The sequence below is a fragment of the Cervus elaphus genome, chromosome 15 (genome assembly GCF_910594005.1).
Source record: "Cervus elaphus chromosome 15, mCerEla1.1, whole genome shotgun sequence".
NCBI classification, from domain to species: Eukaryota; Metazoa; Chordata; class Mammalia; order Artiodactyla; family Cervidae; genus Cervus; species Cervus elaphus.
This window is the reverse complement of record NC_057829.1, coordinates 43,069,638-43,211,005: the sequence shown is the minus strand read 5'-3', so window position 1 is coordinate 43,211,005 and position 141,368 is coordinate 43,069,638. Positions and strand designations below refer to the sequence as shown.

The 141,368-nt window shown below is 43.4% G+C and overlaps 2 protein-coding genes and 1 long non-coding RNA gene across 4 annotated transcripts in view; 2 read left to right on the top strand and 1 right to left on the bottom strand.

Annotated features, from left to right (window-relative positions):
* Positions 1–35,506: 35,506 nt before the first annotated feature.
* Positions 35,507–107,879, top strand: ERCC6 (ERCC excision repair 6, chromatin remodeling factor). Of its 2 annotated transcripts, XM_043925712.1 has the most exons (21): positions 35,507–35,620; positions 40,259–40,688; positions 42,528–42,648; positions 44,551–44,662; positions 49,598–50,309; positions 66,185–66,313; positions 70,440–70,598; positions 77,521–77,656; positions 87,025–87,195; positions 87,698–87,874; positions 91,122–91,238; positions 92,306–92,401; positions 95,558–95,773; positions 96,239–96,349; positions 96,730–96,849; positions 97,400–97,494; positions 97,859–98,004; positions 98,090–98,791; positions 100,673–100,877; positions 101,582–101,660; positions 102,783–107,879. In XM_043925712.1, the coding sequence occupies exons 2-21, from the start codon at positions 40,273–40,275 to the stop codon at positions 103,203–103,205; spliced, it is 4,443 nt and encodes a 1,480-aa protein (XP_043781647.1). In that variant the 5' UTR covers positions 35,507–35,620; positions 40,259–40,272; the 3' UTR covers positions 103,206–107,879. The 2 variants fall into 2 exon arrangements, with proteins under 2 accessions (XP_043781647.1, XP_043781648.1); XM_043925713.1 differs by lacking the exon at positions 102,783–107,879 and having other exon boundaries at positions 100,673–100,884; positions 101,585–101,660.
* Positions 43,620–64,646, bottom strand: LOC122708904. The gene is made up of 4 exons (XR_006345345.1): positions 64,514–64,646; positions 60,925–61,019; positions 44,543–44,746; positions 43,620–43,779 (listed from the first exon to the last, which is right to left on the bottom strand). It is a non-coding gene; the product is annotated as an uncharacterized LOC122708904 (long non-coding RNA).
* Positions 107,880–124,612: 16,733 nt separating the features above from the next.
* The window catches only part of DRGX (dorsal root ganglia homeobox), a 30,902-nt gene continuing 14,146 nt past the window's right edge, over positions 124,613–141,368 (top strand). Inside the window, exons 1-5 of the mRNA XM_043924971.1 lie at positions 124,613–124,646; positions 128,805–128,902; positions 129,755–129,856; positions 132,982–133,160; positions 133,250–133,362. Coding sequence (XP_043780906.1) covers positions 124,613–124,646; positions 128,805–128,902; positions 129,755–129,856; positions 132,982–133,160; positions 133,250–133,362 — 526 coding nt within the window. The remainder of the gene's footprint in view (positions 124,647–128,804; positions 128,903–129,754; positions 129,857–132,981; positions 133,161–133,249; positions 133,363–141,368) is intronic.

Below are 141,368 nucleotides of genomic sequence, written 5' to 3'. Positions count from 1 at the left end.
CTTCTCCTCGCGGAAAGGGGCACACAGCTACCGCTTCCCCCCGGCCCGGGGGGAGAGAGGGGAGCTAAGGGCTCCAGATCTCTGCCTCAGTCTGCATCTCGGCGCACAGCGGGTAAGGAGTCCCCGAGGTGAGCCGCGGCTGCATCCATCTGTTCTCTCAGCTGGACTGTGGGGCGGGAACTGGAGGGGCGCCGACGACAGATTCCCCCAACCATTTCTCTAGCTCCGCCCCCCGGCCCCTTCCAAGCCGGGGAAGGGAGGCTCAGAGATTGCTGGACCGGGTTCAGACCGACCGGCCCTTCGGGAGGATGCCACAGCAGAGAATTCCTGACCATGAACATTTGGGAACGGAGGGGAGAAGTCGCCTCGTCCCCACCCAAGGTCCTCAATATCAGCTCTGCCCCGCCCACCCTCCCGCTTTCCTCACCACCCTCTCCTCACCAGTGCTCCCCCTTTCCGTTTAACTGTCTGGGTCCCCCAGCTCCGCCTCTTCTCCCTTCCCTCCTCCGCACGCCCTCCTCATTCTAACTCCTCCCAGGATGTCCCCGCACTACACCAAGGCCTCCCTCCGCTCCAGCGAGGTCCCGCCCCCTTTCCAGCCCCACCCCCACCTCCAATCTCTAGAGCTACCTCCAAGTCCCGGGTGGGCTCAGGAAGTGATGTAGCCATGGTCTACCCTTGGAACTGTAAGAGACCCCGCGTGGGCGCCGCAACCACTTTCCAGGCAGGAACCATCAGTTTTGCTCTCAGCAGAGGCTCAAGCGGGGAGCTCATCTTAAGAAGGCCACACCCACTGAGACACCCAGTTCTCAACACACAAGGTGAGCAACCCTGGCAGTGCGCTGGGCCTAGTGCGTTCCCAGCGTTGACCGTAGATGGCACATCGAGTCCATGTTCTGGTCTGCGGACTGCCCGGGAGAGAGGCTCTGAGGCAGTGGAGGCAGGGAGATCTGTGCTGTTGAGATTACAGTTTGTCTCTTTCTTCCAGAGTCGGAGAGAATTCTTCCCATTCTTCTGGCCTCAGAAACTACAATTAGGTTCAGTTTTTTTCCCTAACGGTGCTCCCCACCCCAAGGAGGCATCAGGATGCAGTGGAAAGAACTTGAGGCAGAGGCCTGAGATGGCTCTTGGCTCTGCACATACTAGTTAGGGTGTCTAGAGGGAAAGGGGGAAACCACTTCCCCTCTTTGTCCCTCAGTTTACTTATCTGTAAAATGGATGATACTTCCTACTGCTTAGGATGCTTGGGACATAGTAATGTTAAGTGGTTGCTGTGGTTATTATTATCATCTGTAAAATGTGTTGTTTTATCTTCATTTTACAGATGTGGGTCTTGTGAAGAGCAGATAAAACTTTCAAGGGGTATCCCTGGTTTCCTAGCTAGTCCCTCTGGTTAAGTTGTCCTGGCTGGTGGGAAGCCCAGAAGGCACTGGAAAGCTAACTTCTCTTCCTGAGACAGCTGTGGAGAGAGGTGATGGAGACCAGCACACCAGGGTGAGAGGTGGCAGCCTTGCCACCTGTCACCCAATCTCTTCATTCACCCCAGGGAAGGAGAAGAAATTCTTCCACTTAAGGAGCTGCTGACACTGGCTCTGAAGTGTCCAAACTGTCCTTGGTCTGAGGGAGGGAAAAAGTTCCAGTATGGATACAGGCCCGCCTCTGGATGATCTTGGCAAGTCATAGCCTTTCTCTGGGCCCCAGCCTTGGTCTCTGTTAAGTTGGAGACTTGGAGACTTCTAACCTGCCGCAGCTTTCAGGGTCAAATGGGTGCTATAGAAGGGCTCTGTTGGATGATATAATTATTTTAAATTTTATTTGAAGGCCATTAGGCAATATGCACCCTCTCCAGCTCATTGCAGTCTCTCTCCTCTCCAGCTAGTTTCACAAATATATGTCACCTGCCTCATGCTCTCTGGTCATTTGAGTCTGAGATCTCTAGTTCCTTCTGACTCTCCCATTATGAGGCTTTTGAAGGGACCGTCTTCCAATCTACTGAGCAATTATTATTTATATTGCTTGCTTTATGTGATTTGAAAAGGGGAGCTTGAAATTTAAGGCAAAAGTTTTCTGTTTCATGGCTAAAGAACAGTGAAATCTTAGAGAAGGGAGACTTTCCCAGGGTTTTGAAGATGCAGATCTCTTCTAGCCCATAGAATTCATGACTATTCCTGAGCATGAAGGCAAGCTATCTCTGGGCTCACGTGTAATTCTCCAGTCCTCCTTTCCTCTAAGGCAGGAAACAGGCTTATTTATTAAGCACATTTCTGTGCCAGAGGTGTTGTGTATATTATTTTATTTAATTCTTACTCAACCCTGGTTCAGTGTAGGTGCTATTCCCTCTGTCTTATTGATGTTGGGCTTGGAGAAGCTGTGTCACTTGCTTGAGATTCCAGCAGAAGAGCCTGGATTTAAACTTAGGCCATGGGGCCAGTCTTCTGATCCTCATGCTGCTTCCAAAGTGCCTCTGCTGCTCTTTGTGCAAGATGAACACACTCTCCCTGGCAACACCAAGGAGAAGGGTAGATGAAGATCCATGGAAGGAAGTGGGAAGATCCTTAAGGAAACTCCAGGGACACTAAACTCCCTCACCCAACTTCCAGCTTAGAAGGACTCCCCACTCATGTATCAGCAGCCCCAAGGACTAGGATGAAGGAGTTAGCAGGGAGGCCAGGACACCTTGCCTCAGCAAAAGGCTGAGGTTTGCCAGGAAGGGAACAAGCTCCATTCTGGCCCCGGCCTGCAGGGAGCTGTCCAGGGTGCTGGCGCTGGCTTTCCAATTTGCCAACCAGCCTCCCACAATGGCCCCAGCCCTCCATCTTCCTGCACCTGTGGCCGCTTCTTCACTAGAACTCTTGGTAAATTTCTTCCCAGAGACTCCTCTATCTGAGTATAATTTGCAGTCAAAAGGGAACTTCCCATCCAGTTCTGTAGGAGAAAATGGAAGCATTTTTTTTCGTCTTTTTTCTCAACCAGATATAGCAACTGTTGCTACAGAGTACGTATCTGGTACTTGATATATAAGTGGAATGAGTAAAGGAAGGAACTTACTTACGAGATACATAAATGTGTTTATATAGTGCTAGGCACTGTTTTAAGCATTTTACAAACATTAATTCACTTAATCTTTTTCTATCAGCCTTCATAATAACTTTTTACAGGTAGGGACACCAAGGTACAGAAATTCATTCACAGTCAGAAAGCTCAGAAGTTGTGAAGATAGAATTCAAATGCAAGCTAGTGCCAGCATCCAGCTCTCAAAACCATGCTGTCCTGCTCCAGGATGAATGAAGATTATGAGAAGGCTTCATTGGACGTATCTAGCTCAATGCATGACACTTAGTGGGAGCTTAATTATTGTTGCTTTGTATGGATTGGTGACTTCTGGCTGACAATCTTTCTTCTCATTTTATCCACTGTTTATAGTTGTGACCTCATTCTGCTAGGAAAAAGAGTCCTTTCCACTGTGAACTAAAGCCATAGTGGAGCTTGTTGGGGACTTGGGGGTCCTGGAATATGGCAGCTTGGGGAAAGAGTGAAAGGAAAACCATCATGCACCTGTGCCCAGGAGATGTCTGGTGTGTGTGTGTGTATCTGCGTGTGTGTGTGTCTGTATGTGTGTGTTTGGGGCAGGGGAGTCCTGAGGAATTATGTGTGGAGGGTGTTGCTTTGAAGGCAGGCATCAATCCATCCTGGACTCTTTTCTGAGAAGGTCATGGACCAAGTCACTTGCAGGGCCTTGCCATTTGTTGCTTCGTGGAGACATCTGTTCCCAGAGATGTGAAACGGCCATGTTTCTGTGGAGAAGCAGGTTGATGGTGGTGGTGGCAGTGTGTGGGCGGGGCACCTGCTCCTGATTTATTATTTCTTTGTCTCCCAGAAAGCACTTAAGTGCCGGCTTAGTTCCAGTGACGCTCGTGAGCTCTCTGGATTCCAGTACTGGGAGTGAGGGCGCCGTTTACCCTGCCCTGGCCGTCCCCTCCCTGTGAGCTTCCTCGGGAGGGCCTCAGGGCCTCAGCATCACTTAATTAATTTAGGCTTCCCTAGCCACATATTTTCAGATTCAAAGGAACAGAGCGGCCCTGTCAGCCTTTCCCGGAAGCCTGTGAGTCTGGTGGCTGGAAGCCAGAAGGACTACGTGCTGCCTGCCTGCCCTTGGCCAGCCCGTCCTTAGGGGCCAGACGTGCGTTGTGCACAGCATAGCTTGGATCCACTGGGAGAAGAAAGGGGTTGTAGCTCCTGCACTGTGTGTGGGCCTCGTAACTCCTCTGTGCAACTCCCAGAGAAGGAGGCGCCGGCCTGCTTTCCTGTAAATCCCTGAGTGAAAGCAAAGCCTCAAAATCCCCTTTGTCTCTGCCCCTTCCACTCACTTCTCACCCCAATCCGATGAGTTTCTCAGGTTCATCTCCCTCCTCCATCAAGACCACCCTTTCTCCTGGCCCAGACACCAAATCTTCTCCTGCACTGGGGCAGTCAGTTACCTTCTAACCTGTCCTTTCCCTCCTAACCCGGCCTACCCACTTCTGCGTGGATGCCAAACTTCTTTTTTCTGTAAAGTTTCTGGCACATCCTCAGGGACCAACAGACCTTGCAGGGGCCCCTGCTGCCCAGGACTACAGTCCAGCTTCTTCTCCCAGCCTTGTGACTTTCCACCACATTCCCCCAACCCCCTGTTCTTCCTGTCTTCCCTCAGGGCCACAGGAGCTCCCCCCTCTGCACTTTGAACTGGAAGTTCTTTTGGTCCATGCCCAGCCTTGCCTCTCCTTCATTTTTACACTTCTCTGATTCCTGAATTAATGTGAATAACCTCTTTTTCCTCTCACCATGAATCCTGTTGCGTCTTCTACTCCTCTTCATGAATTTATCACACATGGTGTTGGACTTTTTCCCCAATACCCACCTGGGAGCTTCTTGAAGGTAAGATCTGAGTCTGGGTATCTAAAAACAAGATATTGCTTTTTATGCATTCAGCAGAGTGCTGGCCATAGGACTTTGCATAGGAACTGATGTGTCAGTGGTTTATTAATCCATCTCTACATTTATTAAAATGAAAATTAATCACATAAATAGTACATAAATAGAAATTGCTTGTAGAGATTGCTCATAGAAATTAGGGCATTATAAATGTTTCTTTCCAGCCCCCAACCCTGGTTTGTTCTATTACCTCACAGATACTACCACTGTTACTGTTTTTAATGTGTATTTTCCAAGCCCTTTCTAAACCCTTTCTATACATATCCATGAACTCATATAAAATGTAATATAAACAGCCTATATATTTAAATAAACATATTTTTACATAAATGTTATATATGTATCATTCTGCAGTTCTCTCCTTTTCCACTCAACAATGTATCCACTTTAGTCTACACAGAAATAGCATGAGTTTCTTAGCTGCTGCACCATATTTTTTGTTATAAGCATATCCCAGTGTTTCCAGCTCTTTCCTTAGGTGAACATTTGGGTTACGTTTAATTTTTACGTGTGACAATGTTGTACTGAATCTCCTTGTGTTTGTATTGGAGGTGCTTTCCCTAGAGGTACAACAACTTGGTAGATATGAGCAATCTATATGCTTTTTAGATTTGAAAAGAAATTTCCAAATTGCCCTCCAAAATGACTGTATAAGTGTATACCCTCACAAAGCAGAGAACACAATCCTCAACACCCTTGCTAACAGTTGCTCTTTTCTTTCCCCATTTTGTCAGTCTCATGGGAGACAAAAATGGTGTTCATTTTGGTTTTAATTATATAATTGTTTTAATTGACATCTTTTCATGTGTTTATTGAGCATTTGTATTTTCTTTTTTTGTAAATTTCCTGTTACTTTTCTTCCCCATCTATTAGATTCCTCATCTTTTTTCTTCCTGAGCTGTAGTAGTTCTGATTAAATATAACATCATCATTCAACAGAATAGCCTCATTAAATAATATATCTTTATTCTGGACAGGTCCATTGTGGCTATAACTGATACTACTTCTTCACTGCTAGAAATGATCAGTTGTAGTTATTGGGCAGGGTAAATCAGAGTGGGTGTGGTGAAGTTGCCACACCAATTAAAACCCTTCATAGCATCTTCATCTTAATGAGAAAGAGTCCAAATTCTTTAGCTTGACATAAAAGGTCCTCTATAATTCATCTACTTCTGTGGTCTCAATATGATGCCTAGGTTTGATTCCTTATTCCATCACCTATCTAACCTTAAGTAAATTTACTTAAATGCTAGTTTCCATCATTTAAAAACTGTACAGAGTTGTCTCCCCTCTGCAAGTTCCTTAACTCTCTAACCTGGTGCAAATTGTTTAACCTCTCCAAACCTCACTTACACCATCTGTAAAATGGGTGGATTGATGATCCCTCACAGCGTTTTGTATTGTTCGAATGAGATTCCTTGTGAAGTAAGTTGATGCTGTTGTTATACCTCTCCCTAGCTTCCTAGATGACTTCTACTCATCTTTTATGATAAAAATCAAGCCTCTTTGTCCCACCTTCCAAATAAAGCTGATTTCTTCTTCCCTTGGGCCAGTACTAGGTGTCTATCACTGTATCTGTCATATTGTACCATGAAGATGTGTTCATGTGTCTGTTTCCGCTCCCAGAGTGTGGGTCCTTGTGGGATGAGTCTGAGGTGGCTGGGTTGTGCTCTGCACCTAGTACACAACACCCCCAGTAGATGACTGTGCAGTGGAAGAATAAAACTGTTTATCACTTTTGAAAAAGGATAGACTTTCTCATTGTGCCAACATTCTGTTGAGCTTGGAATGGATAGAGGGACACTTAGAGAAAAGCTTAAGTGTTCCTGAAAAATACTCCAGATGTACCCTGGGGAAAGCCAGGAAACGGATTTGCTTTAAGGCATATTGACAACGCAGCCTCACTGAAAATCTCCCCTGATTGAACAGTCAGGTAGGCAAAAGATATTTAAGGGAAACTCTGTATTTTGTATTCTGAGTTGGCTCTGTTGAGAAAACCAAGAAGATCAATGAAGGCTGCCAGCCATCTCTCTTGGTTTCGGAGGCTTGTCTTGATCCAAAAAGGGAGCATTGATCAGTCAGAGTCACTTCTATCATCAGACGTGAGACATGTATGTTTAAGGCAGAGATATCTTGGCAATCAGCATGGAGGGAAGGCGGAGGATTACCCCAGAAGGATGTTCCTTGCAGGTGTGTGCTGCACAGGGCCGCAGCCTGCTCGACTGCATCCCTGCACCCAGCACCCAGCACACTCTCTGCACACAGAAAATCTCAGTGAAAACCCAAAGGCGATGCCTGCTTTGGAGCAAATTGTTCTGAATGGGTGTGCAGTGACCATCTTTACCGAGAACCAGGGAAACCCCCTGTGCTCAGGTAATGTGGCCATACTTTCAAGATCATTTGTCTTAAAGCCTTTGAAAATGGATTCCCCCTGGTGTGGATGGTGGGGGCCCTCCTCAGGTGAGAGAGCCAGCCATACAAGGCTCGTATACTATGTACCCTGAGGCTGCAAGTCACTGGGGAGGGATGGGCCTGAGTTGTGAACATGGGCCTGGAGAGGGCAGCAGTATTGTAAAATCAGCCCAGTTTCCCTGACTTGTGAGTGGCTAGAAGTTGGTCCTTTCTCAGGCTGCCTGCCAGCACCTTCTCCGGGCGTATCTGTGATGTAAGAGAGGTCAGCAAGGAGTCCTAGTGTGATCCCTGGCCCTGTGCCAGCACAGTAGAAGGCTTTTACCGTTATTAGCTTTCAATATCATAACACCCTTGTGAGCTAAGTGTTCTTCTAGGCCAGCCCCATTTTATAAATTGACAATGCAGGGGCTTGAGTAATGTGCCAAGGTCACAAGGCCGTCTGACTCATGCCCGTAGGTTTATCCATCTGACCATGTGACTTCCATGCTTTTGGGGGGCTGCAGAAATTTTTCTGTGACCTCCAAAGCCCTGCTCGTTCCCCTTGACATATGTGCAGAGTCATGGTCACCATCCTCCCCTGGGTGTTGGGGACCACCCAGCCAGATACAGAGAGTGTACCTGTCTCCTCCTTCTCCAGACATTCTGACCAGAGGTCAGGCCTTATTATGTCATGCTAGGACTATTGCAGTAGCCTCATAGCAGATCCCTCTCTCTTCAGTATTGCCAGTAGCTCCTGAGCCCCCAAATTGCTCTCACAGTCAACTTTTTACAACATGAATCTTCCATATAGTAGGCACTCTATAGATATTTGTTAAATGGGTCATCCTGCTTTAAATTCCTATTTCCTAGGGCCAAGTTCAAAAGGTAACCTTGACTTTCAAGGCCCTTAGTATATGACTTCATCTCCTCTTCTTGCTGTTTCTCTTGGCACTGTTTGCCACACATGCGGAGCTGCCTGTCTAGGACACCAGGGTCCTGACATGCCACAATACACTGCCACCCATGTTTTCTTTCCCAACAGAATAGGCTGAGAAATAGGGTACTCACCACAGGGAATATCTTGGTCCAAGTACACATACCTTGAACCTAGCACTTGCAAGATGGATTCCAGGCTTTGGTTGCATGTGTTCCCCCCAGCTTGGCCTGTATTTAATCCATCTAACGTCTCCCAAGCCCACAATGTTGCCTCATAGACAGAAAAACATCTGGGGATGGTTGGTGCCACATACACATGCAGATGTGTACCAATGCCTCCAAAGCAAAGCATACTCTTGTTTCCACTCTATGTTAAATTCTGGTCATAGTCCGCTAACCTGGTCTTATAACCAAAAAAAATAATGGTTGGTGACTTGCAGCTTGAAAACTTGACACTGGCTCATTTATTCAGCCACTGTATCTCATGCATGGGCTGTGCCTCTCTCAGATCTGTCCCCACTGGGTCCCCAGCACCTGGCACCATGACTGTGGAACAAACCAAAAGTGGCTTTCTGGGGGAGACATTTGTGGGAGGAAAGTGAGAGTAGTTCAACCCTTTCTTGTTGAAGCACAAAGACCTTAAAATACAACTGAAGAGTTTTGGGAGCCTGTACTGTGGACAGGTGATAAGATGAGACCTTGAAGGGAAGAAAGTCTAGGCCACTAAGTTGGGGATTCCAAACCGCAAACTCCTGGTGATGTCTTGGGAGGTTTTCCAGACAAAGCTTCTATCTTGAAGGAAAGAGCTGCCCCCTTGGGGCACAGACAGGTGGCCCAAAACACCTCTGACTGACACTAACTCCAGCCATACTGACCACTCAGGTCAAGTCCCATAATGAGTCCTGACTCAGGGTAGTCTGAGTAGGGGAAGGGAATCCCCTGAATAGCCCTGTAACTATGGATGGTGACCCTGGCAGGGACAAAGAGACTTCATAGTCAGAGACATAAATGCAGGTGTATGGGGACCTCTCCCTCTGTGGATGTAGGGACCCGGAGGCTGTGGGGAATACCATCCGACTCAGTTAAAAGCATGATCAGCTTTGAGCATCAAGAAACTAACCAGAGCGATGTTTTCCCAGGTAATTAAGATGCTATTAATTAAACTCCCATTTTAAAGCTGGTTTCAAACTAATTCTTTATGACACTTGTGCACACCCCTCATAAGGATTGCCCTTATCTCCTCTGGGCTGTAGTGCCTCAGCTGGGGGCTGAGCCATTGGCTGGCACAGAGTGGACTGTCCGTGGGTTTGTAAATGAATAAATGACTGGTGGACCAATGCCATTTCCTCACTTGAACATCTCAGATGCCATCTGGTAGCAGACGGCATGACCTGGAACGTTCTTCTTGTCTGATCCCAGAGATTGAGCAAATTCCATCCTCCCTTGTGGAGGTTTAGTCTGCATGGTTGAAAGGCTCACAAAGCCTCAGTCCTTCTAGTGATGGAAAAAGGGGGTGGGGCAGGCACGCCCCAGCCCATGCAGCGGGGGGAGGAGACCAAGGTCATATACTCTGAGACAAGTGTTCCAGATGGGAGTCCAGGCAAGGGGGCTGGGGGAGGGAGTGGGGTGCTCGAGTGCAGAGGCCTGGGTCTTCGGCAGAGGGCAGTGTGCCAGGGCTCCAGGGAGCCAATCGGCTTTTCATGGCTAATTGAAGGGAGCAATATGAGGATCCCTGTGTTTGGGATTTTTCTCAAGGATACAGTCCCAGATGTGGAATGACTGGCTCAAACAGTAAGATCATTTTTATGTGCCTTAATTCGTATAGACAAATGGCTTTCTAAAAGCAAGATGTGGATTCCATTCCCACTGTGAGGGTGCTTCTTTCCACCCTGACAGGACCCAGGGTTATTACCTTAAAAAACTAGCAAGCTCCCTGGGAACTATGCCATCTTGTTTAATTAATGTCCTTGATGATTAGATGTGAGCATCCTGCCCTCTGGTCTAGACCCCACCCTCACCAAAGCTGACCCGTCTTCTGAGTGCCTGCTTCACCTGCCTCAAGTCCTTTGCACCTGCTCTCCTCTCTGCCTGGAAAGTAGTCCATCTGCATGTTCATTCTCTCATCTTCCTCCCATCTGCACTTAATAATGAAGCCTTCCCAGACCACCTTGCTTAAAATCGCACCCCAGTACTTCTTATCCCTCCCTGGTTACTTTATTTTTTCCAACGTGCCTGTCACCATAGGCACAGTTTATAGATTATGTTGACTGTCTGTCTCCCTTCCCTAGGATGGATGTTCCAGGAAGACACATGGAAAGGGAAAGAAGGAGAGGGTGCAGAGCTGAATGTAAGCTAGAAAGAGAGGAGAAGTCATGCCCTCTCCCACTAGAACGTACCCCTGGCCCCCCAGGCCCCGGGACCCAGCAATGGCTGCTCAGCTGGAGTGGAGGGAGGAGCTGAGGGTGGTGAAGAATGGGGTGCCTCTTGGGGCCTGACCTCTCTTCTGCTCTTTGGAGAGGTCTGGGAGCATCTCACTCACCCCTGTCCCCCAGCAGTGTTAATGCAAGGGAGACCTCCAGGACATTCTCTGCCTGACCTGCAGTTTGAGTGACAATGCATGGGGCTGAGTACACATCCCTCTGACAGGGATGTGTCAGAGGTGAAGAGTCCTGGGTGGGGCACTGGAGGTGACAGGCACTGGTACCTTGAAGGGCTGTTGAATTAATCCAAGGGAAGGGTGGGAAGGAGATGGTGTCCCTGGAGAAAGCCAGGCTTCAGAAAGCCCAGAGGTGGAGGGGGTATTTAAGGGAAGCATAATGGAGGATTCATCCACAGAACCAGGTAGTGAAGGAAGGGCTGTGCTGAGCCAGTGACTTGTGACTCTGAGAAATGAAGCAGGAGGGGAGAGGGTTAATGGCATCTACCTGCTGCTGGGATTATGAAAGTGCCAAGACACAGCTCAAGTGTTCTGAGCTGTGACCTTAACTAACCTCTATCCGCACAGTCGCTGGTGGTCCAGACTGCCCTTCAGCCTATCCCGGGACAAGCCATCACTGAGATTGTCACCTGGCCCTTCTGCCTGGGGGATATGCGTCCTTCTGTCTCAGAGCCTCTGGCTCTCAGGCCTTGATTCCTGAGTTCCTCCTCTCCTGCTCAAGACCACTGGGCTGGAAGGCTGCATCAGCAGAGAGCTGGCCACAGCTCCTTAGAAGAGAGTAGGTCAAAACCAGGCCCAAGCAGAAATGAAAGCTGCCAGGGTGCAGCCTGGGTGGGCTCTGTCTTAGTGAAAGTCAGAGCTCACACCTTGTGAGTGGAGACACTCCCTGAGCAGTTGGCCCCAGGCTGGGAGATGTGCATCCCAGTTTCACTCACTGGGAAGGCAAGGCTGTGTCCTCCAGCAGCCAGACCTGAGTGAAGGAGCCCAGAGGGTCTCTGAATGGCTCATTCCAGAGGCCTGGAAACCCCAGGAGACCCGAGGAGCTGCCGAGAAGCCTCTAGCCTCCCAGTGTTCTGAGTAACCCAGGCATCAAGCTCCATGGAACTGGACAAGTGGATTCTGCTCTTGACTGATGGAAAGACAGGTGACTCCATGAATTCTTTGGGAGGTCCTCCCTTTTAACTGGTTCTTCAGCACCAGAGGTGGGGTGTGGCAATCTTTGGGAGGCAAAAGCAGGGAGAAAGCTGCCTAGTAGAGCTGTTTTGGCCTTGATCTGAATTTGGAAGGCCTGACTGAGGGCTTGAGGTGAATGCAGGATGGGCTCTGGGGGCATATTTGTGGACAGGAGGGCCATATCTGGTCTATCTTGGGCAGGGGGCTCACCCCGTGAATAGCTGCAGAACTGGCAAGGCCAGAGGGTACATCGAGGCTGGGGAGAGGACAAAGAGCCAAAGGTGCCCTAAGAAAGTAGGTGAAACCAGGGGAAGGGGAGTGGGTGGGGTGCAGGAGGAGGAGGGTGCCACCAACATGCAGCCACAATCCTGATGTCTCCCTCACCCAGCACTTGCCATATGCTCTACCCAGAGCAACTTTCCGTAGCTGCAACATTTACTCCCCAGCCACTCTGTGATCCACAAATCTTTGTCTGACACCCCGAGGCATTGGGGGTTTTGGGATTGAAAATCTTTCCTATTGTAGCAATAAAAGATAATGCATATATTGCATCTTTTCTAAGTTTCCAGCAGGGTCTGGAGGAGCCCCCTATAATCTAATGCATCAGTATTTTCTGCAGGGAAATGTGTGAACAGCCAACACTTTGCAGCATCAATAGAGACCATAAGAAACAGAAAAAAGGCTCATGTCAGTTCAGACAGGTTTTGCCACCCAATGAGTTAGCAATGGCAACCCACTCCAGTATTCTTGCCTGGAAAATCCCAGGGACGGGAGCCTGATGGGTTGCCATCTTTGGGGTCACACGGAGTCAGACACGACTGACGTGACTTAGCAGCAGAGTTAGGTCAAGACAGATTTTGCAGCCACGTGAGTTTCAAGCCATCTCTTAGCATTTAGTTCTTCTTAGATTCCACCTCTCAGAGAAGAGCCCTCTACACACAGCCTTTCTGTGTCTTGGTTGTCACACGGAGTCAGACACGACTGACGTGACTTAGCAGCAGAGTTAGGTCAAGACAGATTTTGCAGCCACGTGAGTTTCAAGCCATCTCTTAGCATTTAGTTCTTCTTAGATTCCACCTCTCAGAGAAGAGCCCTCTACACACAGCCTTTCTGTGTCTTGGTTGTGTCAAACACTGCTTTGTCTAGATGTGCTCCTATGCTCTTCCTTACCCTAAACCCCCAGTAGCCTTGCTACACCCCTGGTAGGATACCCATGGTTCCCTACCCATGACAGGCAGTCTCCTTAGTTAACCATCCTAATTTTATTGGGCTGTGGTTGTGCATCCCTAGTGGTTTTTATCTCATGGGCTTTGTTATCACTGATTAACAGAAAAGTCTCAAAGCCCTTTCCCACATGCAGTTTTACTCAACCCCCACTTATAGACTGGCGAATTAAGTGTTATTACCTGCCCCCATTTTACAGATGAAGAGGAGGCTTGTGTTGGGGTACAAGCTTGTGTTGTACCCCAACACCTCAACCTCTTGTACACAAGAGGAGGCTTGTGTTGGGGTACATGGTGGGGTACAAGATCTCATGGTCAGAAAGTGCTGGAGCCAAGATGCAAAGTCGTGTCTGCTGACTGGGAACCATGCTCTTCCCTCCTCTGTGTTCCAGGGGGAAGGCCTCCGAGGTCGATGGCTTCAGCCAGTCACTCACAGCTGTGAGTGTCCCAGCACTTGGAGCCCCTCCTCTGTAACCCTCAGGAGGCAGAGTCACATTTCCCAGGCTGGAAGGACAAGGGGATGAAGGTGGCCAGCCTGGGAGCTGTTCCTGTAGACCCGCCCATCCCTGTGTCAAAGCTGTAGACAAGGTTTAAAGTGGCAGGTTTCCAGGTCTGACATAGAGTCAGTTGCTTTTTATTTCATTTAAAAATAAGCAGTTTAAAAAGTCTTAATTTATCTACATAAAAAATTGTAATATATAGTGGAACTATATGTAAGTTCTGTATTCTCCAAGTCTCCTGTAAATGTGTTATCATATCTTTGTAATTTAAAAAAATTTAAAAATAAGTAAAAAAAAAATGTGATGCCACTTCATATCCACTAGGAGGGAAGAAGCATGAAGGCAGATAATGAAAAACGTATGTAACGTTTCTAAATGATTCTATGTAACTGAATCACTGCTATACACCTGAAACTAACACATTGTAAGTCAACTGTCTTCAATAAAAAAAACATTTTTTAAGGGAAAAAAAAAGCAATTTATTGGCAAGGCAGAAGCTGTTTGGTGAAATAAAGAAACATGAAATCAACTCCTACAGTAGTACCTGCCAATTTCAGAGAAAACTGACCTGGGCTTGGATGCAAGTGTCCTGAACACGTACCAGAATCCCCTGGAAAGCTTGATAAAGTGCAGAGTCCTGGGTTCTACCACCAGCAGTTTCTGATTCACTGGGTTTGGGATTTGTATTTCTAACAAGGTCTTAGCCGGGCTTTACTCTGTTCGCTAAACAGGGTTCTGGTTCAGAGACCACACCGGCCTGTATAATTCCATTACTGGCCTTTGGTGCCACTGTCTGGCCGCTCTTGAGAATGACATGTTCTCCCTCTATTGGTATCAACATTCTTGGACAACTGTTTCAACAAAAGTTGGGAATGTTCTGACCTCTATCGCTTTCTCCCGGGCAACACTGTGCGTCTACAGTGAGTTATAAAACATTACCCTAGTCCTATTTGGGGCACTAGCACAGCACACACAGCTCACATTTGGGGAATAAAGAGACAATTTCCCCCAATTTATCTATTAAGGCATATAGCAAAAGGGTATGCAAGCAGGATTTCTAAAATGACTTATGCATGCTTTATCATATATAATTCATTCAAAGTAGTCCATAAATAAAACAAGCAGAATTTTTAAAGAAAGAGGATTTCATTATATGTGGAATATACAAAAAAAAAAAAAAAAAACATGATACAAGTGAAACTTATTTACAAAACAGAAGTAGACCTACAGACATAGAAAACAAATTTATGGTGACCAAAGGAGAAAGAGGAGGATATAATTTAGGAGTTTGGGATTAACATATACACACTACTATATATAAAATAGATAACCAATAAGGACTTACTATATAGCACAGGGAAAATGAAAGTGAAAGTGTTAGTCACTCAGTCGTGTCCAACTCTTTGCAACCCCGAGGACTGTAGCCCACCAGGCTCCTCTCTGTCCATGGGATTTTCCAGGCAGGAATACTGGAGTGGGTTGCCATTCCCTTCTCCAGGGGATCTTCCCAATCCAGGGATAGATCCCGGGTCGCCTACATTTTAGACAGATTCATTACCATCTGAGCCACCAGGGAAGCCCCAAATCAACTATAATTTTTTTAAGAATGTGGCTTTCAAACATCTACTTGAGACAGAAGATAGATGTCTACCTCTCTCAGAGCAGATCCCTAGACCACTTTTCTTTTGGAAGACACCTGGAGGTCTGGCATGCATTGCTGAAGAACAAGGGGACAGTCCATCTGTCCCCAGGAGAGGAAAATTAACTTCCCAGCTGTGTTCAGCACTACGAGGCACATATAAGGCATTTCCCTGGGATCTCTTATAGCAAGGAGCGTCATTATTTTATTTGCACTTGGGGAAATGCTGACATCCAATGTCAGGCTATTCAGTGATTGAAATTTGGCCTTGGTTTGCCTAATTTCTAATTCCTCCAAGCTCTTTGACTTCTGGCAGTGGGCGCATCATTTTCTGCAGGTATTTCAGATTGGGGATGAAGGTCAAGGTCCTGAACTACATTAAACAAAGTAAAACAGATTTGGTTTGGGGGTTGGTTGCTGTTATTACTGTTTTATTTTACTGCAGAACTTTTTGGAAACTTTCATGAGCTTATCAGTGATTTCCAAACTTATATGCATAAGTGTAAAAGACTTATTTCATAGCCTGGAGTATCTTGGTGAATGTTCCATGTGTACTTGAGAAAAATGAGAACTTTTGTGTGGAGCCTTCTACAGGTGTCAAACAGGTCAAGTTGGTTGAGAATGTGCATATCTGCCATATTGCTGATTTTCTGTGTACTTGTTTTATCAATTATTGAGAGAGGAGTATTGAAATTTCTGAGTATAATGTAGATTTGTCTGTTTTTCATTATAGGTCTATCAGTTTTACTTCATATATTTTTAAGTTCCCTTATTAAGGGTCATAAATGTTTGACTGTTATGTCCTCCTGACAGATTGACCCTTTATCTTTATGAAATGACATTCTTCCTCCCTGATAGTATTTTTGGCTCTGAAATTTTCGTTGTCTGATGTTGATATAGCCACTGCAGCTTTTTTTTTTTTTTGACTAGTGTTAGCATAGCATATGTTTTTTTCCCACCTGAATGTTTAATCTATTTCTGTCTTTATATTTAAAGTGCATTTCTTTTAGGCAGCATATAGTTCTGGTATTGCTTTTTTAATCCAGTCTGACAATCTCTGACTTTAATTGGATGTTTAAACCATGTACATTTAATATGATTTTTGATATGATTAAGTTAAAAGCTATCATCCTATTTGTTTTCTATGTATCCTCTCTGTTCTTTGTTCCCTTTTAACTCTTTTCATGCTTTCTTTGGATTTAATATTTTCTAATATCCAGTTTCATCTTCTCTGTTGGCCTATTAACTCTGTTTTGTTATTTTAGCAGTTACTCTAGGGTTTATAGTATATATGTTTAACTTAGTCTACTTTCAAGTCATATTAAACTTTTTCATATACAGAGGTGGGTTTCTCCTGGGGGCAATTTTGTCCTTCAGAAGACAGTCAGCATGATCTAGAGACTAAGGCCCTCTAATGGATAGAAGACAGGGATACTGGTAAAAATCCTACAATGCATAGAATAGTCCCTCACAATGAAAAACTATGCAGTCCAAAATATTAACCATGGTTGAGAAACACTAACATACAGTGTAATGACCTTATAATAGTATATTTTCTCTCCAATCTGTATTCTATTGTTGCCACTTTTTACCTTTATATATGTTATAAATTTTATAACATATTGTCATCATTTTTGTTTAAACTATTATCTTTTAAAATTTTTATTTATTTTTATTGGAATATAGTTGTTTTACAAAGTTGTATTCGTTTCTGCTATACAACAAAGTGAATCAGCTATACGTACACATGTATCTCCTCCCTCTCGAGCCTCCCTTCCATCCTCCCATCCCACCCTTCTAGATCATCACAGAGTACTGAGCTGAGCTCCTTGTGATATATAGTGCTTCCCCCAAGCTATCTGTTCTGTACATGGTAATGCATATATGTCAGTGCAACTCGCTCAATTCGTCTCCAGCTCCTTAACCCCTGTGTCCACAAGTCCGTTCTCTATAGTCAGCTTTAAAAATAAAAAAGCCTGTTACACACTTACCCATATAGTTTCCATTTTTGGTATTCTTTGTATAGACTCAGATTTCTACCTGGTATTATTTTACTTCTGTATGAAGGATTTCCTTTAACATTTCTTGTATTGCTGATCTGCTCATGATAAATTCTTTCAGCTTTCATGTCAGAAAAAGTCTTTATTTCACTTTTATTTTTGAAAGATGTGTTCGTTGGGTATAGACATCTAGATAGATGTTTCCCCTACCTTTACTTTATTATTATTTTTTTATGTCTCCTTGGGATCATTTGATTTATTTTTATTCATTGGAGACTAATTACTTTACAATACTGTAGTGGTTTTTGCCATACATTGACATGAATGAGCCATGGATTTACATATGTTCCCCATCCCGATCCCCCCTCCCGCCTCCCTCTCCATCCCATCCCTATGGGTCTTCCCAGTGCACCAGCCTTGAGCAACAAAAGACCTATACATAGAAAACTATAAAACACTGATGAAAGAAATCAAAGAGGACACAAAGAGATGGAGAAATATACCGTGTTCATGGATTGGAAGAATCAATATTGTGAAAATGAGTATACTACCCAAAGCAATCTATAGATTCAATGTAATCCCTATCAAGCTACCAACGGTATTCTTCACAGAACTAGAACAAATACTTTCACAATTTGTATGGAAATACAAAAAACCTCGAATTGCCAAAGCAATCTTGAGAAAGAAGAATGGAACTGGAGGAATCAACCTGCCTGACTTCAGGGTCTACTACAAAGCCACAGTCATCAAGACAGTATGGTACTGGCACAAAGACAGAAATATAGATCAATGGAACAGAATAGAAAGCCCAGAGATAAATCCACAGACCTATGGACACCTTATCTTCAACAAAGGAGGCAAGAATATACGATGGAAAAAAGACAACCTCTTTAACAAGTGGTGCTGGGAAAACTGGTCAACCACTTGTAAAAGAATGAAACTAGAACACTTTCTAACACTACACACAAAAATAAACTCAAAATGGATTAAAGATTTAAATGTAAGATCAGAAACTATAAAACTCCTAGAGGAGAACATAGGCAAAACACTCTCCAACATAAATCACAGCAAGATCCTCTATGACCCACCTCCCAGAATATTGGAAATAAAAGCAAAAATAAACAAATGGGACCTAATGAAACTTAAAAACTTTTGCACAACAAAGGAAACTATAAGCAAGATGAAAAGACAGCCTTCAGAATGGGAGAAAATAATAGCAAATGAAGCAACAGACAAAGGATTAATCTCAAAAATATACAAGCAACTACCTTTACTTTAAACATGTGACTCCATTGTGTTCCTGGTTGCACTGTTTCCAAAGAGAAATCTACAGTCATCCTTATCTTTGTTTCTCTGTATAAAACCTTCCCCTTTCCTCTAACTGCTTTTAAGATCTTCTCTTAATCATTGGTTTTGAGCAATTTGATTATGATATGCTGATTTCTTCATGTTTCTTGTGCTTTGGGTTTGCTAAACTTCATAGACATGTGGGTTCATAGTTTTCATCAAGGTTAGAAAATTTTCGGCCATTATTTCTCAAATATTTCCTGTTCCTCCTTCAGGGATTCCAATTACACATGTATTAGACTGCTTAACTTTGTCATATAATTCACTGACACTCTTTTCATTTTCAAAAAATTCATTTTTCTCAGTGTTTCATTTTGTATAATTTTATTGCAATGTTTACAAATTCATTAATCTTTTATTCAATGTCTGTTCCTCCATTAATCACATCTGGGCTATATTTCAATTTATACATTATGGTTTTCACTGCAGGAATTTAATGTGGGTCTTTTTTATGAATAACTTTCTTTTTTAATTTTTTAAATTAATTAATTAATTAATTTTTGGTTGCACTGGGTCTTTGTTGCTGCACTTCGGCTTTCTCTAGTTGTGGCTACTCTCTAGTTACTATGCGCTGGCTTCTCATTGTGGTAGCTTCTCTTGTTGTGAGCACAGGCTCTAAGGCGTGTGGGCTTTGTGAGTGCACAGGCTTGGTTGCTCCGTAGCATGTGGAATCCTCTTCGACCAGGGACTGAACCTGTGTCCCCTGCATGGCATGCAGATTCTTATCCACTGGACCACCAGGGAACTCCTAAAAATAACTTTTTTATCCTCATTAGGGATCATGTTCTCCTGCCTCTTTGTGTAATGTGTGCTCAGTCACTTCTGACTCTTACAGCCCCATGGACTGTAGCCCGTCAGGCTCCTCTGCCCAGGGAATTTTCCAGGCAAGAATACTGAAGTGGGATGCCATTTCTTACTGCAGGGGATCTTCCCAACCCAGGGATAGAATCCACATCTTTTGGGTCTCCTGCATTTGTTGGCAGACTAGCACTAGCACCACCTGGGAAGCCCCTGGTTCTTTGAATGCCTAATAATCTTTGACCGGATGTCACACTTGTTAGGTGCTGAATAATTTTTTTATTGTAAATCTTCTTGAGCTTTGTTCAAGGATGAAGTTAATTTACTTGGGGACAGTTTTATCCTTTAAGTTTTGATTTATGATTCATTTGGTGAGTCTGGAGCAGTGCCCAGTCTTGGGCTAATTATTCTGCTTTATTGAGGCAAGATTTTCCTAAGTATTTCTATTGTGAATTATGAGGTATTCCAGTCAGCCTGGTGGGAGCAGGCATTATTCCAACTATTGTGTGAGCTCTGGGTATGGTTCCCCCTAATAGTCTTGGATGGCTCCTTTCCCAGACTTGGGCAATTTCCTTACATAAATGTGCTGGTCAATACTCTGCTAAATACTCAAGAGGGACTTACTGTAAGTCACTGTTGTTCTCTTTTCTCTGGTACTCCGTTCTTAGAACTCTGTCTTGGTTACCCCCAGACTCTCAGCTCCACATTCTCAAATCAGAAAGTCTTCTGGTTCTGTTTGGGTTCTCTGTGTACTGTGGGTTGAAAAACTCCAGGTGGCAAGTCAAGGCAATAATAAGGCTTATCTCAATTTCTTTTTCTATTTCTCAGGAATCCCTGTATTTCTTTGTCTGTTGTCCAATATGTTGAAATCCATTGTTTCATTATATATTAATTGGACTTTTTATTGTTACATGTGGGAGGGTAAATATGGTTCTTATTATTCCCTCTCAAAATTTTGTTTTGTTTTATTCTGAGTTTCTCATTATTTCTGACCTCTTAGCATCAAGCATAGAATCTGGGAGTGAGTGATCAACAAATGATTACTGGATGGGCAGGTGGGTGGGGTACTTTATATAGGCTCGTGAATAATTAGATGGCTAAAGGCAGAACGAAGTCCAACTGAGCTGCCAGGATCAGTTATCATCAAAGAGAATACAAACAATAAATGCTGGTGAGGACAAGGAAGAATGGAACTCTTGTACATGGTTAGTGCAGCCACTGTTGAAAACAGTATGAAGATTTCTCAACAAACTAAAAATATAATTACTGTATGACCCAGCAATTCCACTCTTTGGGTAAATATTTTTTAAAATTTACTAATTTGAAAATGCACATGCATCCCAATGTTCAAAGTAGCATTATTTACAATTGCCAAGATATGGAAGCAACTTAAGTGCCTATCAACAGATAAGGAAGCTGTGGTACATATATACAGTGGAATACTGCTCAGTCATTAAAAAAATGAGACTTTACCATTTGCAGTGACATGGATGGACTCAGAGGGCATTATGCTGGGTGAAATGTCAGACAGAAAGATAAATAGTGTGTGGTATCACTTAAATGTAGAATCTCAAAAAGTAGATCAAAATAGTAATATAACAAAAAAGAAGCAGATTCACAGATATAGACTACAAATTATCAGTTACCAGTGGGGACAGGGATAAGGGGAGGGGAAAGATAGGGTAAAGGAATAAGAGATACAGACTATTAGGTAGAAAATAAGCTGTAAGTATATATTGAACAACATGGGAAATATGGCCAATATTTTATAATAACTATAAATGATGTATGACCTTTAAAAACTGTGAATCACTGTATTGTACACTTGTAACTTATACCCATCCCATTTGGGATGGGAGTCTCCTTCACTGGCTTCTTGTGCTTGAGTTTTAAAGATTATAAGGTACAGAGCTTGGTGCATCTTTTCTATTTACATATTGCCTCAAGGTGCTCTCATCTGATCTCATGACTTTAGGTTCCATCCAGGTACTGAAGACTTCCAAACTTACATTTCCACCTGGACCTCTCTCTTCACCTCTAGGCTCTTATCTTCAACTGCATACTTTTGAATTTCCACTCACATATGTAATAGGTCTCTCAAACACAACCTGGCCAAAACATTTTCCCTGCTTCCTCCCCACATGAATATATTTGCTGCTTTTCCAGACTTCCACATCTCAGCAAGTGGCACCACCAGCCAACCAGTGGCTCCAGCAAAAGCTCCTAGACTCATCCCAAATTTCCTCAACCCTCATATCAAATCTGCCAGCAAGATATGTTGGGTTTTCTCCTGAGGCATATTCCAAATTTGTCCCTGTTATATTCCACTATTTCCATCCCAATCTTTCTTGGGCAATAATAGTCACCCACTTCTCTTCCACCCACTCCCAATCCCCCCCCCCCCCCACAACACCACCATCTACTCATCACATGCAAACAGACAACAAAGTTCTGAAAACTGAAATCTGTTATCCTTCTCTTGGGGAAAATCAGCCAGTGGGTTTCTGTTGCAACAAGAATTAAAGTTAAACAGAGGATCCTGTCTCTCACAAGACCCTACATGATCCAGCCCCACCGTTGTCTTGGAACATGTCACCCTGCTTCCCTCCACTCTTTGTGCTCACTGCCCTTCTGCTCCTTGAATAAGGGGATTTATTCTGACCTCAGCGACCTTTCCTCCACTGGGTCATCAGACTTCATCTCAGAGCTCATCTCCTCAGAGTGGCCCTCCCTGACCCTGCTATCCAAGTCCCGTCTCATCTGTCTAGCCACAACCCCTCTGTCATATGGACCTCCTGTGTGGCATGTACCACTGACTGATGTTACTGCTTTAGTTATTTAGTTAACTAAATAACTGATTTAGTTATTTGGTTACTCATTTATTGTCCTCCTGTCTTTCACTAATGTGTTGGCTCCAGGAGAGTAGAGATTGGATCTTTTTTATTTGCTGCTGTATCCTCAGTGCCTAGAATAGTGCAGGTACATAGCAGGCATTGAGTGAGTGATAGATGAGGAAACCAAGGCTCCAAGATGTTAACTCACTGGTCAGGATGCACCTCAGTGACTGAACCAGGACACCAGGGCAGTCATGTTGCCACATGGCTCCAAAGCATGTGCCCTTTGGCGCACTCAGTGGCTGTCATGAGCAAGAGTCCCAGAAACCTCTCCTCCAGTTGCCTGCATAGACAGAAAATGTGCCCATGACTCAGGAAAGAAGGCCAGATCTGATGTCCTTGCTACAGACTTTTAGAATCAGTCATTTGGGGAAGGCGTGGGGCTGTGTGTCCTGGATGGTGGATGCTGCAGCTGAGTCTTGTGTAACAAGCCAGGCAGCAGGCCTGGCGGTGGCTGCCATCGGCTGGGGTGGGCTGGGTGCCAGCACTGGTGTGCCACGCTGGCTGTCTCTACAGGGAGAATGCTGCTCCCACAGAACCTGGCTGTGGGCAGTGGAGGGGCCTGGCTCTCCATTCAGGAAGCTCTAACCACAGAGAAACTCTCTAGGGCCCTTGGGGCATGCTGTCTACCATCTAAATGAAATAAGTCAACAGAATGAAGATGGGGTTCAGCTTTTGAGGTACTTAAAGAAATCTCTCAAAGCTAGGGTGCACCTGGGGAGTGTATGGTCAAGAAGACGTGGTCTGGGTTGCCAGGTGACCATGATTCCATGAGGAAGAGGAATGGCATTTTGACAGTTAAGTGTATGGGGACATCCGAGACACCGAATGAAACATGCCACCTTCTAAAAGGGACTATACTTTATGAGTACAGAACCATGGTCCTCAGTCTTTCTTTGGATTGAGTGTGGGGATAATTGGGGATGGAAGGAGATGGACATGAAGAGATTGTCAGGCTCAAAGGAAGTAAAGGCTGTGTGTGAGCAAGTGCAGTTGCACAGCAAAAAGAGGGGCTGGGTCTAGGTGAGGACTGGCCAGCAGGAGCTGGTGACAAGTGGGGGTGGAAAGCTGGCAGCAAAAGTGGACACAAGACCACTCCAAACACTCTTCTGCAGGCCTGGAAACTTCTGTAGGTCCTGCCCCAGGGACATCTTGTCCTGTTCATTCTCTGTGTCCCTCTCCTCTTCCCAGTTTCTCATAAGCTTTTGCTGTACTCCAGGAAATCCTGGTGGGTGGTTTGTTTGGATGGAAAATGCAGCCTCCCTGGGAGTTCTATTTGACCAGAAGGCTGGGGCTTCCTGTGGGGAGAAGGTACATGAGCCGCCAAACCTTCATTTTTCTTCAGCCCAGCACTCCATCCCGCATCTCCACAGAAGCAGTCCCACAGTAGGTCAATAAAACTTCAAGGCAGGAGCTTCCCTGGTAGTCCAGAATATGCCTGCCAATGCAGGTGACAGGGGTTTGATCCCTGGTCTGGGAAGATTCCACATGCCGCAGAGCAACTAAGCCCATGTGCCACAAATATTGAGCCTGCAAGCCTCAACTGTTGAGCCCACATGCTGCAATTACTGAAGCCTCAAGGCCCCAGAGCCTGAGTTCTGCAGCCCGAGAAGCTACGGCAATGAGAAGCCCGTGCTACAACTAAAGTGTAGCAACCCCCCATCCCCCTGCCCCCAGGTTTTCCACAGCTAGAGAAAGCCATCACACAGTAACCAGGACCCAACATAGCCAATAAATGCATAACAATTTTAAGAAAAACTACCTCAAGGCAGTCATTTTTCTATCACTTCCTCCCTGCTGGGCCTAACATGCTCAAGAGCTGCCCACACCGTGCACCTCACAGCCCTGTTTGGTTTCTTATAAGAATGCACGTATCTGACAGGCCACAGCCTTATGTTTTCAAGCTTTATGATGGCAAAGATGACTCATTAGGTCGATGTTAGCTTCACTGATTAATCTTACTTATGCACATGTCTTATTTCTCCCTGAAGGCTTGCGGGCAGAATTTATTTCTGCTACACTAGGAACAAAATAGTAGACCGGTCTCCCGAGCATTGCATAATGCAGACTCCATCTCTTTGGCCTTCCACATTAATTTCCTTCAAATGACACCAAGGGGCCAATATGTTGAGTGCACACATCTTTGCTTTGATGAAATTTTTGCTTTTATTTCTAATTGTTTGTGCAAAAAGCTCTGGTTTGGGTTTGTTTAGGCCTTTTGGGCAGGGAATTGCTCTCCAAACCATTTTCAAATTGCTTCCACTTTGCATCTTGCTGAACCTGACATTTTCCCTCCTAGACCAAAGGCCTCAGTTGTTATCAGTCAGAAAACAGTACACACCATGCTGGCTATGGTACACAGTCCTCATCTCCAATATGGATTTTTAAAGCTTTAGAGCTTAAACTTTTTTTTTTTTTTAGAGCTTAAACTTTTGATCAAACTTTTGATCCCAAGCCATTGATTGTTTGAAAGGGTTTTGCATACTTTTCTTGAATATTGTTTTGTTAAATTAGGATTGTTCCTGGGACCTCTGCTAGTTTTTGTTCATTTGTTCTTCTGTCCCTACCTGTATCAGTTCTGTATTGACTCAAGCTAGGACAGCCAACTACAAATAAAGTACCATGATTCTTTTTTAAAAAAAAATTATTTTATTGGAAGTATAGTTGATTTACAATGTAGTGTTAATTTCTGCTGTATAGAAATTTCTGATTCAGTTATACATATATATATATTCTTTTTAATATTTCTTCTCTGTTACATTTTATCACAGGATATTGAATATAGTTCCCTGTGCTACACAGTAGGACCCTGTTGTTTATCCATCCTATAGATAACAATTTCACCTGCTAATCCCAAGCTCTCAATCCATCCTTCCCCCACCCACCCTCCTCTTTGGCAACCACAAGTCTGTTCCATGTGTCTGTGTTTGTTTCTGTTTTATAGATAAGTTCATTTGTGTCATATTTTAGATTCCGCATACAAGTGATATCATGTATTTTTCATTCTCTTTCTGACTAATTTTGCTTACCACGATAATCTCTAGGCCCATCCATGTGACTGTAAAAAGGCATTGCTTCATTCTTTTTTATGGCTGAGTGGTATTCCATTGTATGTATGTACCATATCTTCCTTATCTATGCACTTGTCAATGGACATTTAGCTTGTTTCCATGTCTTGGCTGTTGTACATAGCACTGCTATGAACAGGGGTGCATGAGATACCACATTTCTTGAGCAGGAAATATAAATCTGTGTAACTTTACGGAAAACATTACCACCAGACTCCCCAGTAGTTATACTGGTGTGCAAAATAGACCAAGCTGATAGAGGGAGATAATAGGAGGTGGAGGTAAATGTAAGGAAAGGAATTGTTGGCTAAATCCCAGAGTGGGGGGAGGTGCATGAGGATGAGGATGAAAGAGGAGAAGAGGTTCCCTGAATCCCTGAGGGGGAAGGGGTCAAAAGGGCCTCCCCTGGTCCAGAAGTCCCAGGGGCCTCTTCTCATTGTGTGTCGGGTCTCATGGAGCTGGGAAGATAGTCCTGTTCCCAGCCCACTCCTGGGAATTCCAGTTCTGTGGTCTGGGGGAGGCCTGGGAACCTGTTTTTCATAAGCACATGATGCTGATGTAGGTGTGCATGGGTCCCCACTTGGAGAAACATTGTTCCAAGCTAAGAAGAAGGTGTTACACCCAGGAAGGCAGAAGGAAACTCTCCAGTAGACCATTCCAGAACCTCAAGTGTCAACCTCCCATCTATTTCATAAACACCAAATAGAATCACAAGTGAGGCATCCATTTCTGTAATACATATTTCTTACCACTCCCTGCACATATGCACACAGTTGTCTGAATTCAGCCCCAGATGCATAAAATAAAAGGGAAGCAATTCATAAAAAAGGAAGATTCGTTTGAACATGTAAATGCTTGTGCAGGCCTCCACTCAGGGACAAATGAATCATCGGATGCCTGCATCTGTGCAAAGAATCACCCTGAAGGTGACCAGCTACAACGCAGGTGGATGCAGGTCTTATAGCAGAGAGGTGGATGTTGGGAGGAGGGCTGTTTCTCCTGTTTGCATGGTCATTGCATACCTGGAAAATGCCTTAGTAAAACCGTGCAAAATGGACGTTATGATTAAATGGAGTCCAGGTCTAAGCCCAAACAATCATGAGCAGGTTTTTACTTACATGAATGTCTGGGAAAGCATTTGAAAGGCAAGTGGAATGGACTTCCCGGGTGGTCCGGGGGTTGGGACTTCACTTTCCAAAGCAGGTTCAACTCTGGTCAGGAAGCTAAGATCCCACATGTCTTGTGATCAAAAAACCAAAATGCAAAACAGAAGCAATATTGTAACAAATTCAATAAAGATTTTCTTAAAATAGAGAAAAGCACGCAGGATGTGGGACACTTCTCCCTTTTATTTCCTCCACATGGAGAAAGTCAGAATTCCAGAACTCTACCCACCCAACTGCCTACAGTACGGCCCTATCATTGTGTCTACTGCTCCCTTTCTGGAGGATCAGAACATTAAAGCACGCCACAGTTACACAAATCACACAGTTACACAAGAATGGACATCCTATGTGCTGTTGTTTTCTTTCTTTTTTGGGAGGGGAAGAGCCAGAAAACTGGAACAGTTCCTGTGGAATTAGTTAATAAGTTACACCAAAATAGGGATCCCACCTCCTTGAAAATTACACCCCGGTGGAAGAGCTCTCTGTGGCCTCCTTTCTGTTGGCCCTTCACTTCTGCTAAACCGTATCACTTGCCGTGTGACATTTTCATTATTTACTGCTCTGAGGCTCAGAGAGCAAAGCGGCCAGGCTGGTCTCCACTCACTCGTTCATTAGTTTTAATTAAACCCTCTAATTTTATTTATGCTGCCACAAACTGATTAACAATTTGCCAGCAAAGAGCAGGAAGTCTTAAAAAGCATCTTGAGGAATTCGTGGGTCTCTAAGCACAGCCCTCGCAGAAATGAGGTGGGTTATGGGTAGAGGCTCATGCCAGGCTGGAGGAGGCAAGTTTTTAAAGCTTCACCGCTTGGTACAACCTTGGTACAACTACTGATGGCTCTGAGATCAGCGGGTCCCCAAGGGGCTGATGCATTGAGAGGCAGTGGCTGGACCTCTTTATCTGAAGTGCTTGATAGTCCTTGCAGCTCTGGGAGAGGGGACAGGGCTGGGAGTGGCATTTGGTGCCCGTGGAGGGTAAGGGTGAGCTGGTGGGGGCAGCAGAAAGCCCAGTTATTCATCAATGGGGAAAATGGACGCTGGCCCAGCCAGTTACAGAACAGTCTGCTGAGTGCTGTGCTGGACTCAGAGAGCAAGGAAGTGCAGCCTGAAGGTGATGGTGGGAAAGCTTTATAAGGACTGGAATTTGAAGTAAATAATGACTTATAGAATATTACCATACTGACAGCCCAGAGAGAAGCACATGAACAGAGATTCAGACACTTACTTCTCCACTTTCCAAGGGTCAGACACATTGCTAGCTCCAAATATGGGGGAGAGAAAAATGAATAAGGATGTAATAGGCTGAAATGGGAGCTTAATCTTGCAACGTGCATATACACCCCACCCCCTCAAAATCACTACTATTAACATCGCTTTTTTAGGTCCTTCTTCTGTTCCCGAATGTGGGAGGAAAGAAAGCTTTCTTTCTATACAATATTAACTCAGACCACACCTGATAAGTTTAGCCAATGTTTTTTGAGAAATGTTTATTCAAGTACTTTGCTTGTTTTAACTGACTTTTCTTTCTTTTTTGTTGTTGATTTAGAAGAGTTCATTATTCTGAAAACTAGACCCTTATCAAATAAAAGACTTGCAAATAAATATTTCCCCCAAATCTGTGGGTTGTCTTTTCCCTTTCTAGAGAGTGTCCTTTGATGCACAAAAGTTTCTAATTTTGTTAAGTACAAGTGACTTTTTTTTTTCTATTATTGCTGTGGTTTTGGTGTCATAGTTAAGAACGCATTGCCAAATCCAAGGTCATGAAGATTTTCCTCTTGAATCTTCATCGAGGAGCTTTAGTTTTAGCACTGACACTTAGGTCTATGATCCATTTTGAGTTGATTTTTGTTTGTGGTATGACGTAGACTCCAACTTTATTCTGTTACATGTGAAAACCCAGTTTCCCAGTACCATTTGTTGAAGAGATAACCATTGAATGGTCTTGGCACTAGTGTTGAAAATCAATTGACCATAGACATGTTGGTTTATTTCTGGACTCGGAATTTTATTTTGTTCACCTATGACTGTGCTGTGTGCTAAGTCACTTGAGTCATGTCCGACTCTTTGCAACCCTGTGGACTGTAGTCCATCAGGCTCCTCTGTCCCTGGGATTCTCTAGGCAAGAATACTAGAGTGGGTTGCCATGCCCTCCTCCAGGGGATCTTCTCAACCCAGGGATCAAACCTGCATCTCTTACATCTCCTGCATTGGCAGGTGGGTTCTTTACCACTAGTCCCTCACCTGTGACTACCCGTATACAAAAATATTTTAAAACAAAATTTTATCATGTAACTCCTTAAACTTCTAGTGGATTTGATTTGCACTTGGAACAACATCTAAATTCTAGGACTAGTTGACAGAGCTCTAGGTATCCAGCCCCTGCCTTCCCAGGCTTTAGCCACAGCGGCCCAATTTCTAGTGTGTAAATTTGCCAAGTTTGTGTTTCCCTGCTGTCGGGCTGCACCCCACAGGCCTACAAGGATTGTGCTTGACCAGCTTTAAGACCAAAGAAAGAGCTGAGTCAGCGACAGGGACGTGTTTAATGGGTAGGGGGAGTGTATGCGTCTGTATGCGTCTGAAGCAGCGTCCTGGAGTGACATCCCACTGTATGGGTCATGGTGGCAGTTTCTGCTCTGGTAAGGGGAAATTGCCAGTTACAGGGGGAACTGACATCTGTGGTTGGCTCCTTGGTTACCAGAGAAACTATCAGGCTCCTCACTTCCCCTTCGATAAGAACAGTCACTGGCTGGGGCTTGGGGCAAGTATGTAGGAAGGTCAGGCATGTGAATAGGGTGTAGGTGAAACAGGCACTGGTTACACAGCGGATGTACAAAGAAGAGCCGTCTTGAGTGGTCCAGCTGTCCACATGCCCTCCTCTTCTTGTCAAGGATCCTCTTCTGCCTAATCCCACATGGTGACTTTCCTCCTATCATTCAGATTGCAGCTGTAATGTCTCCTATTGAATACTACTCCACACTGGCTAGGAGGGCATCCCAGTCACGCTCTTAAGATGTTATCCTATTTCATGTTCCTTAATAGCATTTATTATTTCATATTTTTGCTTAAAGCATTTGTAGTTTTCTCCCTCTGATTTTATGTAAGTCTCATGAGAGCAGGGACTCTGCCATGTTCACCTCTGTGTCCCCCACATTCATTCCTCACTCCCCTCCCCCCAGCTGCCTATATCTAAAATAAAGCAAACTTTCCTTTCCACCAACCTTGCCTTTTTATTGGCTTTTGAACAGGGAGATGACTTCCACTTTTGGTTACAATAGTAGCAACTCAAGCAAACATATCTGTTGAAATTAACCCAGAGTTGATGCTCTGCTTCCTCTAGTGGCCATTGGTGTAATAGCATTCTCTGAGGGTTGGCTGCTCAGAGGGAGCTATACTGATAAAGAACAAACATGTGAAATTGCTCCACACTGTACAGACACGAAGATCTATGTCAATCTACTCTCTTTCCACGAATTTTAGCTGGAATCTTATATCCTGTGAACACGTCCATGTCCTCAGATTATTCTTACAGTTGCTAAGTTCTTCAGGTTCACACTCTTAATCAGTAACCAGTTTCCATTGATATGAAGAATAGATCAATGATAACTTTTCTTCTCATGTGTTCAGAATCACCACAAGTTCCTTAGACATATCCTTAATGTACAGCTACAGAGAATGGTCAGAATACTGGTTACTGACAATAAAATTACACCGAAATAGTGGAACCTGCTAAAATCAGGGCACACTGTTACTTCCTTCTAAAGTTTAGGTAAAAGAGCTGCTTACACATATTGGCTGTCTTCTTTCTATATCAGCTTTGGAGAGCAAGGTGTTTGCTGAAGATTACCAAAATGATGCTAATGTTTAGGAAAAAAGCCAGTAATGCCCAAAAGTAATCAGGGAGGGATTTGTGAAAAATCAGGAAAATAACAAAGTTGGACAGAATATATGAAACAATGAGATTAAGAGACACAGAGGCTCTATCAATGAGAGAGATAGTGGTGGAGGTGTGACCAAAAAGTAAGGAGACCATCCCTTATGCCTACCTTATACTCCCCCACCATACACACTGTGCACATGCACACATACATATATATACACATATATTTTCAATGGAAACATATGGTTTTATATGGTTGTTGTTTTTAAAATTATTAGCTCATTTATTCAGCATACATTTAACATTATTTTCCAGTGACTGCCAAGATAATTCTAAACAATACGCTTTTACCGCCGTTTTTGGATTTATCAAATTTGCACAGTGTTCAATGCACTTCCAGTACACATTTTTTCTGCCACGGTTATGGGGAATGGAGAACCAAACTGATGCATCGTCACTACCCTGAAATTTTTAAAAGAGAGAGTCGACTTAGCTCTTCTGCTTTGTAAGGGCACGGGGAGAGTTTCTTACACTGATAGCTAAATAGAAAGTAAAGGCAGGAGGATGACTCTGGTCATATTCAAATGAGTTAATGTTTGTAAAGCACTCAGGACAAAACCTGGCCCCCAGTCAGGGCTGTATAAGTGCTTGTTAAGTAAAATGCATTAAAATCCAAATCAATAATGCAGAACCAATAGGGACTGAGTGAATATGGGGGAAGTAAGAGGTCTTGATTGACATCTAGATATCTCAGTCTGTAAATGCGTATTATGAACAAGGTACTAAAAATCCCACTATTACATTCTATGTCAATGTATGCTGCTAACAAAACATCATAGACTGGGTGGCTTGCAAACAATAGAAATTTCTCAGTTTTAGAAGTTGGGAAGTTCAAGATCAAAATGCCAACAGGTTCTGTGTCTGGTGAGAGCCCACTTCTGGGACCACCACCTTTTTCGTGGTGTCCTCACATGGCAGAAGGGCTGAGGGAATATCTCCTTTAGAGTGCACTAATTTCATTCGTAAGGGCCTGGACAAAAAGAAGGGTCCTGTATGTTCAGGTGGGCACAGGAATCAATAAAATCTGCTATTAATAGGACTTTATTAGTACTCTCTGTCTAGAGAGGTCGGGGAAACTTGACTGAAAGTATACAGATCCTTTAATTAACTAAATACAAATTCATGTAAAAAAGCTATACTGAATTAAGAGTGACTCTGAATCATCATGCATTTTCTAAATTAAAGGGATATTAAAAGGATAATTATAATTGTATGGGGTGGCAAGAAAACACAGAAGAACTGTACAAAAAAGATTTTTACAACCCAGAAAATCATGATGGTGTGATCACTCACCTAGAGCCAGACATCCTGGACTGTGAAGTCAAGTGGGCCTTAGAAAGCACCACTACGAACAAAACTAGTGGAGGTGATGGAATTCCAGTTGAGCTATTTCAAATCCTGAACGATGATGCTGTGAAAGTGCTGCCCTCAATATGCCAGCAAATTTGGAAAACTCAGCAGTGACCACAGGACTGGGAAAGGTCAGTTTTCATTCCAATCCCAAAGAAACGCAATGCCAAAGAAAGCTCAAACTACCGCACAATTGCACTCATCTCACATGCTAGTAAAGTAATGCTGAAAATTCTGCAATCCAGGCTTCAGCAATACGTGAACTGTGAACTTCCAGATGCTCAAGCTGGTTTTAGAAAAGGCAGAGGAACCAGAGATCAAATTGCCAACATCTGCTGGATCATCAAAAAAGCAAGAGAGTTCCAGAAAAACATCTATTTCTGCTTTACTGACTATGCCAAAGTCTTTGACTGTGTGGATCACAATAAACTGTGGAAAATTCTGAAAGAGATGGGAATACCAGACCACCTGACCTGCCTCTTGAGAAACCTATATGCAGGTCAGGAAGCCACAGTTAGAACTGGACATGGAACAACAGACTGGTTCCAAACAGGAAAAGGAGTATGTCAAGGCTGTATATTGTCACCCTGCTTATTTAACTTATATGCAGAGTACATCATGAGAAACGCTGGGCTGGAAGAAGCACAAGATGGAATCAAGATTGCCAGGAGAAATATCAATAACCTCAGATATGCAGATGACACCACCCTTATGGCAGAAAGTGAAGAGGAACTAAAAAGCCTCTTGATGAAAGTGGAAAGTGAAAGAGGAGAGTGAAAAAGTTGGCTTAAAGCTCAACATTCAGAAAACTAAGATCATGGCATCTGGTCCCAACACTTCATGGGAAATAGATGGGGAAACAGTGGAAACAGTGGCTGACTTTATTTTTTGGGGGCTCCAAAATCACTGCAGATGGTGACTGCAGCCATGAAATAAAAAGACGCTTACTCCTTGGCAGGAAAATTATGACCAACCTACGTAGCATATTAAAAAGCAGAGACATTACTTTGCCAACAAAGGTCCATCTAGTCAAAGCTATGGTTTTTCCAGTGGTCATGTATGGTTGTGAGAGTTGGACTGTGAAGAAAGCTGAGCACTGAAAAATTGATGCTTTTGAACTGTGGTGTTGGAGAAGACTCTTGAGAGTCCCTTGGACTGCAAGGAGATCCAACCAGTCCACCCTAAAGGAGATCAGTCCTGGGTGTTCATTGGAAGGACTGATGTTGAAGCTGAAACTCCAATACTTTGGCCACCTCATGTGAAGAGTTGACTCATTGGAAAAGACCCTGATGCTGGGAGGGATTGGGGGCAGGAGAAGGGGACAACAGAGGATGAGATGGCTGGATGGCATCACCGACTTGATGGACATGAGTTTGAGTAAACTCTGGGAGTTGGTGAAGGACAGGGAGGCCTGGCGTGCTGCGATTCATGGGGTCACAAAGAGTCGGACACGACTGAGCAACTGAACTGAACTGATAATTGCATGGGATATGTTGCATACTTGTTTGATGTTCCAGATTCATTCTCCATCTCTCTCTACCTTGCCCTGTGCTCTAAGAGACTGATCCATAGGGCTGGGCATCAACAGGCTCCCTTGTCCTCTGGCTCTCAGTGTTTTTTGTTTTGCTTGTGGTTGTGCCACTCAGCATGTGGTATCAGCTCCCCACCAGGATGGAACCTGTGCCCCCAAGAGTAGAAGCGAGGTGTCTTTACCACTGAACTGCCAGGGAGTTACCTCTCAGTGGTCTTGAGATGGGAGGCTCCAGCAGGTGAAATAATGGAAGAGAGTGAGGCCAGGGTATTTATCTCCCCAGTTACCCCCTGCTGAGTGACCACACGTTGTTGCATTTCTCTGGTCAAGTGGTCTTCTCCACTCAGCTACTGTCTTCTGAACCCATTTCCTCCCATGATCCCTTCAGGACCAAGGATGATGTATGTATCTATTCGTTAGGGCTGCCATACAAAGTACCACAAACTAGGTGACTTAAATTACAGAGATTAACTTTTGTACAGTTCTGGAGGCCAGAAGTATGAGATTAAGGTGTTGGCAGGGTTGTTTTCTTCAGAGTCCTCTCTCCTTGGCCTCTAGATGGTCATCTTCTCCCTGTGTCTTCACATGGTCTTCGTTCTGTCTCTTTGTCCTAACCTCCTCTTCTTATAAGGACACCAGTTACATTGGATTAGGGCCCACCCTAATGACCTCAGTTTAACTTAACAGTTTTTAGGGTTTTTAAAGACCCTAGCTCCAAATACAGTTTTGTATTTGGAGGTTCTGGGGGTTAGAATTTCAAATGAATTGAGGGATACAATCTAGCCCAAAACAGATGGCAACAGAGAGGCTCCTGGCCTCTCACCAGCCCCAGGATTACTACCCCATCCTGAGCTGTTTTCCTAAATCCTGCCCACACCTCTGTAAACACTGTTATTAACTCTCAACTACCTAGTCTTAGTGTACCATTTGCTTCCCGTCCAAATTCTGAATGATTTATAGGGGCTCACCAAAACAGTACACATTAAAAAGTGGACCTCATTCTCAAAGTGGTAACCACTATATATTTGGGGAAAACTGCTCTCCCATTCAAGCATTCAAACTAATCTTACCAATGCATTACTATTTTCAATATTTTATTCAAGACATGACTAGAATTCTTTATTCCTTTTGAGAAAAGAAAACAAGTTATCTTGATGTGGGATGGCTCTAGGCATATGTAGATTGGCAATGCCAACAGGACAGACACAGTGCTATTATTGAGTGTTTTAAGTATACTTCCCACTCCCTTTTCCTACTATCCAACTTCAGACATCAAAGTAAGGCACTTTCCTACGCAGACCCAGAAGATCCTTCCCACAGTCACTTACTCCCAGAAGGCTCTCTGGCGCTGATCCCTGAAAGGTTCACCCTCTCCCAGAGCAGGAATCTCTGGGCAAAGCAGCTGCTGTTTGATACAGCTGCCGCCCAAAGGGGCTACTCCTTCCTCAGGTGAAGCTCAGTTTTCTCCCTTTGTTCTGAACCTGTGTGTGACCGTTTTGTTTCTTCAAATGTTCCCAGCTGAATTCTCACCCAGCTCAAAAATCCTCCTTACTTTTTCGATCGGAGGACAAATATTAAGTGACTGACTAACGCAATCAAGACCCTGACGTAGGCCCACTATGTACACACACCACCCGGGGTGCGTGAGTGCGTGTGTCTGTGTGTGTGTGTGTAAGAGGGGGAACAAAGATAAATAAGCCCTCTCCCTATTCCTCACGTACTAACAGCCGTGCCAGAAGACATTTCAGCCGACTACTGAAACGTGAGGCGCTCAAGACAGCTCCTTTCCCCAAGCTTTACTTTCTCTTTGGGGTTCATGGTTAATTGTCAGCACAGTCGCTCGGCACACTGTGTATCCCTCTCTACCTTTTCTGGAAACATTCTTATTATTCTTTCTTTTAATTCTTATAATCGCCTTTACTAAAGATGTATTTTTCACCACGCGTGAAGCGCTAGCCACAAGCCAGAGATCAGCAACCAGGACCACTTCCGCACTCGGCTCCCAGGTAGAAAAGCACAGCTGTGTCACGAGCTCAAACCACGTGGCCTCGCCCTGGTTCAAAATAAGCCCTAAAGCCGGCGCATGCGCCCTAGGCCCCGCCCACGCACGGCTGTCGGGTCATTGTTGGGGGCGGTGCTTACGGCGGGCAGGAGACGCAGAAGACGCACGCGCCGTGCCCGGTCCTAGTGCAAGTTCTACCGGCGCTGACTGCGGCTGCTGCGTGTACGTTTCCGTACGGGTGGCCGCGCGGCCCTGGGGTGAGTGTTCTGGCGGCCTGGTTGAATGTCAGGCGGGAGATGTCCGGGGCCCGCTCCGACTCTCCAGGCGGCCGCAGCCCCGCCTGGACCCCTGGCAGCCGGGATGGAGCCCTTCGCGCGGGCGGCCAGGAGCGGGCCCTCGGGCTGGGCGCGCGGCTGTCGCTCCAGCACACCTGAGGCCGGAAGTAACGCTAGGGAGCGCTCACCTGGGAGGACCGGGATTGGGGTTGGAGGGTCCCCGCCTCTGGCTCCCCCGAGGGCAAGGAGGGCCGGCGACTAAGCATCAACTTTCCGGTTTTGTGTCCTGCCCCCGCTCCCCTCCTTAGGGTTAGCCCGGCCCTGTTTGATCTCGATTAAAACGAGTTATTTGAACGGGACAGTCGGGGTAAAAACAAGTCAGGTGTATGTGAAGGAGGATTGAGCAGTCCGCATATAAATGCTGTAGCATAAAGACTTCCCACGGCTGCCACCCTGTTCCAAGCTCCTGTCACTTTTCACCCGTACGGGTCCCAGCATGTCCATGTTGCGCTGTTTCCTCCGATCGATTATCCATACTGTAGTCCAGCTGGTCTTTTACAGACATAAATTGGGTCACGGCATTATCACCCTGTTTGAAACTGTTAAGAGTCACTCCATTACACTTGGAGAAAAATCCAAGTTCCTGTTTCCCTAGGCTCCCCGTGATGTGGTCCTTGCTTATGGCTCCATCTTCAAGTACACCCCTTCCCCTTCCCAGTTTTGCATATATACAACTAAAACTCCAAACCAGTATCCAGCGCCTCCCACAGACCCGCAGTGCTTAAAGGAGGACAATGAAGATATTGTTTTCCCAGATGGTTAAGTCTTGCAGAGTGTTAGAAGACGTTCTGTAAATAAATGGAGTCATTATCAGCTTCTTTAACTCTGTAATTCATGTACAATAAAGACTTCTCAGAATGCTCCAGCCTTCTTCCAGTTTTTCAATAGCACCAACTCTTACCAGCCTTAGAAATCACACATGCTGTTTCTTTGCAAAATATTCACTTTTGGCCTGTTATTTCATCCTTCAGATGCTGGTTCACATATCAGTTTATCAAAGAGGTCTCCCTGACCTCACGCCTACTTCTATAATGTCAGGCTCCTCTGTTATTTTGTTATAAAGAAGTCTGTACTTTCCTGTAGCAGTTACCACAGTTACATTTGTGTGTGTGTAATTTATGTATAAATACTTATTTATGTTAGAGAAGGAAATGGCAACCTACTCCAGTATTCTTGCCTGGGAAATTCAATGGACAGAGGGGGCTGGCGGGCTACAGTCCATGGGGGAGCAAAGAGTAGGACATGACTGAACAACTAAGCACACATATTTATGTATGTAAATACATATATATAATTCTTAAAATATGTGTCATCTGCAAGAGCTTCTGAGTTCTATGCAGACAGAAACTCGTTGACATAGTACATTGTCTGGTGTAATTGACTCAGTAGATACTTATTGAATGTCAGATGATTTATTTCACTTCTGAAATTCCACCTTCTAACCAGAACTTCCTGGTTTTCATCTCTTATTCCTAGGAGACTTGCCCTTTGGTCTATTCTCCAAGTGTCTTGATTCCTTTCTTCCTTCTTTTCTTCCTTTTCCCCTGCCTTTTCCTTCCTCTTCAGTGCCTTCTGGCTTGTTTGTTTGTTTCTTTTTCCCTAATATACCCAGCTTGAACCCCCAAGGTCAGTTACTTAAAATACTCAGCATCTTTTTAAAAAATTTTATTTATTTTTAATTGGAGGATAATTGTTTTTACAGCATTGTATTGACTTCTCCCATATCTCCTCAACATCTTTACCCCCAAGCTACATCTGCCTTTCTACTCTGAAGACTCCCAACATTGGCATTTCCCCTGGGACTGCTAATTACTGAAGGAGAAAATTGTGGTTGTTGGCAATTCCTGGTTGGGGAACTAGCCTCTGGTAGGCCTTCCACACATGTCACCAGTGTTTGTTCCCCATCACCTTTTCTCTTCTACAGGTTACTTAGTTTAGATTCTTACTCTCCCCCACCTCCCATCCCAACTATGTCCCGTGACTCAGGTAATGCCCAAATTTCCTGCCTTAATAGAGTATTTTCTCTACGGTCCACCTAAGCTTCTCTACTCTGCACCTGTCCATCAGGAGTCATCCTCCTGCCAGAGTCAGAGAAAGATGTGCTATGCCCTCTTCACTTCTGTACTTGCTGCTGTCTCATATACCACTTTCTTTGCAGATTATCTCCCTAATCCCCACTAGGTATTCATCCTATAGTTTTTCTTGACCAAATTTTCTTTCCCCATCCTTTGATTACTTTTTTATTCCAGTGATCTCTCTTCAGTAGCCTATCCTTAGGCCTCTATTTCCTTATCTACTCATTTCTTATCCCACTACAGTCTGATTTTTTTCCCCTTTGCTTCGCTAAGATTTCTTTTACTAAGGTAACCACTGATAAACTTTCCAAATCCAGTGGAACCTTTGTAGTTTCCTTAGAACTTGCGATATTATTTTCCATATTTGACCATTCCTTCCTAACTCCTTATTAGACGTTTTCTCCAAACATCGTTATTTTAACCTTGTCTTTGCACTACAGAGTTATTACTTAATATTTTGATTGATTAGTATATTTTTTAAGAACTGAAAAGGAAATCCTTGTATACATACAAATAAGAACAATGAAAAAATTCTAGCTAGCATGAAGGCTTGGAGCCAGAATCCTGCTCTCTGTTGAAAGCAATAGAGTGCCAGTCTGATCCTTTCTCCTGGAAATAATCAGAAGGGCCCCAGAGGGAGGAATTTTCTTTCTCTGATGTTGACTTTTAACCTTTTCAAACTTAGCCTCTTTCTTATCCTCTAAAAGAATCTTTGGTACCTGTCAGAGCCCTGGGATCCCTGCGGCTGTTTACTGTGCTGGTATTTCCACATGTTGTCCAGATTTTCTCTAGAGCCCAGATTCACGTTTCTGCCTGCATTCTGGCTGGGCAGCTTTGGCTGCTTCCCATCTGCTTCCTTTCTGATTCAAATTTTCATGACTGAATTCACCAGTGACTCACTTGTCCAGACCAGACTTGTTATTTTAGATTCCTCCCTGAGATTTCCTTTCCACATGTTTGAACACCTCATGTGTATCAGATCTTGGGTCACACGTTCAAAACTCAGTTTGTATGTGTGTTTTGAACTCCAGATCCAGTGCACTGTCCCTTCTGTGTCCACCTGGCCTCTTGTCTGTGCCTCTTTTATCCACCTGCCCCACTGGCGTGCTTCTCCAGTAGAGGGTGAGCCCCTCGGGGCAGGGTGACACTGAGTTCCTGGCATCCTCGTGTCCTAGTGCTTGGCCACTGGCATCACTTTAATGAGGAATGAGTGGAGCTTGTTGGGGAACCTGTGAACATTTCATAGAAATAGTTTATTCACAGTTAAATAAAAAGATAAGCTGTCACTTAAAAAAAATCTATTTAAAAGCATTTATTAGATGGAGTTATACCGGCAGCATAGCAAACACATTTTCATTCAAGGAGTTCCTGATAAAAAAAAAAGAAAAAAAAAAAAGGGGAAAAAAAAAAGAGTTCCTGATTTCTTGTTGTAAAATGTGAAAGTTCCCCTTTATTCTTTCCTTTTCCTTCTGTTTCCCCTCTTCCAATGCTGCAGGTTTAGTATGTGTCTTCAGATTATTTTGAATGCATTCCGTACACACAGATGTGGGTACACATTTTTTTCCAATATAAATGCCTTCATACGACGTGGCTTTTCATTTTACTTGGCTTCTATATTATTACCGTTGAGAATACTTAATGCCAGTTTAAAACTATTAAACATGCTACAATAAATAGCCTATGTATATGTGAGTATTTCTCTGGAATAAGTGCCTAGTAATGTGCATTTTAAATTTTGGTAGATATTGCTAAACTGCCTTCCAAACGAATTTTACTAATTTATATTCCCACCAGCATTATGTGAAGGTGGCTCTTTCTTACCTATAGTGGATATTATCAGTCATTGTGTTTTTGCTAGCTTGCTGGTGAGAAATTATATCATGCATTGAAATGGAGTTATTTTTGAGACTTTTAATTAATCTAACTGAGGTTCTGATTTGAGTGGTGTTATTTATTATCTCTTTTCAGAGGTTTCTACTTATTGGAATAAATAGTCAACCTAAAAGTTTCTAGTGTTAGATTTGTAGAGAATCTCTGTACAAGTCTCTCTTCTTAAGTCACTAAATCTGTATGTTGCAGTCGATCATGCAGCTCTAATGTAGGTCATTTGTGCCATAATGCAGTGAAGAGGCTCACTTGGAAAGCAGCAGTGAAATGACTTCGCTTGATTTGGAGAAGTCTCTGTGGGCATCACTTGGGATTCTGGTTGCCAGCTTTCTCAGGTGGCTGCCCCAGGGTTCTTGTTGATGATACTGCATTTCTTTTTCTGTTGGGATTTTTTCTTAATTATTATCAGAACTCAAGAAGATCCATAACTTGTGTTCTTTTAAGATAAATAATACTTGGAAACTTGAATTTATGTAATTGGAGGATTATTGCTTGGTCTTTTGAGAAATCAATCTGCTTTAGTTATAAATATTTACTAAACTTTATAAATACAATTCCATGTAACTGATGGGCTTGCTGAAAATTTTTTTCCTTTTAGATAGTCTGAAGAGGATGCCAAATGAAAGAATCCCCGACTCAAGTCAAACTCAGGAGCAAGACTGTTCACAGAGCCAGGCTGTCAGTGAAGAGGGGACAATCAAGCAGGAGAAGGATGGCGACGTGGACCTGGGGCAGAGCCTCCCCTCTTGTTCCTCTGCTAAAGGACCCTCCACTTCCACCGAAGGGTGTCTCTTGGAACTTCCCAGGAGAGGGCCAGCCCTGCTGCACATCGACAGACATCAGATCCAGGTCGTGGAGCCCAGCGCACAGGCCCTGGAGCTGCAGGGCTTGGGTGTAGATGTCTACGACCAGGATGTGCTGGAGCAAGGGGTGCTCCAGCAGGTGGACAGCGCCATCCATGAGGCCAACCGCGTGGCCCAGCTTGCTGAGGCAGAGAAGGAGTATCGGTCAGTCCTGGACGACCTCACGTGAGTGTGGACCGCCTTCTCTCTGATTTTACTTCTGTCTGAAAAATTTAGACAATACCTGTGGTAGTCCAAAAATTGAGGGGATTTATAGAACCTTTAATCAGAAGATGGAGTCAGTAAGTCCTTGACCTGTGTTTAAACCCTAGCTCTCAGGAGCATTGTAAACAGTACTCACTCAGTTCAGTTCTTGGCAGCTTGTTTACACATGATGTCCTGGAGAGAAGTGCTGTTCTGAGTGGCCCAGATCTCGCAAGCTTGGGCACAGAATGGTTCTCAGGAGAGGTGTTTCTGAAGATCTGATGTGTCCTACTCCAGGTACCAGGAATATCCCCCGGCCCTCTCCCCGCATCCTATAATTTCTTTCTAGTTTCCTGTTCCTAAACTGAGGACCAGTCTTTTGGTACCTCAGATTTGCATTTCTGGAAACAGTGACAAATACCTCCCAGCTTTTCCTTTCTTCCGTTGTACTTGTGACTCTCTAAGGAAAAGTGAAGTTCCATGGAGGCTCACTTATGCTTTAGAGGAGAAACAGACCTGGGCTGTGCTGAGCAGAATGCATTGGTTGTGGAGAGGCCTGGACCTGGGTTGAAAGAGGGGGCAGAGGATTGAGGTGAGCTCACTCTCCATTGCCTCTCTGCCCTCCCATAGCCAGTGTTCTCAGCAGAGCGTGCTGCAAGCAGGAAAGAGAAGGGGAGGACCAGGTGGAGGGATGGTGCAGTGTCAGGTGGGAGCAGCTGGAGGAGGGGGGAGGGAAGAATATGGAGCTGTTGGCCAGCCCGTGGAGGATGCTGTGGTACTGTTGGCACTTAAAGGGCCTGTTTTCTGCTAACAGTTTTCTGGTGTGTTCTTTGAGCCTCTTGAGCTGCAGGTGTTCTCCAATAGTTGTAGTCTGATCTTCAGGTGTGAGGACCTTGATGTCCTCACACCTTACACGTTCGACGTTGGAAATGTGTCCACTGCTTGCAGAGGTGACAGAGTAGGGTGCTGCAGAGTCATGAGACTGCCTAATGCTAGATAGAGGGTGACACATGGTGCCAAGACCACCAGTAAGTTGCATTGATAACATCTTTTCTGCTGAAATCCACAGAGGATATAGACAGCAAATTACACAAGTGTCAGTACTGAATTTGTCTTTTGAAAGTTGGGGGTTGCAATTCTATGTCTATTTTAGGAGCAGTCTATTATAAATTGACTTTTTCTGTTTGTACTCCAAAGTGTAATAATATAGCAATAAGTTTTCTAGTCATACAAAAGAAAAATACTATCACAGATGTCTGATTTATATAAGAAAATGTTTAAATATGTTTAGTACTTTTTTCCAAACTTTGGGAAACTCCCATAATGGGCTTTAAAAACCCATGTTTGGGTTGCTGGTAATGGGGTAGTCTGTGCATATTTGGGGCAAAGAGTATATGGGAAATCTCTGCCTTCTTCTCAGTTTTTCTGTGTACCTAAAACTGCTCTAAAAAATTGTCTTTAAAAAAAAATATATGCATTTTTTGATATACAAGGACAACATTGCCCATCATTTTTGCGTAGTCTCTTGAATCTATTAAATAATATAGTTTCTTAAAATACTTATAGAATGAATGAATCAGTTTGCAAATGGGAATCAGCAGATTAAAATTAGCCAGATTAAAGAAAAACATGAGCAGTCATCTTAGATTTATAACAACTCTTCAAGTTCTGTTAGTGTCCAAAAAGAATGTTAGTCTGGTTTAGTTTCTTTTGTCTTTTAGTTAATGAGAAGTAAAAGGGACATGTTTGTAGCATTCCTCTTTTCATATTATTCTATAAAAAATGTTACCAGAGTGGAAAATAGACATTTTCTCTTTTCAGGTCATGTACGACATCCCTAAGACAGATTGATAAAATTATTGAACAACTTGGCCCTCAAGCTGCCACCAACAAAGACATCAACAGGAAACTAGATTCTGTAAAACGACAGAAGTATAACAAGGTGACTCTAGAAAACACTTAAGTCTTGCATTTTTGGAAACAGTCATTATTTAAGCTCATGTAATATTTAGGAAATAGGTATTCTGAAAAGTATTTATAAGGTGTTAAGCAAATTTACAATAGAGAATTAAATTTTATGCATTTAATTTTTTGGCTGTTTCCCTTTAACATCCTGTGTTTAAAGAGTGTTCCTAAAAATACATACACACATGTACAGGCACCTTCACAACTGAGAGAAAGTTCCCTTTTTTGACTTTTCGCCTCCTCACTCACGTACTTTCTTGGGCTCCCTTGTGTCGTTGCTTTCTTCCCCCCAGCTGAGGTTCCTCTTTGGCCCGCCAGACTCTCACGCTGGCTCATCTCATGTGGACTTGCCCTCTTTTCCTGCTCAGCTCCTGCTTCTACTGACTGTCTGCACCGTGTTTCCCGTCAGCATGGCCCTTGCCCCCCCCACACTCATGCTCACTGTCCTAAGAGGCTGACCTTAGGTGTTCAGTTGTCACTCAGCCACACCGACTGGGCCTGCACTTAGGGTTGTTGGACTTAAGGGCAGGGAACTGTCTATTACTTTTGACTTTGTGTTTATAAAGTCTGAATCATTTTTTAGAACTTATGTACACTCCATAACAACATATGGCAGGAGGTAGAAATGACTGGTTTTAATCATTTTATTACTGCCGTCCAGAGTGACTGACAGATGGCCTTGTGCTTGCAGTTGATTCAGGGCAGCGAGTAGGGTCCTCACGACGCCTGTTTGGGCTTTACCTTTGGGGGCTAGGTAGCCTTGGCTCCTCCTTTGGCTTTCCACTCACCAGTTCATGGTCTTCACCACACTGATTCCTCACTTAACTCCATAGCAGCAGCTCATAGGTCATTGCTCACAGTGGAGTGAGGCAGCCGGTGTCTCCCCAAAGCAGACAGGGGACCATCTGGCCTCTGTGGGAGCATGTGAATAGTGGGCTTCTGGTGGGTTGGGGTTTCAAAGAGCAGCGAGGACCAATACTTAGACCACTTTAGGTACTAGTCTAACTTGGTTGTCTACTCCTCTGTCTTTCTTTAGCACCTCTCTGATGTTTAGAGAGAGATTGTTCAGAGACAGGCTGTTTTAAATGAGAATTTGCTGAGAGAAAACCTGCAAGATAAAACAGAATTGCAAGTCATTACAACATGGTGTCCATAATCAGGATGTCCCCTCTCCCCACACTCACGTCTGCTGTTTAAACATTCTTGACCTTGGAAAGAAGAACCACCTACCACAGGCCTAGTGAACCGGGGCGTCCCTAGGAATGGCCACATAGCTGAGTTCTGGTGATGTTGGAGGAAGACAAAACAAAGGCGGGGGGGGGGGGGGGGGGGAGGGCAGGAAGGACAGAGTAAAAGGGTCTGTCAAAATGGATTTTGTTTTTAGAATGTTGTGATTGAGTAGTGTACTATAAAGGACAATCAGAAATATGGTAGATTATCAAGGGGGCTGACTTTTTCAACTGTTTGGACATTTATGTGTTTCTTTTCCATAGAGCCTGTTGACCTCATAGCCCTTTGGCAGCTAAGGTCAGAAACAAATGTTGTGATTTACCCAGTGTGTGATGGGGACAAGTAGAGCAGCGCCACCTCCCAAGTCAATGGAGGGTCAGTGCATGTGGAGCTTAGGTGCTTAGCCAGTAGAGGACTGTGCCACCCAGTCAGGAGGGTGGGGATGGGGTGCTGCCTGGGGGAACACGCTACTTCCTGCTAGAAAAGTAGCAGTTACTCAGATAAGTTTCTCTGTAGTAATAGTAATATATGGCCCTTGTGTTTTATTTTGATTTTGCCCTTGATTAAAGTGTTTAAAATTTTATGATGCAGCCTTTTGTATTTAATCACTTCACTGCTATTTTTTTGTATTCAACATTTACCATTTAAGGAACAACAGCTGAAGAAGATCACAGCAAAACAAAAGCGACTCCAGGCCATCCTTGGAGGAGCAGAGGTAAAAGTTGAACTAGATCATGCCAGTCTGGAGGAGGAGGATGCAGGTGAGGATCCCGGGGATGGTGTCTCTGTTCTCGAATTGCGGCCTGATAACCTCTGTCAGTGGAGGGTGTCTCTCCAGTCCCAGCCTGGGTGTTTGGACAAATACATTTAATTGCTTAGTGTCACAACAAACATAGGACATTTTATTCTCTACACCTATAGAACCTAGTCTAGCCCTAATCCTAACCCTAACCTTGGTCTACTAGTCTAACTTGTTTTTATTTTCCTTTATGTATCTTTCTTTAGCAGCTCTTTGATGTTTAGATTGAGACTGTTCAGAGAGAGAGAAACTGTGAGATGAAACGAATTAACAAGTCCTTTGGGGCTTCAGAGAATGAAAGTAAATTTTTAACTCACCCTAATAGAGGCTCCTGGTGCCCATTTAGTATTACGTTTAATAAATTAGAAATCTTAACATTTTGTATAATTAATTTCATAAAGGCACCCAACATCTTGATTGAATTATATTTTGTTGACCCAGTATCACCAGTCAACATTCATAGAATTGCTTTTCAAATCTTTTTGGGACCTATTTGAGAGGCTTTCTAACCATCAATTCTGTTGTTAAGGCATCTTAATTCAGGTTATTTAATCCATGGCCATATTGCTTATATCACTGCCCTGGATGGGTGTCTTTTGGAAAACCTTTTGGGAAGATGCATAAGCTCTGAAACAAAATGTCTTGAGTGTCAGTGTGTGTATGTGTGTTTAGAAATTGTTGGTAGCTGTTCAGTTATTTACTAGTTGAAATATGGATTTAAGCCCTTCAAGCAAATATTTTGTGCTGACTCCATTCAGTAAGACGAGAGAATTGTGAAGACTCAGTTGAAGTGATGGAAAGAAATAGTAGCTGTGCTATCAGAGTTGTCCTACGGAATCCACTGGGCCTGTGACCAGTGCTTCCTGCTGCTGAAATGCTGTATTTCTCATTGGTAAAAAACTTTTTCTTGATCTGGCTGCCTAGAACTTGCTGTTATCTTTTGCTTCCTATTATTTGTTTGGTAAAAGTCGACCCAGGGGTAATTGTTGCTTCCCCCAATCCAAAAGCTCCACTTGGCCTGTCTGTAGCAGCTGCTACTTCCCTGCCTCTCAGGAGCCATGTCTGTCTCCTGATTTTCCTTTCAGCCTTCTGACCATTTCTATTGAGTTGTTTTTGACCAGATTTTCTATGCTTATTTTAAATAATAATTACTCTTAGAATTTCTTGCTGAGCCCTCTTTTTATAATACTACGTCTCTCCAAATAATCTTACCCCTTCCCTATGGCTTCTCTGGCCACCTAGGTTCTAGTATCTTAAAGTCTGTACACTTATGGCCTTGCCCTTTTTCTGAACGCCTGTTTCCTGTTATCTCTTTCCACTGGGGCTCTAGCCAACACTTAAGACTCCTGGTCTCTCTTATCACCCTTTCTCTTCCATACTTTCTGGGGTCCCTTCCTTCTCCCTGGTGCTCTGTGCCCTGTCTGGGGAGGCAGGAGAGCAGAGTGTCTAGGCTTTATGCACCCCAGCTCTTTATTTCCCAGGTATAGACCTTGGCTACATTCTTTAACCTTCCAAGCCTGTCTTGAGATGGGCATAAGCACAGTAGACCTTCATTTCTTTGCTCCCATGCTTTCCTGAGATTTCCTTTTCCCTGCTCTCCACATAACGATCCATTTCTTAATCATTGTGAGGATTATCTGATTAAAAAATCCTTTCCTGGAATTTGGTGGGATAAACTGCAGCAGTTGGCTTTGCTCCTCTGATCCGTGATGATATGAGGTGCTTGCTATCACCTTTCCTGTTACATTCTACTGGGTAGTGTAGTAATGTAAGAAAAGAAATAAAACCATCACTATTTACGGAATGTGTGATTGGTCATATTGAAAGCCTGAAAGAATCAGTGGGTGTTCTACTGGAATTACTATGTGAATTTAGCAGTGTCATTGAACACAAGGTCCGTATAGAAAAATCAGTCATATTTCTACGTATGAGCAAAAGTAAAAAATAAAAATTTAGTAAAGATGGCAATTATAATCAAAATCAAAATACCTGGAAATAACTCTTAGTTTAAAAAAGTAGTTTTCTTTGGTGCTCTCTACATTAAAAACAGCAAAATGTCATTGAAAAATTAAGAGAAGATGAATGAGGGAGATACACCATGGTTATAGATGGGAAGATACAATATTGTAATGATGTCAGTTCTATCCTTCTCTAGTTTCAATTCAACCCCAGTATAAACTTCAGGGAGTTTTCTGAGGGAGAGGGTGTAGGGTAGGAAGAGTAGGCTGAGGTGAGTGACACCAGTAAAGTGATTCTAAAATTTATATAAAAATGCATCAGGTCAAGAAGCCACAGCAATCCTGAAGAAGAATAAAATATCCAGACCTGTTATTAAGCTATAATAATTAAGACAGTAGTGCAGTAGTGGCATAAGGGTAGACCAGTACACCAATGGGACAAAATAGAGGGTCCAGGAAACAGACCCACCCATATGTGGTCACTTGAATGTATGATATATGTCACAGTACAGTGCTGTGGAGAAGAATCATCTTTTCATTAAGTGTGCTGGGTTAATTCACATGAAGATAATGTGAAGATTGGCCCATTATATAGCGTACTAAAGTAAATTCCAGATGGATTGCAGATCTTCCAATGTGAAGGGTAAAAAAAACTTATAGTATAACATAGTAAACATTTTCATGATCTTGGGGCAAAGATTTAACAAGACACAAATATGCTCACTGTAAAGGAAAAGATTGGATAAATGAACTATGTTACAACTAAGGTCTTTGTTTGCTGAAAGAGCATTTAAGAGAATGGGAAAAAATGTTTGCAATATCTGTGTTAATGCAGGGACTTGAGTCTAGAATGTATGAAGAATTCCTAGAAATCTTTTTTATTCTTTTAAAGACCACCTGTGAGAAAAACTGGCAAAAAAAAAGAAAAGAAAAATTGGTGAAAGATTTGGACATTTTCCTTACAAGAGGCTACCTGAAAGATCAGCAAATCTGTGTAGACGTTCCCTAGTTCATTAGTCACTTGCTGCTGCTAAGTCACTTCAGTCGTGTCTGACTCTGTGCAGCCCCACAGACAGCAGCCCACCAGGCTCCCCCGACCCTGGGATTCTCCAGGCAAGAACACTGGAGTGGGTTGCCAGTTCCTTCTCCAGTGCGTGAAAGTGAAAAGTGAAAGTGAAGTCACTCAGTTGGGTCTGACTCTTTGTGACCCCATGGACTGCAGCCTACCAGGCTCCTTCGTCCTTGGGATTTTCCAGGCAAGAGTACTGGAGTGGGGTGCCATTGCCTTTTCCGCATTAGCCACTCAGGGAAATATAAATTCCAGCCCCTGAGTGGCACTACTGCACACCTGGCAGAATAGCTAAAATGGAAGGGCAAGAATATGGATCAGTTGAAACTCTGAAACACTGTTGATAAAACTTAAAATTGACGGAACCACTTTGGAAATGTTCAGTGTTGTCTACCAGAGCTTAATATACCCAAAGAATTGTATACATAGCGTTACCAAAGGATATGTACTGAAATACTTGTAGCAACGTTATTCTCAGTAGTCCAAACCTGGAAACTACCCAAACGTCCATTAGCAGTAGGATGGAAACATTGTAGTAGAGTTGTATAATAGAATACTGTACTAACAGCAGCAAGAGAATCAACAGGCTGCAACCAAATTCAACAGCAAGTATGACTCACAGGCATAATTGTGAACAAAAGAAGCCAGACCAAGCACAGACATTTCCAAGTTCAATGCCAGGTCCAGCTTATCTTTAGCGTTAACAGGTCAGTCAGTATCTTGTGGGCTAGAAGCTGGGAGACACCCTGAAAGGCGGATCTGGGGATCCTAGTAATTTATGCTTCCTGATCTGCGTGCTGGTGTATAGGTATGTGGTGGTTTAGTCGCTCAGTCGTGTCTTACTCTCGCAACCCCGTAGACTGTAACCCACCAGGCTCTTCTGTTTATGGGATTCTCCAGGCAAGAATACTGGAGTGGTTTGCTGTTTCTGTCTTCAGGTGTGTGTGGGTATATTTTTCTGAAAATTCACTGAGCTGTACACTGAGGATTTGTGCACTTTCTGATGTATGTTTTTCTTTAGTGAACATTTAATGAAAAACTGCGCGGGTGTTATTGGCCTGCAAGAGATCATAGATTTTAGAATATGGTTTCCTCCCCGTTAAGCCTTGCTTCCTTTGATATTTTGGCTATGGATAAAGTAATTTTGCTAGAGATTAATTTCAGCTGATGAAAGAGGAATGATTTCTGGGTGGTTTTCTATTAGTATAGCAGAACTTCCAATTTTAGTTCGTCCCTTTAGTCAGTTTACTTATCTGACGTGGTGCCGTCCAGTAGACATAGTTGCAGTAATGGAAATGTTGTCTGTGGTGTTCATCATGGTAGCCTTTAGCCACATGTGGCTATTGAACTCTTGAAGTGTGGCAAGTACAACTGAAAAAATGAATTCTCAATGTAAATTTAAATGGCCACGTGGTGACTATCCTGTTGAACGGAGCAGAGCCACCATTTGTGTCTAACCTATTTAGGTGCATGCTGATTGTTTAGATTTCTGTTTTCAGTTCTGCTGTCTCTTGAATTTAAGTCCCTCTCAATGCTGGTGTTAGCAGTGATGTGCAAACTTGGGAGATTGCTTCTTCAAGGACTACTCTTTACTTGATAAGGAAACATGGCAAAATTTCTCTCTGTATGTTACATATGACTGGGTCTGTCTTTGGATGCCCAGAAAGCATATTTATAATGCAGTATTTTGGGAAAAGTTACTGAGAAGTGACCTTTTTGAATAGGAGTATATTAAATTTCACTGTTCTTTATATATAGTATAGTACATCAGTGGTTTTTTTTTTTTTTTGTATCTATGTGTTGAGTAGCACACATGTCTGTTCTGGAAAGTTTTATGTTAGTACCCAATGCATTGTCATCCCTTTTTCAGAAGCGGAGCCATCCTGCCTTGGCAGCATGCTCATGCCTGCTCAGGAGACCGCTTGGGAAGAGCTCGTCCGCACTGGCCAGATGACACCTTTTGGTACCAAGATCGCTCAGAAGCAGGAGAAAAAACCCAGAAAACTAATGCTCAATGAAGCGTCAGGCTTTGAAAAGTATTTGGCAGATCAAGCGAAACTGTCCTTTGAAAGAAAGAAGCAAGCTTGTAATAAAAGAGCAGCTAAAAAAGCTGCAGCCTCGGCCACTCCTGAGCTGAGCTCAACGCTCTGTGAAAACAAATCAGACGAGAGAGGCAAAGTTCTATCGAAAACAGATAAACGCCTGAAAAAAAAAATCAAGAAACTCCAGAAGAGGGCTCTTCAGCTCCAGGGGCAGGTGGGATCGCTAAAGGGAAAGAAACCCTGGGATTGTGATGTGAGACCAAAGGCAGAGGGGGACTCTGAGGGTGAAGACTCTGAGTACTTGCCCACGGAGGAGGAGCTGGAGGAGGCAGTGGGTGCCGACCTGCCCGGGGAAAGTACTGGCTGGGAGCAGAGGCTGGTGCTCAGTCGCCGGAAACGGCAGAAGAAAGTCACTGTGCAGGAGATCGATGATGACTTTTTTCCAAGTTCTGGGGAAGAGGCTGAAGCCACGGGAGGAGGTCGGAAGGTAGTGAGATGCCGAGATGATGGAGATGAAGATTATTATAAGCAACGATTAAGGTCAGTCCACAGGGGCTGTGTTTTATTGTAGGTGACAGGTTTATTAATAAGAGTTCTGGTCTAGCTTAGTGTGTTAGACCCCTATTCATCCAAAGATTGGACATCCTGCAGCCTGAGCCCAATAGAACCATCAGTTCAGTTCAGTCACTTAGTCGTGTCCGACTGTTTGCAACCCCATGGACCACAGCACGCCAGGCTTCCCTGTCCATCACCAACTCCCAGAGTTTACCTAAACTCATGTCCATTGAGTCGGTGATAGAATCATCAGAGCCCCTGAATCCTCAGTGGAGCTGACCCAAGATGCTTCTACTTCTGGGTCATTCAGATTTGGGGGCAAGTCTAAGAAGAAAAGCTTAAGGGGAAGGCTGGGTCAAGAGGCATGCAAAGGAATAAAGCAGGAGCTGTGTGCCTTCCTTTGGAGAGTGGGTGCCTTGCCATAAGGCTGGGGAGGAGGAGGAGGTTGGCTTGTGTGGTGTATGCTGGGTGGAGATAATTTCAGGAGTACGTGTGTGCATGCTAAGTCGCTTCAGTCATGTCCGACTCTGTACAGCCCTGTGGACTGTAGCCCACCAGGCTCCTCTGTGCATGGGATTCTCCAGGCAAGAATAGTGGAGTGGGTTGCCATGCCCTCCTCCAGGGGATCTTCCCAACCCAGGGATCAAATCTGTGTCTCTTATGTCTCCCGCACTGGCAGGTGGGTTCTTTATCACTAGCGCCCCCAGGAAGCCCAGAGAGCCGAAGTTTAAGTTTTAGTGTATGAAAGAATAAGATTGCTTTCCTAAATGCCTCCTTCCTTGTCTTAAAAAAGTAGTTGTTTAAAGAATTTAAACCTTCCAGTGCCAGAAATGGGCTTCGAATGTCCAAGATACCCTTCCCACTGTCTTTTCTTTGTGTTTGCTAGAGACTAACTTTGGCTTCTTATTTCCATGATTTTGTCAGTATCTGGTGTAAGTAAGATAAAAGGAAGGTGAATACATTCGTTTGTGGAGTCAGCGTTGCCTGTTCACATGTTTTCTGTGAACCATGAAAACCAGTGTGTACCCTGCAGTGTCCACTGTGTCTCACGGAACAGTATGCTGCGTGACTCAAGCCTCAGCCTTTAGCTTGCTGAGAGCACTGAGAAGCTCAAGGGGATGTGAGAATCTGCTTAACAGATTACTTTTTTTTTTTTTTTCAGATTACTTTTTAAATATTTGCTCCCAGGATATTTTTTCCCCAATCCTCAACAGTTTTTTCTTTTTTTCTCAGTGTAGTTTATTGTAATTTTGTAGCTTCCCACTAACCTTTGAGAATGAAGATTGACCTGATATTCTTTTCTTCTTGTTTAGAACTACTGACATTCTCCATCCACATTGCCACATATGTTCGCTACCTAACCTTTTAGAAGTAGATGGAGCATAGTTATTTTCATAAATGATTTGAGTACCTGCAACCTAGATCCAGGTCTTTAAGAGAGCCCTTACACTCAACACTGCAGTAATACCTTACTTGGCAAGACAGGGTTGAGGAGTGGCTTAGTATTTGTCATTTCTTATTGCAACTTTAAAGTTACTTGGCACGTTCCATATCTGTAAAGTTGTTTGAGGGGTATTACTCAATACTCTTGAACAGTGAGCAGCATATTTTTTCCTTGACTGCTGTAGAGAATTAATAAAAGTGTTAATCTCACCATATTGATTGTAAGTGGAATGAATATTCTTGCCATTAAATTGAGTCAATATTAAATGTATTTTAAGTATATCGGTATTTTGATCAAGAGCAGTTTGTTTTGATTGAATTTTAAATATAGATTTAAATTCATGGCAATAAGTTTTTCTTAATAATGTTAAGATTGTAAAACTGTTATATCCAAAGCCATATCAGAAGTCAGTTTTTGCTCAAGTTACAGTAGAATCTCCAATGAGTTTCAGAAATATCAATAACTCTAATTGCCACCAAAATACTATAGCTCTTAAAATTTTATAGCTACAGTTATTAAGGCAGATAATTGTTAAACTGCAGATATCCACATTAAAATGTTTATATTGCATCTCCCTTGGTACTCTTTGGATTGGGGAATGTTAAAAGAAACTAAAGTGCTCAGGATTGAAAAGCATATTAAGGATATTTTAAAACTGCCAGTCACTCTATATTTTGTTGTTTCTTGTTGTTGATCTTTGTAGACAGATTGAAATTGTAATGGTAACCCCTTGAGTGAAGAAAAAGATTAGGATTTCTTATCTTATTAATAGTATGGTTTGATGATTGATGATTAGAATAAAGCCCCATATAGTTTACAAGGGGCTTCCCTGGTGTCTCAGTGGTAAAGGATCCGCGGGAAGTGCAGGTTCCATCCTTGGGTTGGGCAGATCCCCTGGAGAGGAAAACGGCAATGCACTCCAGTATTCTTGCCAGGAGAACCCCATGGACAGAGAATGCTACGGTCTGTGGGGACTGCAAAGTGTAGGACATGACCTAGCAACTGAACAACAGCAGCAACTAGTTTACAACATAGAAAATGAGTTTCTCCTAATGGTTAGAATTTAGAAATATATATCCAGGGCAGGTACCTTTTGAACTCAAATATGTGTTAAATTATACATATTTATATAACAGGGCTTAAATTATAGCCATGCTAATTACAGTGTTGTTTTGAACTCTTAGAAGTAAAAGTGGATGATTCCTAGACATCTCACCTGCTTAGTTCTCTCAAGTTGAGAGTCTTATGTGTTTCATTAGCCCTAGGTTAGTCCTAACTAGGTATTTTTGATTTTAGTTGATGTTCAGCAGGAATACCCTGTCAGACCTTTACTACAGCTTAACATTTTCTGGATCTAGGTAATAGCACTTACAATCCTACTTTCTCTGACTTAGCCCAAGATTTCAGGTCAGTCTTGGAAGTTTTAACCATCTTTTACACTGTATATTTTGCCTTTTCCACATTTTTATCCTGCTTTCTTCTCTGTCCTATTGCATTTGCAGGCTTTCCCCTCAATGGTGTTCCCTGATTTTCTTTTTTTTTTTTCCCTGATTTTCATAGCTCTGGTTATGTACCATGATGAATGGGCCACTTCTTAGAAGCAATTATTCTGTTGGTTCTTACTCATGTCAGTGCTAACAGATCTTACAAAGCATCCATAATTTTTTATTTTAATTTTGTGGTAGTCAAGTTTCCATTAGGGTATGGCTCTCAGTTGTGAAGTCTTCCGTAAAATCCATTGCTTTAGGATCTGGGATCTTCCAGGGCCAGGCACTTAATAGAAATAAGACACATTCGGTGTTGGGTGATATGTGCCCAGGTTGAGTCCAGAGTGGCCTGGAAGACCACACGTTTCATGCACGCACCTTTCCCTGCCAGATGACCAGTCCTGCTTCCCTCAGTGTAGTTGGTTCATTTCCCAGTTGAGATATGAGCGCAACTCCATTGCTTCATCTTTATTCTCACTGCATGAATGCCCGGCTCCGTTCCTGCGAGGAATCTGCAGTCTTTTAGGGGACAAGGGCACACATGGGACCTACCAGGGTGAAGAGTGTAATGAAATCAGGTGGAGGTGCTTTAAGCAAGATTTTGTGGAGAAGGTTGGTCCCAGCACTGGGCCTGGTCTGTGGAGTGGTTCAGATATGTTGATATGAACCTGAGGATGCAGGTTAAAGCACTTGCCACATTTACCCTCAAACTTCAGGGCATCATTGAAAAGGAAAGTACTTGATTTGCTTTTGGGGGCACATTATTTCTGCAGGGGAAGTCCCTCATTCCAGTCTTTGATCCTATGCATATATTTCTGTCACATGTTATATATAACTTGTAATATGTAACTTTATAACACATGTTATATATAACATGTAATATATAACTTTATCTTGGCCTTTTCAAGTTTATCAACTTGCCCATGATCTAAGAGCTGGGGTTTGAAGCCAGGACTTGGAGTTGGGTGCGATGGGCAATATCTGTATATGGCCACACGGTGGTGCCAAGAATCAGGACAAAGCCACCCCTGCCTCCCAAGACTGGAAACCAAACCCAGGTCAGTCGGATGAAGATTTGGGGAGGTTGCTGGGATGTCTGGAAAGCTTGACAGGTCTGATGTGGATGGGGATAGAATTTTCCTCATGGTGTGGTATAACCCGAATCTGGAGTCATGGTGCCCATTGGTAAAACTGGTTTCTGATACATTTTTAATCTTAAAGGTTTTTCTTTTATCACATTTTAAACTTTATTTTAGTGTGAATAGCTTGGAGTTAAAAAGTCAGATGACTCCATTCATTGTGTAAATCTTACAGAATATCTGAAGCCTCCACACGGCTAAATTGTCTGGGTAAATGGTGTCTTCATCACCCCTCCCTTGAGCACTGTGGCTTCTGTGGTAGGGGTGAGTTGGACCCCTGTTGGGAGGGTTTGGCTGTATACATGCCTAGTTCTAGAAGGGGAGGGCTGTTGTTATTTTCAGATGCCAAGAGGAGTCAAGTCCAGGAGGATAAACATTGAAAAAGTCTCTTGGATTTGAAATTTGGAGGTCTGAGCAAGGTGGGCATCCATGAGGGAGGGAGGAGGTTGTATGAGAACTAGGATAACTGACATTAGTAAATGCGTACCACTTGGCAGTGCTTCAGTCTCTGTGGGTCCAGTGGTTTAGTCCTCACGGCCCCATAGGAGACAGGATCCTGAGCCGAGAAAGCTGAGGTCTTTTGCCCAGGGTAGCAGCGAGTGAGAAGGCTGGGGCTGGGGTGGAGCTGAAGGTGGTTTGGGTCAGGAGGGAGGGGTCTGTCAGCATGGACTGGTGCCGTGGACCCAGAAGAGCATGGCCTCAGTGATCAGGTTCTCCCATCACTTGATGAGGACAAGCTCACACTTCTGCAGGTCCCAGCCCTGGCTAGAAATGGTGCTGAAGGCTGTGCCTCCCACGCTCCCAGCTGCTCTGTCTCCGTTTTATTGTCTTCACAGAGCCTCTTCCTCTTGTCTAGAGTCAATCCCTTTGCATTGTGATTGTACCATGTTTATCCTTCAATTAGACTTCTGTTTGTACTGCACTGAAATTCAGGTCACAGTTAGGCAAAGGCCAAATTACATTGTAGAGCCTGATTTGCTTGTGCCTTAAAAACAAAGCAAGCAAGCAAACAAACAAAAAATACCCCAAATCATTTGATCTCTAAAAATCTGAATTTGGTTAAAATTTAATCTAGATTTAACCCAGAAACTATAATTATTTATTGACAGTTCTTGTCATCAGTTTCTGGGAGTTAATTGCTTTCTTAAGAAATAAACATATATATATTTTTTCCTTTTTCTTTTCTTGTAGTAATCTGTATTTTAAAGAGAGAAGAAAAAGTTAACTCCCTAAAGGAGGTTTCATAGAGAGCATCTTGGCTTCTTTTAAATGACGAAGCTAAGACACAAATGAAGACTAATTCTGCTTCGTGCTACGCACACACCTCTCATCCTCAGCTCCAGTGCATAATTGTCTGCATCAGTCTTAATTTACTCTGTGAGATCTGGACTCCTAACTGAGGGTATTTCATCTGCTCAGATGTGCCAATTAAGTCCACCCAGATAGACCATAAAAAGGCAGATAAGAAAAGTAAAACACTGAGTATCTCAATTTAGCAAATTAGACTAATCTGTGAGGGATTCTTAGCTGTCTGAAATAGAAAACCTATTGCACCACAGAAATGCAAACTATATTAAATACCCAGCTTGGTGCCTTGAATATATTTTTAAAAATCAAATTGTCCTCACTGTGCTTCTGTTGTAGAATTTCTTTCATGGATATTGCAATTGTGGAGAATGATCCTGATATTGAAATTTCACTCTACATTAGGAATGATTTAACTGTATGATGTGTGACTTTCCCCTCACAATCACTACAGATCTTAGTGGCCCTTGCAACTTAAAACTGAAAACAGAGCAATAAGGTCAGTTGTAAATTTCAAGCAGCAAAATATGTGACTTCCTTGGAAATTTTGGAGAGGGCATATTCATTTTATTAATTTATGATCTCAGCCTCCTAGTATTTGACAATTCCCATTAAGAGGTATAGTTTGCTTTTTCTCTAGGTTGGTATAGGCATTTGAGTATAGGCAATACAGATTGAAGGTTTGTGACACCTGCCTTAAGCAAGTCTATCATTGCCATTTTTCCAGTAGCATTTGCTCGCTTCATATCTTTGTGTCACATTTTTAATTCTCACAGTATATCAGACTTTTATTATTGTATTTGTTGTGGTGATCTATGATCAGTGATCTTTGATGTTACTATTGCAAACAGGTTGACTCTTTAAAGGCTCAGATGATGGTTAACAGTTTTTTAACTAACCATTTTTTAATTAGGGTATGTACATTGCTTTTTTAGACATAATGCTATTGCATACTTACTGGACTGCAGTATAATGTAAACATAACTTGTATATGTACTGGGAAACCACAGAATTCATATGTCTTGCTTTATTGCAATATTTGCTTTGTTGTGGTCTGGAACTGAACCTGTGATATCTCCAAGGTGTGCCTGTGTATTGTTTTGTCTGGTATTAAGTATATTATGTGTTTTTTCTTGACGAGATCTCTAGTCTTTCCCATTCTATTGTTTTCCTCTATTTCTTTGCATTGATCACTGAGGAAGGCTTTCTTATCTCTTCTTGCCATTCTTTGAAACTCTGCATTCAAATATGTATATCTTTCTTTTCCTCCTTTGCCTTTAGCATCTCTTCTTCTCTCAGCTATTTGTAAGACCTCCTCAGACAACGATTTTGCGTTGTTGCATTTCTTTTTCTTGGGGATAGTCTTGATCACTACCTCCTGTACAATGTCACAAACCTCCATCCATATTCTTCAGGCATGGACTAGAGATCTCTTCAAGAAAATTAGAGATACCAAGGGAACATTTCATGCAAAGATGGGCACAATGAAGGACAGAAATGGTATGGACGTAGCAGAAGCAGAAGATACTAAGAAGAGGTGACAAGAATACACAGAAGAACTATACAAAAAAAGATCTTCATGACCCAGATAACCATGATGGTGTGATCACTCACCTAGAGCCAAACATCCTGGAATGCAAAGTCAAGTGGACCTTAGGAAACATCACTATGAACAAAGTTAGTGGACGTGATGGAATTCCAGTTGAGCTATTTCAGATCCTAAAAGATGATGCTGTAAAAGTGCTGCACTCAATATGCCAGCAAATTTGGAAAACTCAGCAGTAGCCACAGGAATGGAAAAGGTCAGTTTTCATTCTGATTCCAAGGAAAGGCAATGCCAAAGAATTTTCAAACTGTATGCAGGTCAAGAAGCAACAGTTAGAACTGGACATGGAACAACAGACTGGTTCCAAATTGGGAAAGGAATATGTCAAGGCTGTATATTGTCACCCTGCTTATTTAACTTATATGCAGGGTACATCATGCGAAATGCCGGGCTGGATGAAGCACAAGATGGAATCAAGATTGCCAGGAGAAACATCACTAACCTCAGATATGCGGATGACACCACCCTTATGGCAGAAAGTGAAGAACTAAAGAGCCTCTTGATGAAAGTGAAAGAGGAGAGTGAAGAAGTTGGCTTAAAGCTCAACATTCAGAAAACTAAGATCATGGCATCTGGTCCCATCATTTCATGGCAAATAGATGGGGAAACAATGGAAACAGGGAGAGACTTTTATTTTCTTGGGCTCCAAAATCACTGCAGATGGTGACTGCAGCCATGAAATTAAAAGACGCTTGCTCTTTGGAAGAGCAACCAACCTAGGCAGTGTATTAGAAAGCAGAGACATTACTTTGCCAACAGAGGTCCATCTAGTGAAAGCTAGTAGTCATGTATGGATGTGAGAGTTGGATTATAAAGAAAGCTGAGCACCGAGGAATTGATGCTTTTGAACTGTGGTGTTGGAGAAGACTCTTGAGAGTCCCTTGGACTCCAAGGAGATCCAACCAGTCCATCCTAAAGGAAATTAGTCCTGAATATTCATTGGAAGGACTGATGCTAAAGCAGAAACTCCAATACTTTGGCCACCTGATGTGAAGAACTGACTCATTTGAAAAGATCCTGATGCTGGGAAAGATTGAAGGGAGGAGGAGAAGGGGATGACAGAGGATGAGATGGTTGGATGGCATCACCAACTCGATGAACATGAGTTTGAGTAGACTCCGGGAGTTGATGATGGACAGGGGATCCTGGCATGCTGCAGTCCAAGGGGTCACAGAGTTGGACACGACTGAGTGACTTAACTGAACTAATGTGTTTTTTCAGCCCAGATTATCTGTAATCAGAGGAACTGTTAAACTGATTTCACTGTTACTTGGATAAGTTAGCAGGTGTCCAGTGAAGAGTGAGTTTTGACCCAATCTGCACAGCAGCATGGTGTGGAGGGAATCATGTTATTGTACAAACAATGGCCATCTTTCCTTTCCTTAGACTTTCACACTGATGTTTCTTGAGACAAATTTGAATTGACGTTTTAGAGTTTAGTTTGTTCTTGTACAAGTGTTTTCATTGTAGAGCATTTAGAGAGATGATTATTGACCTTTTTGGCTGCTGCTATGAGAAAAAGGGTGATTTTTTTGCAAGTCTGAAAATGTTTTTGAAACTCAAGGTTATGTAACAGGAGCACAGACTCCAGGTTAGAACCTTCACATTGGTGATCTTGAGCAGGCTGCTTTACCTGTCCCTGCCTACCTTTCTTTAATTAAGAAAGAGATTAAGAATAGTATCTGTCTATAGAGTTGTAAGGATAAAATTATTTAATACATGTAAATACTTAAAGCAGTACCCAGCACGCTTAATCAGTTACTCTTAGTTGTCGTTATTAGGGTGTTTCCTGCCTCTAAATTTAAAAAATATATTATGTATTAAAACATAATATGTATGTATATATAATTTCAAAACATAGCTTGTCCACAGCTAGGGGGGCATTTTGGTTGTTGTTCAGTCGCTAATTTGTGTCCAACTCTTTGTGACCCAGTGGACTGTAGCACACCAGGCTTCCTTATATCCCAGAGTTTGCTCAAACTCATGTCCTTTGAATTGATGATGCCATCCAACCCATCCTCTGTCGCCGCCTTCTCCTCCTGCCCTCAATCTTTTCCAGCATCAGGGTCTTTTCCAGAGTTGTCTCTTCACATCATGTGGCCAAAGTATTGGAGCTTCAGCTTCAGCCCTTCCAGTGAATGTTCAAGGTTGGATTTCTTTTAGGATATATGGCATAGTGGGTGCAGATCACAGGCCATGGGGTCAGAATGCCTAAGTCTTACCAAGTAGCTATAAGGTCTTGTGTATCTCCACATCTGTAAATGACAGTACCTTCTTCAAGGGTGATGTTAGGATTACAAAAGGTAATACACCTGAGACATTTGGCAGATATCAGACACTCAACAAAAATTAGCTAGTCTTGTTATTTGTATGTCCACTAGGTAAAGCATTTTCTAGTAAGATTTCATCAAGCCAGTAAGAGGGTCTGTGAGAGTCATGAGGAAGAGCTTATGTAAATATCTATGTGTATGAAGAGAGAACGTTTTTCCAGGGTAAAAAGCACTTTTAACAGTTGTACTTAATATGCATTGCCAACTCATACTGCATATGCTCTTATAAACTTAGTTTTGTTTAATGTTAGGCTTTTTTACCTTTCATATATTATATTCTTATTAATATGACTGTGTCCACTTAGTGATAAAATATCTATATAAGTACATTATTAACAGTTGGGGAGAAATAAAAAATTATTTCTCCTTGGAACACACTAGGGGGCACTAGACATCTGCTCAGGGGGCATTCTTCTAACCAATAGCCTACTCATTGGTTCTGAGTGTGGGTGGGTCAAGATTACACTGGTTCTTTAGTTTTCTCTGTTCAGAGGTCAGTGTTCCAGATCCTTCTCTTGTGCCTTGTAAAGCTTGGTTTTCTGCATCTTTGCTGCACTCAGTGAGTGCTCAGAGTGACCATGATAATCTTCATCTTGGCTGATAGTACAGGCACAGTAGCGTGATGACCTTCTAGACTTCGTACACTTAACTCCTGCCCACCTTAGATTGCAGTTCCACAGTGTCTTGACATTTGTTACTGTTCACATTTAACCTACAATTAATTCAGATTTCTCAGTTTTGCATTTTTGTGTAATCTGCCAATAATTGTGATATAGTATCTGACATGTATGCAGTATTAAAAATAGTTTCCAAAGCATATAGTAAACATATTACTTCATTTAATCCTATAAGGACCTATTATTTGGCTCATTTTGTGGTCGAGGAGACAAATGCAGTGTTGTTAAATGGTATTTCTGAAGTTCAGACCTCCCCTTACTAGTTATAGACCTGTAATGTAGCTCTCTGGCTACATCCAGTATCTCCTTCTCAGTGGGTAGCTTACATTTGTGTTTTTTGCTGGTTCTGCTCTGGTAGCTGCCACTGGAGTCTGAGGGACTGGAGGAGTTAGAAAACCTCCCAGTGAGTAACACATTCACCTCATTTTGTTGGGTTGCAGCTGTGACTATTATATGTATGGATTAAAGAAAAGATGAAAGTGGGAACACTAGAAACATTATTTCCTTTCTGGTAATGTAAATATAGATTAGGGCTATGTAAACTTCTTTTTTCCTCTGCTAAGAGATTAATCCTTTCATAAAAAGTTGCATCTTTGGCCCAGCCTTTCCCACCTGGTCCTTGGGAGCCTTGGACCCAAACTCAGGACTCCTTATTTTCTTCCCATCAGCTGGTGTGCAAAAACCAGTCCTGTTGCAAAGTGAATCCCCTAGGAAACCCAGAAAAACAGAAATGAGGAATTGAAAACAACTTACAAAATTTTTGTCATTCAATGTAATGAGCTTACTCTCCTCTTTTTTTTTCCCCTCCTTATAAAATTCTAAATTAAACATCTCTGACTTTGCAGTTGCTCTTGGCCAAGCCTCATTCTTTGCAGTGGACCCAGCCATGTTTATGCAGTGGCTACAGCCCAGAGTAGTATTTCAGAGTCATGCATGTAGAAGGGGCAGGAAGTGCGGCAAGAGGCAGACCTAAAGGAGCTAGAACAGGACGTTTCTTGAACCATTTCTGAGGGACGTATTTTATGACCATTTTCAAGCCATGGTTCTCTGCCCGTGGGTCCTCCTCACCCAATTCTGAACCCTGTTGATTCATTCCTTTAGCATTTATCAAGCCTCTGGTGAAGTGGGCATTATACTAGTCTTTAAAGATATGAAAATGACTGAGACCATCTCTGACCTCAGGTGGCTCCCTGTCTAACAGGGGAGACAGATACAGATTTCAAAAGATGCTCACACTCTGGTAGTGGAGACATCAGGTGTGCCCAAGGTGCGTGGTGTTAGGAAGGCACCTGGAGGACGGGACATCTAACTGGCTGGTTGCACAAGACTTCTTCCAGAGGTGCTGCTCGGGCTGAGGTCTGAAGGGTCCCCAGGCACGTGAATGAATGTGTGTGTTGCGGGAGGGAGGTTGGGGACAGTACAGGGCATGCAGATGAGTGGGCTCCAAGTTTCGGCATGGTGGCAGCTGACTGTGTTCTGCTCTGGCATTTTGAACGTCCTTGAGATGCTGGAAATTCTCCTTCGAAAAGAAATTAACTTCTCAGATGTATTCTCAGGGTTCCATCAACAAGACATGCCGGTAGGTTACAACTGAAGGACATACTGTTCCTGTGCAGTTCAGCTGGTTGTGCAGCGTTGCTGCCTGTTGGGCCCTGGGTCCGAGCCGCTGCTGACAGATCGTTATTGCAGTATCAGCCCCAGGGCCCCCAGCCTGGGCCAGGTTCTCACTCCTGCACGAATGCGGCGAAGCCAAGGAGCATTTGCCCTGCCTGCATCTGATTGGAATTGTAAGTTTATGTTTATTACTGGGTTCTCTTCTAAGTAGCTGCCAGCAGCGTCAGCAGTGGGCTGACTACGGCGATCGCGTGGGGAGCTGGAAACCCTGCCAGAGAACACCAGGCCCGCTTGGTTTTATGTGGCTGCAGCTGTGACTCTTACATGTGTGACTCTTTTAAAACGAGGGGCTAGAAAACATGCAAAGTGATTTCTTTTTCAAAAATGTAAATATTGGACTATTTACTGCCCCGTTCTACTTTTAAAATCCATCATCTAGCTTATTTATTGAAATAATTGAATTGAGACATTTCTGAGGCCATTTTTAAGATTTCAGATCTCTAGGTCCAGATCTTAATTTTGACTCACTCCCAACCATTTTTAGGTTAATCTGTAGTTAATCTTGTTGTTACTATCATATAAAAAGGTGGCCATACTTCATGACAATTTACTATTTACAAATCTGTTATTGAACTTCTAAATTGACATTTTCCAGCAGATATCTTCTGATGGCTAAGTGTCTTTACTCATGGTGATCGTGCTCATCACAGTCATTTACTGAGCATCCGTTTGACAGATTGTCATCATTTTTGAACAGATGTACCTGTTCCAGAATCTGGTCACGTGTTCGTGCTGCGTTGTCTTCTCACGTGCAGATTGTGTTGAACTGTGTTTTGCTTCTGTTTATTCCGCTGTAAATGAGCATTGTGACAGTTCTCTCAGGGTTGTGTGAGGTTTTAGTAAGTACATATGATTATGTATAATACATTAATTCATTGAGCACCTATTATATTCTTATCTTATTTATATGTGGCACCACATTTAATCCTCCCTCAAATCCAGTGACATAGATGGCATTCTTTGCTAAAGAGGTTAAGTTGCTTGCTGAGGGCTGAAGTGGTAATACATGGCAGTAGGATTTGATTCTGGACCATCTGAGTCTGAGGGTTTGGGCCTGTGCTCATTGGGCATACGTCAGACCCGCTTTATTTGCAACACGGAAGCCCCTTTTATACCTGAAGACTGGGCAGGCCACTCAGCCTGCCAGCCTGCAGGACCAGCGAGTTAACCACACTGAAGAGAGCAGTTTTAGACCCTGTTGGCATCTGAGATGGGAAGACATCTGTTTCTGTCAGCGTGGAGGTGAATCTGGCTCTCCTCTACCCCACTAGCGTGCCACGTGGTCCTTCTTGCTGACCAACACTTGGTGCTGCCCGCGTTCGCGGCGCTGGTTAGACGGTCAGGTCTCTTGGTTTTTTGCCACATGAGGAATTACTGCTCTATATACCAGGAGAATCTCGTAGCTGGAGCCACACGTGCATGTGGTTTTATAACGCTGGTATTTTCTGTCTTTAATATGTGCATACGATTCTACTGGGGCAATTTGTCTTCACAACGATACAAATACTTGTAGGCAATAATGATTTTTTTCCCCACCGCCTTTAGTCATCTGTTAGCCAAACTGGATAAATGTTTGTCTCTTTTCATCTTTCTTTATGAAGCAGAAGGCACTGGAATGCAATCATTCTGTAGTGGCTTATGCGGTTTCCTAGGTGCTGTGTGTTCTGTGGCAACATGATGCCTATATATTTCAGAGAGGAAAGAGTGAGAGGGAGGAAGCTGAAACTCTGTTGAAGCAGCACGATGTGGTGGGAAATTTAATAGCCACAAAGATGAACTGGCTAGGTCTAAGGAAGTAGCTATCATTTGTCAGTGAAGTTTAAGGTGTGAAACTCTTGGATGCAGAATATTCAGTGACCTTGCTGTGCAGAACTTATAAAGCCAGTGTCTTCTGGTGCTTTTCTTTTTCTTCCTGTAAATTATTTTTGAGTAGATGCAAAATGAAGTATTTTTAAGTGGCTGTGATTTTTTTTTTTAAGTTTTTGTGATTTTTTTTCTCAAAATTTATATTATCCGCAAATTTGCTAAAAAGAAATTTATTATGCAGATGTTTGGTTCTGAGCTCTGATTTTAAGAATTTGGGTACTGAGGGCTATCTCATTATCTGAAATTGCTTGCTTGCTAAATTTCAGATAATGAAAATCAGATATGTGTGTGTGTATATATATATATATATATATATCAGGAAAATGGATATACATCATTTTAGTTTCTAAGTTCTAATTGTAAGGGATACTTTTATATCAGAATTTCTCAGCCTGGCACTGTTGATATTTGAGGCTGGATAATATTTTGTTGTAGAGGACTATCTTGGACATTGTAGGATGTTTAACAGCATCCTGGCCTCTACCTGCTAAATGCTAGTAGTATGTCTCCCCGCCCCCCAGCACTTGGAACAACCAGATTGTCTCCATTGTCAAGTTATCCTGGGGTGGGGATGGGGGTCACCCTCAGAGGATGCCCAGGTTGCCCCCCCCCCCCCCCCCCCCCCCCGTTGAGAACCACTACTATATACCATTGTGCTTACCTGAATTTGTAGATAATGTGCAACTCAGAAGAGGAGCTAAGACTGTTAGAGCCATTTAGAGGTACTTCCTGAATTGCGTGGTGATGACTTTTAAGAAAGAAAAATACTAATTGAAGAGAGGAAGAGATTGCCTTTAGAGGTTAGGCACAAAAAGGCCAGTAAAATTTTCCCCAAAAAAAAAACACTGTCACATATTAAACTTCATGGTTATGTGATGGCTTTTTTCTTAGGCTTGGCCTTGTACTGCCTTTTCCGTTGTCTCTTCTCTGGAAATCAACAGCAGTGCTTATTTATAGGTTCTCCTAGTGCCCTGTGAAGTAGTTTCAGATCACCAACTAGTTCTTCCTTACTGATCACAGTTAAGCCTCAGCTAGCCCTTCTTTTCCTTACTCTGAAGCGCTGAAATTTTCACCAGGCTAGAATTAATCAGAGGACGTGCTTTTAAGGCCTTCCAGCATCTACGCACGGGGTTGCCTCTTGCCCGTGTGTTTGGCCTCTGTGCTGGTTTGGTAATTGGTGTTGGAAAACACATTCTTCACTTGGGCCGCGTGTGCAATATTATCCTCTCATGTTTTCCTCTACCTTCCCTCACACTTTCTCTGTTAGTCCTGCGTAGTCGGGGCAGATTAATGATGTCTTAAATGCGTTGCTGTTCTTATCCCCTTCCTGTGAGCTTTCTACTTGGAAGGCATTTATCTGTGTTACTGCGCTATTTCATTTCCGCCATTTTGTGAAAATCAAAGTATCAGTTGTGTGCATACTGCAAAAAGCTATCCTATTATTTTGGAAGCAACTAGAATGTGAGGCTATTGACTTTTTTTTTTTCCTCTCTTATGACACCAGTGTCCATTTTAGTTATATGGGTGCAGAATTAGTCTGACTAAATGACTGTACCTCCCCAATAGCCTTGCTGTATCACTAATACTCTCAGATCTTTAGATGTTTCTTTTGTTATACATACATGGAGTCACCCTTCTGAAATATAAATGTTCATCCTATTTTGTATCTGAAAAGCATCATATAACTAAATTTATAACTTAGATTTTATTTAGCGAACACTTTCTTTTCTCAGTTGTACAATTATCCATACTTTTATATTGTTGATGCCTGTCCCTAATTAAGTAATCAACATGTGAATCTGATACACAGTAATTTTGACCGAAAACTTGCTTTATGTTCCAAGAGGTTGTGCTGTTTTATGCTATGGCCATCATATCTTTAGCACAGAAATAGTAATTATAAATAAAATTTATTTTTTCTTACATTGTCATTTTGGAGCTATGACATTTAGTATCTATAAATTTAGTTATATTGAAATTTCCACTGAATCTTTTCTAGAATTAAGTTCATATATCTTAGGAACTAGCAGAGGAATTTTCCCTTAGGGTATGCCGGGAGAGGAGCAAGTAGTTTTGATAATGAAATGAGACCTTACAGGAATATTTCTAGAGCAGCTATAATAATTCAAATGAGAATTGAATTGAAGAGGAGGGAAAAGAGAATCTTTTTTTTTTTCTCTTGAACATCAGTGTTTTGGGTAATGATGGCAGCAGAAAGCTAAAGGACTGTTCTATTTTGTCTGTTTTTTTTTCTTTGTATTACTTTGAACTATCTATTTTAATCTGGTTTGGAACCAAAGTAATGAAAATATGGTTTTTGTTTTCCTGGCAGGAGATGGAAGAAACTGAGACTGAAGGACAAAGAGCAGAGTTTGAGGCTTGAAGATGATTCTGAGGAAAGCGATGCTGAATTTGACGAAGGTTTTAAAATGCCGGGTTTTCTGTTCAAAAAACTTTTTAAGTATGTGCCATGTGTTCCTTCCTTTACATCTGTCATCAAGCCATTGTGTACAAATTAATATTTTAGGAACTACATAGTAGTTAACCTGTGGGCCCTTAAGGTACTTGCAGCAATTTATTTTGAATACGGTTACTGTCAAATGAAATTTTAGCCACATGCTGTTCATTAAAATTAGATGATAATAAATTGACTAAAGTGTGCGTTCAGTGTGTTTATAAACTTACAAATCTATGTCTATGTGGACCTGTCTCAGCTGACTAAAAACAACACTTTAAAAGCTATTTATATCAAGTTATCTTGTTGTTGTTTTTAGCATTTTTAAGGGGCCAAACCTCTAATTTCTTAAATCAGATTAATTAAGAAGAATTGCTTATTAAAATAAATATTGCAGAGGTCTTATACTTCTGTGTTGAAAAAAAAAAAACTTTGTAGAGATTATTTTTTTGAATGTCTTGTATTATACCTAAGGGTATAATACTTTTGAGCTGACCAAATGTGTATCTAAGTATTTCCTGTAGATGTGATTCTTACATCAAAAGAGAAGATGTAGGCAAACACCTTCAGGACTGAAAAACTATGTTTTATATGTGAAGTGGCCCAGGGTTGCAGATAAATGGATACCCTGTGGTAGATGCGTGTCCATAGCCTACAAGGTCCAGTACAGTCTCCGTGATGAATGTAAATACTGAGCCAGGGTTTCAGTCTCATCCCTCCTGGGATTTACTTAACAAGGTACTTTAGGAAAGCTTCCTTGATGCATATAGGAAGTTAAAGTGTTAAGTAGCTTCTTTCTGTCTCTTGTATCATCACTTGGTAGTTGGGTGCAGGATGTAAACATCTTTCTTTGAGACAGTTGGGTTTAATCTCCTTCATAGATTCAGCTGATAGCCATGCCTGAAACTTGTGCAAGATATCTACTTAAAAAGAGCCTGCTTTTTATATTTCCTCTCAAAGAGCTTTTATTATAATTTTAACTTTTCTCTTGAGGGTGGAGGGGACAGAGGGAGTAGTTATTTTATCCCAATGAACATATAAGAAAACTGAATGCTAAAGATGTGAAATATCTTGGTTGGGTTGGCTATACTGGACAGAACTATAAAGAAGAACTGTAGGGAATCTCTATAAATTTTTGCAGATGTTTTGGAGTAGCCCGTAGAAGTGGCTGCTTTGGCTGTTGCTTTTCCCAAATGAAGATTAACTATGGAAATATAAATAGAGATAATATTTATTGGCAACTCTTTTCATCTTCTCTAAAGTGATTTCTTACTGAGAAACAGGCCAAATAGTATCTGTGTTGTACTAGCGGAAGGAATACCCAGGTTACAGATTAACTTAATGAAGACAGGATACTTCTATGTGAGTGTTAAGTGATTTGGCAAATACCCTCAAGAATGAAGTTGAATGTGCATTTTTGTCTAAATGTGGGACTTTCTAGCAAAGAAATTTCAGGGTTAATAGAACTAAACTTTACTTATTATTAAGAGTGTATCAGATTCAGTGTATTGACTGTTAGCCTTATTGTAGTTAGTGTAAATACATGTTGAAAAAAATTTTGTCTCAATTACACATTCCTTGAAAATATTTATTTTCATTTTTCATCTCTCAGAAGCAGAATTTTCAATATTTCAAATGTTACAAAACTTCTGTTTCTTTTATTCTGCTATATGAAAAAAAATGTAGCATCATTGTCAGAGTCTCCATTTTTCTTTCATGTTTAAGTTTTAGCCAGGCCAATTTAATTTTAAGCTGTAGATATATTTTTACCGTATTTACCACACTCTGTGGAATGAAATTAACAGGATATATTTGTACACAAAGGAGTCAGCAGATGCTGTTATCTATTTAAGTGCTATTTGCTGCACCATCCTGGTTAACTTTTGAAATTCTGTTTTGAAAATTGACTCAACAAATATATTGGACTCTGTGATTTAGCAATCAAGTGACAAAATTCAATCTTTTGACCTTACTTTTAGCCACACTAGTAAATGCAGTCTTAGGTTAATGTGACAGTGCCAAAATACACCAATTATCTGTGGCTCTTTTGTGGTGCTTCAGTCTCATGGGGGAAGCAGAGTATAGTAATTTTGTTACTCTTTTACAGCAGTTTGTAATAATCTTTAACTTTTCCTGAAGAGTAATTTTTATGTTTTCAAATGTTCTGAAAACTGAATTCCATAGCCTGCTTTCATTTAAAGTATGGAATTGTTTTATAGTGTTTTATTATTAAGGAAATTAAAGCAATAAAACCTGAGTCAGTTAGTGACACTGCTGGAGTCAGAGCCCAGTCCCGGCAGTGCTCATCCAGTGATGCGTGCCTACCATCCAGTGTGCTGATGCAGCCCAAGGGCCTTCAGAGAAAGAGGATCTGTTCTTCGCCATCTTTGCACAATGTCCCCAGGTGTGGTTAGGGATTTCCATGTAGTGAGGTGATTTACAAGGCTGCCTAGTGGGTGTTTTTCCTTAAGTCATTTCTTTAGTGTTAATCAACTTCTTATACACACAACCGTATGTTGTTTGGATGACCTTGGAAATTGTATCTGTAGATGAGGAGACATTGAGCACACTCTCTGCCTCTCATGGGTCACCTAGAATCCGGATGCCCTAACTCCCCCTGGATACCATGCTGGTCACCCTTTGGTACTCCTTTCATTGTTTCTTGATTGTCCCTCTCTAGGTTCTTTCAGTTGATTGGCCCCAAACAGAGAGGGATCGGAGCCGTGTTGGGTGGAGACAGTGTCATGTAGTGGGAAAGCTTTGGAATGACCTCTGGGAGATTTTGGCCCCTGTTCTTCCCAGAGGAGTTGGCCCCCTAGTTTTGTACCTCAGTAAAAGGAGGCTGGTTGACTGGAATTTAGTGGATTGTGAACGTACATCAGTTTTTTGGGGAACTTTTTGGACTACATTTTTTTCCACAGCTGATTTTCAAAATACTGGGGGAAAGTTAACGATGACATACTTACTGAGAGAAGAGTAAAACTAGTTTCACAGAGACTGAAATCCGTGAGATTTTAGGTAGAGATACCATGTACCAAAGAGTAAACATTTGGGGAGTAAAACAACAAAATCGCCTTCTTTTGGAGTAGCCATCTCACTATCCTTGGTATTTTCTTTGGGAGGGAAAAAAAAATCTTTAGCTTTCATTGTCTTTTAGGTGCTTTTTCCTTTAGATTTTTAAACTTGGCATATAATCTTCATGCCATTCCGTAGTGTTAAATATTTCTTTCATTCTCAGAAATGCGTTTTGCTTTTTTCCTTTTTAAACTTCACTTTTAGATTATTGCATTAAACATACCATTGATGGGAAAGGGCAAATACCAACCCTCTCTTCTTTTTAGGGGGAAGTGTATTATTTCTATTTGACCTTTACTTATTTAAAATCAAGCTTAAAATTTATTTAAAATTTTAATAGCACTGACCTTTGTATCTATGATAAAGTCACTGAATCAAGTTCTACTTTAAAATATTAAAATACCTTTTGTGTTTTTGAGCCTTTAAACTGTTTTTGGTTTTTTTTTGCCTCTGCTAGTAATATGACAGACTCATCTGTTATGTACTAATTTTGTGATTAGCCCTATTCTTTAGACTTGTTTATGGCCTTAAAATTTAATTTTTCCTATAAAAAGATAATATGATTACCAAGTGACTTTTCAACAGTATATACTGTAAATTGTAGTCTTCTTTGTCTTGCTTTTTTATGCTGTTCAGATTGGAAAAGTAAATGTTAATGCATCTTTTCATAGAAAAATTATCAGAACTTTATATAACTAAAAAACATTGTGAGTTTTTTTTCAGGAAGATATTGAATAAAAGATAATAAGTTTATGCTTGTTTACCAGGCTATTTCTAATGTTGAAAAAGAAATGAAATAGTCCCTAATTACCCTATCTATCAGTTTAATTAGAAATGTGTTAATGTTCTGTAAAGAAAAATGTGTGATTTTATGCCTTAGGTAATCAAAAATGTATGACCTTATAAATATAATACTCATGTAAAACACACATCCGGCATGTTTCTCTGACTGGTACTAGAACCTCGCTAAATGATTAATTCATGAGTACTTTCTGTTATGATCTGTATTACCCACCATTTGCCATTTTCTTTTTCTTGTTGGTGTTTGTTGTTGTAGGTACCAGCAGACAGGTGTTAGGTGGCTGTGGGAATTGCACTGCCAGCAGGCAGGAGGGATTCTGGGAGACGAAATGGGATTGGGCAAGACCATCCAGATAATTGCCTTCTTGGCAGGTCTGAGCTACAGCAAGATCAGGACTCGTGGTTCAAATTACAGGCAAGTGCTCCTCTGCAGACTGTCAGTCTGTGGAGCTCAATTAATATTTCATCAGATGTATTGCTGTGGAGGACGGTCTTGTGAATTATTGATGACATTTCAATTACAATATTCCTTTAATTCTTTTAGTGGGGGACATCAAAGGAAAATTTTTACGAGACAATGGAGCTGTAGGGCAGGAGAAATTAAACATGTAACACTTTTAATGAATTCCAGGCATTGATGCTTCATTTTGCAGATGAGCCCCACTAGATATTTTGGGTCAATACAGTGTCTAAGGTTAGCTTCTACAAATGGATTGTTTACAAACTCAATTATGTTAATATCAATAGTTTACACAATATGGAATTTTAAATTAGATGTAATACCTTTAGTTCCATTTATTAAATTTTACATTAAAATATTTGTTCTGGCAGGAGACCAGGTGAGCATTACAGTAAGTACAAAGTCTATTCATGGGGAAAGTTGAATCTTTGGAGGATTTCTTTTGTAATCATTACACGTGATAGCATTTGTAGATAGTGCTTTTTTTTTTTTTAATGACATTACATGCTTGTCTGCTCACTATGCTTTCTCCCTACTCTCCCAGTCTTTAAGAACTTTATATAAATTTGAAAGTCAAAGTCTAAATGATAGAAATATAAAATGATAGAAAACTATTTTTTGGTTGTAATCTTTATTTTCTTTAGGAATTCAAATTATTAAAACTTTAATCTTCTGAAAGAATAAACATTTAAGCTATGCTTGTTCTTTGTGGTAGGACTGAAATAGTTTATCTTGAAATTCAATGAGCATTTCCATATTTAAGCTATAAGTTGACTTTTTATGTAAATCAGTAATGGTAGATGAATTATGTAAATCAATTAGTGCTAGATTAATTATGTGGAATATTTAATTTTAAACCCAGATAATCCAGCAGCTCCTTGGATTCTAACAGGCTTTACCTAATGAGTAACAGCAAGATATTTACCAGACACTTACGTCGTAGAAACCCCAGGCAGTCACAGGATGTGATTTGACGACCCCTTTAAAAGAGTGTTAGTGTGCCTGAAGTCAGCCACAGCAGAAAAGTGACTGTTTACACTCTGGTTCATCAACAGAGAAATGTTTAGTGGAATGTTGTGTGTGTTGTGGATTAAGTTACTTCAGTCGTGTCCAATTCTTTGTGATCCTATGGACTGTAGCCCGCTAGGCTCCTCTGTCCATGGGATTCTCCAGGCAAGATTATTGGAGTGGGTCAAATACAAACCATAACGTGTTAAGTAAAGAACTTTTTATTTTAATCTTCAGAGTTTTTTGCTTTGTTTTTATTCCTTACTCTTCTCATTAATTTAGCAGATCAGCACATCCCATGAGCAGTACTTAAAGTTTTAGGATATTTTAGAAATACTTACACAGTTGTAGGAAGGGAAAAATATATTGGGAGATTTTTAAATATTAAATGTTTTGTTGTTACTACAATAAAGTGTTGAAGCAGAGTTTTTTTCTTCCAATACTGAAATTCTACTACATTTCATGTGAAAACATTCCATCCCAATGGAAAAGTCAAAGTTGAAAATGGGCATTTAGTGTTTTCTTACCTAGGTATATCATTAATTTACCATTTGTAAAGTGCTTTCTCTGTTCTAAACAAGCTGTTTGGTTGGCTTGCCTCTGCATTTCTCGTTTGTTTTGGTTTGGTTTTGATAACTAGAATGCCCCAAGCTGCCCTAGATAGTTTCTAAGACTATCTTTCTTTCCTTAAATGATTTCTGGGATTTTCTTATTTCCCATCTCTTTTCTTCCCTTCTTTTCCTATTATCATGAAACTTGTGTGGGGTCTAATACGCTGGGCCTGGGAAACCTAAAATCATCCCTGCAGTGTAGTTTTGATCGAAAAATTAAAACATGTTCTCTTGAGTGGTGACAATCCAACTAGGAGTGAACTGTGGGCTAATAATGAGCAGCAGCTGTAATCAATTAACTATCAATGTGCATCTCCTTTTTTCCATAATGAAATAGTGTGGCATGTTGGATTATAGCCCAGATCATCTTTGTTAAGATAGTATTGGTAGAAGTGGCTTCCCAGAATGCAGTTATATATCAGCCAAACGACTGGTCTCTGTGAATAGAGGTGTTCAGAGGAGCTTGGTCTCTTCTCTGTGCCTGTACCAGGGCAAACTGTAACATTTTTCTCACAATTTTATAGCATGTCCTTCTCTGAAATTAGGTGAACTTGGAGTCTTCCTCTAGGTTTATGTCCTAAAGAGAAATAGTTGGGTGTATAGTCAAACCAAGTTCTGCATGAGCCAGCATTGCTTCATGGGCTGTGTAAATTTCCTCTGAACTCTTGCAAGCTGTAGATTTCGGGGCTTTTATTTGAATGGTCTTAGTATTGTAATTTTAAGGTCAATGATCCTGAAACCATGGATGTCTCTGGGGTACCAAGAAGGAACTTAATGGTAAAAAGAAGTTTTTTATTTTTGTTTCTTAAATGTGTTTTATATGTAATGTCTTTTAAAAAGAAGGAAAAGCATACTTACATGTGGTTAATAAAAATCTATACTGGTTGTTTTCCCAGTTCCTAATGTATACACTACATACTTTTCTCTTTGCCATTCATATTATAATGAGAGGCCCCTGAACTTTATGATGGAGAAGAAATAAATGGTTAACCTTTCAAACTTCAGTTAATACTGTGAAGTCTTGGATATCACTTAGGAAATTCCTAATTACAAATAAATGGCCTGAAAAAGTTAGTAAACTTTCAAAGGTAAATATTTTTACTTTGTAATACCTGATAAGTTCAAGGCTATCAGTGGCAGATTTCTATCCTGCAGGTTGAAATATTTGACCACGGAGGTATTGTCTTGTAAACTTATTAGGAAATCAATGATAATCAAAGATGAAAGAAACTGTAGCCAGTTTGGTAATTGGTACTTAATTGCTCTAGTACATTTAGCCCTTTCTTAAGATCATCTCACTGGTATTGAGGATTGGAGAAGGGTGGTACAGTTGATGTGACTGTTAATGGATGTGATTGCCCCTTCTGTGGTTCCGGAGCAGTCTAGGTCTGCTCCTGGATTCCCACTCTGTGTGAAAACCTCCATAGTTTCCTAAGAGAATGGTAGAAATTGAAGGGCATAATAATGCTAGACAGATGTTAAGCCAGAGTAAAATGTTGGCCTTAAATAATATTGTAGCAGTTGACAGCGACCATGTTATAAAAGGAGTATGACCTTTTATATGACCTCAAAATGCTGTATGACCTGCAAAAAACATATGTATGTATTTATGCTTATTTGAAAGTGAGTTTGTTTTTAAATATTTTAGACAGTATGTGCATATTGATAGCTCTCTAATTGCTCTTGGAGAATATAAGAAGTTGCTGTGTTTAATCCTTTTAGGGAGTATTGTCACAGAAGGGGCCAGGGCTGAGCTGTACTCTTCCCAAGGAGTTTGAGGGGACCTGCCCTTGGGGGGATGCTGAGACATTGCTGGGAATTCTTCAGGAGCTGTTAGCTCCTGGCTTCTTGTGATCTGAGCCCATTCTCTGGAGCAGAGGGGCAGGGGCAACTAGCTGAAGGTTGGGAGGATTTAGAAATGGGTGGCGGTATTTTGTTACATTGGAGTAAAAGGGTCAGCCTTATTTAGGTTGTAGCTTGTTTTTCTACAGAATTACAGAGTATTTTTCAGTTGTGCAGATAATTTTTACTATTTCCAGTGCTGTGTGGTTTAGTTTACAAAAAAAAATTTTAAGTTTGAGAATCATTTATTGAACTGTAGCAAAAAAAAAAAATGTCAACCATGATCTCCAACTCAAAAATAATCTTTTAATGTTTCAATATAATTTTCTTTCAACCTTTTAAAAGAAGTTTTCATTAAAAAAGTCAATATTCTTTCATTGCCTTCTGTGATCTAGACATTGAGATCATTTAAAGAAGAAGCTACCCCTGTACTGTGAAGGAGCTTAGAAAGGATGTCCTGCACACACATGCATGTGCGCACACACACAGACACACAGACACACACACACACACACACAAAGGGTGATATATATTATGGCAGGGTTAATGTGGAGTCCTAACTAGTGTAGATGCACCAAGGAAGGGTCCTTAACCTACCTGGAGAGAAAGGGACAGGAAGGGAGGAAGTTGAGGGCTGAAGGGCAGGTTGAGGGTGGTTGGAATAAGAGGGAAAGAAGGGACAAGGTGAAGGCTGAGAGGTCAGAGGAGTCTACACTTGGTAAGAAAAGAGTGCTGGCAGGGAGGGGTGCTGAACTGTGAGGGGCCGGTCAGGATGAGGGGTCTGGAGAGAGGTGATGCTGAAGAGGTGGCCCGAGGTCAGATCCTCGTGGTCTCATACAGCAGGGTGAGGTGTTTGGACTGTCTCAAGAGTAAGGGAGAAACATGAACAGGCTCTTAAGCAAAGGGATGAGGCATTCTGATTGTGCTTTCTTAAAAAGGTGGTGCTAGAAAGTGCAGTATCCTGGGTAAGAGATGATAGTGGCCAGAAGGGGAGTGTTAACAGTGGAGAGACAGAGTGATCCAGAGAGGAAGTGTATGTGATATGAACTCTGTATCGGTTGGATGCGGTGAAGAATAGGAGTGGGCAGAGGCCTGGGTTTCCACTGAGGGTTCCTGGAGAATGGGTGACAGTTCTTTCCATTGGATTAGGAAACCTCGGAGGGGGGACAGTTTGGGGGAGGATGACGTGTGGTACTGTGGGGACATCTGAGTGGACAGCCAGTGGACATCCAGGCAAATGGTACTTTGGAGCTCAGAAAAGAGACTGGAGCTGGAGACCTAGATTCACATTACCAGTGTGAACAGAGTGATTGAAACTGAGGGTTAGTGAGATGGTAGCATGGGGAAAGTGTGTGCAGTGGATAGCTTCAGATAGTCAGCATCCTTGTGGGCATAAATAGGCAGGGGACAGAGCATGACAGTTTAAAAATCGCCAGTGACTGCTGCAGAGTAAGAGGTAGGCGATGTAGGCTCCAGTGTCCTCTGTCAGTCTCGGCTCCTGGTTGCCTCTGGTGGCTGAGTGTGAGTCTGGTGTTGAAGAGATTCCCATAGCCAGTTTGACTTTGGCGGGTTTCATGTTCTGCGCCGACTGACACCCGTCTCTCAGCAGGACTGAAGGTGGAGTAGTAGAAGCGTTGATGTGGTGGGGCTCTGGGCTCAGACATGGTTCCATGTGGACATGTAGGAAAGCGGGCAGAAGGGTACTGGTTCAGGCAGGTGTCTGTGGTGTCGTATGGATCAGGATATTTTGACTGCCAGTAAAAAAAATCCTGACTTCCGTTTGGGTTAAATGTTTACATAACATGTGATACATCTAGGAACCTACCAAGGAGGTAGATTGTAGACACAGCGTGATCAGAAGCAGCCCAGTGGTCTCCTCGGGGGCCCAGGTTTTCCTGAGGCCAATTCTTTTTGTGGTCATAAGATCTCTCTGCACAGTAACTCAACCGCCAGTGGCTGCTGGGCTCTTCTTTCCTTGTTCACATGCAGCAGGAGAGACCGAGAGATGACACTATTCCTGACCTAGAGCATAAGTGCTTCCTTACCATGAGCCAGCCAGTCTTCCCAGGCCCCTCAGTGGACTGGTGAGCATCTCTAGGGGAATGCTGTGTGCTAACAGGCCGCAGATGAACTGTTTCCGGCGCCTTCCCTCTTTGCCGTAACCAGACAGTGGTCAGAGTCCCATCAAGTACATGTCTGGGAAGGAAGAGGGGACACCTGCACACAGTTGTTCTGTCCGGAAGGAAAAGGGGGAGAGATGGATGTTGACACAGTGGCCATGACCAGTTTTCTGGCTCCCTGTGTGTAAATGAATTGGAATGATTCCATACATTATGTGGTTTTTAGAAAGACCTCGAAACATTTCCCAGGTGTTACATATTCTTCAAAGACGATTTTAATGGTTATATGATATATTCTGTCTTAACAAATCCTAATAGTATTTACTATATACTGTTCTAAGCACTTTATAGTTATTGATTTAAACTTCATATAACTGGCTGTTGTTCCCATTTTAAGATGAGAAACTGAAGTTCCATTAGTGTGTGCAGAGCTGGGGTTCAGACCTAGGCAGTGCTCCTAGCTACTTGCCTGTGCAGTAGTAAAGAAATAGGATGGTTTATTTAGCCTGTCTCTTATTTACAGATGTTCAGGTAGCGCCCACTTTTTCTGCAGTACAGAGAATGCTACAGTGTGTATCTTGGTACACGAATGTTTGTCTTGGGATTGTTTGGTCAACACGCGGCTGTTGTTAAGGCTCTTGCTATGTAACGCTCAGCTGCTTTCCACGAAAACTGTGACGCTTGAACTCCGTTGACTGGGGCTTTCTGGGAGAAATGGTCACTGGTGCTCACCCACTGGTTTTGTATCACATGGAGAAGTGATGTAGTGCAAAAGTAGGCTGCAGCTTTCAGAAGACTGACTTGAGGTGTTACTCCATCTCCTGGTAACCGTGGCACCTTGGGCACACCAACCTTCAGCAGCCTGGACACTGCAGGATTCTTATCCTGCTGGCCTCCCAGGGCTGTGAGACTCAGTGAAATCCTGTGGATGAAAACTATAAAGCTTCAAACTGATTGAATATGTTCTTATGTTCACCTAGGTTGATATATACCATATATGCCTTCACTAATCTGAAATAGAAGAAGAGAGAAAAATTTCCTTGTTAGGTAGTTTTTGTTTGATTTACTTTACTGTAGATGATATTTTTAACATATTAGCTGGTGGTTCCTGTTAATACATGCATCCACTCATTGATGAATGGGTTGTAGGGATTTCACTAGGTGGATTTATCCTCAGTAGGATTTTCTTTTTCGAGCTGTAAAGTTTTGTTTGTTTCTTTTTTCATGTTTTGGCAGTTAATCATCCGTATACTATCATTCATGGTTGTCTTTTCCTCTTGGACATTTTGGGTGCAGGTTCGAGGGGTTGGGTCCGACCATAATTGTCTGTCCAACAACGGTGATGCATCAGTGGGTGAAGGAATTTCACGCGTGGTGGCCTCCATTCAGAGTGGCAATTCTGCACGAAACGGGGTCCTTTACCCACAAAAAGGTAACATTACAATACTTCAATACCTTTTTGCTTGTTTTTGTTTTAAAACCTTCCATTTTACATGATTGTTTTTGCTTTGATCCATTTATCTCTCAGATGTATGTTCTGATATTTCTTTCATGCATTTAATGTTCGATTCAATTTAGAACTCTGTATTTTCAGAACAGTTATGAATGTAGGCTTTATCATTCTAACAGCCCATGGTGATGATAAGACATGTTCTTGTCCAGTGAAACACAAGCCTGATACCCTGAGTGGGACCAGAAATCAAGGGCCTTATGCAATAGTTAACTGGCTGGATTTGAGGCATTACTGGCTTTAAACAGTTTTAGGAAAGTAGGTACAAAATGTAATTAGTATTTTAATCAGTAAAGGCATTTGTTAACATGCGTTTAAAATGTGTTTTTAATGAGCAAAAGAACAGCCTGCCATTTTGAGATTTTCGTTATTTGTATTATTGCCTTTTAGTTAATTAAGTTGCTTTTTGTTGTCTGAATCCTTGATTGCCATTTAAGTATAATCACTGTTCTTTGAAGGTGGCATTTCTTCATTTACTTGTTGTTTTAGCCACATCATCAAAAAGGAAGTTTATCATCTGTTCTTCTATGGGTAGCGTAGATAGCTTGTATTATGCTTTTTTAATTCTTATTTCTGTCTATCATCTAGACTGTAAGTTCTGCAGAGTGGAGACTATGTCTTCATCATTTTTGCATCCCAAGTGCCCCTATAGCTGAATAGATGATAATTACACATTTTCACTGGGGTTTGCAGTAGAGTACATTACTCTGTAGATGAGCAGTGGCAGTTTGTTATGAGTTCTTCTCTGCTGATTTTCATAGCTCTTGAGTGAGGTCTTCATGCCCTAATGAAAGCAGTGCCAGCTGAGAGGGCTGGTGAATGTTTGCCTTGCTGAGTTAAGTACATGTGAGCCACTAAGCTCTAATGTCTTTGTAATTCTGCCAAGACCCCCTTTCCTCCAAATTCCCATTTGTTCATGATCATGAGTAAGCAGAACTTTTGATAGAAGTGAAACAGGAGTATCTATAATTTGGTAGCTCAGGTTTGGTGAGGTGGAATCTTGCTTTTACTAGCTGTTGTTGAAACCAGCTGACTTTGCCCTGAATTTTAAACGATAAATGGAAAACAAGTGAGTTGAAATAATTAATGAAGTGAGGTAAACGCTGCAGTTTTTAAAAAGTGTTTTTTTAGCAGTGTTTTTTTTATTTTATGAAAATAAGTTTCAATCATTTTTCTAGTCAAGCTAAATTGTAACTATCTTGTTATCACCCTTGTAAAATATTTTTGATTCCTTTTTTCACTTCTTTGTCTTTTGACATTTCTTAATGCTTTGTATTGCAGAATCCTGTACTAGAATTCATTAGTTGATGGCATATCTTTAAAAAGCACATTTTTCACAGGTTCCTCTTTATCCTTTTATGTTCTTCTGTGCCTTTTCTGTTACACCTTCACCATATCATGGCCTGCTTGTATTTCCTCTGTTAGCCTGAAAAGCAGCCTTCACGCAAACGAAATACATTGACTAATGAATGGAAATAGAATTGACGTTGGTCAGTGCCTCTGTTGACGAGTCTTGCTTCCTTAACTTGCTTGGAGGGCAAACAAAACCTTAAAGAACAGATTATTCACTTTTTTTTTTCAACAGTGATCTGCATCTTCTGAGATGTCTGGTTATGCACAGATATGTGCATACATATAATTGTTCATAGTTTTTCTAGTACGTAATGGTTTACTGAGGACTTTAATTTGAAAGTTTCTTACTTAAGTTTTGAGGAAAAGTAAGAAGGCTTATGTTTTTACCCTGACCCTTAACTCTTTGTACAGTTCCTTTTCTGTTATAAAGTATCTCATATCTCTAAAGATGTAAGCTGTTATGCAAAAGATTGAAAAGGTGGTCTTCTGTATCTTTCAAACCATACTATCTACTTAGAAACACTGTTTATTATTAATATTAGTATCAGCTTATTACTTGTGATGATAGCATATTGAAAATGTGTTAATTCCTCTGCACAGGCCTTGTTTTCATTTCTGGAAACAAAATTCCTATTTCTGAACATTTCTGAGATCAGAACTCTGGCTTCTGGATTAAAACACTGAGTAGCATCTGATCCCTCTGCTTCTTCCTTTTGTATTTGTTTTGTGTGTACAGATGCTTGTTACCACCCATGCACACTTGTTGGCTTACAGGTGTATGTTAAATTGCAACAGAGTTTACTTTTCTTAATCACACTTCAAATATCCTGCAAGTGCTGTTCTGTCCTCTAAGCCAACATTTGCTGTCTAACTTCCTTTCCATCCTGTAGGCTGAAATTTATCTTTTCCATGGGGAAGCATGGCTGTCCTGTCTAAATAAAATGGCAGCACTCTGGGATAGGGACATTCAGTGCTGGAGAAAATAGGGAAGGGAAGAGAATTTCTCTTTGGGAAGCTTAACAGTGTAATAATGCCAGAATTATTATTCATATTCAGTAGATTATTCTTATTTTTCTAAAGATTTGTTGTAACTGGCAGATATTAAACTTTGAAAATTTTTAAAGTTTTTCATTTAGAGAATACATATCAAATGATCAAACAATTTCTAATGGAACTTATTTATCATTTTTCTTCCCTAAATTGCCTTTTAGCTTCCCACCTCTCTCATTATGTGATCCTATATTATCTTTGTTAATATTCTCTTTGGTTGACAGCATAATTTTGAGTTATGAAATGCATACTCAGCAACCATGCAAAAAAATATGTGGCCAATATTTTCAAATGATCAAATCAGATAAGAACATTTTCAGGCTCTGAATCTCCTTTAATGGTCAGTTGAAATCTCATTTACTAGGAATCTAGGATTTTCCTTTTCTCATTATGTTTTATGATCCCTTTTTCTAATGGAGAGAAACTTGATACATAAGTTGATTAATCTTTATTTGTTGAATAACTGTAAATACAATATCGTAGGTATGTGATGTTACTTGGGTTGCCAAAAATGGATATGATGTTTCTAACTGGCCTTGGAAAACTAACCATTTTCTTGGGGAAAGAAAATACATGAAAAGATAATAAAAGAAGACAGTTTTATAATACTTATCTCATAACTCACAGCAGGTAGTGGCATCTTTAGCACTATGTTGTAAAGTTTGTTTAATTATTAAGGACCCTTTTTTCAATTTGTTGGAAGTTGTCTAGTGAGAAATGTCTTGCTTATATTCTGAAAAGTTGTCACTTTAAAGCTCTCTCACCTTTCTCTGCTTTGTAGGCCATGGTAATACTGTGGAATAGTTTTGATATTAATAATTCAAAGAGATTCATCATTTTGATCCATTCATGATATTTAGAGCCATAGGATTAGGAAATGGAGTAGTGACATAAAGGTTTAAAGGCATAGATTTTATAATGACCAGGCCAGGGCTTGAATCTTGGATCTGCCATTTTATAGCTTTGTGACCTGGGGCAAGTTGCTCAGCTTCTCTGAGCCTTGTTTGAACTCTTGAAAATGGGTATTTTTTTTTTTTTAGTAATTTTTTGAGAATTTGTTGGGTTCATATGGGTGCACAATAAACTTAGCTCCCCAGCATATAATGTTTACTCAGGTAATTCCTACTATTGAAAACAAAGAATATGGTAGGCCTCTTCATCTCAGTACTTGAGAAAAGACATTTGATGTTTCTGATTGATTCAATGTAATTATACTTGAGATAGAAACTTCACACTCGCTTTATAAAAAATATTCACAATCCTTCCCATGTAGACCTTTTCCACCTTGTGTCTAGGTACATTGGCTCCAAATGGATACAGTGAAATAGAATGTTAAAATTCTTTTTTGGGAAAGGCAGGGTGTGACCAGAGAACAGACCACACCAGGATGCAGCCATCTGGCACGACTGCCATCACATGTTCTTTAAAAAGGCCCGTTTTCTGAAACGCTAGCATGAAAAGACTTGGCTTTTTAAAAAGCTGGGAGTCAAGAAAAAACATAACAAAAGTAGAAAAGGACCACATGGTCCCTCAAGCATCCTAACTATTTCAGATCCACTCCAAGTACACAAATTATAACACAGAGTGATGTTAGCTCCTATTAACTTTCAAGACGGCATATACACCTGATACAAGACATGATAGATGCTACGCTTGTTCTGTAAGGGATATTGTAAAATTATGTTGCCGGGGCCCTTTTTTTCTTCATTGTCAGCACAAATCCTTGTTTATTAAAGATTTAGCTTGAAGGAAATTTTAATTAATTACAGGTGCAGTAAATTCTGCCTGGGAAGCTGCCGGGCTGTGTTTCCTGTGAATGGCCTTCATGTGCCTGTGCTCCTCTCGGCGCTCCCCGCTGCCTGACAGTGTGATTTATGGCTGTTGTTTTCCACCAGTCCACTGTTTGCCCTCTAGGAGGGATTGGTCTCTTGAGCCCCCATAATAACAGCAGCACTTTCACAGACATCTTTTAATGACAACAGCACTGCATTCAGTAAGTCAGGCTAATTGCAGATGTACCCTATTAATTGCAAAAACTCGGAGAGGTTACATATTTTACAAGCTTTTAATTTGGAAACCGCCCGAGATGATTTGTCTTAAGTGTTTGGATAGAGACCTCCATAATATTCAACAATTCACCGTTATTGAAACTCTGGTCTAGGCAGCTACAGAATTCTAAGATGGAATCAGGTGAAAACAAATAGTCTTAGATGTGCTTTTACCCAGTGGCTGGTAAGTGGAGGTTATATTTTCAATGCAGACGTTCAGCAAATTTCTTACTCTTTTTATAAAAGCATCTTTGATTCTTACTCATCATCATACATCTTTCTGAATATGGTAGAAAATTTGTATTTCCATAGCTATAGCTTAAATCTCAGAATTTTCCAAATAAACTTCAGTTCTTAGACATGCCCATGAAGCTAAGCATCACTCTGGTGGTGCGTAACTGGGAGGTTTGGCATCCCATTTGTTTAAGTGTGGTAGAGGGGTGTCCAGAATCCAGTTCAGGGTGGTGTTGCTTGGAGTGTAGTGGAATGAAGGTGGTGAGTTGGTGAATTCAGCAGCTAGGAGTTCCAAGGTCATGAACAAGTGGACCCACATGGGCAGGGTTTGGCTGTGATGCAGTGGACACTTTACAAAAGTGAGTGGTAATTTCACTTCTGTATTTCAGGCCCCAAACAGTTGTTGTTTCCCATTTCTCTCTGTGCACACAGCCCCACGCCTGGAACTCAGGGTGCAGGACGTGGCCATGTGTCCATTCGCTGTTGTCCCTCACCCCGCCTGCTCCATGATTTCTAGCAGCCACTGCTCTCCCGGGAGGAGGGGGAGATGGGGATAGAGTTGCGATGGCTGCCTGCTCAGAATTCCAGTGGAAAATTAAGGTGCAGAGGAGCTGTTACAATCACCTCTGGCTTCTGAAAATCTCAGCACTGGTGGGATGAGTGCAAGGTGGAGCAGTGTATCTCTGGACAGCTTGCGTGTCTTCGCTGGACACTGACTGCCGTGGTGGGACCCGAGGCCATGGATAGCATTGTGGTCAGGGAGAAGTGGGTGGAGTCGAGGCAGTGCATTCATCATAAGGTACCAAAAAAAGTAGTCAGGAAATGGCTCCCTCTGTGCAGTTTTGTGCAGGCGCTGAAGCTCGTGAATAGGGAGAAGGTGCAGCGGTGTCGTGTTAATGATATAGCTCTCACTTGACGAACCTTTACCGGCGCCAGGTATCACAGCTCTTACCTCTGAAGGTTCAGGTGAGCCCTGAGGTGTGTGTGATGTAAGACAGTTTCTCTCTCTTTTCCTCATTCAAAATTTTCTTGGTCAGTGTTACACCCTTTATATTCTATTGAATTAAAATATTCTAATTCTTGTTTATTAAGATAATATTTTTGAAGACGTTGAGTTTATAAAATTTATATGATTATGATTATATGAATGATTGTGTTAGTTTTCCTAATATTTAGTGATTCTACTCCTGTGATGCCTTATTCACTTAATATAGTGCTAAATTTTTATTTATAAAGCAATGGATCTCTACTGAGGGGTACATGTGAGTATATTGCTTCTGTCAGGTTTGAAAACAGGGTTTTGCTAGTCTTCTTGTTCTGTATTTTGGAGCCATTTAAATCGCAGAATTGATACCTACTTCACTCATAAAACCCTTGGGTCTAGTAGACTTCTGGTGGGAAAAGTTTAACATTGTTTTCAAGTCCTTAAGAACGGGTCTGATTGGTTTGTCTCATTTTTCTTGGGTCCATTTTGGTAATTTATTTATTTTTAGTAAGCGTCCTCTGTCAGGTTTCAGATGGCATTAAGTTGCACACTGCATTGGCTGATATTTTGTGTTCACTGCCTCTGTGGTGACTCTTAACATTTCTCATGTTGCCATGTTAGTCTTTTCTTCAGGCTGACTTTACCGAGGTCTCTCTCTTTTGGGGTCTTTTCGAAGAGCTGTTTACATTTTTTCTTTATCAGTTCTACAAAGTTTTGTCCTTAAGCTTCACTAGTTCTTGGTTTTATCTTCCTGTCTCACTGTCCCTTTTCCACCCCTTGCTGTGGCTGCTTGGTTTGATTTCAGCCTCAGTGGGGTGTGAGGAACAAGGCCCTTTATGTGGGCTGAGGCTCTGCTGAGAGTTGTCAGAAGGAGCTCACTGATGGCAAGCCTCAGATCCTTTGGATCCTGACTTTTAAACTTTCAGTTGCCTTTAGGCTTCCTCTCCCTTCTAATGTTGAATTCTAAGAAGCGGGGCCGTGTCCCACAGGTTTTTGTTTGCATTTCCTTGGTATATCTTTGATGGTTCCCATGTACTTAATTCTCAGTGCCAGTCTAGGTTTTGGCCACACTCTCCTAGTGAAAATGTCACTGCTGTCAGCCCACTGTCACATAGCAACCCCAAAATATATGTTAGGTCTGAAGTTTAGTTTTTTAAGTTTAGTTGCTCAGTCATGTCTGACTCTTTGCGACCCCATGGACTGTAGCCCACCAGGCTCCTCTGTCCATAGGATTTTTCCAGGCAAGAGTACTGGAGTGGGTTGCCATTTCCTTCTGCAGTTAGGTCTGAAACCACCTGTCTATTTCCTGTTCCTTTCTTTCCCTGACAGTGGTTTGATAGTCCTACAATCTGTTTCTTTTCAGATATTTATGCCAAAGACACACGACTAAACTACCATTATTAGGACTTCCCAGTGTTAAAGAATCTGTGTGTCATGTAGGAGACCCCAGTTCTATCCCTGGGTTGGGAAGATTTCCTGGAAAAGGAATGGCAAGCCACTCCAGTACTCTTGCTTGGGAAATCCTGTGGATGGAGGATCCTGATGGACTGCAGTCCATGGGGTCACAAAGAGTTGGACATGACTTAGTGACTGAACAGCAGCACCAGCTATTATCAGTAAATGGGCTTACATCTTTTGCAAATGTACTTTAGCCTGTTTTCTGTCATGGTAAAGAATTAAACAGTATTCATTACCTATGTACACCCCATTCTAGCCTTGGATAAGGGATTTTTTTTTAAGTACACTCTTATTTTTCTCCTGTTCTCACTCTTGGTTGTTAACTTGGACTTGCAGTAATGCAAAAATAGATTCTTTATATATATATATATATATATATATATATATATTATATTCTTTCTTAACAGTTTCATTAGTATTTAAAACAATATTTTAATGTTTAATTACTGTTGTAATAATTTAAGATTGGTAAGTATATTACATGTAATCTTCCCTTAAAAATATTTTCTTTCGTAGTTAAGTAAGAGGCAGTGTTGCCTAATACTTAGTTAATACTAGCTGTGGAGTTGGCTTCTTTTTTACACTCAAATCCTGCTCCACCACTTCCCAGCTCTGTGACCTGATAATGTTATTTACTCTCTCTAAGCCACAGTTCTGTCATCTGTAAGTTGGGGTTAGTAAGGACCCTGTCCTTTCTCAGAGGTGCTGTGAGCCCCCCGTCCGTGCTGAGCCTCGGGTGGGGCGCTCTGCTGTCTGCTCCAGTGCAGAGTGTGGAGTCCTCAGCCCCCTGCTCCCACCAGGCAAAGGGACTACGTTCTTATAGTAACAGCACCCCTGCACCCGCTGGATGTGGCATGCCATTGCTAGGCCATCTCCTGCTAGTTTATTTTTTGTCCTTGCCTGTCTAAAGGTAGAATTTATTTTTTTCTGGCAAGCATGACTGCTAATTTGGATCAGTGCAGAATTCCAGAGTCTTTGCTTTCTTCTTAGAATTATGGAAAGATTTTCCCTTTGCTCTCTGACATTTTTAGTGTTGCAGAAAAGATAGTCAACACAGGTAGAGTCCTTTTCTTCTGAAGGGAATCTTTTTAAAAAAATCTGTTTTGTTTTAATTAGAAGCTACAGCATTTCTCTTGTCTTTATTTTTGGAATTCAGATATCTAGTTGGTATATGTCTAGGTGTATGGCTTTTTCATTGTGTCCGCCTGGCACTCAGGAGTGTCTTGCTCCGTGGACTCCAGGCTCTTCTCAGAATTTTTTGGTATCATTTTAAAAAATCACTTCTTTTAATCCCTTGTACTCTGTCCTCCTTGAATTCATGTTACACATCATTAGAGCCCCTGGATTTGTCCTTCTTGTCGCCTTGACTTTTCCTTCCTTTTCTTGCTTTTGTTTTAAAATAATAAATCATTTTTCATCTACCTTGTTTTAAGTTTAATATGAAAGTGAAAAGTGAAAGTGAAGTTGCTCAGTCATGTCCGACTCTTTGTGACCCCATGGATGGTAGCCTGCCAGACCCCTCCATCCATGGGATTATCCAGGCAAGAATACTGGAGTGGTTTGCCATTTCCTTTTCCAGGAGATCTTCCCAACCCAGGGATTGAACCCAGGTCTCCCGCACTGTGGGCAGACTCTTTATTGTCTGAGCCACCAGGGAAGCCCAGTTTAAAGTGGAAGGACGTTTAATACGGATTAACACAAAGGGTATTTTTAAAAAATAAAATTTGGGCAATTTACATGTTACATCTTTTTCTGGTTTTCTTTGACTCTCTTCCCCCACAATAGTGAAATATTATCAGCATTTACAACTTACAGATTAATGAAACATAAAGTAGATTTCCAGTGTGATAATACATAACTAGGTTGTATGTATTACGTTTATGTTTATGTATATATTTATAAAGTGCCTTATATTGTATCATGGTTGAAAGGTTGATTTTAAGAGTCATGCTTGGGATGGGAAGGGGAGGGAGGCTTAAGAAGGAGGGGATATGTGTGTGTGTGTATATATATATAAAATTATGGCTGATTCACATTGTGCGGCAGAAACCAACACAACATGTAAAACAATTATCCTCTAATTAAAAAAAAAAGAATTGAAAAAACAGTCATGTTCATTTAACTTATTTAAAACTGGCTTTGCCATTTTGTCATTGTTTTAGGAGAAACTAGTTCGAGACATTGCTCATTGTCACGGGATTTTGATCACTTCTTACTCCTACATTCGACTGATGCAAGATGATATTAGCAGGCATGACTGGCACTATGTGATCTTGGATGAGGGACACAAAATTCGAAATCCAAATGCTGCCATCACCCTTGCTTGCAAACAGGTGTGACCTCTTATAACAAGGGGGTTTCCAGGTGGATAATGTTTCATTGAGAATAAACTCTCTGCTTTTAATAACACACTTAGGGATTCTTTCCTTGTGCTTTTGCATAAGGAGTTTGAAATACATGTTTTGCCTTAATGCTGAACACTTTTTGTTCTTACCCTTAATCATGTTTTCTCAGATTCTAATTGTTGATATTACTGAATGTGTCTTGTACAGATCAGTTGTTAGAATATAACCACATCCAACTCTAGTCCATAGTCTTCAACTTGAACAATAAGAAAAATTCTTCCATATATATACATTATCTATGTATGTATATTTTTTATCTATGTGTAATTGAAGAATTGAAGTTGCATAAAATGTCTACATTTTAGAGGAGACCAAAATGATATGTAGTTGTGTTAAATGACAGGATTGCATGGGAGTGTTTTTGGGTAGGGTTGGTGATCATATGTTAAAAGGTGAATTTAATAGAAAAGTCCTTTCTTTACGGTAATAGTTTCGCACGCCTCATCGCATCATCCTGTCTGGCTCACCAATGCAGAATAACCTCCGAGAACTGTGGTCTCTCTTTGACTTCATCTTCCCTGGAAAGCTGGGTACATTGCCTGTGTTCATGGAGCAGTTCTCAGTCCCCATCACCATGGGGGGTTATTCAAACGCCTCCCCGGTACAGGTAATGTATTGGCCAGGTAACACTTCTGGCATTTTATACTTAAAACAGTCCTACTAAATACTATACTTTGTAGCCAAGTCTTTCACAATGTAAGGTGAATGGCCCAGCTTATAAAAATCACAAAGTTATTTTTGCTCAAAAGCACATAACTTTCCAGATGAGTTTTTAAAAAATCATGTAAAATATTCAAGAGCAGTCAGAATTATGAGACAAGAGTGAATTCGTTCTAGACAGCATATAATCGTGCAAATTGGAGTAGTGCATCTTATAAAGTAGTGTAAAAGCTTAGAAAAGGGGAAACCAGGAAAGATTTCAGAAGACATATATCCTTTAACCTGATTCTGGGAAAACAGGCTGGAAAGAGTGGCACATTCTAGGTTAGAGCAGCCATATGCATCAGCTACTCTGTATGGCCACGGGCAATGAAGAGACATGCTCGACTCAACTGGAGATGCTTGTGGGGGAGTGGCAGGAAAGCTGGGGATTCTGGCAGTGGGGTCTTGAAGGGAGGCCGAAACGCTTAGGGAAAAGCCACTGAAGGTGTCTGAGCAGGAGGCTGGGAACAGCTGTGCTCGGAGGGTTACTCAGGCTGCAGGTAGTTGTGGGAGGGAGGAGGGAGGCTGGCTTTGAGGGACCTGCCGGAGTTGTTGGGAGTGAGGGTGAGGAGAGCCTGGACCTGGTTGTGGGTGGTGATCCTGAGAAAAGAAGGTGGAGAGCAAGAGTCCTGGGTGGTGTTTTTTTGACAGAACAAACAGGATGTGGAGGTGGATAAGAAAACTGATAAAGGAAATTGGGTGGGGGGAGACTGGACAAGCTTGCTGCAGCTTACCTCTGAGGTTTCAGGCCTGGGTGACTGATAGAGTGGGATTGTCACACACAGAAACATCGGGAGGAAAGGCCAACTGGAGGGCAGTTTGTGACATTTGGGGGCAAGGTCCCTGCACAGCCCTCAGGCTGGGCTTGTACCTGCCAGGTTATAACAGAAATAAAGCCTGCCACCAAAAGAGGTGGTCACATATTTTGAAATATTAAAACTAGAAAAAGGATATTAGATCTTTAAAATTGGAGGACTATCAAAAACCAATTTAATACCTTTAAAATTTTGAGATTAAATGAGTTTTGATCTTCAGTTAACTTTTATCAGAGCTCTCTTCTTCCATTGAGTCCCCGTTATCCTTTAGGTATCCTGATTTTTGTTTTTTTTCCTAACTTTTTATTTTGGGATAATTTCAAACTTAAGAGAAAGTTACAATAATTGTAAAAAGAACCCCTGTATACTCTTTACCCAGATTCCCTGGTTTTTAGCATTTTGCTGACATTTTGCCATATTTGCTTTTCTTTCCTTCCCACCCTCTCCCCTACCTCTCACACATGCACACAAAGTTTTTCTTCTTTTTTTCTGAATCATGTATGTAAGTTGCAGACACTATACCCCTTTCCTCTACATCCTTCAGTTGTATTTACTAAGAACAGAGATGTCTTACATAACCGTCTAACATCCACATCAGGAGACAGTCTGTAGCAGTGATGTAATTCTGTTATTTAATCTGTATGTCATTTACATTGTGTCAGTTGTTCCATTGATTCCCATGTCTCTTCAGTTTCCTTTCATCTGACACAGTTCCTCTAAGCTTTCTTTTGCCTGCATGACCTGACATTTTTGAAGACTACAGGCTTGTTATTTTGTGGAGTGTGCCTTACCTTGGGTTTGTCTTTCCGTTCTTCATGATTGGAATCAGGTTACACATTATTGGCAAGAATATCCCAGAAATGACGTTTCTTAGTGTTCCATTCTTCAATACTTTGAGATGATGTAAATATAGTGTTGTTTCTTACTTGAAGTCTTTGTTTCAGAAATTTGTGCACTTGTCTTTTTTCCTTTTTTAGATTGTAAAGTCCTTGGGAGCAAGGGTGTTGCTATTATTTGCTTCTTTTTTTTTAAGACCATCAGTTCAGTTCAGTTGATCAGTCGTGTCCGACTCTTTGTGACCCCATGGACTGCAACGTGCCAGGCTTCCCTTTCCATCACCAACTCCTGGAGCTTGCTCAAACTCATGTCCATCGAGTCGGTGATGCCATAGTTGCCATTCTTGGGTAGCTCAGATGGTAAACAACTCACCTACCAATGCAGGAGACATAAGAGAAACAGGTTCGATCCCTGGGTTGGGAAGATCCTTTGGAGGAGGGTATGGTAACCCACTCCAGTATTCTTGCCTGCAGAATTCCATGGACAGAGGAGCCTGCGGGTACAATCCATAGGGTTTCTAAGAGTTGGACATGACTGAATCGATTTAGCACACATACAGACATGAGTGAGGTGTTCTTAGGATATTTGGAAGTGTTTTCTTTTCTACCATGTTAATTTTTTAACATGAATTTTTCTGTATTAATATATTATGGTCAAGCTCTTTTTTTTTATTCATTTTGCCAGTAACTTAAGTTTAAGCTTTGGTTGGAGATTTTCTTGTTCCATTAACTAGTATATAGTAGGTTGTTAAGCCTATTTAGACTTTTTTAAATATCAATAATTTATTGAATTCTTTGTTTGCCTTTAAGTAAATTGCAGGGGGAGTGGTTTCCTGTGCTGTGGGTCTTTGTTTTTCTCTGGACAGTTAATACCCATCTCATGTGGCCGTGCTCCATTACAGAGCCATATGCTGCATTTTAGGCTGGAGTGACCTTTCATTTCTGGGATCATAGGGCTTTCTTTGAATTTATGCTCCGAATCTCCTGTGGGCAGTAATCTCTGCTTATTATCTGCTGTTTCCCTTGCTGCGGCGTTTCCCTAGAGTTAGCGTTTGATCTTCAGTTTTGTGAAGTAGCAGCCCCTTTGTGGCCATTGGAGAATATAAGATTATAAACTGAGATTTGTTTGAAAGCAGTTTTTTCCCTGCGGGGGGTGGGTGGGGTGGGGTCAAGCACTAAATAAATCTCTACTTTAGGGTTTAAATATATAACAGTAATTAAATGGAGGGGGAAGAGGGCACAAAATTACCTGGTTGCTCTTTTGTATATTTTTGGTTAATGAGTTTTTTTTTTGTTGTTTGTTTTTACTGATCATCTTATGAAAGATATTGCACCCTGGAATGTATGGAACTTAAAATTTTCCAAACCATTTTCCAATAGTTTTGTACAACCATCGATCATTCTTTTTTTAAAAAGAATTTAAACTTCAGAATCAATTGTGAGGTAAGAGCAAATGCATTCCTTAGACAGGGTAATTGTTTCCCCTTTTCTCTTATTAAAGGTTAAAACTGCTTATAAGTGTGCGTGCGTCTTACGAGATACCATAAATCCATACTTACTGCGGAGAATGAAGTCAGATGTCAAAATGAGCCTTTCTTTGCCAGATAAAAACGAACAGGTCTGTAAAACCAGGAATTATCAAAACATTCCTAAAGCACAATGTACCTATCATTCTTTCTGCTTTTCACATATAGAATTGGTGAGGCTAACAGGTGTGGTTGCTGGTGCTATGGGGCAGGTGGGTCTACCGTATACACCTGCCTGTGACATGTGAGCCTTCTGGACTCAGGAATGACTAGAAGGCAAGAAGAGGTGGTCACTGTGCATATTCTTTCAGGGAGTTTTTCCCCTTGGATTTTGGAGCATCTAAGGCATGGAGCACTGACCTGATGAGGATGAGTAGGTTTTTGGATCTAGTACAAAGATGGAAGGGTTGTCCTGGACCTCACGAAGGGGCCTGTTCTGAAAATAAAGGAAAATAACCACATGTGGCAGATGAAGAAGTATTGATCGATTATTTTTGAGATTGATCAGGCCTGATAGCTTCAGTTTCTATTTTTGTTGTTTTTGTTGGATTTAAAAAAATTATTTTATTTAATTGGAGGATAATTTACAATATTGTGATGGTTTTTGCCATACATCAACATGAATCAGAGGTTGAGACAGAGGCAGCGGCGTGGAGTCGTAGGCGCAGTTGGCCGGCAGGGTAGGGGTTGTTGTCAGAGACCAGTCTGGTAATCTTGTGTGTGGCTTAGAACTCAGGAAAGGGGGTGCCAGGCAACGTTTTGGAGCCTGGTTGGACTTGCTGAAGTGAAGTCTGGGTGAGGGGCTTGCGAGCTGAGAGGGTCTGAGCCCTTGGGGGCTGGCATGGAGGAAGGGCTGTGAAACTGGTCCTGAACTTCCTTGGGAGCAGGAAGCCAGGCTTCAGAGACTCAGAGAAAGTGGGGTGGGGACCATGGGGCATGGGGATCACAAGGTGGATAGATGATGGAGATGGAGGGGCTGTGAAGGAGGGACCTGTTCATTGTTCAGCTCTAAGATGTATTTTTGCTTTGTTTTATTTTTAATAAGAGACACACTGTGAAGATTATATACATCATGCTTGTTTTGATTAGTTGATTTTGTTATTTTAGTATTTTGTACTGTTAAGTTTTTTTGTCTTTATTTTTTTTATTCTCCGTCTAGGTCTTGTTTTGCCGTCTTACAGATGAACAACATAAAGTCTACCAAAATTTCATTGATTCCAAAGAAGTTTACAGGATTCTCAATGGAGAGATGCAGGTCAGCCAAATAATATTAAGAGAAGCTGGAGAGAGAGAGCTGTGGACCCAGGGACATGGGGGAGGAAAGGGGACTAGTACTAGTCAGAGATTGACTAGTGTTACCGTCTTGAAAATGTTTGGGTGTGAACCTTTACTTCCTTTGAAGCCCTTCCAGAAGTAAGAGAACACAAGATTTGAGAATGCTGCCTTTTTATCTGTACTGCAGCACTGTTAACATTTGAACCCAGCACCATGTGGTCTAGTGGAAAAATGCACTAGACCACGGGGTCTGTGAACGGTGGGTCCTACAGGGATTGCCAGCCCTATGTAGAAAGTCTGGAGCAGCCCAGGGCTGCTGGGTGCATGGAGGAAGAATTATTATAATGCATTTTTGTATAAGTAATAGCATTTCAGTTATTGGCCATACTCAGCAATATATGTGTGTAAATGTCTCTTTATTAAGCCTACGTAGTAAGTTTATCATCAGCTTTAGTCAGAAGCTCCATGTAAACTCTTCAACTTCTTTGTGCTTCAGTATCTTAAAGTGTGAACTATATTTTATTTATTTGACATGTAAAATTCCTTAGTCTTTGGTTCGTCCTCGTTGGAGGCACAGCTGAGGAGCAGAGAATGCTCTGAAATTCACTGTCCTGCCCCTACATGGAGGCAGATGGAGATGAATATGGCTGACAAGGCTTCCTGTGTCCCATGATGTCCACATGTTTTTTCTTCCAGATCAAGTCATTTTTGTTCTTTTAACCATCTCTTAGTAGTTTATTTCATCTATCGTTGGCATCTTTAGGGGGTTTCTAAACCATTCACATTTATTCATCTCTCCTGTATGTCCCCTGACTTATCTTCACATGCCTCCAAATTGTGAAGCCTTAGGTGGGTAGGATCAGCACTGTCCAGTGCTGGATAGAGAATACAAGCTATGTGTGTGATTTTAAATTTTCTAATGGTCACATTAAAAAAGGTGAAAAGCATAACAGGTACAATCAGCTTTAATAAGATATTTTATTTAACCTGACATATCTAAAATATCATTTTAGTATGTAATCAAAAATTTTAAATTACTGACATATTTTACTCTTGTTTTTGTACTGAGTCTTCAGAATTGGGTGTTTTACATGGGTAGCACATCTTAGTTTGGACTTGCCACACTTCACGTGTTCAGTGGCCACACGTGGCTCATGACTGCTGTGTTGGACAGCAGAGATCTCAAGGAAGAAAGATCAGTTACAGATGACTCTGGGGAGTCCTGACGGTGTTCCTGCTTTGTTCAGATCGTGTGTTGTTTATCTGTTTACTAGTTAGAACAACCATACTCTCTGATTATTGCTCAATTTGTGGTTTATCTTTTCCACTTGAACTTTTATACCTGTGAGTGTGACTTGAGTCACGGGCCGAAAGCTGTAAAAGGTGCCTGCTTGCTTGTGGGTGGCCAGGTGGGCTCTCTCTCTCTGGGGCTCCTAAGCCCTCTGCCTTGTGAACCATCCCACACATTGTTTCCATCTGTGTATTTTCCATGTGGCATGTTTTCTGATATACTAATGTAAAAGTCAATGGAACTTCAAACCCCTGACTCACATAGTAAACTATAGAACTTCTAGTGAGGTACTTAGGAGTATAATATTTAAATGCATTTGCTAAGTTACATGGCAGATTTCCCTAAATTTTAGTCACTCCAGTTCAGTTCAGTCGCTCAGTCGTGTCCGACTCTTTGCGACCCCATGGACCACAGCACACCAGGCCTCCCTGTCCATCGCCAACTCCTGGAGTCTACCCAAACCCACGTCCATTGAGTTGGTGATGCCATCCAACCATCTCATCCTCTGTCCTCCCCTTGTCCTCCTGCCTTCAGTCTTTCCCAGCATCAGGGTCTTTTCAAATGAGTCAGCTCTTTGCATCAGGTGGCCAAAGTATTGGAGCTTCAGCTTCAACACTAGTCTTTCCAGTGAACACCTGGGACTGATCTCCTTTAGGATGGACTGGTTGGATCTCCTTGCAGTCCAAGGGACTCTCAAGAGTCTTTTCCAACACCACAGTTCAAAAGCGTCAACTCTTCAGTGCTCAGCTTTCTTTATAGTCCAATTCTCACATCCGTGCATGACTAGTGGAAAAACCATAGCCTTGACTAGATGGACCTTTGTTGAAAAAGTAATGTCTCTGTTTTTTAATATGCTATCTAGGTTAGTCATAACTTTCCTTTCAAGGAGTAAGCATCTTTTAATTTCATGGCTGCAGTCACTATCTGCAGTGATTTTGGAGCCCAAAAAAATAGTCAGCCACTGTTTCCACTGTTTCCCCATCTGTTTGCCATGAAGTGATGGGACCAGATGCCATGATCTTAGTTTTTTGAATGTTGAGCTTTAGGCCAACTTTTTCACTCTCCTCTTTCACTTTCATCAAGAGGCTTTTTAGTTCTTCACTTTCTGCCATAAGGGGTGGTGTCATCTGTATATCTGAGGTTATTGGTATTTCTCCCGGCAATCTTGATTCCAGCTTGTGCTTCTTCCAGCCCAGCGTTTCTCATGATGTACTCTGCATATAAGTCAAATAAGCAGGGTGACAATATATAGCCTTGATGTACTTCTTTTCCTATTTGGGACCCCTCAATCATGTCCAACTCCTTAAGACCCCATGGACTATAATCTGCCAGGCTCGTCTGTCCATGGAATTCTCCAGGCAAGAATACTGGAGTGAGTTGCTATTCCCTTCTCCAAGGGCTCTTGCTATAACCCAGAGACCTGGGATTGAACCCAGGTCTCCTGCATTGTAGGCAGATTGTTAACTATCTGAGCCACCAGGGAAGCCCAGATTTCCATTGAGAATGGGCATGATATTTCTTATTTATGTTTAAAATGTGAACCAGTTTTTTATATACTGTGAACCTTTTTTTCTAGAGGGAGAATCATCAGCAATTGAATATGACCCCAGTAGATATGTTTGGTCCAACAGGACTTTGTTTTTAGAGAACTTGCCCTGTCAGGAAAAGATGTATAAAGGTTCTTCCCATTCCTAATATGCTGTGATTGGGGAGAAAATTAAAAAGCTGATGAAGGATTACTTCTTAATCTGTATTATGTATTGAACAGCCTCCTTCCTTTCCTTCTTGAGTGAATATTATTTTACATGGGGTGATCTGAGTGGACATAATTCTTTTGTACCATAGATTTTCTCTGGACTTGTAGCCCTAAGAAAAATCTGCAATCACCCTGATCTCTTTTCTGGAGGCCCCAAGACTCTTAAAGGCATTCCAGACGAGGAACTAGGGGAAGATCAGTTTGGATACTGGAAACGTTCTGGGAAAATGATAGTTGTTGAGTCCTTGCTGAAAATATGGCACAAGCAGGGCCAACGAGTGTTGCTGTTTTCTCAGTCCAGACAGGTGCGTATACAAGCCTCATACAAGAAGCAAGTTGGTTCTTTATGACTTATAACCAATAATAAAAAAAAAAATGGGATATGGTTTAAAATGATTCCAAAGGCAAATCCACCCACTGATACTGAAGTGGCAAGCTGCAAAGCTCTTCAGGAGGTGGATCTTTATTTAGAGTTGGTGCCCAGAAGATGGCTTTTTTAAAAAGAGATCTTAATGCCATGTGATTTTGGGGTGCAGGTGAGTTTTGTCTGAACTCAGATGTCCTGCTTTTTACAAAATTTGTAAGGACAGTTTGGAAATACCAAAAATACTCTTGTAGTAGTTTTATTTATCCGCCTCTAACCAAGAAACCCCTTTTAATTTAAGCCTGTTGGGGAAGGTGTGATCCTGTTTATATGAGTGTCGCATACTCACTGGAGGCGTATCTTTGATTTTTAAACTCTTACATCCTCCACCCCTTCTCCCAAACAGATGTTAGACATCCTTGAAGTATTTCTCAGAGCCCAAAACTATTCCTATCTCAAGATGGATGGCACCACGGCGATAGCTTCCAGACAACCACTGATTACAAGATACAATGAGGTAACAAGTGAACAGAACCATGAAGTCACATGATGCCACTGTGCAGAGGGGATGGAAGGAGAGGTCTGCACCCACAGTGCCTACATCTGGGATTGGGCAGCTTTAACTAGATGCATTTCTGGGTTAATGGGATGTGTGTGTGTGTTTAAACAAAGAATGTGTATTCCTTTTTAAAAATCCAGTTTTCAAACATTGATAATATAATTGCTATGAAAAGCAGAAGCTGTGAGTTGGGATCTTGACTGACCAAAGGTCTCTACAGCATAATCCATTGCTTGTACTGCAACCAGGCTTCCATGTGTAGAACATGTGAAGGCTGAGGTGAACAGCTGTAACTGACTTTCCATGTGCATACCGAGTATCATATGTCTCACCTCTAGGACACATCCATATTTGTGTTTCTTCTGACCACTCGGGTGGGTGGCCTAGGAGTCAACCTGACGGGCGCAAACCGCGTCATCATCTATGATCCCGACTGGAACCCAAGCACAGACACGCAGGTCTGTTTATTTTCTTAAAGGACTGTGTTGGTGACATACTGTCTGATGGCTTACACTCAGGAGCATCCCCCCATGCCATGTTAGCCTCAGCGTAGAGCTCACATCCTGGCTGTGTCTTGTCTTCTGCTTGGAGGGAGGGTCTTCTCAGTTTACCCGTAGCATCCACACCAGACGTGGGTGAAGAGAGGACGTGGGAGGAAACTGACACCGTTGTTTTTCAGGTAGAGCTGGCTTGGTCTGTTTTGTCGCCTGCCCATTTGTCTTCCTTAACAGGCCTTGGGTGTATTTAGCCTCATTAGCCAAAGTTCTAATTTGGGGAGTGGAAGGAAGTGACTGGCTGTTAGTCAGCGCTTGTTGCTGAGAAGGGCCCTTGTTGAGCCACATTTCTCTGCTGTACCCTGGAGAAGGAAATGGCAACCCACTCCAGTATTCTTGCCTGGAAAATCCCATGGACAGAGGAGCCTGGTAGGCCACAGTCCGTGGGGTCGCAAAGAGTCGGACACGACTGAGCGACTTCACTTTCTTTTTTTCCCTTTTTTCTCTGCTATAGGCCCGGGAGCGAGCGTGGAGGATAGGCCAGAAGAAGCAGGTGACGGTGTATAGGCTTCTAACCGCAGGCACCATTGAAGAAAAGATTTACCACCGGTCAGTACACTCAGCTGCACCCCTTGACCAGAAGCTGCTTTCCAGGCTGTGGTGTGTAAGAGGGAGAGGCATGCCACCAGGTTTTGGAGCAGGGAATTTTTAAGGAGTATTACTCAAGAAATCTTGCCATCTCAGAGAAATAGTTGCTGTAATTTGAGAGAGAGATGTTTTTTTTTAAATAATTTCTCATATTTTTTGTTTCTCATTAAAATAAGCTTAGATGGCTTATTGTGTGTGCTTTTTTTTAAATGTCTTTGATGAATCTGATTGTTTTTAACCTTATTAATAAACAGTTGCTATAAGTTTAGAATCCTAAGGTGCAGCCAAACATTGTTTCATACCAGCTTAATTTTTATCTTTTTAGACAAATCTTCAAGCAGTTTTTGACAAATAGAGTGCTAAAAGATCCAAAGCAAAGACGATTTTTCAAGTCCAATGATCTTTATGAGCTGTTTACTCTGAGTAGTCCTGATACATCCCAGAGCACTGAAACAAGTGCTATTTTTGCAGGTATTCCGTGCAATAATTTAACTTAAAGTAATGAAATATGTAAGGATTATGGAGTATGACATTAGCATGTTTTTCTCTTTCAAAGGAACTGGTTCAGATGTTCAGACACCCAAACGCCATTTAAAAAGAAGACTTCAGCTGGCCTGTGGAACAGACCAGAATGTCCCAGTGGGCAAAAAGTTCCCTGATTGTAAGACATCTGCAAATGATGCCATGTCATTGGAAGAGACATCTGTGGGAGGATCAGGCGCTGAAGTGAATGCAGTAACTTCTGACCAAGGCATTCCTTTGAATGATGCCGCTCAGATACCTCATAGTCTAACCAGCAGTGAGAGGCTTGGAGAAGAGACAGATACAGTCTCCAGACCACCGGAGTCCTTAGTGAGTCATGAAAACGGGGACAGTTCAGATTCTCCAAGAATCAGCAGAACGTGTGGGACGTCTGGTGAGGAAAGCATCAATGAAAAGGAGAGTCTTTCTGATAAAAGAGAAAGCTGCCAGGTTCAGGGAGAACCTCTTTGGGAGAATGAGCAAACGGAAAATAATTTTTATAAACACAAATCGAAAATGAAACATCATGTGGCAGAAGAGACCATGGAGAAACACCTGGGGCCGAATCAAAAGCCGAAGAGCTCTAAGCACCGCAGAGACGCCAAGTTTGAGGGAACTCGAATTCCACACCTGGTGAAGAAGAGGCAGTACCGGAGGCGAGACAATGAAAATGAGAGCGAGGCCAAGGAACGCAGCCATGACGACTACGTCCTGGAGAAGCTTTTCAGAAAATCAGGTACTCCTTTGGCTGAACTTGCCACAGGTGTGCTAGGGGTAGAGCCGAGGGGCTGCTTCTGTGGGAGCAGGCATCCCTGACAGAGCAGAATGCGCACTCAACTGGAAGTAGTTTTCCTTCTAGAAGTCAGGTTTGAAGTGTTCCGACATTTTCAGAAATAATTTAATTTAATTTATTTATATTTGGCTGAGCTGGGTCTTCCTTGCTGTGCAGGTTTTTCTCTGGTTGTGGTGAGCAGGGGCTCCCCTCTAGTTGCGGCATGCAGGCTTCGCACTGCGGCGGCCTCTTGTTGAGGAACACAGGCTCTCGGGCGCACGGGCGTCAGTAGCTGTGGGCTCAGTAGTCGCTGCCCGAGGGCTGGAGAGCACAGGTTCAATAGTGCCGTATGGGCTTCGCTGCGCCAAGGCATGTGGAATATTCCTGGATCAGGGATCGAACCTGTCTCTCCTGCATTAGCAGGCAGACTCTCTACCACTGAGCCACCAGCGGAGCCCTGTACTGACATCTTTAAAAATCATTTTCACCTCTCTTTCCTAGGAGAATTTGAACCTTGAGCGAACAGTGGGACCTGACTTCTAACCACACACAGGAGGGGTGCAATGCTTAAGACAGATTTGTACCACCTGAACATTCATAGAATATTTCTCTGCATGCTCTATATATCTGATTTTCCAGCCACAGGAGAGTCAAGTGACAGATCACGGGGAGAGGAAGGGGCATGGCCAGAGGCAGGCACTCTGGAAGGAGGAGAGCTGATAGCTAATATCAAGGGAGAAGCATCAGGAAAGCAGATTTAACAGTTGCTCAGGACCCTGTAGGACAGGCCAGCCTGCACAGCTGAATCATCCCTGGGACTGTCTCGCTCAGGCCTCACAGGTCATTGTGTTCCCAAGGTGACGGTCTTGAGTTACCAAAGGTCTCTGAATGGGTCTCTATTCAGGAAAGCAGGCTTACGTACAGTGTCTCAGACGAAAAGCCTCTGGGCTTGGTGCTTTCTTGTAAGGTAGTTCATTGGTAACTTTCTCTGTTTTTTCCTACAGTTCCTGATCTGCTTTCTTAAGAAATTATGTATGTTATTTAATTTTCAAGTTTATTTGCGTGGAGGTGTAGAAAATACTCTTGTAATAATTTTTTTAAATTGACTATTTCAAGATAATTTCCCCCTTGTCATTTGCAATTTTTGTCTATTTCCCTCTTTGTTCCTTGATCAGGTTAAACCAGTAGGTTGTTTCGTGATTTTTTTTTCAATAAACCAGGAGTTTGATTAATTAATTAGATCCATGGTTGTTCTCTGTCTCTGTAATTTTTGATTTTATCTTCAGTACTTTCTTCCTTTTTGTTTTTGTTGTTGTTTTAATGTTTTTGGTCCTAATTTTTATAAAACTGGCTTGAAATTCAGTTCACTTAATTTTGTTCTTTCGTTTTTATTAATATAAATATTTAGGTCTATGAATTTTCCACCTGTGACTGTATTGAATTCTTCTGGTGTGTAGTGTTTCTGTGATCATTACTTTTTAGAAATTATGTAATTTTTGTTTATACTTTTTTATTTTCCCCCTTCAATAGAGGATACATTAGTAGAAGGTTTTAAAATTTTCCAGATAGCAGGGAAGAGCTTGTGGAAGTGTGGTAATTAAAGCATTATGCTTTGATGATACAACGCAGTGATAGTTGACAGCCCTTCCCTCACTGGGTAGAGATGCAGGTGAAGATCCGCACCGTTTGTAAAAGTTTGTGGGTCCTGGTGGTCATGGGTGAATAGCAGCCAAAAATGTTGATGCTTTTTTTCTCCACCCAGAACACACTAGCCTGGACAGAGGAGAACGTGTGATTGTGTCTGAGCTGAAATAGCGTGTTCACGGTTTGCTTTGCTCTTGCCAGTGGGTGTGCACAGTGTCATGAAGCACGACGCCATCATGGATGGAGCCAGTCCAGACTATGTCCTGGTGGAGGCGGAGGCCAACCGCGTGGCTCAGGATGCCCTCAAAGCACTGAGACTCTCTCGGCAGCAGTGTCTGGGAGCAGCGTCTGGTGTTCCCACTTGGACTGGCCACAGAGGGCTTGCTGGTGCACCAGCGGGAAAAAAGTAAGAGGTCGCCACCCTGACATGCTTGTGAGGAGGCCAAACTGGCCGGGCTGGAAATAAAGTCAGGACAGGCGGAGACACTCCTGCTATTTATCTGTAGGAGGAGCAAATCCCTCAGGGAGGGATTGGGCCAGCCAGATGTGCATAACTTAAGAGAAGTACACTTATCATCTTACCTTCTTTGCTTTCATTCCTTCCTTTCCAGAGCTAATTTTCTGAGGAAAGGAGAAATCTCTTTTGCTTAAGAGGTGATATTATAAAATAGTAAGAGTTATAGAATAACAATTAAACTTTAATAAGATGATTAGCTATGTTTCAGCAATCAATAATTACTCTGCTCTTTTAGAGTAGTTTTCCTACCTAGAATTCGAGGGTGGTTTCCACTGTGACTTGAGCAAGGATATTGAGTGGTTCTTACCTTGAGATGCAGTAGTAATTTCCCAGAAAAGTATAGGAATCTGACATGGGTTTGGGTGGACTCCGGGAGTTGGTGATGGACAGGGAGGCCTGGCGTGCTGCGGTTCATGGGGTCGCAGAGTCGGACACGACTGATCTGAACTGGAGTGGGTAGAGCAGAAGCATCACAGCTGTGAGAAAATAACCATGCAGAAGAAAATTTCTCCAAGAGTTTAGGTGTTGGAAGGACATTCTCATCTCTAAGTCACAAAGTAACATTTTATCAACTGTGACTCTTCCTTACTTAGGAGCAGATTCGGTCAGAAAAGGAACTCCAGTTTCTCTGTGCAGCATCCCTCTTCAGCATCTCCAAAGGAAAAATGCCAGGTAATCTGATAGCCTTCCCACTTTTATTCACAAGATTTACTTGATTGAACTGCCATGGAAATCTCACTCAATTCCACATGTGAAGGACATCACTGGCATAATGACATCTACTGTTTGTATTTCATGCACTTTCGTGCATTTATGAAGCACTTTTGTGTGAATTTAAAAGGGCTAGCTAACTTCCTAGAAAAGACAAAGCCTTTAACCCAAGATCCGTAGTAGAATCTCTGTTATGTCCTCCAGAAGTTCACACAGGGTAGGTGATACGTATTGCTGCCCATACTGCCTGCCCCACTTGGAGGTGAAGTGCTAGCCCGAGGCACCACTACTGTCTAGAATAAAGATCTAGAAAATCACCTGAGTATTGTTTGTAATTTACAAGCTGCCAAAGCATCACATCTGTCTCTCCCTCTCCTGCAACCCCCTAAATGCTTTGAGTGCTTCACTGAGAGTAAATAGTAGGCCATATTCTTATTGTTTAATACTTTTTTTTTTTTCTGCTTAAGGGTTGTGTTGTTTATGAAATTTGAAAATTCCGAGGTTCAGACTCCTACTTTTAGATTAATTTGAACACATTTAGTAGTAGAGAAACTTTTTTTGACTTCCCGTGTTACGTTCTTTTAGCAGTAGGAAAACGAAGAAAAGCTAGATTTCTGTTGCTGTTCTGAGGAAACTCATGAGGTGTACAGTAGTAAAAGATTTAAAAGTGAAGAAAAAGAAGTACAACTCTGATACTGTTCCTTATCCCATGGTGCCCAGATAAGGGAAACTTTGGGAGGAAGAACAGGAAAAGCCCACAGAGCCCGTACCTCCTGGAGATGGTTTTCCTCGAAGTCTTTTCTGGAAGCCTGGCCCTCCCTCCATGCTCACCACTTAAGATGGTGACGAAGTAGATAGTGTAGTTTGGGGGCTTTTTTAGGAAATGTTCTCTAAGAGCAGGTAAATTTAGACACTTAATTCCCCTCCTTTCCGTTTGCATCAGACGGTGTCTCATTCTTCCCCCATCAGCCTCAGCGCCCTGGGCTCATGTGTTATCTTATGGCCCCTCAGAGCCTTTGGAGAAATAAGTGGGAGCATAAATAGGGGATTAAATATATCCATGCACTGGTCTTCTTTCTCCAGGATGGTGCTGTGAAGAAGGATGGAAAAGATCATGCTTCAGAGCATTTTAGTGGAAAAGTTGAAGACATAGAGTCTTCATCCGGGGCCCTCGCTTCATCCTCACTCTTGGCTAAAATGAGAGCTAGAAACCACCTGATTTTGCCAGAGCGCTTAGAAAGTGAAAGCGGGCACCTCCCAGAAGCTGCTGCTCCGCTGCACTGCAGCACAGAACACGATGACCTTCTGGTGGAAATGAGAAACTTCATTGCCTTTCAGGCCGAAGTTGATGGCCAGGCCAGCACCCGGGAGATACTGCGGGAGTTCGAGTCCAAGTTATCAGCATCACAGTCTTGTGTCTTTAGAGAACTCTTGAGAAGTCTGTGCACTTTTCATAGAACTTCTGCTGGCGAAGGCATTTGGAAACTCAAGCCAGAGTACTGCTGAGCCACATTCCTTTCTGGACTTCTAGTTGACTTTTTCTGGTGAAAGCATTAATTATTTGATTATCATGTTTGTCAGTGGAAGTTGGCTGTATTTGATGTTTACTTTGAATGGTAGCTACCTCATAAACAAAACTTTAGGGAAGTAGAAATTCTTCTCTAAAACTTAAGTTTTAAAAATACCTGGGTTGACTTTTTTTCTTTTTTTCCGAAATGAATTATGTTATAAAATCAGGGACCTAACCGTTAATCCTTGGAGCACACTTGTTCTTTTACCCAGAAGATGCTATCAGGGAACACATTACTTGTTACTCATTGGAAGTCTATAGACTAGAACTTGCAAGAATTCTTGTTATTGGTGCTAAAAACATGTCTTACATTCAGTTAGACCTGTTCAGGTAATCAGTTCATCAGTAGCTATTAACAGTATCATTTGAGTACCTCATTTTTAAATGCTTAAACTGATCATTTGCCACTCAAAAAAGAGATCACATTTGTTACCTTTTGAATCCTATCGATTGCCTTTAAACAATCTTCCATTAAGGTACTGTTAAATTGGCAAGTTTTTTATTTGTAAAGCATGGAATAGTTTGGTAATAAGTGATGAGATGTGTTATTTGCAGAAGGTTATAGTTTTCTCAGTTTAAAGTTGCTTTATTTTAAACAAAGGGCACATTTTTCCTCCTACACCGACTCTTGGTTTTAGGAAAATGAAATGTGTTATCTTTAAAAAGCAAAAAGCTCGAGGTTAACCAAAAGTAAGTACAGATAAAACCACCAACACATACCCATGCATAGAAACATCACTCCAGAGCATACCCAGATATACCATCATCACCACATGGTGACCACCATTCCAGCCTTTTCTCTGCTTCCATGCTGGGAGGGAACCTTGAACATTTTTTCCTTAACTCACTGTCTTCCTTTCTGAGGATGCCGGTAACTTTCTGTCAGGCTTCACTGTTCTCTTTCCTCTGTCTAGTCATTTTCATCTCTCTTTTCCCTTTGCATTCACCGTGACTCTACAGTTTTAGAGGTTTGGTTTTCATCTGCGTCTGTTTCTGGTTGTTGTTTATGTGTTTAGAGTTCTGTTATGGTGGTGTTTCGATCCTTAGTTTGTTTTCTTACCCTTGTTTTTCTTTCCTTCTCACTGTTATTTTATCATCTCAGCTCTGAAGTCTTGTTTTCTTAAATTGACTGGATTTCTTTAGTGTCTTCTAGAACTGTCATGGTCCAGTTTGTTTGTTTCTTAGATTTGTTTTCTCTGGCTTGCTGTTTTCCCTCTTTCTGATTTTTCTGTGTTGTGTTTGCCTTCCTCCCATCTAGCTCATGCTGAAAGTGAGCAGCTGGGTCCAGATCTCTTGTGTGCTCTTCTCCGCCACTCAAAGAGGAGCGCTCTGGGTTTCAGAGTCGAGGAGAGGCTCCACTAGGCAACATGAAGCTTTTGATTGAAGACTTGGGTTTTAGTTATGTTTTCTGAGATTTTGTTAAATAGCTTGGCCCGTGACTCCCTCCCTTTAGACAGGAGATGTCATAGTCAGTCATAATTTCCAGCAGGATTTTCTGCTTCTTTTTCTGGATTGTGGCTTGTTCATTTCATTCAGTTTTTAGAGTGGTTTATTATTAGAGGAAGAGGATCCTATCATCTTCATTCTGCCATCATTGTCTAGAAATAATAGACTTTTACACGGGTCAGTACATCCTAGACTTGACTACTTGGCTCAGAAGGGAGTCAAAACTCATGAATTTTGTTTCTGGGAAGTTCTTTTTTTGTTGTTGTTATCTTTAACCTATAAGAAAATTGCATCCCTCTTGTTCTCAGATTAAAGTACTGATGCTGTTCACGAGTATGAAGTGCTTGGGCATCATATCTCTGTTGTCTGAAATCTAAAGTCTACTGAGCAAGGGAAGTTGTAGCCTTCTCTTTAAGTAGAAAATGCTGGCAAAAGTTATGATGCGGTCACATGGCGATGGTCTTCACTCCCAGCCTGTCTCAGCCCTACTACCCGCTGAGACCCTGGGTAGTCACTGCCTTGCCTGTGTCTCAGTTTGGACATTGGTAAACTTTGTCATCATGCCTCTGGGTGGAGACACTTAGAGGAAGATGCTCCGAGTATCATAGTTTTAACAACGTAGAATAACTTATTCATTTAGATGAAAAATAATTTTTGGACCTTTAAATCTTTGTACAATGTAAATAATGTATTTAACATGTTATATTGGTATTAAGCTACAATAAAGGATTTTAAAATTTTGTGAAATGTGAAAAATTCCTTAGTTAAAACATGATCACTGTTTAAAACATTTCAAGCAATACTCTGCCTCCCACTCCTCTTGCTCCTGTTCCAGAGATAAGTACTATATTTGGTGTGTATTCTTCTAAGCTGTTTTCTATGCCTTTGCAGATACATGTGGCAGCAACTGCTGCTATAATGTCCATTTTTCCCTTCTCCTTTCCTGCTAAGACTCCCGCCTTTTACCTGGACACTAAGGCTGCTCACTTAACACTCTGCTAAATGGTTAATTGTGACCACGTGACAGGCAGTGGGATGTGAAGAGAACGTCCAGACTGTGCCCTGAAATAAGAAATTGGGTATTTACTTCGCTCAACATTCCCCTCTTCTGCTGGCCACCTTGCCTTTGGGAGCTTAAGCAGTAACAGAAAAGGGTCAGAGTTGTGTGCTGAGGATGGAGATTCTGGCCTGCCAGTCTCAAACTGCTTCCTTTTCACCGGTTACTTAAGAGCAAAATAAATTCCTGACTTGTTTAAACCACTATCTTTTTGAGTCTCTTTGTTACAGCAGCTTGTTTTGTTTTACATGTGATTTTACAAAAATGCAATTATTATTATCCTCGTTATTTAGCAACTAACTTCTCATTTAACGTACGCTAGACACTTTTTCATTTTTCTAAGTGTAATTCTACCTTCATGGAATTGCTGGACTTAAAATTAGTTGGGTTTTTAAATTTAATGGATGTTGTGGAACTACCTCCTTCAATTCACACCCCATAAAAGAACTAATTTCTCCGCACTCTTGCAAACAGTAGCCCATGTCAATCTCAGGAGTTTGTTTTCTGAGCCAGTGTTGTGGTTGAAAATACCTTGTTTTACCTTGAATTTTTCTGATTACTTATAAAACAAACATTTCCATTTGTAGATCCTCCTTTACAAGTTTCTTGTTCATGTTATATTTACCTAGTTTTACTATAGGTTCTTTTCTGTCTTAGAGATATCTCTAAGACAGAAAGGCCATTGTTGCTACTAATATTGAATAGTCCACTCTTTTCTCCGACCATTTGAAAAATGCCAAATTTATCATATGCTCACTTGTCTGTTTCTGGGTAGTGGATCTAGATTCTGTTCCCATGACCACACATTTCACTGTCTGACTTGGTACAGTGTTGTGCTATCTATAGACCAGTTTCCTTTCCTTCTCCCCCACTGCCGTTGTCTTATTCTTGCACATTTTCTGTTTCAGGTGAAACTTAGAATCAGTTTATTAAGGTCCACTAAAATCGTGTTGCTCTTTTGATTGAGATTGTATTAGTTTATACATTAATTTGAGGATAATAGACTTAAATAATATAGTTTTTGCCGTTAGTATCATGATAGGCTTCATTTTATTAGAGTAATTTTAATAACTTTCTTCAGGTTTTGCACAGTTCATATTAGGTCGATTCCTAGCTATTTTATAGATGTTCCTAGCTATTTTATAGATGTTTTGTTAGGGATTTTTTAACTTCTACATAAAGATATGGAGAATTAGAACAGAGGACTTTATGATATTATACAGAAGTTTTTAATTTAAATATAGTCAAATCCAGTTTCATTTTGTTTCCTTGAGAACCCTTTTCCTAACTAAAGCCATGATTACATTCTCATAAATTCTCTTGTAAACTCCATGTGGATAGTTACTTTTTCTAGCACCTTTAAAAACTGTATTTCATCCTTTCCCTCCTGATTTATAAGCCTTCATCTATCATTATACCTAATTTCCATGTAATTATGGGAATATTTCTGGCCTCTGTACTCATGTTAAATTGGTCTACTTACTTAATTTTGCCAATAACCCACCATTTTAATCATTGTAGCTTTATAATTGGCAATCATAATGTAGTAGAATGATTACCCTCATCTTCTAAGAAATTTCTTGGACCTTTGTTCCTAAGTTTTGGAATCAGCTTGTCACATTTGGATCTTGTTTTTGAAATTGTAATGACTGTACAGGTTGCTTGCAGAGGATTGTTTACTGAGTTTCTCAACTATGAATAGAACACGTCACTCTATTTATGATACATATTATAAAGACATAATTCCATTGTCTTTCACTTACATCTTACAAGGTCATGCACATCTTACATTTATTGCTAATTCTACAGTTTTGCTATCATAACACTTTAAGTATTCCATTTTTTAGTTTATGAACTGGAGGATTGTTGGATTTTACATATTGGTCTTGTATTTAGCAACCTTGCTGAACTCTTTTATTAAATCCAATAAGTCTATAAATTGTCCTGGATGTAACAATCTTGTCAGCTGCAAGTAATGACAATTGTATTTCTTTCACTTCAATACTTATACTACATATTTCTAATATGATAATATATTTGACAGTGATTGGCATCCTTGCCTTATTCCTGACACTGAAGATTAAATTTCCAAAGTTTTACCATTAAACACGTGGTTGCTTTTATTTTCTGGCAAATGATTTTTATCTGTTAAAGAAATGCTCTTTCCAGTTCTGGATCCAGTGCTGAATTTTATTAAATGCTTTTTCTGCATCTATTGATTTAATTGTGTTGTTTTTCCCCTTTAAATCTCTTAGAGTTGTAAAGTTCACAATAATTTTCCAACATTAAAACATCTTTTAGGCTCCTAGAATGGCAATGTGAAGGGCTCTGCAGAAGTGCAATCCAGAAAAGGACTGTAACTGGATGAAATTCCAGAAGACAAACACCCCTCCCCTCCCTGGAAAATTTAATGTTTTTGGAAATAATCCTAAGGGTATATTGTAAAGAGACAGTCAAGAAATCTGCTAAATATTGGTGAGAACAGCTAAAATCTGTGACTCCTGACAGACTATTCCTTCCCTGCTTCCTCCCCGTCTCAGTGTGATGACAGATTTATAATCCAGGTAATCTGTAATCCAAGAAAATGGGGTTCCCTCTCTCAGGTTCCAGTCAAGGAATATAGTATCTCCTGGGAGAGGGCCATGCATTAAAAGCATTCTGGCTTGGGTCCGCTTAGCAGAAAACCATGACTTGCTCATTTGGTTTGTCTTATAGGGAACTGGTCTGTATTAAATTTACTTATCTCAACACAGTTTACTTCTAAGTCTCAGGTTCTTTATATATAAGATAGGAATAAATACAGCACCTACTTTATGGAGTTACTGTGAAGACTGGTTTAAGATAATGCAAAATATCAAGTGTCTGGCATGTAGAATGTTCCCAATAAATGCTAACCACTGGGGGAAAAAAGCATTCAGCTGATAAGAGCCAGAGTTTGGACCCAGGTTGTAGGGCTGCAGGGCCATCCTGTTTGATTCCTGTTTGGATCCTGGCATCTCCAGGTGTCTGTCTGGATCTGGATGAAGGCCTCAGCCAGCAGCTTTCTGTTCTTTGTGGTCCTGACTGCAAACAAAATGGGCATGTTGCAGAGGGACAGCTATGGCAAGGTCAACCGGAAGTGGCCAGGGAAGAGAACACGAACCCCTTGCTTGTCATCTACACCAACAACAGGGGCAAGGCGCCCCCCGGGGGACTACCCAGCCCTGCCTGATGGTGAGGATGGCTCCACACTCAGCCCCAGAGAGCGAGGGCTCTGTTGGCAGTGCATGGAGTGTCTCAGTCCCTCTGACAGGCAGGGGGGACATTAGAGATGAAAGCCGTCTGGAACTAGCCCTTTGCACGCTGAGAATTTAGTCAGAAGCCTGAATGAGCAGGACCAAAGCATCGGTCTGCAGGCCACTGGCCCAGATGGAGTAGAAGCCGCATTCAGAGTCCTTCCCCAGCCTTCGCTGGACTCTGACCCTCCCCTCTCTCCTGATCACTTCCCCCGCAGGGTCCTGCCTGGCTGGCCAGCATGCAGCTGCTCAGGCTCCACTCCTGCCACAACGACCTGAGCCCAGTGGCCCAGGTTCCAGTCCTGGCTGTTTTTCCGTCAGTCCATCGTGATGGGGGGGGGGGGGGGGGGGGGGGGACTGGCAAGGCCTCATTCTGCCCCAGCTCAGTCCCTCCATGGCTCTGAGGTTTTATCCTCCTCTCTCACCTTTTGTGGGGCTGGAACCTGCAGAGCCACTTGGCAGTCAGAGACCCTGGTTCATGAGTCCCCCAGCTCCCAAACATCCATATCCCCATCGCAGACAGAAGCTTTATCATTTTGCAGTAAAACCCAACTGCATAGGCCCATGTCTTTGGGAACACTGGCTGTCTGGAGATCCATATGGGAATGGATTCTTTAGGTCTGCAGAGCCTTCTGCTGTTTTGCTATGGACGTGCCCTGACAGCAGGACAGCTCTGGGTATGTCTGGGCCCCTCTAGCCTGGCAACAGTTTGTTGACTGAAGATGAAAACACACCCATACCCACTTTCTTCAAATAATCCCCTGTCTGTGGTTGGCAGCGGGCAGACAAGCCTCTCTCATGCCTCTGTTCCCCTCCATGTTTTTGTGTGACCAGAACCAGGGTCAGGTTGAGCCAGGAAATCCCATGCAAGGCGGGTACCTGCACCTTCCTCCCAGGGCTTCAGCTCTTGCAATGGTCAGGGGCAGTTTGTGAGTGACCAGATGTGGCTCTGCAGGCAGAGTGTCACCTGAGGGAGGCCTCAGCTGTCTCCACGGTCCATCCACCCTCTCTGCAGCTGACACTGCCTGCCCAAATTCCTCCATCCTTTGAGGAGGCAGCAGATGCTGAAAGCAGTCCTCGCTCATCCTGCTCCTAGACTGACCCTGTCTTTAGAAGGTGAACATGACAAGTAAGGCAAGCCGTCACGCAGGGAGCCTGCAGGCTCCTCTGTGTATGGTTTTTCTGGATAGTTCCTTTCCCCTGAACTCTCTCAGTGATGCTCCAAGGCTGTGTTTTCCTCCTCCTGTCCCCTCCTAAGCAGAAACAAACATTTGATGGATCCAGGAGCCTAAATTCACTAGAATAGAGGGAGTGTCTGGGAAAGCAGGGAAGAGGGCGTGCAGGGCGGAGGGAAAGTGATGTAGGTGATGGTGAGAATGAGGTCCTCCTGGGTGCTGGGGAGGACGGTGTTCCTTCCTGAGTAGCCAGAGAACCAATGCCTTAAGGAGGAACGAGGGCTCTGCCTCCCCCAACTCATCTCAAGGGCAGTGACGGGATAACCTTGCTTCACTGAGTTGAAAGCCCAGAGCAGGTGGGATTGTCCTGGGTAGACACACAGCCACTGCTGCACAATAAACTAAGAATATATACAACACAGATGACAAACAAGGGGAAAATCTTACTGTATTTAAAGCTCTTGCAAATCATCAGTCCTCCAGTAGGAATCATGAACCTTCCAATAGGAAAGTAAGCATGGAATACTCAGACCCCCCTAAAAAAACCCCAAAGAAATACATTACAGTAGAAGCAATATAAGGTTCCCTGGGGGCTCAGCAGTAAGGAATAAGCTTGCAATGCAGGAGATGCTGGTTCAATCCCTGGAGAGGGAAATGACAACCCACTCCAGTATTCTTGCCTGGAGAATCCCAGGGACAGCAGAGCCCTGAGGACTAGAGTCCATAGGATCACAAAAAGTGGGACATGACTTAGCCACTAAGCAACAAACAGAATATATGTACAATAAACTGTTTAACCACCTAAAAATGAAAAAAAAAAAATTAAAACAAGATGCCATTTTTGTTTGAGGCTTATCAGACTGTCAGAAAGTATTTAAAAAGTTGTCTGCTGCCTCCATGAGTATGGGGAGCAAGCCAGGCACCTGGCCTGTGGGAGCTTCCATCGTCCCCGTGGGTTGTGACTGCTCTCCATCAGGCAGAGAGGCAGCCAGGCAGCTGCAAATGAAACTTCAGGTAAGGCTCTCACTCACCAACACCTCCGCACTGGCCTCCCCTAAATGATCTCCATTCGTGCACCCTCGCCATTGTCTCACTATGGCTCATTAAACAGCGATAATTAAAACAAAATATATTAGATTTGTATATCCTGGACTTTGTAAGGGAATGAAGTTTGCAATGGTGCTGCTGCAGAGCTAGGACTGCAGGACCTAAAATCAGCAGAGTAATTAAGGGGACATTGCCTATTATTGTGCAAAGGTGCACTTCTTAGGGGTAATGAGCTCACCCTGGGGGTGGGAGTCCTGGCTGGGGTGGGGGAGGAGACCAGAGCCTGCTGGAAGCTGGTCCAGCCAGGGGAAGAGCTTTGAGTTTGTTAGGTTAACAGAATGCTGTGTGCCAGGTGCAGTTCTAGACACTGAGATGCTCCACTGGGCTTGCATGCTAGCTGGGAGGTGGACCAATAAAATGTGGGACGGTGTTGATGGCTAAGAAGGAAATTAAAGCAGGAGAAGAGCTGAGAGTTGGGGACGTGGGGAGAGTTCTGTGGTGGCCCTGGGAGTCTTCTCTTGAAGAGATGACTTTGAGCTGGGAATGAATAATGGGAAGGCCTGAGCTTTGAAGGTGGGAAAGCTGCCCTGGGGACTGGGTACAGGAAGGGTTTCTCTGATTGCCCTGGGTGAGACCATTAGGATACTCCCAGTGATCTCTTGCTCTTCAACCTCCCACCCCTTCACTCCCCTCCCCATAAGCAGGTAAACCACCAATTTGTATAATAAAAACCCTTTGCCCCGTCTGTGGGCCCACGTGGAGCCAGAGGCAGAAGCATCGGGAAAGGCCCGTTCTTGACCTGGAGCTGCCTGTGAGGCCGAGGGTGGACCCCAGCTTCATCTGCAGTGCCCACCTGGAGGAGAAGGCATGCCCAGGTCTTGCAGGAGGTATCAGCTCTATCCACTCATCCATCTGTCCATCCGTCCGTCTGTCCTGCAACCAGAAGACATTCACACATTCTGAGTCACCACTCTGTGCCAGGGCTTTGATGGGAGCAGGCAACACCCAGATAAATCAGCGGGGGCTTCAGTCTTCCTTGTGAAGCTGTCTGTGCCGGACTTCCTGCTGGAGGAAGGAGCGAGTGTCTTTGCATTTTGGTGCCACCTAGTGGCAAGTCATTGGCTCTGGCTTAAATCAATAGGGGTGACTCTGTGTTGGGGGACCGCCATGGGACGTCAGGATAACAGCAGCACTCTCAGAAGCTTAGCCAGTGGGTAACACTTCTTCGCCAGCCCAGTCTGAGGAAACTGGGCTGAGCCAACTGGGGACAGAGAGAGCCCTCCCCCTTCCCCTTTTCTGGTCCCCAAGATGGGGTTACTCAAGGTTTTCCTTCCTGCCTTCCTCCCACTTCCCCTCTTCTCCTTTTAATCTGAGCTCATATTTTCATCAAGTCACCAGTGCTGACCTGTGACCCAGGATGTATGGCCATTCTGTTGGGGTGTGAACAGAGGCCCCATCAGCTGATGGCGGCCCTGGTGGTGGAGGAGCAGAGGAGATTTGGGGAGTCCTGAGGACCTCTGTTTATGCCCCTGCTCTAGGGAGAAATTAGCCAGCAGGCTAGAGTGCTAGAGTCCCAACTCCCCTGGCATTTGACCTGTGACTATCTTCCTCCTTAGCCTGGGAAGGAAAACCCTGACCTCATGCCTCTCCCAGAACCTGCCTACACCGCCTTCCAGCTCCCACCCCAGTGTACCCTGGCTTTGGGTTTCCTGACAGTGTCCACAATCAGCCTCCCAAGGGTCTGTTTAGGGAATCATGGTCTTCCATGCAGATCGTTCCCTGGCCTGTGAGTCTTTCCATCTGACTTTCTGGGCTGTCCCTGAGACCCTGTCTGGTTTCAATGTTGCCACCCAAGACTAGAGAGGGGCTGATGCAGGCTTGCAGGATCTGTGTTACAGTTTTCAGTTTGGGGTGGTGGTCACTGATGTCTACCATTCATGCGGGCTGGTCTCCTTGGTAAAGGATGGAGAGTTGAAGGGTGCTCAAGGTAGTGAAAGTGAAAGTCGCTCAGTCATGTCCAACTTTTTGCCACCCCATGGACTATACAGTCCACGGAATTCTCCAGACCAGAATGCTGGAGTGGGTAGCCTTTCCCTTCCCCAGGGGATCTTCCTAACCCAGGGATCGAACCCAGGTTTCCTGCATTGCAGGCGGATTCTTAACCAGCTGAGCCACAAGGGAAGCTCGCTCAAGGTAGAAGGGAAGCCAAAAAGAAAAATATTTAAGTGGGCATAGGCTTTCACAGATTTGGGAACAAGTACAAAAGACTCGGGCTTTCCAGGTGGCTCAGTGGTAAAAGAATCCTCCTGCTACTGCAGGAGATGCAGGTTTGATCCCTGAGTTGGGGAGATGCCCTGGAGAAGGAAATGGCAGCCCACTCCAGTATTCTTGCCTGGGAAATCCTATGGACAGAGGAATCTGGTGGGCTACAGACCATGGGGTCACAAAAAGTTGGACATAGCTTAGGGATTGAATAGGCACGAATGACTCTCAGGAATCTTCAATATGTTTATTGCTTGTTCAAGCAGTTTGTCTACTGGAAAATTTATCTTAAGAGAAAAACAATGGCTGTACGAATGTTCCACAACAGTCCCTCAGTGAAACAGCACTGTGGCAGATACTGACAGTTGTCCCCCAGTGTTCACTCTCCTTTCTCCCAGGATAACAGACCCTGTGATATTCATCTGGGCACATGGATGTCTCCCTACCAGCTGGGTGGGGACATGCTCCCGGCCACAGGGATGCAAGCCGAGGTAGCATGTGTACCGTCCAGATGCTGGAAGGGCTGTGCCCTCCAATGAAGGGTGTGCTACCAACCCTGCTTCTCTACCCTCCCTGCTGGCTGTGAGGCAGATGTGGAGAGGGTTCTCTGGGCCACGTGGACAAGGGCCACACCTGAGGGATGGTGGAGAAAGCAGATTAAAGGGAGCCCTGCCACTTCAGAGAGGAGAGCCATCAAAGCAGAGTGGACATCCACACAAGAGGGAAATGCACTGTCTCGTTTAAGCCACTGTTAAAGGTCTCTATCCCGACAACTGAACATATATCCTAACTGTGTGTAAGAACCACTAAGAATATTGTGGAAGAACATTTAATGACACAGGAAGACATTCACAATATATTGTGAAGTGAGTAAGACCCAGGTAGTGTTATGGTCCCACTTTCGTTCTTTAAAAAGTATACATAAAACAAATTCATATAAAACATCTGTAAGCTCGACAATAAAATGTTAATAATGGTTCTTTTAGGTTGTAACATTGTGGATGTTTTAAATTTCATTGTCCTATGTGCTTTTTAAAAATTATCTTCACATTTAATTCATTGATTTTTCCTTTAAACTCTTTTTTCTGAGGAGCAGAATAAAAGGAACCTACCACTTCAAAAAAATCTATTCACTTAAAAAATCTTAGAATCTATTATAAGTTCAGATGCCCTCAGATGTCAGGGAGAAATGATCTTTGTGTAAAGAGACCAGTGTTACAAACAGGCAGGGTGTGGACCTTGGTCAGTGGTGTTCTGTACAATCGTCTTCACATTTCAAATGTAATAAAACAAAGCCAATATTGATTCTGGTTAAACAACAACGCAACAAAACTTTCACCACAATAGCCAGGTGGACACCCCTTCAAAATTAAAAATTGAGGATCTTCTCCCTCTCCCCCGTTTCTTCACTGGTTCCTCTCCCCATCCGAACTCTATTTCTTGGTTAAAGGGGCGAAGGTGGTGAGAGGTCAGAGCCCACACAGACAATCTTGGGAGAGCTAAGGCAGATAGGGCATCCCTTAGATAGGACAGAATTTAGCACAGGCTTTGCCGGTTAGGGGCTGGACCAGACAGAGGATATTGAGGGAGAGGGAGGGAGGGAGGGAACAGGGAGAGAGACAGAGAAGATGCAAAAGCAGAGAGGCTATTACCCATTCCCCAAACCCACCCCTCTTCAGGAATGGGGCCTCACACATGCTAACCTCCACCACCACATCTATGGAGCCTTTTACCATATCATAAAGCACTTCTTCTGAGATGGGAATCATTTATCTGTTGCAGATGAGGAGATGATGTTTAGGAGCTGGAGAGCAGCCTGGGGATTTCAGACATGAAACACCACGTATATTCTAGTACTGCGGGATGTGAAGTGGGGAGAGAGAAAGCTCTCAAATGATTTGTGAGTCAAGTTGGGCAACACAGCCTAGGAGAAGTGCTTTCCTCCTGTAAGACTGCACCGTGTGCCCACTTTGCTCACTATTATCTCAGAAGTGACTGCTTGTGCCTATTCAAAAGCCCCCTGCAACAATTAGTAAGAGATACAGGAGAGAGGAGACAATTGGTTGGCCCTTGATTCATGTACTTATTTGTGCCCTAGCTTATCCCAGGGAACATGAAAGACACAGACCAGCACTGCAGGGAGAGGCATTGGTTGCCAAATGCTCTACTGATGTCCATGTCCTCCTGAACTTGAACCCGTAGATCTTGTCTCATTCTTATGTGTTCTATATTGCATGTCTAGTAGTAGGTACTAGGCATTGGGCTAAGGGCAGAGAATGTCATGATGAGCCCACTCTGACCTGTTCTCTGCCTTCAAGACTTTTAGTCTACTTGGGGAGACAATATTAGAAAAAAAAAATCACGCAAATAAACAAAATTAAAAGATTTTAAGCATAGTGAAAGAAAAGCCATCTCTTGCACAACATGGCTCTCGGTGAGCAACTGTTGGAGGAGTGAGAGGTGAAGAAGAGGAAAATTGGAGCTTCAGCATGGCATCAGGGAAGCTTTGTGGGAGCCCCCCACCTCCCCAGCAAAGCTGAGCCTTATCCATCACTGCTTCAGCTGCTGTCCTGCAGCAGCTGGGCTCAGCCTCTCTGGCCGGGACTCTGGACCATGCGGCTGGGGGCTTGGGAGGGGGCAGACTTGGGGAGCAGGGGTCCACCCTTCCAGGGTACAGCCTGTCACTGGAACCTGGACTCTAGTGAGCTCTGCTACAATGGTTATGAGAGGCTTTCCTGACACACCAACCTCCTTGATCCCTGCGGGTCTTGTGTACAAGTGCATCCCCTGAATGCACCTGGCACACAACTGGGACTCCACAGCTGTTTGTGGAATGAATGAAAAAATGGATGGATAGCCAGGTACATGGAGGATGTCTCCAGTGTGTATCAGGATGTCAAGCTGAGCCTTGTCACTCACCAGGCTGGCCTGTGGGGCGCTGTGGGCTGATAGGTGATGGGGCAGAGTGGTGGGAATTGCCTGCACCAGCCTTGCTCAGACATCAGTCAGGTTCATTCAATAAATATTTATGCTGAGATTTAAATGGGTTCTGAGAGGCTCCCACTGAGTGAGGCCAGCATGGGGGGAGGGAGGCAGAATGGACCCTACTCTTGGAGTGTGCTGAGAAGTTCTGCTATACACCCAGGGCCGGTCCATGCTGGGCAAGATGATGGTGAACCGAGTCACAAAGGCAGAACCAGAGAGTATGAGCAGAACTGTGAACTGGGTGTGGGTCAGGGACAGTAGGTTGGAAGAGGCGGGGTCTAACCACAGACAGGAGTGGGCTGGTCAGAAGAGAAGGGGGAAGGTCCTCTAAAGCCAGGTTTGCAAGCATGTCACAGAGAAGTCACAGTTCTGAAGCACCTACTAGGTGTGTGTATGTGAGTGTGTGTGTGTGTGTGAGACAGAGAGAGAGAATAAGGTACTGATGTTCTGATGTACTGATGGCCAGCCAGATACTGAAAGGCAGGCATTGTCAATCCTGCTTTGTAGACAAGAAAGGGGTTTAAGAAAGTTAACCCCAAGTCTGATTACAGACCTACTCCCTTCCCACCGTAGATGTTTACATAATTCAAGTCTATTAGAAATTAGAAAGCTTTTATTGTGCTTACTAATATTCATGTTGCAAACATTTTATTTCTTTAATAGTCATTTCAATTAAATTCTGCACATTTACTGAACACTTAGCATGGACAATTGACTGTGTGTTTTGTTTCAGGAGAAACATGTCTTATTAAAGAGGGCCAGTCAAGAGCACACGGCTTGTGGCTGGGAGATGGACTCCAGTCCTGCTTCTGTTGTCAACCAGTTTGTCCAGGTGCCACCTCCCCACTCCCCTTTAACTTTCAGCAACTCTGTTATTTTATTCTTATGGGGAGAACTGTTTTACACTGAAGGGTTGACCTTGAAAGTTATTTGTCCTAGAGGTTTATTGGTGAGATCATTTAGATTTGGAGATAGATCTTTCTTCTATTTTAGGCTGGATCCTATTTGAGATTTCCTTGGATTGATTTCATTTTCTTTTCAGCAACTTATTATGATGTCTTTAATAATAGCCAGCTACAATTAACAACTAAATGTTGCTAAAATGATTTTGCTCCAAGTCAGTGACTCCAGTAGATCCAGCAGAGTAGTCCTGGATGTTGGGATCTTAGAAATTGATTCCTGTAGGTTCAGCTTTAGGACATATCCCAGACTATGGTCCAGCTCCCTGAGACTTTCCCTGCAGCAGGAATTGGGAAGCAAGAGGCTGAGGGCTGATACTGAGCCTTGTCAAGACCCTTGGGCTCTGGTGTGATGGCCAAGACACTGAGGACTGAGGGGAGACTTGGTTGTGTGCTCTGGGCAGAGAGGGTGCTTCTCCATCTGAAGCTGCAAAAGGATGCAGGAGCATCCTGGGAGCCCCTCCCCCAGCAGGAGGTGGTCTATATTATGAAAGCTGCCCTTCTAGAGAGCTCTCTAGGGCAGAAGAGAGAAGACCAGTGAAGCCAGTGCCTTTCAGAGTGGTACCAGATGGTGCCAGTTTCCCTTCTCCCTGCTCCCTCCCATTTCCTTTCCTATCCAAAATCTCTAGAGATTGACTCCTGCGGCCAGACATCAGGTCTGTGTCTCCTGCTCCTAGCACAGAGGGGTTGCTAGATAAATGTTTACAGAAGTGGACTGAACTAGACTCTGAACCTCCAGGGACTGTGGACTCTGTCTTCCTTCATATACCCCTTTCCCATCCTAATATTTGATAAGAATGCATTAACAGTCTAGAAATTATGCTAGACTCACACAGAATTTATGTCAGAGGTAGGAAAGTCAAATGTCTGCAGGAACCTGGTGGGTCACACAAATATGAGAGGCGACCTGGAGGAAAGTAGAGTGGAATAGTAGGAGTTGTAGGCAAGTAGAGTTGACACACCCAGTCTAAAGGCACTCAATTTGAATTTCTAAAAGATTTCTGTTGGCCAAGTAAAACACCTCTGATACAGCTTAAAGGGCCTTGGTTTAGGTTTTCTAGCCAAAGAGGTGTGTGCTGAGTAATACTCAACAAACCAAGCAAAGAAGCATGAAGGGAAAAATGTAAGGAAACAAGCTTGGTAGACTGGCAGATGGGGTAGGAGAAGGTGCCAAAGAGGGACTCTCCCCATGGTGCTGCTTCAGCCCAAGGTGGACTCCTCTTGGAGACAGCCAGAAGAGGCATGTGCCATCTCTAAGTGTCCAGAGCAGCTCAGAGTAGCATCTCTCCAAAAATGTGGCCCCCTCGTGGATCGTAGTAGTGGCAAGACAACAATAACAATAATGATAGTGTAACAGTTGTAGAAAATGAATGCTTGTTACATGCTGGGCATTGTTTTCAGCATTTCTCCCCTCCCCTTAATTGAAAAAGATAGACTTTATTTTTTTAGAGCAATTTTCTATGCATAGCCTCCCCATTACCAGCGCCCCCATCAGATGTTACAGGCAGTGAATCTACACTGATACATCATAATCACCCAGAGCTAGGAGTTTATATTAGGGTTCATTCTTGGTGTTGTACAGTCTTTGGGTTGTAAGAAAAGTATAGTGACACGTATCCATCACTGTAATATGCAGAATATTTTCAGTGCCCTAAGCCCTTTAGTACTGTTTTTAATCTTCCCACCAGAACTTGAAATAGGCATTTTTATCACCTCTTTGTGTAGAAAGTCATGGGGGTCTTCAAAGGGCATGTGACCTGCTCAGGCTCACCTCGCTCATGAGGACTGGAGCCTGCTTGAGTGACAAGCACGCCCAGACTCTTCAGGCAGCGGGCCTGCCTCCGGTGCAATGCTTTCTCACCTTGTGAGGATTAGGCAGACTAGAGCCAGGTATGAGAGCCCCCAAGAACCATATGGGAATGCACTTTGTCCTGCAGTCATTGCAGGTGAAGTTATTGGAAGCTGGTTTGTATTTAAGTAGCTGCTCTTACTTTTACATGACAATAAAACTAATGAATGATAGGAAATTTCCAAGATAATAAAATGCCTATCTTTTCCTTGTGTGTGTATGTGTGTGTGTGTGTGTGTGTGTGTGTGTAGGGTTGTGTGTGTGTGTGTATATCCTATTCATAGTACCCTGTTCACCTGGAATTTCAATTAGCTGCTATTTCCCTCACTTATTCCATCATGTTTGGCAAACTAAACTTTCTTGGCTGGCCATTTCCAAAACTACAAATGACAATAGATTTGCAGAGGATGTATGGGGTCCCTACTGAGCACGCATGTGCTGCACTTTCTGTCTTGGGAAAGCTGTGTGGCCACAGGGAGCTCCACCTGAGAGGCTTTAAAAAATTTAAACAGTGAAACAATATTACAGATCATCTGGACACTTTGAAAACTTGTAAACAGGAATTCAGTGTGTTCTTTATTTTTCCCTGAAAATTGAAATATTTTTATCTGCTTGACCCCATTGTTATGGTTTTAAACTGTGTTTACTGAAATTTTTTTCTGCTAAAGAAAGTTTTGAAAGGGAGGTTGGAAAAATCTCTTCTGAGTACAGCTGAAAAGTCAAATCCAACACAGTGCATTCGGACTCAAAAGATGTTGACAGTGGTGTCTCCAAATGTTTTTCCATTTTCCTAAAACAGAGCAAATGGTAAGAAATAAATACCATGTGTGATGTTGGAGACACTGACCTGGCATTTCAACCCCCTACATTTTTTAAGGATTTGGAATTCTTTTCAGGAATCAATTAAAAATAACTCATAATTCAACAGAAGGACAATTTAGGGCTTCCAGGTATAGATGTTCCAATTTCCAGCATTTTATTGCTGCTCTCAGTATTTTTGCAATGACAGTTCTCTTCATAGAGAACAAGCTTAAAATTAGAAAAATCAAACACCCATTAGAGAAAGCAGATTTACTCTCTTATTAATTGATACGGAGATGGAAAGCTACCATCACCTAGACGGGAGCCCAGCGCATCCCCTGCAGACATTCTCAGGGGCCAGAGCCTGGGTCAGCAACCGCCCACTCGGCCCAAGCTGAAGTTGTCTGTCTTTTAAGAGCGGAGGCTTGAATTTTCAGTGGTAGGGATGCGCTGTGCTGGGGGCACCGCTCTGTAACAGCTGCACACAAATCTTAGGGTGTGTGGTACTGTCTTCCCACTTGATTTTATTTTTTTTTAAGTGAACAACCTTGAAAGTTGAACTCACTACTCTGTTCCAGCTTCTCTCTGCTCTGCTGGACAGGAGGTAAGGTAGCATGCCTGTTTAGTAGCTAGAAAATGATTCTTCGAGAGAATGAAGTCTGTGGCTGCTGTGTATTAAATTCAGAGAAGGAGCCTTTGAGGACCAACCACACAATTGCATCCTTCTAGAGACTGGAAGCAACCCAGGTGGGAGAGGGGAAGGCTGGCGCTGACAGAAACTGTTGAAATATGACCCGTGGTGGTTTTAACTTTAAATAAGCATTTCCGTCCTAATAGAAGCCCCCTCTAATGTCTCCTGCAGCTTTGATTTTGGAACACGTCACATTCCTCATTAAAGCAATCACTGTTAAAACATAAAGCAACACAGGATTTATTTCTTCATTAAACTGATGATCCGTATATGAAGCCAATTAACATTATGAGTCTGGTGAACATCAAGTGTAAAGAGGTTAGAGAAAATTAAAAGCAGTCACCTTGGTCTTTAGATAAAGAAAGTACACTTTTAGGTTGTAAATTATCAGAGTGTCCAAGCGGGACAGATCGGTGAATTTGGTTAATTGGAAAATACATTTTACCGCACAGGAATTAAGAAAAAATAACCTTTTCGTTACCGAAGCTCTTTTTCAGAGGGGAGGGAAATGGCAGCAATACGTGTGAGTCACCTCTTTCCGGTCCCGGCCCGGAGGGTCGGAGACAATCCGAGGGAAAAAAGAGGGCCCGCGTCGTCATCAAAGTTTGCTGTAGCCTTTCCTTTCTGTGATTGCTTGGTTGGTTGTTTATTCGCTGTTTTGCCAACAGGAACGAGCCTGGCCTCGAGGCTGGGGGAGAGGAACTTCGGGGAAACGAGACCGAGGGTCCCGCTGGCTCTGAGCCCCGCTCTGGGTGAGTGTTTTGCGGGAGCCCGGCTGAGTGTCTCACCGGGGAGACAGCCAGGCTCGGGAGCGGAACGCTGGGAAGGCCGGGACTACACGGAGAGCGGCAGTGGGATGCTTCCCGGCTGGGGCCGCGGGACAGAAGTTGGGCGTTGGACTGAGGAACGGAGGGTTCAGCCCCTGCTGCGAGCACTGAGCGAGCGTCCCAAGAAACTTTCTCGTTTTGGACAAGAAGAGGATTGGGATCGGCTCCCAACACCCAGAATCTGGCGGGGTGCGTCCCGCCGCCGCGGAGCACAGGGCCGCAGAGGGGACCTTGTGACTGGTCGCTTCCCTTAGCATCCCGGTAGAAACTGGTGCCGCTGTCCAGGGTTCTGACCGACAGGGAGGCTCGGGGAGCGCCCTGCCCGCAGACCCAGGACAAACCCGTCCAGTGCCCAGGACATCTCTGGACCTTGGCAGGAAACTGCTTCAGCCGATGTCAGAAAAGGGGACATGAGACGGGCTTGGACCTCGTTGGTTTTTGGGGCCAACGCGGCGCTGGGCGCCTGGTTCCTGGGGTTCCTACACAGATACTCAGGTACTCCTTGGAGCATCTTGTGGAGCCAGCCCAGATGTCTTCCTCACCTCGCTTCACAGGCACTCGGCTCCGGAGCGCGCAGGGTGCTTGCAGGAGGCCGCCTAGGGTAGGTAGGAGTTTGAGGGGGCTTTTGGCAGACTCAGGCACTCAAGGGAAGACCCTGGCTCTTGAAAACAACTCCAGAGAGCACGGGTGCTTTGAGGGAGACAAGGAGAGAGAGCTCGCTGAGCTTCCTGGCCTGGGCTGAAATAGGGTCGGTTCTCAGGGCTCTAGCCCTTTCCGGATGGAGTGGAAATGGCTCTCTCACTGCCCCGCCAGCCCAGCTTGCTATTGCACCCGCCGCCCAGACCTGCAGGCATGCTCCCCGCTGGCGGGTCGCCTGGACTCCTGGAGTCGGTGGCCCTGGCGAAGCTGGCGCCGCGGGCTCTCTCAGCTCAGAATCCAGCCATCGTTTCCAGTGGTTTCTTCTTTGAGATGGGGTCGGCTTTCTGTGCCTGGGCGGGCTGAGTCCAGGAGGGGCCGCTGAAGTGTAGCGGCCCCGATTTGTCTCTGCCGAAGTGGTCCTGCTTCTTCCTCCTGGTGGTTTTCAGAGGGTCATCCACGAGTGGTCCAGGGCCCTGGCAGGCAATCTGCCCTCCCGCTCCATGCACCTTCCTTGGGGTGGATGTCCACGTGTGGGCCGCCAGGCCTTTTGTTTTCCACTCACTGTGTCTTTAAGATCAAGGCTGGATCCCAGGCGATGCAGGGACCCGACCTACTGCCTCGCCAGGGATCCTGAACGCAGCATTAGAATGTTTATAAAATATTCAATTTATGCAGTCTGTCCAAGAAGCCATCGTCCCAAAATAAAATCAGCAGTCTAGACGGAACACAGACACCAGAACTTATCAACAGTTGTCTGACTTGCATCTTCTGATGCATCTTGAGTGGGTCATAATACCAACTTTATTTTCAGTGGTGCATAAATTAATTACACGCATTTAATAACCAAAATATCATTATATTCCCCCTTTAATATCATAAAGGCTTTCCGCCAGGGAAGCACTTAATAGTGCAGGGGGCCGTAACGGGCTATTATCCTAGTGTAATGCTATTACAGAACCAATTATGCGCCATTAGACTTGCTTTTTTTGCAGTTTATGTGATTTGATCCAATCCCGCGCCCCTGACTTGAAAATTTCAGCCCGGTACTTTAGAGTTTAATTTTCACCCAGGCAGAGGGAAGGGCGGTCTCTCTCTGCTGAGTGTCTGCCTCGGATGCATTTTAAAAGTAATTGCGAAGGGTCCCACCGCATATCATTTGCATGGAGAAGCGAACATAAATTCAGGGACCCCTTGCTGAGAACAAAATCAAACTTTCCTTTTGTACGATCGCTTGGAAAGGGAAGCCGTGTGCAAAGAGTCCCCCCAAAACCCATCCGGTGGCGACAATTAGCAGCTCTTTGTCAATTCGCAGCCCGGGAGTCACCAGGCCTCTGACAAGGGGAGTCTAAAGTCAAGCTCCGGCGGAGAAAAAAGGTTTGAGGCAGAGGGAACTCGGGGTGGGGGTGGGGTGGAGTGGTCAGAGAATAATGCCTTTTGGGGGTGGTGGTAGTGGTGATTGTTTCAACCTTCTAAAAGAAAAGAGGAAAGACATTCCTGATGTTTGCTAAGAAATGACGGATTTTTTTTTTTTTTTTTTTTTTTTTTTTACACCACGTGGGCCATTTGTAAGGCCCAGTAGACCTATCCAAGTTACTCGCTGTAGACAGCGCTGGAAATAATCAGATTAAGGCCAATTATGCGTGAGATTATAAAGGCGAGTGCTGAGCGGCGGCGCGCGCTGTAGACAGACAGCAAGACATCTGGCCACTTCCCGAGTCACTTTTCTGGTCCTGCGGGCGCCAGCCGCGCGGAGCCCCGCCCGCTGCCAGTCGAGCCCGGCGAGCGGACCAGAGGCGGTCGCGCTCCGGCCTTCCTCTCCCGCCTCCCGCCGAGGTACGCGGGGCTCCCCACCCACACCCCGAGCCCGGTGCGGCCGGCCTTGGGGCTGCCTTCCTGGCGGGGGCTGGCTTTGGCGCTGATGCCCTGGAGCGCTCGCCGACTCGGCGGAGGTGGCTTGGGAGCAGGGATTGCGGTGGGGACCCCTGAGAGCCGGGAACCAGACTGCGTAGGCTTGGTGTTGGGGCCGAGGCTGGGGAACGTCTGTCCGGGTGGTGGACCCGAACGGAACGGCTGCCCACAGGGTCCCCGGCTTGCGACGGCACTCCGCCTCCCCTCCAGTCCCCATAGTGGGCTGAAGGCGTTGGGAGGGGATTTTCCAGGAAGGGAGCGCCCAGTGCGCTCCCGGGCCGGGTGGAGGCTAAGGCAGAGGGAGACTTAGACTCTGTCGCTGTTTGCTCTGCAGCCGGGCCAGATCGACGCGTACGCGTGCCTTGGCGGTCCAGCGGTCACCGTCCCGAGTCCTGGCCGTGCAGTCGATCGGGCCGTCGGCGATGTTTTATTTCCACTGTCCACCACAGCTAGAGGGTGAGTAAGCGCCGAGCCGAAGGTGCTCCAAAAGGCCGGTGCCGGCCAGAAAGGGCCCGAGCGGCAGCTGGGGCTGGTTAGGTTAGGTCCCAGCTCGGAGAAGGGCGCAGCCACCGGCAGTTGGGTAGAGGCCCCCTAGATCCCTCCCCACATCGCGCTCCAGTCTTGCGACCCCGTCGCCACCTGCCTCCTACCTCCCCCATCTCTGCCTGGGCTGGTCGGCCCCAGGCAATGTGCGCTGCCGGTACCAGCGGACCCTCCTAGCACAGATGCTGGTGTCACGCCTCTAATCGAGACTCCCCTGCCCAGGCGGCTGCATCAATCTTTCACGGTGGACTAGGTGGCTTGCATGGCCCTGGGCCGGAAAGGAGCAGGAGCCACCCTCTGCCAGGCTGCTCTCACTCCCTGCCCAAGGCAGTCTTGCACAGGGTCCTCAAGGTCTGCTCCAGGACAACGTGGCCCTCAGGAGTCCGGTGGCCTTGCCCACCAAGTGCCCTGGTATGGCTCCTCCTCTGTGACTCACTGGTTTTCTGACCCCAAATGCTAACCAGTTCCCACTCCCATGGGCATCCCATGGCCAGGGTTTGGGTCTTTGAGGGTCTCCAGTTCTTAGAATAAATTTCCCTTCAGGATCCTTGGCATGGTCCCTGCAGTGGATTGTTAGGTGGGGATAAGTTGGTGAGAGGGGAGAGCTTGGATCGCTGGTCTTGAGGACTCCCCAGGGGTGGGCCGGCCACAAAAAGAGATTACTAATGCCTCAGGCAAATGCAAAGCCACACACTCTGGCCCTTTAACAGCACCTTCCTCAGACCAGTAGTCTCAGCCTTGGGCTATCAAGACGTATGTGAAGTGAAGTGAAGTTGCTCAGTCGTGTCTGACTCTTTGCGACCCCATGGACTGTAGCCTATCATATTGGGAGCAATACCAAGACTTGGTTTTGGCAACCTACTCCTCTATTTGGGGATGGGGGAGGTGAGTGAATTTTGGGCGTAAAGAAATCAAAGGCATGGGGCAGGGCAAAAGGTAGTGAGACCCTGGAGAACCTGAAATATCAGAGCATGCTCCTTCACCTTGCCCTGGTTACCTGGAGCAGTAGCTGACTTCAGCTAGGCCATGCACAAGGGATTTCAGAAAGTTTGTTTTGTTTTTTCCATAGAAGCTTTTAAGAGTTCAGTAAGATTTTCTAAAGCAGGCTAAGGAAGACCAGTGTCCAAGCCCTGCCAGCTTGATCAGCATTCCTAAGAAGGGAAGGACAGACACGTGACTGCATTTTACCTCCTTTTGCTCCCAAGGACCCATGCTGATGGGCTTTATAAAGGTCTGAGAGGTTCATCCCCTGACCTAGGACTGCAGGGAGAGCCTCTGCTTTTGCACTAGATACACCTTTTCTGCATATCTGAATCTCGGGTATGGACTGATTGGTATTTGGCAGCCCACCTCTCCAGTTAAAATGGGATGGTTGAGCTTTGGGCATTTAGCACATGGTGGGCTGCCAGGGTGGCTGAAGGGGAAAGTCCAGCCTGCAGAGTGGGTTGCAGAAGTCACTTGGGGAGAGCCTTGGCCAGCCTGTCGTGGCCGCAGAGCACTGAGCTGCTGCTACCCTCAGCTCAGCTCATCTTTCTTTCCTGCATCTGGTCACATCCCACCTCGATGGTGATCATGATTTCTGTGACCAGAAGAAAAGGAAATGGGATTTTAAGAACTTTTTTATTCCTTTGCAGATGTGTTTCAAAGCCAGCTTTACAGAAAAGGGTGTTTTATTTTAGTTTAGTCTTGCTGGGGAGGAGGTGACTGCTGCGGATGGGGAGGCAGAGGACAGATCTTTGGAATCTGACATCTCGTTATTGCCTACTGGCTTTTTACTTTTTATTAATCTAGAAAGTCATACAGGAGAAAGCAAACATGGCTCAAAATCTTCTCAGTTAATTTTGCTGAAGTTAAATTAAAAAGTACTACATCTACCTGCTCAGAAAATTCGAATAGAACAGAAACTTGTACACTGAAAAGTGAGATCCTCCTTCTCTATCTCTTTTTCTAAAGATATTCCCTATTGTTGGTTTCTTGTGATTCATTCAAGAAAAATGTGTTTTTACCTGCATTTACCCTCATTTATGTATTTTTTCCTGTATATGTTATGCCTTCTTTATACCGAGATTGTACTGCCACATCGTTCAGTACTTGGTTTTTCCTCTTCATGATACAGATTTTAGTGATTTTTTTGTGTTAATGTATGCAGATCTACTGGCTTATTTTAAACAGCTGTGTAGTATTCCATTATATGTCGTACAGAAAATATTCACCGTTGGGGACTTTAGTTGTTTCTGCTTTTTTCTGTTATCATGTTACCAGGAACAATATTCTCTCTCTATTTTGGTACACTTTTTAAATGTATTTATAGACTAAATACCTGTATATACACTTAAAATTTTGGGCAGATATTGTCAAATTACCCTCTAATAAGTCTTCACCAATTTGTGCTCTTACAAATGGTGAAGAGTATGTACAATTCGTTATACTTTTATCTGTACTGGTTATAATTGTGCATCTTATTTTTTTTTCAAAAATGTTTTGTTAATTATTTAAAGGTTTAAAATTTCATAACATTATCAACCATTCTATTTGTTTTTAAGTAAAAAACATGTTCTCATATTTTCCTCTTTTCTATTAGGTTGTCAGCCTTTGTTCTTATTAATTTGATCAACTGTCAGCCTTTTTTAGGATCCAGTATGACATAAAGGGTTTCATTTAAAGATATTATATGTACACTTTGTGATACAATTTGGGACAAGCAAGCAGAAATTTGTGAAGCTGATTGTGATTGGAGAGTCTTAGAGGTTGCATTTCATCTTCACCAGTCAGATGTTTTGTTTTAAAAGGAGACAATTTGGTTTCTCACAAAATAGTGGGAATAAGACTGTTTAGAGTCTGTCTCTTTGAAGTTTCCAATGAGCTAGAGAAAAATATTTTGAGGATTTCAGGGAAGAAAGCAATTTGGATGAGACAATGGAAGGAGAAGTCTTCACCAGGGAGTGGAGGTCTTGTGGCATAGGATGAGGGGAGTAGCGTAATGAGTAGTACATAGAATTTTAGTACACAGAATTTTAGTACATAAAATAGTCCTTCAGAAGGATAATGCCTGGGCAGTGTGACTTGTCAGCTCCTAATGCCGAGCATGCAGTGATTCTGAGACCGGAGTCCATGGCAGGTACAGCATTCATTGGCTAATGGGAACTTGCTCATTTGTTTTGTTAAGAAGTCTTTGTGGACTGTCAAGTAAATGACGCACATTTGGAAAATGATCTGAATGCACGTTTGGGGCCAAACTCTGTTCTGGCTTAATACGAGCTTTGGAGGCTGCCAGGGAGGACTGTGGAAAGAATGCCTTTCTTTTCAGAGAATCAGGAGCAGTAGGTCTTTTATGAGCCTGGCCAGAGGCTGGGATGCCCTTTGAGAATGGTTCTGTTGAAGTCTGCTTGCAATTCAGGACAGTCACTATTAGAGCAGATTTCTTGTTAATTGACATCTATGTAACAGATCCGCTATGGTGCCGATGAGCTGTGACCAATGGTATTAATATTCATTTATAAACTTCTTACTTGCTCATGCCCTGAAGTTCTAGGAAAGGAGTGCTGGGGATATCTCTTGGAGATGTCTTTCTTTTCCCTTTTCCAGCCTTTAATCCTTATTGTTTATAGAAACAAGGAAAAGTAAAGTAACAGGTGAGCAAAAGAGAAACTTTGAGGCTTCTATTAAAAGATCAGAAGTAGAAGGGATGAGCTGAAGGTGTAGAGATGCAGATGGAGCCAGAAAGCTGATGAAGGCTCCGTCTCAAGTCAGTGACCCTTCCTGACTCAGAGGGTCCAGAATTTCACAAGTGGACTTGGCTGTCTGGGGGACTAAGGTTGCCATCATCCTATGAAATAGGCATAGTTGAGCTTAAAGTCAGAGATTACTGGGAAAGAAAGAGAGAGAGACCGCATGAGAGAGTGGAAAAGAGGGAACCTTAACAATAGGAGCAAAGAAAAACACTTTTGGCCAGACAAGATTCTGTCTAGAGGGGACAGGCCGCTGCCTCCCAGCGAGGGTGCATAGCAGGGGCTCTGTGTGAGGACTGTGGGGTGGGGCTGTGTTCAGACTGATCCAGTTTGCTCATCGCAGGCACTGCACCCTTTGGCAACCATTCTACGGGAGATTTCGACGATGGATTTCTGCGGAGAAAACAGCGCCGTAACAGGACCACGTTCACTCTTCAGCAGGTGATGATGTCCCCCTTCTGAAAGCCAGCCACTTCCTGCCTCCAAAAAACTCAGAGTTTGAGCAGTTCTTCTTTGTCTTTTAAAAATAAGGCTGCTGACTAATTATCTTAAACCGGATCTTTCTGCTTTCTTGAACAATTTGTGTGTCAAGGAATCTGTTTGGAGAGAGGGCAGAGGATGGTGACCTTGTTGTGATCCCAGATAGTAAATGAAGAGGCAGTGATGCTGGTGCCCATTTGTGTCAGGTTGATAATCTCGGGGACATGTTCACATCAGCGATGTAGCAATATCGTTTCAACCTTGAAATAACCTTCTGAGGAAGGAAGGTCAGGTATTCTCATCCCCAGCAGATAGATTAGAAAGCCCAAGAGGTTGAGGGAATTGTAGAAGGTATTGTCCATCAGTGGAAGGACTACAAGTGGAACCTTGACATTGTGTTTCCAGGGCCCTTAAACCTGTCTTTCTCCCAGAGCGCCCTGGAGCAGAAAGCCTAGGCGGTTTCCGTGGAACTGACACAGTGAGGGCTTGTGCAAGTTGCTTCTGTCCTCCCAAGCCCTACAGTGACAGCCACATGGGCTGCACTTTAAATGTAAAGGCATATACATTTTAGTTCCTCTCTCCTTCTACCTCTTGGCATAGCCCTGAGGTTGTTAGTGTGTCTTTGCTCCTAAGTCATCCGCGGTTGAAATTTTAATTCTGTGGGATCTTTTCAAAGAGCTCTCTTCTTTCTCTTCCTCCCCATTTGATCTGTGAAATGACTTCCTCACCACTCATAGAAAATTTGAAATATGCATCTGTTTCCTCTCACCTAGCCGCAACCTCTCACCAGTAAATATTTTTTCCTTTTACCAGCTAGAAGCTCTGGAGGCAGTTTTTGCCCAAACACACTATCCTGATGTCTTTACCAGAGAAGAGCTAGCCATGAAAATCAACCTCACAGAAGCCAGAGTGCAGGTAAACCTTCTTTTTAATTATTTAACTCTCTAATATTAAAACTGGCAAACTTTTTTTTTTTTTTGACATCATGACTGCATAGTGCACATTTGGCCAAAGAAAGCAAATGAAGACTATCTGTCATTTTCATGATGCACTTTAATAACATCAACATAATGTGGAATATTAGATTAGGTTGATTAATCGGTCATTCATAATTAACTAGTGATAATGTTCTACACTAATTTGTCCGCGTCTCTAAGGTACTAAATTACATCAATGCACATCCATTTCCTTGCTTTGGAAAAAAAAAAAAAAGAGCTGAGATGCTATTCTCAAAGCAGTTCTGACCGCTCTGGAGTAAGGCCGGTCAATTGCAGAGAACTATGTTTTCATATGGGAACAGGGTAGAATCTGCTTTCCAGAAATTGCATCATGTCCAACTTTTCTCCAGTGTGTGGACTCTTTCAGCGAAGTGGATATGAAGAACATGGGCAATTTAAAAATCTTTAAACGGCAGCATCGAAGGGCTGCCTCTGAGCTGAGCGTGGCCCGCAGTGACCGTCTCTAAGCAGGATTTCTTTTTAGAAGCTCCATGGTGATTACATTTAAGTGCACAAGCCTGTCGAGCCCAGCAGATGTGCCCGAATGCAGGAGGAATAGATTCTCAGCGCCGCCTCTCTGGGAGAGCTATTCTTTGAGCACAATTATATATTCATTTTATTTATGGGGTTTCCTCCATGCTGTTTCTGTTCTTTTTTATGTAGGGGCTTGGGGTTAAGACTATGCAAAGATCTAATTGTAGGAAATATAATAGTTTGCTTTTGGTTCCCCTGGGTCATGTTAGTATCTCTTAAAAACCAATGGCTGAAGAGAGATAATGGAATTCTGAGCAGTAAATTGGGGGTTGTAAACAAATTATTTCCCCTATAATCAGATTATGTGATCCTGATTATTAAATCTGAACATGAATCATTGGTCATATGCGGGCAAATTAAACTGATTATTATTTGGAAATGAAAATCTCCTTTGGCCAGGATGCTGTTTATCCTTTCTTTTTTTAATGCCAGCTTGCCAATAGCTGCCTAAAGACTGAACTGCAAATTGAGATAAATGACACAATTATTGAGCATTCAGAAGTGGAAGATCATAACTTCTCCCTGAAAGGTGCAAGGGTGAGATAGGGGTGGTGACAATTAAAGCTGGGGATTGTTGTTCGGGCTATTGTTGGCTATTATGCAAACAGACAATGGTTGTGAAGCATTTGTTTAGTGAGCCTCCGTGTGGGGACATGGGTTTGCTGGCGGGAAGGGAGATGTGTTTACATTTATACCCCTTGCTCATTCAAATATGATTAATGTTCTATAAAGCAGGGTCTTAATCGAAGCTGATGTTGTCAAACAATAACTAAATAGGGAAATAAACGACTCCATCATGCTCTTTCCTCAGAAGCAGGCGAACTGTCAGTGCAAAGTCATTAAAATATGATAATGAAAAATAGCTCAATTAAATGTTGTTATAGCTGTGACCTTCATTCAATTAAGACGCCAGAAAGTGTCTGCATTTTGCTTTGCATTTAACTGCCCTAAATTTAGAATATAGATAAAATCATTATTCAATGGTTGCTGATATGTGCAATTAAAAACCAACTAGATTAAAAAAGAAAGAAACCCCAGTTAAAGGAGAATGAAAATTCGGAGGTGGGGTGAGCCTCAATTCCCAGGCTCTCTCCTGGGCCAGTCGGTCGACAGGAGGATGAGAGGATGCCCAGGGGAATAGGAGCGGGGTCTAGCCAAGCCTTTTTTTTTTTTTAAACCAGGACTAATCTCCCAGGAAAATGGGAAAGATGTTTAGCTGCATAGAGTTAAGAACTGCAGATTTCACTGACCTCTGGGGCTACCTTGGGCCCCCATCTGCCTGGCTGCCCTGAGGCTGTCCTACAAACACAGTCTTAGTTCCCAGGGGTTAAAGAACTTCACACCCGTCTCTAAGAAGGCGCTTAGAGCAGGTGAATCATAAGCTGCCTCCTAACCTGAAGATGGTGCAGATAATAACACTGGCCCACGTTCACTGCGTGATTAATTGCTCTGTGCCAGGCACTGTGCTCGGTGTTCTTCATCCGTCTCTGTTCATTTTCCTAACAATGCTTGCGGGGGGGGGGGGGGGGTGGGGGCACACTATTATTACTCCCAAACAGTTTGGATCATGGTTCCCAGCTAAGTCACTGGGCTTCAAATTGTGGATCTGCCACATAGCACTTGAATCATCTTGGACAAGTTAAACACTTTGTGTTTAGTTTTCTTATCTGTTAAGAGCCGCCTGCCTGAAAAGATGGCAGTGGATTCTGAATTAGAGTCACTGGGATCCAGGATTCTAAGCCGGAGCCGACTCCAGAATCAGTGTTCCTACTGGGTGCACAAGTGATGTACTTGTCATGATGTGATGATGTGTCAGGATTAAATTACATGCATGAGTCCAGACACACTCAGGCCAAACCTGCTGGAAGAGAGAATGAGTATTTTGCATGAGGAAACCGCAGGACAGTGTTTTACAAACTGCTTTGATGATGAATCCCCCCTTCTCCCCATAGGAAACACATTTCACATCAAACAAATGAACTTGCATGCACTGAGAATTGCCACAAGAGGGTACATTTACCCTTACTCTGGGCAGTGCAGTTGGATACTTGCTGTGATTTGATACTCATTTAAAAATGCCTTCCCTGGTGGTCCAGTGGTTAAGACTTTGCCTTCCAGTGCAAGGGGATGTGGGTTTGATCCCTGATCAGGAAGCTAAGATCCCACATGCCTCTAGGCCAAAAAACCAAAACATAAAACAGAGGCAATGTTATAACAAATTCATTAGAGACTTTAAAAATGGTCCACATTAAAAAAAAAAATCTTAAAAATGCCTGTCACATTTTCTACACTGGTTTTCTGACCCACCTGTGGGTCTGAAGCTGCAATTCAGGGAGCATCGCTTTGCTAAATCTCTGGAGAGAGGAGGCTGTGCTCCCACACACCTGCTGTTAGGTGCCTATGGGCCCAGGCACGGGGAGCAGGCATTTGGGTTTAGATTCTGGTTGCTTCCTTCTGTCTGATTTTCTGCCTTCCCTGGGTGTATGTGTGTTTCCTTCACGGACTCAGGTTTGGTTCCAGAACCGAAGAGCCAAATGGAGGAAAACGGAGAGAGGGGCCTCTGACCAGGAGCCAGGAGCCAAGGAACCCATGGCAGAGGTGACGCCTCCACCGGTGAGAAACCTCAACTCCCCGCCCCCGGGGGACCAGGCCCGGAGCAAGAAGGAGGCCCTGGAGGCCCAGCAGAGGTGAGGCTGGCTGAACTCGGGCCTGGGGTACGGGGGCTGGTGGGAATGCCGGGTTGAGAACTCACCCTGTGATTTTCTTTCTCTGCCAGCCTGGGACGCACTGTGGGTCCCACAGGGCCGTTCTTCCCCTCGTGCTTGCCGGGAACCCTCCTGAATACGGCCACCTACGCCCAGGCCCTGTCACACGTCGCCTCCCTGAAAGGTGAGTCTGGACTCTGCAGGTCTTCACCTCCTCCCCGGGGATCGTGGAGACTGTTCTTGGTCTGGCCCATCCTTGCACCTGGGGCGGGTGCAGCTCCTTTTCTCCTTCTTTCAGGCTCAGCCAGGGTTGCAAACAGCATCCTCTTGCACACATGCTGTCTTGTTTGATTTCTAGATGTCTTGAGAATACAGGTGAATGTCATTAAGTTTAAGTGCACTGGCCAAAGGACTGGCTGAAGGGGGCTGTTTCAGAAGGAGCCACTGCATTGGTACTGATTTTATTTTATTTTTTAATTGAAAAAAAATTTTTTTAATTGGAGGAAAATTGCTTTACAGTGTTGTGTTGGTTTTTGCCATACAACAATGCGAATCAGTCATAATTATATATATATATATACATATATCCCCTCCCTCTTGAGCCTCCTCCCCTCCTCATACCCTACCCTTCTAGGTCATCACAGAGCACCAGGCTGAGATGCCTGGGTTGCATAGCAGCTTTCCACCGGGTACCTATTTTACCTGGCGGGCTGCCGTCTGTGGGGTCGCACAGAGTCGGACGTGACTGAAGTGACTTAGCAGCAGCAGCAGCGTATATATGTCAATGCTACTTTCTCAATTCATCCCACCCTGTCCTTTCCCCGCTTCAAGTTGACCAGTGTTAGGTGCTAGCCTGCAGCTCATGGGTGAGGCCTGCAGTGGACAGTTGTCCCACCTTGCAAGGACCGTCTCCATGCATGCAGCTCACCCACCAGCCTTCCCCGGGGCCTCCTGATGTCAGAGATCAGCATGCGTGCTCAGTCGTATCTGACTCTTTGCGACCCCATGGACTGTAGCCCGCCAGACTCCTCTGTCCTTGGGATTTTCCAGGCAAGAATACTGGAGTGGGTTGCTATTTCTTACTCCAGGTCAGCAATCTGAACTGTTAGAGCTTGTGGTCTTCTCAGATTTGCTTTCTTTTCAAAGGCTGCTATTGTTTGAATGGTGAAAACCATCTGGGCCATTTTTGTCAGGCCGACAGAGAGGGACTCTGATGGGACTGTCCGTCGGGGGTTTCTGGGGCAACCCACTGGATGAATGGGTCCATCCAGTATCTTTTAGTTCTTGGCCCCACACCCACTCTGTGAGGAAGCCAGGCAGCTGTACTGGCCGGGAGCAGGGCTGGGCCCCAGAGTGGGCGTGGGGCAGCAAGTGTTAGTGTTGGGGTTTGTCTGTCACAGTGGGTCTGGGAGGTGGAGGTGCAGGTGTGGGCTCTAGCCTTTTAGTAGTGGGAGATTCCCCCTAGAGTGTTTCCTGTGTTCTCTTTTAGGGTCTGGGGTCTCCTGGCCTCAAGGGGGTCTCCCTCCAGCAAGTTCTTCACACACACACACACACACACATATGGCAATCTGCATTGCAAATGTAGTTTCTGGAGTCAGAATGAGGGCATGATGGAGCCTCCCTGGAGAATCTCCTAAAGGGCGAGAAGGGGAGAAGGGGAGAAGGGTGTTCTAGGCGCAGGGAACAGGCGTGCAGGGCAGCAGGGAGGAGATCCAGGCTTGTCCGGTAAATGGCCCGCGTGTTGGGTGCTCACGGGATGGGGCCAAGAGATAAGGTGCAGGGCCAGAGCTTGCAGGCCTTGGATACTGCACTCTCATGGGGGATTTTTCACTGTTGGAAGTGGGGGCCTGAGGCCTGGAGCCACTTCTGAGTGGTCCAGGCAGCTGGGCAAATCCTGGTGCGGGAGGCTGAGACTCAGCTCCATCCATCTCTGGATCCCATGCCCTCCTGGTGCTTCCTTCAGCTCCAGGGGCCACGTAGAGGCCCTCTACAGAGTGGCCTTGGGACACAGTCACAGACTAATAGACTGACAGGGTGCTAAGAATGAAGGTGGGGGTCTCAATTACAAGGAGGTTCCGGAAAGAGATTACCAGTGGGATGTAGGTATCATTCAGGGAGCTTGCCCAGACAGAGGAGCAATCCTGTGTCTGTCTGTTGAATCATCTCTGCTTCGGTGAGGGCCAACTCAGCTCCTGGGAATGACTGTCTATTTTATAAACATTCTCTGCTTGCCCCACTCCAGCCTCATGAGTTGAAGGTGAATCCCACATTTCTTTGCTGGGACAGCCTTTGGGGGATCTGTGGCAAGCTGAGGCCCTGGCGGAGGCCCGTGGTGGCTGAAGGAAGGGTGAGAGGCCCGGACTGCCGGCAGGGAGCAGGGGAGACTGCCTGCCTGCCACGGAGAGGCCGAAGGCCGTGGTGAGAGGGGGACACAGCATGGATCAGGAGGAGGCAGGGCTGGGGGGAGGGACAGGCGTATCTGTCATCCTCTTCTTCTTCCTCTGCTTGTAGGTACTCCCCCCAACCCCAGTACACCCTTGGGGCCTGCTCTGAACTTGCCTTGCTGGAAACAGACTTTCCTTTGGTGGAGGGGAAGGCTTGGGGTGTGCAGGGCTCTGCAGAGGTGATGGGAATCACAGTGTGCACACAAAACCAGGGCACATCCTTGTGCCTTGTGGTGACACTTGCTTGGGAAGCCTGGACATCCTCACTGGAAGGCCTTCCTGGCTACAGTCAGGGACACGAGGTGTGCTGGGGCAGGTGGCACCCTCCACGTTTACAGAGTGAGGCAGGCAGTGAGCGAAGCGAGTGTGTGAGGCTTTGCCTTCGCTCCCCCAGATACAAATGAGCTCTTCTTGATCATTTGAAACTCGCAACCTTCTCAGTCCGTGCGTCTTTCTCCCACTTTTGAGCAAGGGGTGGGGAAAAGGCATGCTTCTCTACCGTCAGCAGTTATGCAAAGATCATGCTAAGGGGTGCCTTGCGATTCAGCAGAACTGGGTGGGGGTGGAGGGTGGGCTGGGGAGCGTTTGCCCACTCAAGTGTCAACTGCCATTCAGGTCAGCCCCTGGTAGGCAAATGGATATATGGAACCAACATTGCCAGAACAACTGAAATTTCAGGAGAAGCTAGAAATCCAGATTTCTGTTTAGAATAACCCCATCTTTTAAATGTGGCTTCCAATTCTTTGGGCCAAATGGGCACATCCTTGGTCAGACCAGCCTGCGGCCTGCCTTCCTGTGGGGGACAATTTTACTCCACCCCTCCCATCTCTGCTTTCTGAGTTCTTCTTCCTGTAGTCATAGCTCCTCCTCAGTTCTGCCCTCCCTGGCAAAGTTCCCCTCTTGCTGCTCATCCTTACCCCTTACCCATCGTGGCCCTTACTATCTGGTCTCTCTGAGCAGCTGGCTTGTTAGTCTCTGCAAGCTAAGTTGTGTCGGAAAGGCGGGAAGTGAGTGATTATTGAAAACCTTTTCTGTGCTCTGCCTGGTGGTGGGAGTTGTTAAGTTGCCAAGTCAGGTTCAACTCTTCGCAACCCCATGGACTGCAGCATGCCAGGCTTCTCTGTCTCTCACTCTCTCCCAGAGTTTGCCTAAGTTCATATCAAATGAATTGGTGATGCCATCCAACCACCTCATTCTCTGTCACCCATTTCTCCTGCTTTCAATCTTTCCCACCATCAGGGTCTTTTCCAATCACTCAGCTGTTTGCATCAGGTGGCCAGAGTACTGGAGCTTCAGCTTCAGCATCAGTTCTTCCAAAGAGTTTTCAGGATTGATTTCCTTTAAGATTGACTGGTTTGATCTCCTTGCTGTCCAAGGGACTCTCAAGAGTCTTCATCACCATGGTTCAAAAGCATCAATTCTGCTGTACTCTGCCTCTTTTCTTCTTTCTGGAGGAGGGGATGGCAAACCACGCCAGTATTCTAGCTGTGAGAACCCCACGAACTGTTTAAAACTGTCTCGCATTTGGCCCATTTAATTCTCACATAGGGTAGTGGAGTCAGTGATGTATCAGGGAGACTCTAGAGCTGCACAAGAGGTCAGTGGGGCTGGGATGGCTCTGAGATAACAGCTGGTATTAGCTGGGTACTTTTGCATTCTAAAAGTGCCCGACCCTGTGAGGTGGCACTCCCGGCTGTGGGGTTTTTTGAGCTAGAAGTCTCCACCAAGTCAGCTGATCAGCACAGCCTTGCTGCAGTCCTGGTGGGCTTGGCCGTCCATGGAGATGTGCTTGGCAGACTTGCTTCTGCCTCCGGACCTGGGGTAACAAGTGTGTACCTGAAAGTCAGGTTCTGGATGCCCTGGGGTTCAACCCTTGATTGTTTTGTGGAACGTCTGTTCGTTGCTTTGAGGCCTATGACCTGTAGACTCTTACAGCCAGTGTCTCCTTCTATCAGGAGATTCCTCGAGCTACAGAAGTTAAATGCATGGCCCAGTCTGGACCCAAGAGAGAAGCGATCCCAATTTTCTAGGCCTGGCTCAGTGCCAGGACCTCTGGGATGTCACCCAGCTGCCCTCTCCTGAGTTCACCCACACAAGTGGCTGGGCATCCAGGTGCTGGCAAGGCTGGTGCCCCGAACTCTGCTTCTCAGGGGCTTCTGGCCAACAAGGGGGCGCCCTCATGTTGGGAACTTGATGCATGTGGGTGCTAGAAGGTATACATCTGGGCTTCCATGCCCATCCCTCTTTTCATAAACAAGAAATTGAGGTTCCAGGAAGGAAGACCACTTGCTCACATGTCATTTATATCAGCAAGGCCTCCCCTTTCAGATCAGGGCTGATCTCCATGGGTCCTGATGTGCTCTTTCCTCCAGACACAATGTATTCATTCATTCCTTTGGGTGGGTACCTGCTTGTAGGGACTTTGGACCCCACCCCACCCCACCCCCTACCTCTTCTCCCTGGCAAGTGAGAGCAGCTATGAGTCCATTGGGTACGAGCCCTGGTGGGGGAATCTGGACTCACCCACAGACCAGGACCACTGTCAGCTGAGCACCACAGCCCAGAGATCCTAGCCCACTCCCCAGGCCTGAGGCAACTTGCAAATGACCCACAGGAAAAGAATCAAAGGGAATTTAAGTTTCTGGACTCAGATCAGTGCTCATGTCTCCTTCCCCAGACTTTGTGGTCCTGGTGGGATCATATAGCCCTGGACCAAAGACAGCACTGTGCTGACCCTGCCCTGGATGGCACTCTTGGTGTCACTCCCAAGACTCCAGACCAGGGCCTGAGGATCCAAGCCAAAGATGCACCAATGCCCAGCCTAAGTGTGAGGGGAATGTGGGCTCCCAGTGCCTGGGCAGGATCAATTCCCTGGATGCACATGGAGCCCTCCCCGGCCAGTGGTTCCAGAGCTGACTGCCTGCAGAGCATTCTCTATAAAGTTGAGGGACTCTGAGTAGGAAGTCTTGGTCCTCTGATTCTAGGTGGTGTTGTGACAGATGTGAAGTTTTTCCCTGGGGAACATTGAGAGAGCTTCCAGGAATGTTTGTGGGGGAGCTTGGAGGTTGGCAAGGTATAGGGTGCTGAGTTGCTTTAGGAGTTAGTCCTTGAAATCCTTAGGTCCTTTATGTAACTGTTGAACTCACTTTCCTGGCAACACTGGCTTTGAATGTGCTCTGAGAACAAGAGCATTCTTGGAATATTGACTATCTCCGCCCGGGGTGGATGGCACTGGAGGAGAAAAAGACAAGCAGGAGTGGATCCAGAGAGCTAGTTACAGAGGGACTGTGCTCGGTGGGGGTGCCAGAGCACAGAGCTGTGGGGTGTCCCCAAGCCCTGCCTCCAATATGAATGGGTGGACTGGCTGAGTGCTGGCAGCTCTTTCACTGTGGCTTAGGACATGCCGGGTGTATCTAGATTCTGCTTTTAATTTTTTTATTAAGGGGGAATGTGGTCCAGAAAAGATGAAAGGGAACAGGTCTCCCAGCTGCTTTGCAGAGCTTTAGTACCCAGACTAAGAAGTCAGTAGCAGAAAACTCTGGATTATAGTTTTCTTAGGGAATTAGAGGCCCTCATTTTCATTGCATGGAGAGACGTGTTGAGGGTAGGGTCCTGGGGTTCAGAAGCAGCTGGAGAGCTGGGAAAACCAAGATGAAGCTGGAAAGGACCCTGGCTTTGGAAAATCTGCACAACTTAGAACTGGCATGGCACACACTGGGCTGGCTTGGTGGACTTGCCTCAGGCCAGGAGCTGAGGGCAGAGACCTCCTGGAGTCCTGCCCCTGCCACGTCCTGGGCTGGGTGACTCTGCCCTGCTTGCTGCCAGGCCCCAGCAGGCTGGGGGGCAGCTCTGGGGTTGGAGCACTGGGGACACCCATTCAGCAGGCTCAGCGTTGGGGTGTGTGGAGGGATTTTCATGGAGGGATGTATCTAGATGGGTCAGCAAGGCTGTTCAAGCAATCAGGAGTCCAGGAAGCATGAGAGGTGGGGTTGGTTCCCTTGAAGGACAGGAGATTATGAACCCTCTGGGTGGGCTGGTTAAGCAGAGAGCCTATATGTGTAAGTGTGGCAGACTAACCTGTAGTCTCTGCTGGGCAGGCCCCTGGATGGGCACTGGGCTGAGTCCAACAGAGGGGCCAGGAGACTGTCCACTGGTGATAGAGCCAGTTGAAAACCACACATTTGTGAAAGTTTTCTGCTTTAATTATCAAGCAGCTGATGAGTGCAGTAGCTTTAAGCAACGGCTCTGGGTGGCCTGCCTGGTGAGAATCCTCATGCTTGCATTCTTTAGCCATGTTAATCTTTTAATTTTTATTGACATTTATTTATTTATTTTAATCAGTTGATTTATTTTTCTGGGTTGGCTCTTAGTTTTGGCATGCAGGCTCTCTAGTTGTGGCTTGTGGGCTTAGTCACCCTGTGACATGTGAGATCTTAAGTTTCCCAACCAGGGATCAAACCTGTGTCCCCTGCATTGGAAGGCAGATTCTTAACTACTGGGCCACCAGGGAAGTCCCTAGCCATGTACATCTTGAGTAAAGTACTGGGAATCTCTACCTCTGCTTCCTCATCTGTAAATTTGGGGATCTTGACATTATAGGACTGAATTTATAGGAGTAAATGGGGGGAGCGTGAGTTAGAATATCTGAGGCTTCTAGACCAGTGGGAGGTGTGAATTAACAATATCGTTATTAACTAGATACCTCCATTCTCATTTCCAAGTCACTGGGTCCCACTCATATTTCTAAGATCCAATAAAACGTCTTTTCTTCCAAGCGTCTACTATTTCTGTGAACGTTATCACTTCCAGGCAGACGTGCTAAGTCGCTTCAGTCCTGTCCGACTCTGCAACCCTGTGGACTGTAGCCTGCCAGGCTCCTCTGTCCATGGGATTCTCCAGGCAAGAATACTGGAGTGGGTTGCCATGCCCTCCTCCAGGGGATCTTCCCGACCCAGGGTTCAAACCCCCTTGTCTCTTGTGTCTCCTGCATTGGCAAGTGGGTTCTTTACCACTAGTGCCACATGGGAAGCCCTTATCACTGCTGGCATTCACCTATTTCCTGTAACCCCCATTGTTCTGATTTTTGGCAGTGATGGTGGCTCCTTCCCACCCCTGGTAAGATTTGCTGGTCAGGGCACTCATTCCTTCCCTGGGGTTTCATGCAGCCAGTGATGTGCTTTGTATTCTGGGGTGGTCAGACAGGGCCCATCCTGACCAGGCAGGCAGTCAGTGTATTTCTGTATTGGATGTCCTATGGAAACTGGAAAAGAAAAAGGCAGCAGGACCCTACCCCATGAAGCCAGGGTTTGCGTATCAGTAATGAGTGTCTAGAGAAAAAGCCTTTGCAATACAAAGAGTTTTCCTGCACTGTGTTAATGGCCAGCCTTATGTTCACAATTCATTAATGCAGAGGAGGTTATTAATGGCCGAGGGAAGTGCTTGGGTTTGTTCCGGGGAAGTGCTGGCCACAGGACGGGCCCCCATCGGTGAAGGCCCTCTCTCTTGTGTACTTAGCCTGGCTGTATCTAACCTGTGATTCAGAGAGCTGGGTGTGAGGTGGAAACTCCTTACAGCTGCCAGGGGAGAGCTTTCATAACTTAGCCATGGAGCCACTCTCCCTTGCTAGGCGGGGCATCACAGCTGACCGTCCTCAACAAGATGGGGACCAGAGGGAGGATGGGCAGCCTGCGAGGCAAGGCAGGTCTGTGGGGACTCTCCGTGTCTTCTATGGACCCCTGGAGTCAGG

Excerpts from the sequence above, each read along its gene's own strand:
- ERCC6 (XM_043925712.1), top strand. The coding sequence starts at position 40,273 with ATGCCAAATGAAAGAATCCCCGACTCAAGTCAAACTCAGGAGCAAGAC. Across the intron at positions 66,314-70,439 it reads CTGTTCAAAAAACTTTTTAA|GTACCAGCAGACAGGTGTTA; the intron begins GTATGTGCCATG and ends TTGTTGTTGTAG. Across the intron at positions 98,792-100,672 it reads GAAGCTTTTCAGAAAATCAG|TGGGTGTGCACAGTGTCATG; the intron begins GTACTCCTTTGG and ends TGCTCTTGCCAG.